At 53.4% G+C, this 144,179-nt stretch overlaps 4 protein-coding genes across 16 annotated transcripts in view; 2 read left to right on the top strand and 2 right to left on the bottom strand.

Annotated features, from left to right (window-relative positions):
- Positions 1–5,335: 5,335 nt before the first annotated feature.
- Positions 5,336–7,171, top strand: LOC149441060 (uncharacterized). The gene has a single exon (XM_089657804.1). It carries the CDS (start codon positions 5,685–5,687, stop codon positions 7,053–7,055), a length of 1,371 nt encoding a protein of 456 aa, XP_089513930.1. The 5' UTR covers positions 5,336–5,684; the 3' UTR covers positions 7,056–7,171.
- A 5,988-nt stretch (positions 7,172–13,159) lies between these two features.
- Positions 13,160–55,817, top strand: LOC149441061 (arf-GAP with GTPase, ANK repeat and PH domain-containing protein 3-like). Of its 2 annotated transcripts, none has more exons than XM_089657803.1 (10): positions 13,160–13,577; positions 16,752–16,856; positions 23,904–24,021; positions 34,714–34,863; positions 34,981–35,142; positions 39,703–39,857; positions 39,973–40,063; positions 40,332–40,554; positions 48,647–48,902; positions 48,987–55,817. In XM_089657803.1, the coding sequence occupies exons 1-10, from the start codon at positions 13,500–13,502 to the stop codon at positions 49,122–49,124; spliced, it is 1,476 nt and encodes a 491-aa protein (XP_089513929.1). In that variant the 5' UTR covers positions 13,160–13,499; the 3' UTR covers positions 49,125–55,817. The 2 variants fall into 2 exon arrangements, 1 of the variants encoding a protein (XP_089513929.1); XR_016307437.1 differs by lacking the exon at positions 13,160–13,577 and having other exon boundaries at positions 15,923–16,856; positions 48,987–55,460; positions 55,550–55,817.
- A 40,052-nt stretch (positions 55,818–95,869) lies between these two features.
- On the bottom strand, positions 95,870–114,249 carry LOC149441062 (homeobox protein GBX-1-like). The gene is made up of 2 exons (XM_089657820.1): positions 113,452–114,249; positions 95,870–96,874 (listed from the first exon to the last, which is right to left on the bottom strand). Exons 1-2 carry the CDS (start codon positions 113,837–113,839, stop codon positions 96,360–96,362), a joined length of 903 nt encoding a protein of 300 aa, XP_089513946.1. The 5' UTR covers positions 113,840–114,249; the 3' UTR covers positions 95,870–96,359.
- An 8,678-nt stretch (positions 114,250–122,927) lies between these two features.
- Positions 122,928–144,179, bottom strand: part of LOC149441063 (ankyrin repeat and SOCS box protein 10-like) — a 54,605-nt gene continuing 33,353 nt past the window's right edge. For 7 of the 12 annotated variants that reach the window (XM_089657812.1, XM_089657807.1, XM_089657811.1 and 4 more), the window contains 4 exons: positions 135,302–135,569; positions 131,466–131,970; positions 128,959–129,072; positions 122,928–124,803 (listed from right to left, as the gene is read on the bottom strand). In XM_089657812.1, the coding sequence (XP_089513938.1) occupies positions 124,618–124,803; positions 128,959–129,072; positions 131,466–131,970; positions 135,302–135,569 (1,073 nt within the window). In that variant the 3' untranslated portion in view covers positions 122,928–124,617. The other 5 variants (XM_089657813.1, XM_089657815.1, XM_089657817.1 and 2 more) reach the window with 3 other exon arrangements.

The raw sequence follows: 144,179 nt of genomic DNA on the forward strand, positions 1-144,179 counted from the left end.
ATTTGCTGCCTTGGTGACACGCTATGAGAGTCTGGGTGTGACCGTGGCCCTCAGGACAGGAAATGACATCAGACTCCACCCTCATATTTCCTGCCATGGTGACACGCTATGAGAGTCTGGGCGTGAACATGGTCCTCAGGACAGGAAGTGACACCAGGCTCCACCCTCATATTTCCTGCCATGGTGACACGCTATGAGAGTCTGGGTGTGACCGTGGTCCTCCGGACAGGAAGTGACACCAGACTCCACCCTCATATTTCCTGCCATGGTGACACGCTATGAGAGTCTGGGTGTGACCGTGGTCCTCAGGACAGGAAATGACATCAGACTCCACCCTCATATTTCCTGCCTTTGTGACACGCTATGAGAGTCTGGGTGTGAACATGGTTCTCAGGACAGGAAGTGACACCAGACTCCACCCTCATATTTGCTGCCTTGGTGACACGCTATGAGAGTCTGGGTGTGAACATGGTTCTCAGGACAGGAAGTGACACCAGACTCCACCCTCATATTTGCTGCCTTGGTGACACGCTATGAGAGTCTGGGTGTGACCGTGGTCCTCCGGACAGGAAGTGACACCAGACTCCACCCTCATATTTCCTGCCTTGGTGACACACTGTGAGAGTCTGGGTGTGAACGTGGTCCTCAGGACAGGAAATGACATCAGACTCCACCCTCATATTTCCTGCCTTTGTGACACGCTATGAGAGTCTGGGTGTGAACATGGTCCTCAGGACAGGAAGTGACACCAGACTCCACCCTCATATTTCCTGCCTTTGTGACACGCTATGAGAGTCTGGGTGTGAACATGGTTCTCAGGACAGGAAGTGACACCAGACTCCACCCTCATATTTGCTGCCTTGGTGACACGCTATGAGTCTGGGCGTGACCGTGGTCCTCAGGACAGGAAGTGACACCAGACTCCACCCTCATATTTGCTGCCTTGGTGACACGCTATGAGAGTCTGGGTGTGACCGTGGTCCTTGGGAGAGGAAGTGACACCAGACTCCACCCTCATATTTGCTGCCTTGGTGACACGCTATGAGAGTCTGGGTGTGACCGTGGTCCTCGGGACAGGAAGTGACACCAGACTCCACCCTCATATTTGCTGCCTTGGTGACACGCTATGAGAGTCTGGGTGTGACCGTGGTCCTCGGGACAGGAAGTGACACCAGACTCCACCCTCATATTTCCTGCCTTGGTGACACGCTATGAGAGTCTGGGTGTGACCGTGGTCCTCGGGACAGGAAGTGACACCAGACTCCACCCTCATATTTCCTGCCTTGGTGACACGCTATGAGAGTCTGGGTGTGACCGTGGTCCTCGGGACAGGAAGTGAGGAGCACTGTTGGGGCATTCCTACAGGTGCCCGGACAGTGCTTCTAGACCTTCCCCGCAGCGGCCCGTGTGTGGAGTCCCCGCAGCGGCCCGTGTGATGTCACCATCATGTATGGACCCCACTAGCAGCGTTCCCCGTCAAGTCACATGACTAAGACCTCGGAGAGGCGGCCATGTTGTTTGTGCTGAGAATGAGCCGCACCATCCGCAGTCAGAGGACCACAAGTAGAAGGTAAGGTGGGGGAGGAGTTCCCAGCCAGGCGGCCAATCCCAGCTTCAGACCCGCAGTGTACCTTATTGATGGACAGGTCTGTGCTACCCAGCATTAGCCAATCAGATTCTTCTGGTCCTTCTCCCAAGCTGAGAATCAATTGGTTGTTCTGGAACACGTTTCCCGCTCTCCCATTGGGCCAATGTTTCTGGAAGGTTCCGTAGTTGGGAATTCTTGGGAGCCGGTTTCTGGCACAGCCGCCATCCAAACACAACCACAGGAGTCTGACCTGCCCCCTGCCACCCTCTGAGCCTCCCCATTGGTCCATGAGGCCATCCATCACATGAAGGGACCAATAGGAAGAATCAAAGGCTGGACAGAGCCAAGCTCCACCCTTCCAATGACAGTCGGTGTTCATGGAGGAGGTCCGCCCTGCGAGTGGTTGTATCTCACCGAGCATTGAGCTCCCCAGACTGCCGCCCACTGAATGGCTGAGGGTCCTACCAGTCCAGAGAGACCACATGACTGCCACGTGACACCAATGACATCACTGCCTATCAGATGACATCACTGCCTATCAGATAAGGGGTGTGGCTAGATTTTCTATGTATGAGTGAGAAAATAGTTCAGATATCCAGCATCTCCCCTCCCCCGACTGTATACAATGTACACACAGTGCAGGAAATGCGTATTTGCCCCCCTGATGGTGAATGTTCGCCCCTCACACAGAAACGATCGGTCTAACAATGGAATGTTCGCCCCTCACACAGAAACGATCGGTCTAACAATGGAATGTTCTCCCCTCACACAGAAACGATCGGTCTAACAATGGAATGTTCTCCCCTCACACAGAAACGATCGGTCTAACAATGGAATGTTCTCCCCTCACACAGAAACGATCGGTCTAACAATGGAATGTTCGCCCCTCACACAGAAACGATCGGTCTAACAATGGAATGTTCGCCCCTCACACAGAAACGATCGGTCTAACAATGGAATGTTGGCCCCTCACACAAATGATCGGTCTAACAATGGAATGTTCGCCCCTCACACAGAAACGATCGGTCTAACAATGGAATGTTCTCCCCTCACACAAAAACGATCGGTCTAACAATGGAATGTTCGCCCCTCACACAGAAACGATCGGTCTAACAATGGAATGTTCTCCCCTCACACAGAAATGATCGGTCTAACAATGGAATGGTCGCCCCTCACACAGAAATGATCGGTCTAACAATGGAATGTTCGCCCCTCACACAGAAACGATCGGTCTAACAATGGAATGTTCGCCCCTCACACAGAAACGATCGGTCTAACAATGGAATGTTCGACCCTCACACAGAAACGATCGGTCTAACAATGGAATGTTCGCCCCTCACACAGAAACGATCGGTCTAACAATGGAATGTTCGCCCCTCACACAGAAACGATCGGTCTAACAATGGAATGTTCGCCCCTCACACAGAAATGATCGGTCTAACAATGGAATGTTCGGTGTAACACTGAGAGACAGAATACAACAACAAATTCAGCAGAAATGCGTCTAACAAATGATGACGGATCTGCATGTTCATGAGGGAAAGAAGGATTTGATCCCCTTCACAAAACATGACTTAGTACTTGGTGGCCAATCCCTTGTTGGCAATCACAGAGGTCAGACGTTTCCTGGAGTTGGCCCCCAGGTTCTGCTTTGGGGGGGTTTTTCTGCTAAGGGGACAGGACAACTGCACCGCATCAAAGGGACGATGGACGGGGCAATGTACCCTCAAATCTTGGGTGAGAACCTTCTTCCCTCAGCCAGGGCATTGAAAATGGGTGGTGGATGGGTGTTCCAGCATGACAATGACCCAAAACACACGGCCAAGGCAACAAAGGAGCGGCTCAAGAAGAAGCACATTAGGGTCCTGGAGTGGCCTAGCCAGTCTCCACACCTTCATCCGATGGAAAATTTGTGGCGGGGCTGAAAGTTCGAGTTGTCAAACGTCAGCCACCAAACCTTAATGACTTGGAGAGGATCTGCCAAGAGGAGTGGGCCAAAATCCCTCCTGAGATGTGTGCGAACCTGGGGGCCAACTCCAGGAAACGTCTGACCTCTGTGATTGCCAACAAGGGATTGGCCACCAAGTACTAAGTCATGTTTTGTGAAGGGGATCAAATCCTTCTTTCCCTCATGAACATGCAGATCCGTCATCATTTGTTAGATGCATTTCTGCTGAATTTGTTGTTGTATTCTGTCTCTCAGTGTTACACCGAACATTCCATTGTTAGACCGATCATTTCTGTGTGAGGGGCGAACATTCCATTGTTAGACCGATCATTTCTGTGTGAGGGGCGAACATTCCATTGTTAGACCGATCATTTCTGTGTGAGGGGCGAACATTCCATTGTTAGACCGATCATTTCTGTGTGAGGGGGAACATTCCATTGTTAGACCGATCATTTCTGTGTGAGGGGCCAACATTCCATTGTTAGACCGATCGTTTCTGTGTGAGGGGCGAACATTCCATTGTTAGACCGATCGTTTCTGTGTGAGGGGCGAACATTCCATTGTTAGACCGATCATTTCTGTGTGAGGGGCGAACATTCCATTGTTAGACCGATCATTTCTGTGTGAGGGGCGAACATTCCATTGTTAGACCGATCATTTCTGTGTGAGGGGCGAACATTCCATTGTTAGACCGATCGTTTCTGTGTGAGGGGCGAACATTCCATTGTTAGACCGATCGTTTCTGTGTGAGGGGCGAACATTCCATTGTTAGACCGATCGTTTCTGTGTGAGGGGCGAACATTCAACATCAGCCGGGGAGCAAATACGCATTTCCTGCACTGTGTGTACAACCCCCACCCCCAACAACACACCTCCTATATACCCCTCATACCACTACCAGCCCATCCCATCAGCCCTATAAATCCCTCATACATTCAGCAGCCTCCCCCATCATCCCTGTGTGCCCATCGTACCCCCCCGGCCTCCCCCATCAACCCTGTGTGCCCATCGTACCCCCCCGGCCTCCCCCATCAACCCTGTGTGCCCATCGTACCCCCCGGCCTCCCCCATCAACCCTGTGTGCCCATCGTACCCCCCGGCCTCCCCCATCATCCCTGTGTGCCCATCGTACCCCCCGGCCTCCCCCATCATCCCTGTGTGCCCATCGTACCCCCCGGCCTCCCCCATCATCCCTGTGTGCCCATCGTACCCCCCCGGCCTCCCCCATCATCCCTGTGTGCCCATCGTACCCCCCGGCCTCCCCCATCAACCCTGTGTGCCCATCGTACCCCCCCGGCCTCCCCCATCAACCCTGTGTGCCCATCGTACCCCCCGGCCTCCCCCATCATCCCTGTGTGCCCATCGTACTCCCCGGCCTCCCCCATCAACCCTGTGTGCCCATCGTACCCCCCGGCCTCCCCCATCATCCCTGTGTGCCCATCGTACTCCCCAGCCTCCCCCATCAACCCTGTGTGCCCATCGTACCCCCCGGCCTCCCCCATCATCCCTGTGTGCCCATCGTACCCCCCGGCCTCCCCCATCAACCCTGTGTGCCCATCGTACCCCCCCGGCCTCCCCCATCATCTCTGTGTGCCCATCGTACCCCCCGGCCTCCCCCATCATCTCTGTGTGCCCATCGTACCCCCCGGCCTCCCCCATCATCCCTGTGTGCCCATCGTACCCCCCGGCCTCCCCCATCATCCCTGTGTGCCCATCGTACCCCCCGGCCTCCCCCATCAATCATATGTACCCACCATACCCCCCAGCCTCACCCATCAACCTTGTGTGCCCACCATACCCCCCCCTCCCCCCCAAGCCTGGGTTTTCAACTTTGTATGTACCCTCATTCCTCCACAAGCCTGGCCCATCATCCCTGTACACCCTCTACTCTCACCAACCTGGCCCATCAACCCTATACACCCTCTACCCTCACCGACCCAACCCTATACACCCTCACCAACCTGGCCCATCAACCCAATACACCCTCTACCCTCACCAACCTGGCCCCTCTACCCTGTACGCCCTCTACCCTCACCAACCCAACCCTATACACCCTCTACTCTCACCAACCTGGCCCATCAACCCTATACGCCCTCTACCCTCACCAACCTGGCCCATCATCCCTGTACGCCCTCTACCCTCACCAACATGACCCATCAACCCTATACACCCTCTACCCTCACCAACCCAACCCTATACACCCTTACCAACCTGGCCCATCAACCCAATACACCCTCTACCCTCACCAACCTGGCCCCTCTACCCTGTACGCCCTCTACCCTCACCAACCCAACCCTATACACCCTCTACTCTCACCAACCTGGCCCATCAACCCTATACGCCCTCTACCCTCACCAACCTGGCCCATCATCCCTGTACGCCCTCTACCCTCACCAACCTGGCCCATCATCCCTATATGCCCTCTACCCTCACCAACCTGGCCCATCAACCCTATACACCCTCTACCCTCACCAACCTGGCCCATCAACCCTATACACCCTCTACTCTCACCAACCTGGCCCATCAACCCTATACACCCTCTACCCTCACCAACCTGGCCCATCAACCCTATACACCCTCTACCCTCACCAACCTGGCCCTTCAACCCTGTACACCCTCTACCCTCACCGACCTGGCCCATCAACTCTTTACACCCTTACCAACCTGGCCCATCAACCCTATACACCCTCTACTCTCACCAACCTGGCCCATCAACCCTATACACCCTCTACCCTCACCAACCTGGCCCATCAACCCTATACACCCTCTACCCTCACCAACCTGGCCCTTCAACCCTGTACACCCTCTACCCTCACCAACCTGGCCCATAATCCCTGTACACCCTCTACCCTCTCCAACCTTGCCCATCAACCCTATACGCCCTCTACTCTCACCAACCTGGCCCATCAACCCTATACGCCCTCTACTCTCACCAACCTGGCCCATCAACCCTATACGCCCTCTACTCTCACCAACCTGGCCCATCAACCCTATACGCCCTCTACTCTCACCAACCTGGCCCTTCAACCCTATACACCCTCTACCCTCACCAACCCAACCCTATACACCCTCACCAACATGACCCATCAACCCTATACACCCTCTACCCTCACCAACCCAACCCTATACACCCTCACCAACCTGGCCCATCAACCCAATACACCCTCTACCCTCACCAACCTGGCCCCTCTACCCTGTACGCCCTCTACCCTCACCAACCCAACCCTATACACCCTCTACTCTCACCAACCTGGCCCTTCAACCCTATACACCCTCTACCCTCACCAACCTGGCCCATCATCCCTGTACGCCCTCTACCCTCACCAACCTGGCCCATCATCCCTGTACGCCCTCTACTCTCACCAACCTGGCCCTTCAACCCTATACGCCCTCTACCCTCACCAACCTGGCCTATCATTCCTTTACACCCTCTACCCTCACCAACATGACCCATCAACCCTATACACCCTCTACCCTCACCAACCCAACCCTATACACCCTCTACCCTCACCAACATGACCCATCAACCCAATACACCCTCTACCCTCACCAACCTGGCCCCTCTACCCTGTACGCCCTCTACCCTCACCAACCCAACCCTATACACCCTCTACCCTCATCAACCTGGCCCATCATCCCTGTACGCCCTCACCAACCTGACCCTTCAACCCTATACACCCTCTACCCTCACCAACCTGGCCCCTCTACCCTCATCAACCTGGGCCATCATCCCTGTACGCCCTCTACCCTCACCAACCTGGCCCATCATCCCTGTACGCCCTCACCAACCTGGCCCATCAACCCAATACACCCTCTACCCTCACCAACCTGGCCCCTCTACCCTGTACGCCCTCTACCCTCACCAACCCAACCCTATACACCCTCTACCCTCATCAACCTGGCCCATCATCCCTGTACGCCCTCACCAACCTGACCCTTCAACCCTATACACCCTCTACCCTCACCAACCTGGCCCCTCTACCCTCATCAACCTGGGCCATCATCCCTGTACGCCCTCTACCCTCACCAACCTGGCCCATCATCCCTGTACGCCCTCTACCCTCACCAACCTGGCCCATCATCCCTGTACGCCCTCTACCCTCACCAACCTGGCCCATCATTCCTTTACGCCCTCTACCCTCACCAACATGACCCATCAACCCTATACACCCTCACCAACCCAACCCTATACACCCTCACCAACCTGGCCCATCAACCCAATACACCCTCTACCCTCACCGACCTGGCCCATCAACTCTTTACACCCTCTACCCTTACCAACCTGGCCCATCAACTCTTTACACCCTTACCAACCTGGCCCATCAACTCTTTACACCCTTACCAACCTGGCCCATGAGTCAGAGGTGTGAGGGAGGCATATAGGAATGATGGTTTGTTAGCATGGACTATGTGTATAAAGCAGATCGCTCATCTAAGACCACCCCCACCCAGCCTATAAAGCAAAAATAAAATGATAGAAAACAAGAAAATTCCACTGCTTCGTGGGGGTGCTGATGATGTTACTGTGCCTGACTTCTGGGAAAGCCAAGTACCCCAAACCCTGTGAGAACGTCCCGCCCTCTGCTGGGCTCCCAGACCAGAGATGTCATACAAAGTCCACTTTATCTGCTGAGGGACTGGCTTTGCCTCAGAATGTATTGTCAGAACACGTAGGATGATCTCGGAGAGTCGAGGATGTCCTTCTGGAACTGGACCTAGGTAGGAGCTGATTATCTGACCACATTGAATCATATGTGCACTTGGCTGAAGAGCTTACGTTTTTGTAGGGGTGATGGTGTTCATCCAGTAACTATGGACCAGCGAGAACGTACCTCCAGTGTGAAGAAGTGAGGACATGCAGAAACAAGTCATGGACAGTAAGAGAACGGAAGTATTTACCTAATCTTCTACTTGTGGTCTGTCCTCCTCATCCCTGCCTCACTACGGGGTGAGCCTCGGACCTGAACCAAGCATGCGGCCAGTGACACCAGAGATGGTCCTCTGCACACGTGTCCCTGGATAGGAAGCCTTGAGATAAGAGGCAGTATTCTTGGCCTAGAAAATCTGAATAGAAAGATCACCTGGAGGGTTGTGATGGACGGCTGGTCCTCGGAGTGGGTGAAGGGGGCAGGGGACAAGGTCCGTGTCTTATTTCTGTGTAAATTGTACTAGGAGCGGATAAAGCAGTGACTCCACCACAATGGATTCCTCAGGTTCAGTAGAACATATCGGATTGGATCCTCAGTGCCCCCTGAATCCTCAACAGATCTCTCCCTTTCCCAGACTCTCCCCACTCTCCATCCAAGCTGCCCACATCTGCAGCCATCGTATCCCACTGAGATCCCTCAGTCATTATGTGGGGTCCTTCAGAGGGAGTGTGTGCAATGGTCGGGTCTTTCAGAGGGAGTGTGTGTACAATGGTCGGGTCTTTCAGAGGGAGTGTGTGTACAATGGTCGGGTCTTTCAGAGGGAGTGTGTGTGCAATGGTCGGGTCTTTCAGAGGGAGTGTGTGTACAATGGTCGGGTCCTTCAGAGGGAGTGTGTGTACAATGGTCGGGTCCCTCAGAGGGAGTGTGTGTACAATGGTCGGGTCTTTCAGAGGGAGTGTGTGTGCAATGGTCGGGTCTTTCAGAGGGAGTGTGTGTGCAATGGTCGGGTCTTTCAGAGGGAGTGTGTGTGCAATGGTCGGGTCCCTCAGAGGGAGTGTGTGTGCAATGGTCGGGTCCCTCAGAGGGAGTGTGTGTACAATGGTCGGGTCCCTCAGAGGGAGTGTGTGTACAATGGTCGGGTCCCTCAGAGGGAGTGTGTGTACAATGGTCGGGTCCCTCAGAGGGAGTGTGTACAATGGTCGGGTCCCTCAGAGGGAGTGTGTGTGCAATGGTCGGGTCCCTCAGAGGGAGTGTGTGTGCAATGGTCGGGTCCCTCAGAGGGAGTGTGTGTGCAATGGTCGGGTCCCTCAGAGGGAGTGTGTGTGCAATGGTCGGGTCCCTCAGAGGGAGTGTGTGTGCAATGGTCGGGTCTTTCAGAGGGAGTGTGTGTGCAATGGTCGGGTCCTTCAGAGGGAGTGTGTGTGCAATGGTCGGGTCCTTCAGAGGGAGTGTGTGTGCAATGGTCGGGTCCTTCAGAGGGAGTGTGTGTGCAATGGTCGGGTCCTTCAGAGGGAGTGTGTGTGCAATGGTCGGGTCCCTCAGAGGGAGTGTGTGTGCAATGGTCGGGTCCCTCAGAGGGAGTGTGTGTGCAATGGTCGGGTCCCTCAGAGGGAGTGTGTGTGCAATGGTCGGGTCCTTCAGAGGGAGTGTGTACACTATATTGCCCAAAGTATTGGCCCCGCCCTCCAAATCCTTGGATTCAGGGGTTCCAATCCCCTCCATATCATGTGATTCAGGTGTTCCAATCATGTGATTCAGATGTTCTGATCCAATCTCCTCCATATCATGTGATTCAGGTGTTCCGATCCCCTCCCAGTCATGTGATTCAGGTGTTCCAATCCCCTCCATGTCATGTGATCCAGGTGCTCCGATCCCCTCCCAGTCATGTGATTCAGGTGTTCCAATCCCCTTCATATCATGTGATTCAGGCGTTCCAATCCCCTCCATATCATGTGATTCAGGTGTTCCAATCCCCTCCATATCATGTGATCCTGGTGTTCCAATGCCCTCCATATCATGTGATTCAGGTGTCCCAATCCCCTCCATATCATGTGATTCAGGTGTTCCAATCCCCTCCATATCATGGGATTCAGGTGCTCCAATCCCCTCCATATCATGTGATTCAGGTGTTCCAATCCCCTCCATGGACACAGGTGTATACAATCAAGCCCCTAGGCATGCAGGCGGCTTCTACAAACATTGGTGAAAGAATGGGTCGCTCTCAGGAGCTCAGTGACTCCAAGCGTGGTCCCGTCATAGGTGGCCACCTGGGCAATAAGTCCATCCGTGACATTTCCTGGCTTCTAAATATTCCACGCTCAACTGTTAGTGGGATTATAACAAAGTGGAAGCCACTGGGAACAACAGCCACTCAGCCACCAAGTGGTAGGCCACGTCACATGACAGGGCGGGGTCAGCGCATGCTGAAGCGCACAGTGCGCAGAAGTCGCCAACTGTCTGCAGAGTCAATAGCTAAAGACCTCCAAACTTGGTGTGGCCTTCAGATGAGCCCAACAACAGTGCGTAGAGAGCTTCATGGAATGGGTTTCCATGGCCGAGCAGCTGCATCCAAGCCTTCCATCACCAAGTGCAATGCAAAGCGTCGGATGCCGTGGTGTAAAGCACGCCGCCACTGGACTCTAGAGCAGAGGAGACGTGTTCTCTGGAGGGACCAATCATGCTTCTCTGTCTGGCAATCCGATGGACGTGTCTGGGTTTGGTGGTGGCCAGGAGAACGGTACTTACCTGACTGCATTGTGCCAAGTGTAAAGTGTGGTGGAGGGGGGATTATGGTGTGGGGGTGTTCCTCAGGGGGTGGGCTTGGCCCCCTAGTTCCAGTGAAAGGAACTCTTAAGGCGACACTTTGGATAATTTCATGCTCCCAACTTTGTGGGAGGAGTTTGGGGATGGCCCCTTCCTGTTCCATCATGACTGCCCCCCAGTGCACAAAGCAAGGTCCATAAAGACATGGAGGAGCCAGTTTGGGGTGGAGGAACTTGACTCAATATTGAACCCTACGCACTACGACTGGGACCCATTAAAGGTCATGTGCGTGGAAAGGGCGGGGCCAACTCAATATTGAACCCTACGGAGTAAGACGGGGGGGGCATTAAAGGTCATGTGTGGAAAGGGCGGCCGAACAATACTGCGGGCAATATAGTGTACAATGGCAAGGTCTCTCTGAAGGAGTGTGTACGATGGTGGGGTCCCTCAGAGGGAGTATGTACGATGGTGGGGTCCCTCAGAGGGAGTGTGTGCGATGGCGGGGTCCCTCAGAGGGAGTATGTACGATGGTGGGGTCCCTCAGAGGGAGTGTGTGCGATGGTGGGGTCCCTCAGAGGGAGTATGTACGATGGTGGGGTCCCTCAGAGGGAGTGTGTGCGATGGCGGGGTCCCTCAGAGGGAGTATGTACGATGGCGGGGTCCCTCATAGGGAGTATGTACGATGGCGGGGTCCCTCATAGGGAGTATGTACGATGGCGGGGTCCCTCAGAGGGAGTGTGTGCGATGGCGGGGTCCCTCATAGGGAGTATGTACGATGGTTGGGACCCTCAGAGGGAGTATGTACGATGGTGGGGTCCCTCAGAGGGAGTGTGTGCGATGTCGGGGTCTCTCTGAAGGAGTATGTACGATGGCGGGGTCCCTCAGAGGGAGTGTGTGCGATGGCGGGGTCCCTCAGAGGGAGTGTGTGCGATGTCGGGGTCTCTCTGAAGGAGTATGTACGATGGCGGGGTCCCTCAGAGGGAGTGTGTGCGATGGCGGGGTCCCTCAGAGGGAGTGTGTGCGATGGCGGGGTCCCTCAGAGGGAGTATGTACGATGGCGGGGTCCCTCAGAGGGAGTATGTACGATGGCGGGGTCCCTCAGAGGGAGTATGTACGATGGTGGGGTCTCTCTGAAGGAGTATGTACGATGGCGGGGTCCCTCAGAGGGAGTGTGTGCGATGGCGGGGTCCCTCAGAGGGAGTGTGTGCGATGGCGGGGTCCCTCAGAGGGAGTGTGTGCGATGGCGGGGTCCCTCAGAGGGAGTGTGTGCGATGGCGGGGTCCCTCAGAGGGAGTGTGTGCGATGGCGGGGACCCTCAGAGGGAGTGTGTACGATGGCGGGGTCCCTCATAGGGAGTGTGTACGATGGCGGGGTCCCTCAGAGGGAGTGTGTGCGATGGCGGGGTCCCTCAGAGGGAGTGTGTGCGATGGGGTCCCTCAGAGGGAGTGTGTACGATGGCGGGGTCCCTCAGAGGGAGTGTGTGCGATGGCGGGGTCCCTCAGAGGGAGTGTGTGCGATGGCGGGGTCCCTCAGAGGGAGTGTGTGCGATGGCGGGGTCCCTCAGAGGGAGTGTGTGCGATGGGGTCCCTCAGAGGGAGTGTGTGCGATGGCGGGGTCCCTCAGAGGGAGTGTGTACGATGGCGGGGTCCCTCATAGGGAGTGTGTACGATGGCGGGGTCCCTCAGAGGGAGTGTGTGCGATGGCGGGGTCCCTCAGAGGGAGTGTGTGCGATGGCGGGGACCCTCAGAGGGAGTGTGTGCGATGGCGGGGTCCCTCAGAGGGAGTGTGTGCGATGGCGGGGTCCCTCAGAGGGAGTGTGTACGATGGCGGGGTCCCTCAGAGGGAGTGTGTGCGATGGCGGGGTCCCTCAGAGGGAGTGTGTACGATGGCGGGGACCCTCAGAGGGAGTGTGTACGATGGCGGGGACCCTCAGAGGGAGTGTGTGCGATGGCGGGGTCCCTCAGAGGGAGTGTGTACGATGGCGGGGTCCCTCATAGGGAGTGTGTACGATGGCGGGGTCCCTCAGAGGGAGTGTGTGCGATGGCGGGGTCCCTCAGAGGGAGTGTGTGCGATGGCGGGGACCCTCAGAGGGAGTGTGTGCGATGGCGGGGTCCCTCAGAGGGAGTGTGTGCGATGGCGGGGTCCCTCAGAGGGAGTGTGTGCGATGGCGGGGTCCCTCAGACGGAGTGTGTACGATGGCGGGGTCCCTCAGAGGGAGTGTGTGCGATGGCGGGGTCCCTCAGAGGGAGTGTGTACGATGGCGGGGTCCCTCAGAGGGAGTGTGTGCGATGGTGGGGTCCCTCAGGGACCATGTGTAGAGATAATACATGGACCCCAGAACGTAGACGTGTGCTCACGGTGGACGTGGAATGGCTGATGACGTTTCCATTGATGGCGGGAGGAGGGGAGGTGTATTGGTGGTCGGTATACAGAGGCCATGCCGGTCCTGGTAGAAGCCGTGTAGAGGGCAGTAGGATGAGGGCAGCGACAGTCCCTGAATACAGTCCCATCCAGTCTCCTGCTGCAGGAGTGACCACACAGCCGACCTGAGATGATTGGAGGAGAAAGCACCAGAAGACGGCCAATCAGAGGAACTGGAAGGAGACCGAAACTGGACCTACCGATGATGGTTCTGTCCTCTCGTATCCTTGCAGCCGGTGCTCCCCTCCGTATGCTCCTCTCCCCTCCGTATGCTCCTCTGTCTCTGCGCTCCTCTCCCCTCTGTTTGTGCCCCTCAGTCTGCGCGCTCCTCTTCCTTCCGTATGCTCCTCTCCCCTCTATCTCTGCGCTCCTCTCCCCTCTGCGCTCCTCTCCCCTCTGTATGCTCCTCTGTCTCTGCGCTCCTCTCCCCTCTGTATGCTCCTCTGTCTCTGCGCTCCTCCCCCCTCTGCCTGTGCGCTCCTCCCCCCTCTGCCTGTGCGCTCCTCCTCCCTCTGTCTGTGTGCTCCTCTCCCCTCTGTCTCTGCGCTCCTTTCCCCTCTCTTTTTAGAACTAAAGCACTCTGCACAATGGCCACTAGATGGCGGCAAAGCATTATGAAAGTGCTGCAGATCTATACAGAGCCTCTTCATACTCCTCTCCATCACCCCCGAACTCCTCTCCCCGTCTCTGCACCCCTGTAGACTGTTCATCCCTCTGTGTCTGAGCTCCTCTCCCCCATCTCTGCACTCCTCTCCCCTATGTCTCTGCCCCCCTATAGGCTCTTAATCCCCTCTGTCTGCACGCTTCTCTCCCCTCTGTGTCTGCGTTCCCCCCCCCGTCTCTGCGCTCCTCTCCCCTCTGTCTCTGCGCTCCTCCCCCCTATCTCTGCTCTCCTCTCCCCTCTGTCTCTGCGCTCCTCTCCCCTCTGTCTCTGCGCTCCTCCCCCCTATCTCTGCTCTCCTCTCCCCTCTGTCTCTGCGCTCCTTTCCCCTCTCTTTTTAGAACTAAAGCACTCTGCACGATGGCCACTAGATGGCGGCAGAGCATTATGACAGTGCTGCAGACCTATACAGAGCCTCTCCTCTCCTCTGTCCCCGAACTCCTCTCCTATCCATCCCTGAACTCCTCCATCCCCGAGCTCCCAGGTCTCTGCCCCCCCTTGTAGTTTCTTCATCCCTCTGTGTTTGAGCTCCTCTCCCCCGTCTCTGCCCCCCTGTAGGCTCTCCATTCCTCTGTCTGAGCTCCTCTCCCCTTTCTCTGCCCCATCTGTAGGCTCTTCATCCCTCTGTCTGAGCTCCTCTCCCCCATCTCTGCCCCCCCTGTAGGCTCTTCATCCGTCTGTGTCTGAGCTCCTCTCCCCCGTCTCTGCACCCCTGTAGGCATTTCATCCCTCTGTGTCTGAGCTCCTCTCCCCCGTCTCTGCCCCCCTGTAGGCATTTCATCCCTCTGTGTCTGAGCTCCTCTCCCCCGTCTCTGCACCCCTTTGGGCTCCTTATCCCTCTGTGTCTGAGCTCCTCTCCCCCGTCTCTGCACCCCTTTGGGCTCCTTATCTCTCTGTGTCTGAGCTCCTTTCCCCCCCTGTAGGCTCTTCATCCCTCTGTGTCTGAGCTCCTCTCCCCCGTCTCTGCACCCCTTTAGGCTCTTCATCTCTCTGTGTCTGAGCTCCTTTCCTCCCCTGTAGGCTCTTCATCCCTCTGTCTGAGCTCCTCTCCCCCATCTCTGCCCCCCTGTAGGCTCTTCATCCCTCTGCATCTGAGCTCCTCTCCCCCGTCTCTGCCCCCCTGTAGGCTCTTCATCCTTCTGTCTGAGCTCCTCTCCCCCGTCTCTGCTCCCCTGTAGGCTCTTCATCCCTCTGTGTCTGAGCTCCTCTCCCCCGTCTCTGCTCCCCTGTAGGCTCTTCATCCCTCCTTGTCTGAGCTCCTCTCCCCCGTCTCTGCCCCCCTGTAGGCATTTCATCCTTCTGTGTCTGAGCTCCTCTCCCCCGTCTCTGCCCCCCTGTAGGCTCTTCATCCCTCTGTGTCTGAGCTCCTCTCCCCCATCTCTGCCCCCCTGTAGGCTCTTCATCCCTCCTTGTCTGAGCTCCTCTCCCCCGTCTCTGCCTCCCTGTAGGCTCTTCATCCCTCTGTGTCTGAGCTCCTCTCCCCCGTCTCTGCCCCCCTGTAGGCTCTTCATCCCTCTGTGTCTGAGCTCCTCTCCCCCGTCTCTGCCCCCCTGTAGGCTCTTCATCCCTCCTTGTCTGAGCTCCTCTCCCCCGTCTCTGCCCCACTGTAGGCATTTCATCCTTCTGTGTCTGAGCTCCTCTCCCCCGTCTCTGCCCCCCTGTAGGCTCTTCATCCCTCTGTGTCTGAGCTCCTCTCCCCCGTCTCTGCCCCCCTGTAGGCTCTTCATCCCTCCTTGTCTGAGCTCCTCTCCCCCGTCTCTGCCTCCCTGTAGGCTCTTCATCCCTCTGTGTCTGAGCTCCTCTCCCCCGTCTCTGCCCCCCTGTAGGCTCTTCATCCCTCCTTGTCTGAGCTCCTCTCCCCCGTCTCTGCCCCCCTGTAGGCTCTTCATCCCTCTGTGTCTGAACTCCTCTCCCCCGTCTCTGCCCCCCTGTAGGCTCTTCATCCCTCCGTGTCTGAGCTCCTCTCCCCCGTCTCTGCCCCCCTGTAGGCTCTTCATCCCTCTGTGTCTGAGCTCCTCTCCCCCGTCTCTGCCCCCCTGTAGGCTCTTCATCCCTCTGTGTCTGAGCTCCTCTCCCCCGTCTCTGCCCCCCTGTAGGCTCTTCATCCCTCTGTGTCTGAGCTCCTCTCCCCCGTCTCTGCCCCCCTGTAGGCTCTTCATCCCTCCTTGTCTGAGCTCCTCTCCCCCGTCTCTGCCCCCCTGTAGGCTCTTCATCCCTCTGTGTCTGAGCTCCTCTCCCCCGTCTCTGCCCCCCTGTAGGCTCTTCATCCCTCCTTGTCTGAGCTCCTCTCCCCCGTCTCTGCCCCCCTGTAGGCTCTTCATCCCTCCTTGTCTGAGCTCCTCTCCCCCGTCTCTGCCCCCCTGTAGGCTCTTCATCCCTCTGTGTCTGAGCTCCTCTCCCCCATCTCTGCCCCCCTGTAGGCTCTTCATCCCTCTGTGTCTGAGCTCCTCTCCCCCATCTCTGCCCCCCTGTAGGCTCTTCATCCCTCTGTGTCTGAGCTCCTCTCCCCCATCTCTGCCCCCCTGTAGGCTCTTCATCCCTCTGTGTCTGAGCTCCTCTCCCCCGTCTCTGCTCCCCTGTAGGCTTTTCATCCCTCTGTGTCTGAGCTCCTCTCCCCCGTCTCTGCCCCCCTGTAGGCTCTTCTGCCGTAAAGTGAGATGGGGGAGGCGTCTCCTCTGCCGTAAAGTGAGATGCTGTGAATCTCTTTCTCTGCTCTTTCAGGGGGTCCTTCTGAAGAGAAGTGGGAAATCTCTGAACAAGGAATGGAAGAAGAAGTACGTGACGCTGTGTGACAACGGGGTCCTGACCTATCACCCGAGCCTCCACGTGAGTCCTGACTCCGCCCTCCTCCGCCCACTTACCGCCTCATGCGGTGAAGGGTTCATAATGGAAGTATATGAAATCAAAATCCCCCCTCCCCCCATATCTTGTCATCAGTATTGGGGTATCCCCTCCACCCCCCATATCCTATGATCAGTTTTGGGGTGACCCCCTCCTCCCCCCATATCCTGTGATCAGTATTGGGGTATCCCCTCCACCCCCCATATCCTATGATCAGTATTAGGGTGACCCCCCCATATCGTGTCATCAATATTGGGGCAACCCCCCCCCTCTCCTTCCATATCCTATGATCAGTATTGGGGTAACTCCTCCTCCCCCCATATCCTATGATCAGTATTGGGGTGACCCCTCCTCCCCCCATATCCTATGATCAGTATTAGGATGACCCCCCCATATCATGTCATCAGTATTGGGGCGACCCCCCATATCGTGGTCATCAGTATTGGGGTAACCCCTCCTCCCCCCATATCCTATGATCAGTATTAGGATGACCCCCCCATATCGTGGTCATCAGTATTGGGGTAACCCCTCCTCCCCCCATATCCTGTGATCAGTATTGAGGTGACCCCCCTCTCCCCCATATCCTATGGTCAGTATTGGGGTAACCCCTCGTCCTCCCATATCCTGTGATCAGTATTGGGGTGACCCCCCTCTCCCCCATATCCTGTGATCAGTATTGAGGGATCAGTATTGAGGTGACCTCCCTCTCCCCCATATCCTGTGATCAGTATTGAGGTGACCCCCCTCTCCCCCATATCCTATGATCAGTATTGGGGTGACCCCCCTCTCCCCCATATCCTGTGATCAGTATTGGGGTGACCCCCTCCCTCCATATCCTGTGATCAGTATTGGGGTATCCCCTCCACCCCCCATATCCTGTGATCAGTATTGGGGTAACCCCTCCTCCCCCCATATCCTATGATCAGTATTAGGGTGACCCCCCCATATCGTGTCATCAATATTGGGGCAACCCCCCCTCCCCTCTCCTTCCATATCCTATGATCAGTATTGGGGTAACTCCTCCCCCCATATCCTATGATCAGTATTGGGGTGACCCCTCCTCCTCCCATATCCTATGATCAGTATTAGGATGACCCCCCCATATCATGTCATCAGTATTGGGGCGACCCCCCATATCGTGGTCATCAGTATTGGGGTAACCCCTCCTCCCCCCATATCCTGTGATCAGTATTGAGGGATCAGTATTGAGGTGACCCCCCTCTCCCCCATATCCTATGGTCAGTATTGGGGTAACCCCTCCTCCTCCCATATCCTGTGATCAGTATTGGGGTAACCCCTCCACCCCCCATATCCTATGATCAGTTTTGGGGTGACCCACTTCTCCCCCCATATCCTATGATCAGTATTAGGGTGACCCCCCCATATCGTGTCATCAGTATTGGGGCAACATCCCCCCCCTCTCCCCCCATATCCTGTGATCCCTGACATCCAGCCAATGTCATTAGGAACAAGTATTGTCCCCGCCCCTCCCAATCATGTGATTCAGGTGTTCCAATCCCCTCCATATCATGTGATGCAGGTGCTCCAATCCCCTCCATATCATGTGATTCAGGTGCTCCAATCCCCTCCATATCATGTGATTCAGGTGCTCCAATCCCCTCCCAATCATGTGATTCAGTTCCAATTCCCTCCATATCATGCGATTCAGGTGTTCCAATCCCCTCCAATCATGCGATTCAGGTGTTCCAATCCCCTCCATATCATGTGATTCAGGTGCTCCAATCCCCTCCCAATCATGTGATTCAGTTCCAATTCCCTCCATATCATGTGATTCAGGTGTTCCAATCCCCTCCGTATCATGTGATTCAGGTGCTCCAATCCCCTCCGTATCATGTGATTCAGGTGCTCCATCCCCTCCATTTCATGTGATTCAGGTGTCCCAATCCCCTCCATATCATGTGATTCAGGTGTTCCAATCCCCTCCCAATCATGTGATTCAAGTGTTCCAATCCCCTCCATATCATGTGATTCAGGTGTTCCAATCCCCTCCCCAGTCATGTGATTCAGCTGTTCCAATCCCCTCCATATCATGTGATTCAGGTTTTCCGATTTCCCAATCATGTGATTCAGCTGTTCCAATCCCCTCCATATCATGTGATTCAGGTGTTCCAATCTCCTCCCAATCGTGTGATTCAGGTGTTCCAATCCCCTCCCAATCATGTGATTCAGGTGTTCCAATCCCCTCCCAATTGTGATTCAGGTGTTCCAATCCCCTCCCAATTGTGATTCAGGTGTTCCAATCCCCTCCCAATCGTGTGATTCGGGTGTTCCAATCCCCTCCCAATCGTGTGATTCGGGTGTTCCAATCCCCTCCCAATCGTGTGATTCGGGTGTTCCAATCACCTCCCAATCGTGTGATTCGGGTGTTCCAATCACCTCCCAATCGTGTGATTCGGGTGTTCCAATCCCCTCCATATCATGTGATTCGGGTGTTCCAATCCCCTCCATATCGTGATTCGGGTGTTCCAATCCCCTCCATATCATGTAATTCGGGTGTTCCAATCCCCTCCATATCATGTGATTCGGGTGTTCCAATCCCCTCCATATCATGTGATTCGGGTGTTCCAATCCCCTCCATATCATGTGATTCGGGTGTTCCAATCCCCTCCATATCATGTGATTCGGGTGTTCCAATCCCCTCCATATCATGTGATTCAGGTGCTCCAATCCCCCCCGTATCATGTGATTCAGGTGCTACAATCCCCTCCGTATCATGTGATTCAGGTGTTCCAATCCCTTCCATATCATGTGATTCAGGTGTTCCAATCCCCTCCCCATCATGTGATTCAGGTGTTCCAATCCCCTCCATATCATGTGATTCAGGTGCTCCAATCCCTCCATATCATGTGATTCAGGTGTTCCAATCCCCCCCATATCATGTGATTCAGGTGTCCCAATCCCCTCCATATCATGTAATTCAGGTGCTCCAATCCCCTCCATATCATGTGATTCAGGTGTCCCAATCCCCTCCATATCATGTAATTCAGGTGCTCCAATCCCCTCTTATATCATGTGATTCAGGTGTTCCAATCCCCTCCATATCATGTGATTCAGGTGTTCCAATCCCCTCCATATCATGTGATTCAGGTGTTCCAATCCCCTCCATATCATGTGATTCAGGTGTTCCAATCCCCTCCATATCATGTGATTCAGGTGTTCCAATCCCCTCCATATCATGTGATTCAGGTGTCCCAATCCCCTCCATATCATGTGATTCAGGTGTTCCAATCCCCTCCATATCATGTGATTCAGGTGTTCCAATCCCCTCCATGGACACAGGTGTATACAATCACGCCCCTAGGCATGCAGACGGCTTCTACAAACATTGGTGAAAGAATGGGTCGCTCTCAGGAGCTCAGTGACTCCAAGCGTGGTCCCGTGATAGGTGGCCACCTGGGCAATAAGTCCATCCGTGACATTTCCTGGCTACTAAATATTCCTCAACTGTTAGTGGGATTATAACAAAGTGGAAGCCACTGGGAACAACAGCCACTCAGCCACCAAGTGGAGGCGTGTTCTCTGGAGGGACCAATCACGCTTCTCTGTCTGGCAATCCAATGGACGTGTCTGGGTTTGGCGGTGGCCAGGAGAACGGTACTTGCCTGACTGCATTGTGCCAAGTGTAAAGTTTGGTGGAGGGGGGATTATGGTGGGGGGTTGTTTTTCAGGGTTTGGGTTGGCCCCCTAGTTCCAGTGAAGGGAACTCTTAAGGTGACATTTTGGACAATTTCATGCTCCCAACTTTGTGGGAGGAGTTTGGGGATGGCCCCTTCCTGTCCCAACATGACTGCCCACCAGTGCACAAAGCAAGGTCCATAAAGACATGGAGGAGCCAGTTTGGGGTGGAGGAACTTGACTGTCCTGCACAGAGTCCTGACCTCAACCCCATAGAACACCTTTGGGATGAATTAGGGCGGAGACTGCGAGCCAGGCCTCCTCCCCCGACATCAGTGCCCCTCCCCCGACATCAGTGCCCCTCCCCCGACATCAGTGCCTGACCTGACAAATGTGCTTCTGGAAGAATGGTCCAACCTTCCCATAGACACCCTCCTAAACCTTGTGGACGGCCTTCCCAGAAGAGTTGAAGCGGTTATAGGTGCAAAGGGCGGGGCCAACTCAATATTGAACCCTACGGACTAAGACTGGGGGGCCATTACAGGTCATGTGCGTGGGAAGGGCGGGGCCAACTCAATATTGAACCCTACGGACTAAGACTGGGGGGCCATTAAAGGTCATGTGTGTGGAAAGGGTGGGGCCAACTCAATATTGAACCCTACGGACTAAGACTGGGGGGCCATTAAAGGTCATGTGTGTGGAAAGGGCGGGGCCAACTCAATATTGAACCCTACGGACTAAGACTGGGGGGCCATTAAAGGTCGTGTGTGGAAAGGGCGGGGCCAACTCAATATTGAACCCTACGGACTAAGACTGGGGGGCCATTAAAGGTCGTGTGTGGAAAGGGCGGGGCCAACTCAATATTGAACCCTACGGACTAAGACTGGGGGGCCATTAAAGGTCATGTGTGTGGAAAGGGCGGGGCCAACTCAATATTGGACCCTACGGACTAAGACTGGGGGGCCATTAAAGGTCATGTGTGTGGAAAGGGCGGGGCCAACTCAGTATTGAACCCTACGGACTGAGACTGGGGGGCCATTAAAGGTCACGTGTGTGGAAAGGGCGGGGCCAACTCAATATTGAACCCTACGGTCTAAGACTGGGGGGCCATTAAAGGTCATGTGTGTGGAAAGGGCGGGGCCAACTCAATATTGAACCCTACGAACAAAGACTGGGAGGCCATTAAAGGTCATGTGTGTGGAAAGGGCGGGGCCAACTCAATATTGGACCCTACAGACTAAGACTGGGGGGCCATTAAAGGTCATGTGTGTGGGAAAGCCGGGGGCCCAATACTGCGGGCAGTATAGTGTGTATCATGCTCTGTATATAGCGGGTGCAGTATATACAGTGCACAGTACAGCTCGCAGTTCTCCGGCGCTCTCCTCTCTGTCATTCGCAGTAATTGTCGTCTTCACATCAATTAGATTGTTTGGAGAAGTTAATTGATCGTCTGCTAATGATGTGATAATGACTCCTCCACCCCGTCCTCTCCGTACTCCTCCACCCCTTCCTCTCTGTACTCCTCCACCCCCTCCTCTCCGTACTCCTCCACCCCCTCCTCTCCGTACTCCTCCACCCCCTCCTCTCTGTACTCCTCCACCCCCTCCTCTCCGTACTCCTCCACCCCCTCCTCTCCGTACTCCTCCACCCCCTCCTCTCCGTACTCCTCCACCCCCTCCTCTCTGTACTCCTCCACCCCCTCCTCTCCGTACTCCTCCACCCCCTCCTCTCCGTACTCCTCCACCCCGTCCTCTCCGTACTCCTCCAAACTTCTTCACAGTGTACCACCTTCACCCATCTACACCTCCCCTACCTGTACTCTTCTCACTCACCCTCTTCCACCCCGTACTCTTCCCACTCGTCCTCGTCTACCCCGTACTCTTCCCACTCGTCCTCTTCCACCCCGTACTCTTCCCACTCGTCCTCGTCCACCCCGTACTCTTCCCACTCGTCCTCGTCTACCCCGTACTCTTCCCACTCGTCCTCGTCCACCCCGTACTCTTCCCACTCGTCCTCGTCTACCCCGTACTCTTCCCACTCGTCCTCGTCCACCCCGTACTCTTCCCACTCGTCCTCGTCTACCCCGTACTCTTCCCACTCGTCCTCTTCCACCCAGTACTCTTCCCACTCGTCCTCGTCCACCCCGTACTCTTCCCACTCGTCCTCTTCCAGCTCGTCCTCGTCTACCCCGTACTCTTCCCACTCGTCCTCGTCTACCCCGTACTCTTCCCACTCGTCCTCGTCCACCCCGTACTCTTCCCACTCGTCCTCGTCCACCCCGTACTCTTCCCACTCGTCCTCGTCTACCCCGTACTCTTCCCACTCGTCCTCGTCTACCCCGTACTCTTCCCACTCGTCCTCGTCCACCCCGTACTCTTCCCACTCGTCCTCTTCCACCCCGTACTCTTCCCACTCGTCCTCGTCCACCCCGTACTCTTCCCACTCGTCCTCTTCCAGCTCGTCCTCGTCTACCCCGTACTCTTCCCACTCGTCCTCGTCTACCCCGTACTCTTCCCACTCGTCCTCGTCCACCCCGTACTCTTCCCACTCGTCCTCGTCCACCCCGTACTCTTCCCACTCGTCCTCTTCCACCTCGTCCTCTTCCACCCAGTACTCTTCCCACTCGTCCTCCCCGTACTCTTCCCACTCGTCCTCCCCGTACTCTTCCCACTCGTCCTCTTCCTCCCCGTACTCTTCCCACTCGTCCTCCCCGTACTCTTCCCACTCGTCCTCCCCGTACTCTTCCCACTCGTCCTCTTCCTCCCCGTACTCTTCCCACTCGTCCTCCCCGTACTCTTCCCACTCGTCCTCCCCGTACTCTTCCCACTCGTCCTCTTCCTCCCCGTACTCTTCCCACTCGTCCTCCCCGTACTCTTCCCACTCGTCCTCTTCCTCCCCGTACTCTTCCCACTCGTCCTCCCCGTACTCTTCCCACTCGTCCTCCCCGTACTCTTCCCATTCGTCCTCGTCCACCCCGTACTCTTCCCACTCGTCCTCTTCCACCCAGTACTCTTCCCACTCGTCCTCCCCGTACTCTTCCCACTCGTCCTCTTCCACCCAGTACTCTTCCCACTCGTCCTCCCCGTACTCTTCCCACTCGTCCTCTTCCACCCAGTACTCTTCCCACTCGTCCTCCCCGTACTCTTCCCACTCGTCCTCTTCCTCCCCGTACTCTTCCCACTCGTCCTCCCCGTACTCTTCTCACTCGTCCTCTTCCACCCCGTACTCTTCCCATTCGTCCTCTTCCACCCCGTACTCTTCCCACTCGTCCTCCCCGTACTCTTCCCATTCGTCCTCTTCCACCCAGTACTCTTCTTTGATGGGGTGAGGTGGGGGGGAGGACAATATATCTGTACTCCTCTGACACCATGACAACCCCGACTCTTCCTCTTCCAGGACTACATGCAGAACATTCATGGGAAGCAGATCGATTTACTGCGAACTACGGTGAAGGTTCCGGGGAAGAGACCGCCGAGAGCCGGAGGACCCAACAGCCAAATTCAGGGACAGACAGGTGAGACCGCCGACCGACACGTGTGTCCTTATATACAGGACACGCCCCCCGACTACTTCTTATATACAGGACACGCCCCCCGACTACTCCTTATATACAGGACACGCCCCCCGACTACTCCTTATATACAGGACACGCCCCCCGACTACTTCTTATATACAGGACACGCCCCCGACTACTCCTTATATACAGGACACGCCCCCCGACTACTCCTTATATGCAGAACACGCCCCCAGACTACTCCTTATATACAGGACACGCCCCCGACTACTCCTTATATGCAGGACACGCCCCCCGACTACTTCTTATATACAGGACACGCCCCCGACTACTCCTTATATACAGGACACGCCCCCCGACTACTCCTTATATGCAGAACACGCCCCCAGACTACTCCTTATATACAGGACACGCCCCCCGACTACTCCTTATATGCAGGACACGCCCCCCGACTACTTCTTATATACAGGACACGCCCCCCGACTACTTCTTATATACAGGACACGCCCCCCGACTACTCCTTATATACAGGACACGCCCCCCGACTACTCCTTATATGCAGAACACGCCCCCAGACTACTCCTTATATACAGGACACGCCCCCCGACTACTCCTTATATGCAGGACACGCCCCCGACTACTTCTTATATACAGGACACGCCCCCCGACTACTTATATACAGGACACGCCCCCCGACTACTCCTTATATACAGGACACGCCCCCGACTACTCCTTATATACAGGACACGCCCCCGACTACTCCTTATATGCAGGACACGCCCCCGACTACTCATATACAGGACACGCCCCCCGACTACTCCTTATATACAGGACACGCCCCCCGACTACTCCTTATATACAGGACACGCCCCCCGACTACTCCTTATATACAGGACACGCCCCCCGACTACTCCTTATATACAGGACACGCCCCCGGACTACTCCTTATATACAGGACACGCCCCCCGACTACTCCTTATATACAGGACACGCCCCCCGACTACTCCTTATATACAGGACACGCCCCCGACTACTCCTTATATACAGGACACGCCCCCCCGGTCTACTCCTTATATACAGGACACGCCTCCCGATCTCCTTATATACAGGACACGCCCCCCGACTACTCCTTATATACAGGACACGCCCCCCGACTACTCATATACAGGACACGCCCCCCGACTACTCCTTATATACAGGGGACACACACACCCCCCTCCCGACTACTCCTTATATACAGGACACGCCTCCCGGTCTCCTTATATACAGGACACACACACCCCCCCCTCCCGACTACTCCTTATATACAGGACACGCCTCCCGGTCTCCTTATATACAGGGGGGACACACCCCCCCCCTCCCGACTACTCCTTATATACAGGACACGCCCCCCGGTCTACTCCTTATATACAGGACACGCCCCCCGGTCTACTCCTTATATACAGGACACACACACACACCCCCCTCCCGACTACTCCTTATATACAGGGGACACACACCCCCCCCTCCCGACTACTCCTTATATACAGGACGCCCCCCGATCTACTCCTTATATACAGGACACGCCCCCCGGTCTACTCCTTATATACAGGACACGCCCCCCGGTCTACTCCTTATATACAGGACACGCCCCCCGGTCTACTCCTTATATACAGGGGACACACACCCCCCCTCCCGACTACTCCTTATATACAGGACACGCCCCCCGGTCTACTCCTTATATACAGGACACGCCCCCCGGTCTACTCCTTATATACAGGGGACACACACCCCCCCTCCCGACTACTCCTTATATACAGGACACGCCTCCCGGTCTCCTTATATACAGGACACGCCCCCGGTCTACTCCTTATATACCAGACACGCCCCCGACTACTCATATACAGGACACCCCCCTCCAGTCTACTCCTTATATACAGGACACGGACCACAACCCCCCCTGTCTACTCCTATATACATGACCCCCCCTCCCCCCCGTCTCCTCATATACAGGACACAGGTCATAACACCCCCCCCCATCTACTCCTATATAAAGGACACAGGCCATACAACCCCCCCTGTCTACAGCTATATACATGACCCCCCCCGTCTCCTCTTATATACAGGACACGGGTCATACAACAACCCCCCCCGGCCTCATAGATGCATGGAGTGTGCTCGGCCTCGTGCGTCTCCTGGTCCGGACCCCCCCCCCCCCCCCCCCCGGGATGTGAGTGCTGACACTGGTGGGATGCATGGAGTGTGTGGTGTCTCTTGCGTCCCCTGGTCCGGATTCCCCCCCCCCCCCCCCCGGGATGTGAGTGCTGACACTGGTGGGATGCATGGAGTGTGTGGTGTCTCTTGCGTCTCCTGGTCCGGATCCCCCCTCCCCCCCGGGATGTGAGTGCTGACACTGGTGGGATGCATGGAGTGTGTGGTGTCTCTTGCGTCTCCTGGTCCGGATCCCCCCTCCCCCCCGGGATGTGAGTGCTGACACTGGTGGGATGCATGGAGTGTGTGGTGTCTCTTGCGTCTCCTGGTCCGGATCCCCCCTCCCCCCCGGGATGTGAGTGCTGACACTGGCGGGATGCATGGAGTGTGTGGTGTCTCTTGCGTCTCCTGGTCCGGATCCCCTCCCCCCCGGGATGTGAGTGCTGACACTGGCGGGATGCATGGAGTGTGCGCGGTCCCCCCCCATGCAGGATGTTCTCAGCTCGTTATGTGTCTGTTCGGTAATTACATTACCCCGAGGTTTATGCAGAATTATTCTCGGCGGACTAATTGGCGGCACATGTATAATTCATTAATCATTAGCATCAAATTCGACAATTACACCTCGCTGATTGTACAATCTGTGGTATAATGAGGTCCCATTACCTCCCCACCCCTCCCCCTCCCATCACCTCCTTAACCCTCTCCTCCCCCCAGGGTGAGAACTCACATACACAGCCTGGATCTGTGACCGGGTCCTTCTACAGTCCCACCTTCTCCTAGTCCACATCATAGGGCCATGGCTGTCCATCCCTGAGGGTCCTACACTCTGATATCTCTGTCCTAGGACCATTCCTGACCATCCTGAGGGTCCTACACTCTGATATCCCTGTCCTAGGATCATGCCTGACAATCCTGAGGGTCCTACACTCTGATATCCCTGTCCTAGGATCATGCCTGACCATCCTGAGGGTCCTACATGCTGATATCCCTGTCCTAGGATCATGGCTGTCCATCCCTGAGGGTCCTACACTCTGATATCCCTGTCCTAGGACCATCCCTGACCATCCTGAAGGTCCTACACTCTGATATCCCTGTCCTAGGACCATTCCTGACCATCCTGAGGGTCCTACACGCTGATATCCCTGTCCTAGGATCATGGCTGACCATCCCTCAGGGTCCTACACTCTGATATCCCTGTCCTAGGACCATGGCTGTCCATCCCTGAGGACCCTACACTCTGATATCCCTGTGCTAGTCCTAGGACTATGGCTGTCCATCCCTGAGGACCCTACACTCTGATATCCCTGTCCTAGGACCATTCCTGACCATCCTGAGGGTCCTACACTCTGATATCCCTGTCCTAGGACCATTCCTGACCATCCTGAGGGTCCTACACTCTGATATCCCTGTCCTAGGATCATGGCTGACCATCCCTCAGGGTCCTACACTCTGATATCCCTGTCCTAGGACCATGGCTGTCCATCCCTGAGGACCCTACACTCTGATATCCCTGTGCTAGTCCTAGGACTATGGCTGTCCATCCCTGAGGACCCTACACTCTGATATCCCTGTCCTAGGACCATGCCTGACCATCCTGAGGGTCCTACATGCTGATATCCCTGTCCTAGGACCATGCCTGACCATCCTAAGGGTCCTACACGCTGATATCCCTGTCCTAGGACCATGGCTGTCCATCCCTGAGGGTCCTACACTCTGATATCCCTGTCCTAGGACCATTCCTGACCATCCTGAGGGTCCTACACTCTGATATCCCTGTCCTAGGACCATTCCTGACCATCCTGAGGGTCCTACACTCTGATATCCCTGTCCTAGGATCATGGCTGACCATCCCTCAGGGTCCTACACTCTGATATCCCTGTCCTAGGACCATGGCTGTCCATCCCTGAGGACCCTACACTCTGATATCCCTGTGCTAGTCCTAGGACTATGGCTGTCCATCCCTGAGGACCCTACACTCTGATATCCCTGTGCTAGTCCTAGGACTATGGCTGTCCATCCCTGAGGACCCTACACTCTGATATCCCTGTGCTAGTCCTAGGACTATGGCTGTCCATCCCTGGGGACCCTACACTCTGACATCCCTGTCCTAGTCCTAGGACTGCACTGGTGGAAGCCAACCACCATCATTGTAGAGGAAGCCCACACTGGAACTCCATACATATAGTGTCCCTGGTAGGAAATAAACATGGGACTCCAGTGTGACAAAGACCGACAGGGACTGCCAGATCGCTGCTCCATGGAAGCCTGATCTACCCATTGTATGTGCTCTGTCAGGTGTCCTGAGCACAGTGTTTACGTAGGAATACATCATTTCCAAGGTCATCGGGGGGAGGGGTGGAGCTAACACGTGGGAGGATCAGGAGGAGGGGTGGAGCTAACACATGTGGGAGGATCTATGTAAGGTCATCAGGAGGAGGGGTGGAGTTAACAAATGGGAATCTCTATAAGATCATCTGGAGGAGGGGTGGAGCTAACACATGTGGGAGGATCTATAGAAGGTCATCAGGAGGAGGGGTGGAGTTAACACATGTGGGAGGATCTATAGAAGGTCATCAGGAGGAGGGGTGGAGTTAACAAGTTGGAGTCTCTAAGGTCATCAGGAGGGGTGGAGTTAGCACATGTGGGAGGATCTATCTAAGGTCATCAGGAGAAGGGGTGGAGGTAACAGGTGGGAGGATCTATAGAAGGTCATCAGAAGGGGTGGCGTTAACAAATGTGGGAGGATCTATAGAAGGTCATCAGGAGGGGTGGAGATAACATGTGGGAGGATCTATATAAGGTCATCAGGAGGAAGGGTAGAGGTAACACATGTGGGAGGATCTATCTAAGGTCATCAGGAGAAGGGGTGGAGGTAACAGGTGGGAGGATCTATAGAAGGTCATCAGAAGGGGTAGAGGTAACACATGTGGGAGGATCTATATAAGGTCATCAGGAGAAGGGGTGGAGATAACACATGGGAGGATCTATATAAGCTCATCAGGAGGAGGGGTGCAGGTAACACATGTGGGAGGATCTATCGAGGGTAATCAGGAGAAGGGGTGGAGTTGACAAGTGGGAGTCTCTAAGGTCATCAGGAGGGGTGGAGTTAGCACATGTGAGAGGATATATCTAGGGTTATCAGGAGAAGGGGTGGAGGTAACACATGGGAGGATCTATATAAGCTCATCAGGAGGAGGGGTGCAGGTAACACATGTGGGAGGATCTATCTTGGGTCATCAAGAGAAGAAAGGAGTGGAGAGAACACGTGGGAGGATCTATATAAGGTCATCAGGAGGAGGGGTGAAGTTAGCACATGTGGGAGGATCTATCTAAGGTCATCAGGAGAAGGGGTGGAGGTAACAGGTGGGAGGATCTATCTAAGGTCATCAGGAGAAGGGGTGGAGGTAACACGTGGGAGGATCTATATAAGGTCATCAGGAGGAGGGGTGAAGTTAACAAGTGTGAGTCTCTATATAAAGTCATAAGGAGGGGTGGAGTTAACACATGTGGGAAGATCTATATAAGGTCATCAGGAGGAGGGGTAGAGGTAACACGTGGGAGGATCTATCTAGGATCATCAGAAGGGGTGGAGTTAACAAGTGGGAGTCTCTATATAAGGTCATCAGGAGGGGTGGAGTTAACACATGTGGGAGGCTCTTTCTAAGGTCTCTAGAAGGAAGGTGGAGTTAACTAGTCATGAAGTGAAGGGTGAGGTTGGCACTGCATGTGAAGCGAAGCTCTGTATTAAGTTGTAAGGAGTAGGGGTGTGGTCAGCACATCATGTGATAAGCTCATTATGAAATCATCGGGTGGGGGTGGAGTTAAAAACATCATGTGTCATCAGGTGGAGGGATGGTGTTGGCACTTCATGTGAGAGTGGGCTCTGTATGTGGTCATCAAGGACGGCATGCTGGAGGCTCAGTATATGAAATCGGGTTGAAGCGGTTGTCACAGCAGATTGGAGGCTCCTTTTGAGCTCCTCAGAGGAATATGGGCAACTCCATGGGCTCCATATGTGATCATCTGGAATGATGTGGGCTAGCACATCACGTAGAAGGCTCCGTATGAGGTCATCGTTGGAGAATGGGTTTGGCACATCACGTAGGAGGCTCCGTATGAGGTCATCGTTGGAGAATGGGTTTGGCACATCTCGTAGGAGGCTCCGTATGAGGTCATCATTGGAGAATGGGTTTGGCACATCTCGTAGGAGGCTCTGTATGAGGTCATCATTGGAGAATGGGTTTGGCACATCACGTAGGAGGCTCCGTATGAGGTCATCGTTGGAGAATGGGTTTGGCACATCTCGTAGGAGGCTCCGTATGAGGTCATCATTGGAGAATGGGTTTGGCACATCTCGTAGGAGGCTCTGTATGAGGTCATCATTGGAGAATGGGTTTGGCAAATCACGTAGGAGGCTCTGTATGAGGTCATCGTTGGAGAATGGGTTTGGCACATCACGTAGGAGGCTCTGTATGAGGTCATCGTTGAAGAATGGGTTTGGCACATCGTATGGAAGGCTCCGTGTGAGGTCATCGTTGGAGAATGGGTTTGGCACATCGTATGGAAGGCTCCGTGTGAGGTCATCGTTGGAGAATGGGTTTGGCACATCACGTAGGAGGCTCCATATGAGGTCATCATTGGAGAATGGGTTTGGCACATCACGTAGGAGGCTCTGTATGAGGTCATCATTGGAGAATGGGTTTGGCACATCATGTGTAAAGCTCTGTATGAGGTCATCATTGGAGAATGGGTTTGGCACATCACGTAGGAGGCTCTGTATGAGGTCATCATTGTAGAATGGGTTTGGCACATCATGTGTAAAGCTCTGTATAAGGTCATCATTGGAGAATGGGTTTGGCACATCACGTAGGAGGCTCTGTATGAGGTCATCATTGGAGAATGGGATTGGCACATCACGTAGGAGGCTCCATATGAGGTCATCATTGGAGAATGGGTTTGGCACATCATGTGGAAGGCTCTATATGAGGTCATCATTGGAGAATGAGTTTGGAACATCACGTAGGAGGCTCCATATGAGGTCATCATTGGAGAATGGGTTTGGCACATCGTATGGAAGGCTCTGTATGAGGTCATCATTGGAGAATGGGTTTGGCACATCACGTAGAAGGCTCCGTATGAGGTCATCATTGGAGAATGGGTTTGGCACATCACGTAGAAGGCGCTATATGAGGTCATCATTGGAGAATGGGTTTGGCACAACATGTGTAAAGCTCTGTATGTAGTCATCATTGGAGAATGAGTTTGGCACATCACATAGAAGGCTCTGTATGAGGTCATCAGTGGAGAATGGGTTTGGCACATCGTATAGAAGGCTCCCTATGAGGTCATCATTGGAGAATAGGTTTGGCACTTCATGTAGAAGGCTTTGTATGAGGTCATCATTGGAGAATGGGTTTGGCACATCACGTAGAAGGCTCCGTATGAGGTCATCATTGGAGAATGGGTTTGGCACATCACGTAGAAGGCTCCGTATGAGGTCATCATTGGAGAATGGGTTTGGCACATCGTATGGAGGGCTCCGTATGAGGTCATCATTGGAGAATGGGTTTGGCACATCACGTAGGAGGCTCCGTATGAGGTCATCATTGGAGAATGGGTTTGGCACATCGTATGGAAAGCCGCGTATGAGGTCATTATTGGAGAATGGATTTGGCAAATCGTGTGGAAGGCTCCGTATGAGGTCATTATTGGAGAATGGGTTTGGCATATTTTGTGGAAGGCTCTATATTAGGTCTTCATTGGAGAATGGGTCTGGCAAATCACGTAGGAGGCTCCGTATGAGGTCATCATTGGAGAATGGGTTTGGCACATAGTATGGAAGGCTCCGTATAAGGTCATCATTGGAGAATGGGTTTGGCACATCGTATGGAAGGCTCTGTATGAGGTCATCATTGGAGAATGGGTTTGCACAACTTGTTGGAGGCTCTCTATGAGGTCATCATTAGAGAATGGGTTTGACACATCTCATAGAAGGCTCCGTATGAGGTCATCATTGGAGAATGGGTTTGGCACATCACGTAGGAGGCTCTGTATGAGGTCCTCATTGGAGAATGGGTTTGGCACATCACGTAGAAGGTTCTGTATGAGGTCATCATTGGAGAATGGGTTTGGCACATCGTGTGGAAGGCTCTGTATGAGGTCATCATTGGAGAATGGGTTTGGCACATCACGTAGAAGGTTCCGTATGAGGTCATCATTGGAGAATGGGTTCGGCACATTGTGTGGAAGGCTCTGATTGAGGTCATCATTGGAGAATGGGTTTGGCACATCACGTAGAAGGTTCCGTATGAGGTCATCATTGGAGAATGGGTTTGGCACATCGTGTGGAAGGCTCTGTATGAGGTCATCATTGGAGAATGGGTTTGGCACATCACGTAGAAGGCTCTGTATGAGGTCATCATTGGAGAATGGGTTTGGCCTATTTTGTGGAAGGCTCTATATTAGGTCTTCATTGGAGAATGGGTTTGGCACATCACGTAGGAGGCTCTATATGAGGTCATTATTGGAGAAGGGGTTTGGCACATCATGTGGAATGCTCTATAAGAGGTCATAATCGGAGAATTGGTTTGGCACATCGTATGGAAGGCTCTGTATGAGATCATCATTGGAGAATGGGTTTGGCACATCACGTAGAAGGTTCTGTATGAGGTCATCATTGGAGAATGGGTTTGGCACATCACGTAGAAGGCTCCGTATGAGGTCATAATTGGAGAATGGATTTGGCACATCACGTAGGAGGCTCCATATTAGGTAATAATTAGAGAGTAGGTTTGGCACATCATGTGGAAGGCTCCGTATGAGGTCATCATTGAAGAATGGGTTTGGCACATCATGTGGAAGGCTCCGTATGAGGTCATCATTGGAGAATGGGTTTGGCACATCATGTGGAAGGCTCCGTATGAGGTCATCATTGGAGAATGGGTTTGGCACATCGTGGAAGGCTCTGTATGAGGTCATCATTGGAGAATGGGTTTGGCACATCACGTAGAAGGCTCCGTATGAGGTCATAATTGGAGAATGATTTTGGCACATCATGTGGAAGGCTCCGTATGAGGTCATCATTGGAGAATGGGTTCGGCACATCGTGTTGAAGGCTCTGTATGAGGTCATCATTGGAAAATGGGTTTGGCACATCATGTGGAAGTCTCCGTTTGAGGTCATCATTGGAGAATGGGTTTGGCACATCAAGTAGGAGGCTCTATATGAGGTCATCATTGGAGAATGGGTTTGGCACATCATGTGGAAGGCTCTATATTAGGTCTTCATTGGAGAATGGGTTCGGCACATCACCAAGAAGGCTCCGTATGAGATCATCATTGGAGAATGGGTTTGGCACATCATGTGGAAGGCTCTGTATGAGGTCATCATTGGAGAATGGGTTTGGCACATCATGTGAAAGGCTCTGTATGAGGTCATCATTGGAGAATGGGTTTGGCACATCATGTGGAAGGCTTTGTATGAGGTCATCATTGGAGAATGGGTTTGGCACATCATGTGGAAGGCTTTGTATGAGGTCATCATTGGAGAATGGGTTTGGCGCATCACTTAGAAGGCTCCGTATGAGGTCATCATTGGAGAAGGGGTTTGGCGCTTCATGTGGAAGGCTCCATATTAGGTAATCATTGGAGAATAGGTTTGGCACATCGTGTGGAAGGCTCCATATGAGGTCATCATTGGAGAATGGGTTTGGCACATCATGTGGAAGGCTCTGTATGAGGTCATCATTGGAGAATGGGTTTGGCACATCAAGTAGGAGGCTCTATATGAGGTCATCATTGGAGAATGGGTTTGGCACATCATGTGGAAGGCTCTATATTAGGTCTTCATTGGAGAATGGGTTCGGCACATCACCAAGAAGGCTCCGTATGAGATCATCATTGGAGAATGGGTTTGGCGCTTCATGTGGAAGGCTCCGTATGAGGTCATCATTGGAGAATGGGTTTGGCACAACATGTGGGAGGCTCTGTATGGGGTCATCACTCATGCATAATGAAATCTGGGAGGCTCCGTCATCATTTTGAGGTATTCGAACATCATGTGAGAGGATTCAGTTTTCATATAAAGTCGTCATGCTGGGGGGAGTGATTCAGTTGTGGTTCTTAAAGAGCATCTTGGGAGGCTCCATTTGAGGTCATCAATGGTTGGAGTGTGGAACCAGAAGATGAACGCAGTGTTGTGGAGTGTTTGTCTCTCATTGGTAGAGTGGGATTGGAGATGTGTTCCAGGATCGGCACATTTTTAGCCCTTCAGCGTGTTTTTCAGTTTTATACTTCAGCAATGGTTTCATCGGAATGGGTCTTCCGCTCCATTTTTCATCGATTGTGTGATTATGAAGGAGGTATCTTTGTATTTCTACATGTTGTGCACTCTGAGAATGCTTCTGGCCTCATTTTACAAGTTCCTGCACATTCATTTTGGGGCGGATGAGACACTGGTCCGCTGCTCAGCCTGAATACATTGTCTGATATTGTCCTGTAGGGGGCACACACTCCAGCAACTCTTTGTCTTCGGAGCGCTCAGTCAGTGGTCTCAGTCTGTCGACGTTCAGTGGGAAGAGTGATGGGGTCAGTCTGACCCAGAGGTCATATTCCGTCTGTAGCGGGGAGCAGTGGGGTGACACAGTAACAGGTGAGATGATGGCGGTAAAGTTGGGATTTGGAGAATGGAGCTCTGCCCTCCTCGCTGATACCTGTACCTTTTACTTGTGAATTGATTGTCTGTTCTCACTGGGTCGTGGATTTGTAGGTGTCTCTCCAAGTGATTCTCTCAGTCCAGCTCCAAATTTGGGGGGCACAGCAAGTCCCAAACTAGATCCTCCACCTTCTCCTCATGCCAACCGCAAGAAGCACCGCAGGAAAAAAAGCAGTGGCCCACAACGTCCTGAGGGGGCCCCCACTACGGGAGAGGGTAATATACTGAATGCTGAGGATGGGGTCTCTGGGGAGAGGGTTCTGTATAATTGGAGCATAGTTGGTGTTGATAAAGTAGGATGAAAGATTACACAGGCATGAAGAACCATGAGGTATGACTGCTGGGACGGAGGTAGAACAGCATTACCATGGGGGTATGACTGATGGGACGGAGGTAGAAGGACATTACCATGGGGGTATGACTGCTGGGACGGAGGTAGAAGGACATTGCCATGGGGGTGACTGCTGGGATGGAGGTAGAACAGCATTACCATGGGGGTATGACTGCTGGGATGGAGGTAGAAGGACATTAGTATGGGGGTATGACTGCTGGAACGGAGGTAGAAGGACATTACCATGAGGGTATGACTGCTGGGACGGAGGTAGAAGGACATTACCATGGGGGTATGACTGCTGGGACGGAGGTAGAAGGACATTACCATGGGGGTATGACTGATGGGACGGAGGTAGAACAGCATTACCATGGGGGTATGACTGCTGGGACGGAGGTAGAAGGACATTGCCATGGGGGTATGACTGCTGGGATGGAGGTAGAACAGCATTACCATGGGGGTATGACTGCTGGGACAGAGGTAGAAGGGCATTACCATGGGGGTGTGACTGCTGGGACGGAGGTAGAACAGCATTACCATGGGGGTATGACTGCTGGGACGGATTTAGAAGGACATTGCCATGGGGGTATGACTGCTGGGATGGAGGTAGAAGGACATTACCATGGGGGTATGACTGCTGGGATGGAGGTAGAAGGACATTACCATGGGGGTATGACTGCTGGGATGGAGGTAGAAGGACATTAGTATGGGGGTATGACTGCTGGGACGGAGGTAGAAGGACATTACCATGGGGGTATGACTGCTGGGATGGAGGTAGAAGGACATTAGTATGGGGGTATGACTGCTGGGACGGAGGTAGAAGGACATTACCATGGGGGTATGACTGCTGGGATGGAGGTAGAAGGACATTGCCATGGGGGTATGACTGCTGGAAAGGAGGTAGAAGGACATTACCATGGGGGTATGACTGCTGGGATGGAGATAGAAGGACATTGCCATGGGGGTATGACTGCTGGGACGGAGGTAGAAGGACATTACCATGGGGGTATGACTGCTGGGACAGAGGTAGAAGGATATTACCATGGGGATATGACTGCTGGGACGGAGGTAGGACATTGCCATGGGGGTATGACTGCTGGGACGGAGGTAGAAGGACATTACCATGGGGGTATGACTGCTGGGACGAAGGTAGAAGGACATTGCCATGGGGGTATGACTGCTGGGACGAAGGTAGAAGGACATTGCCATGGGGGTATGACTGCTGGGACAGAGGTAGAAGGACATTGCCATGGGGGTATGACTGCTGGGATGGAGGTAGAAGGACATTACCATGGGGGTATGACTGCTGTGACGGAGGTAGGACATTACCATGGGGGTATGACTGCTGGGACGGAGGTAGAAGGACATTACCATGGGGGTATGACTGCTGGGACGGAGGTAGAAGGACATTACCATGGGGGTATGACTGCTGGGACGGAGGTAGAAGGACATTACCATGGGGGTATGACTGCTGGGACAGAGGTAGAAGGATATTACCATGGGGATATGACTGCTGGGACGGAGGTAGGACATTGCCATGGGGGTATGACTGCTGGGACGGAGACAGAAGGACATTGCCATTTGGGTATGACTTCTGGGACGGAGGTAGAAGGACATTACCATGGGGGTATGACTGCTGGGATGGAGGTAGAAGGACATTACCATGGGGGTATGACTGCTGGGACAGAGGTAGAAGGACATTACCATGGGGGTATGACTGCTGGGATGGAGGTAGAAGGACATTACCATGGGGGTATGACTGCTGGGACGAAGGTAGAAGGACATTGCCATGGGGGTATGACTGCTGGGACGAAGGTAGAAGGACATTGCCATGGGGGTATGACTGCTGGGACAGAGGTAGAAGGACATTTCCATGGGGGTATGACTGCTGGGATGGAGGTAGAAGGACATTACCATGGGGGTATGACTGCTGTGACGGAGGTAGGACATTACCATGGGGGTATGACTGCTGGGACGGAGGTAGAAGGACATTACCATGGGGGTATGACTGCTGGGACGGAGGTAGAAGGACATTACCATGGGGGTATGACTGCTGGGACAGAGGTAGAAGGACATTGCCATTTGGGTATGACTTCTGGGACGGAGGTAGAAGGACATTACCATGGGAGGTATGACTGCTGGGACACAGGTAGAAGGACATTACCATGGGGGTATGACTGCTGGGACAGAGGTAGAAGGATATTACCATGGGGGTATGACTGCTGGGACGGAGGTAGGACATTGCCATGGGGGTATGACTGCTGGGACGGAGACAGAAGGACATTGCCATTTGGGTATGACTTCTGGGACGGAGGTAGAAGGACATTACCATGGGGGTATGACTGCTGGGATGGAGGTAGAAGGACATTACCATGGGGGTATGACTGCTGGGACGAAGGTAGAAGGACATTGCCATGGGGGTATGACTGCTGGGACGAAGGTAGAAGGACATTGCCATGGGGGTATGACTGCTGGGATGGAGGTAGAAGGACATTACCATGGGGGTATGACTGCTGGGACGGAGGTAGAAGGACATTACCATGGGGGTATGACTGCTGGGACGGAGGTAGAAGGACATTGCCATGGGAGTATGACTGCTGTGACGGAGGTAGGACATTACCATGGGGGTATGACTGCTGGGACGGAGGTAGAAGGACATTACCATGGGGGTATGACTGCTGGGACGGAGGTAGAAGGACATTACCATGGGGGTATGACTGCTGGGACAGAGGTAGAAGGATATTACCATGGGGGTATGACTGCTGGGACGGAGGTAGGGCATTGCCATGGGGGTATGACTGCTGGGACGGAGACAGAAGGACATTACCATGGGGGTATGACTGCTGGGACAGAGGTAGAAGGATATTACCATGGGGGTATGACTGCTGGGACGGAGGTAGGACATTGCCATGGGGGTATGACTGCTGGGACGGAGACAGAAGGACATTGCCATTTGGGTATGACTTCTGGGACGGAGGTAGAAGGACATTACCATGGGGGTATGACTGCTGGGATGGAGGTAGAAGGACATTACCATGGGGGTATGACTGCTGGGACGGAGGTAGAAGGACATTACCATGGGGGTATGACTGCTGGGACAGAGGTAGAAGGACATTGCCATTTGGATGTGACTTCTGGGACGGAGGTAGAAGGACATTTCCATGGGGGTATGACTACTGGGATGGAGACAGAAGGACATTAACATGGGGGTATGACTGCTGGGACGGAGGTAGAAGGACATTACCATGGGGGTATGACTGCTGGGACGGAGGTAGGACATTACCATGGGGGTATGACTGCTGGGACGGAGGTAGGACATTACCATGGGGGTATGACTGCTGGGACGGAGGTAGAAGGACATTACCATGGGGGTATGACTGCTGGGACGGAGGTAGGACATTACCATGGGGGTATGACTGCTGGGACAGAGGTAGAAGGACATTGCCATTTGGATGTGACTTCTGGGACGGAGGTAGAAGGACATTACCATGGGGGTATGACTACTGGGATGGAGACAGAAGGACATTAACATGGGGGTATGACTGCTGGGACGGAGGTAGAAGGACATTACCATGGGGGTATGACTGCTGGGACGGAGGTAGAAGGACATTGCCATGGGGGTATGACTGCTGGGACGGAGGTAGAAGGACATTACCATGGGGGTATGACTGCTGGGACGGAGGTACAAGGACATTACCATGGGGGTATGACTGCTGGGACGGAGGTAGAAGGACATTGCCATGGGGGTATGACTGCTGGGACAGAGGTAGAAGGACATTACCATGGGGGTATGACTGCTGGGACGGAGGTAGAAGGACATTGCCATGGGGGTATGACTGCTGGGACGGAGGTAGAAGGACATTACCATGGGGGTATGACTGCTGGGACAGAGGTAGAAGGACATTGCCATTTGGATGTGACTTCTGGGACGGAGGTAGAAGGACATTACCATGGGGGTATGACTACTGGGATGGAGACAGAAGGACATTAACATGGGGGTATGACTGCTGGGACGGAGGTAGAAGGACATTGCCATGGGGGTATGACTGCTGGGACGGAGGTAGGACATTACCATGGGGGTATGACTGCTGGGACGGAGGTAGAAGGACATTGCCATGGGGGTATGACTGCTGGGACGGAGGTAGAAGGACATTGCCATTTGGGTACCAGGCTTGGCTGTGGGTCTGTATGGAGTAATTTGGAGTCTTGTGATGAGATGTCCACACTGAAGATCATCCTTCTGAACATCTTTTAATTGCTGATGGGGTCATGGCTCAGTTCCATCTTTGAAAATGGAGTTAGAGGTTGTGAGAGTTCCGGATCCATCTTCCTTGAGGGTGGGGGAGGGGGATATCACCTCAAGAGACAGGTATGCACAGGGTGGAGGATGGGATAGCCTTGTTCCCTCGATGTTCTGAGCTGTAATCTGTCTCTTTCTGCTTCAGAACCAGAAGAATCGTATGGCTTTGTGATCGTGTCACTGACCAGTCAGAGTTGGCACTTCGAAGCTTCGGTGTATGAAGACCGGGAACTTTGGGTCCAGGCCATCGAAAGCCAAATCCTGGCCAGCCTGCAGAGCTGTGAGAGTACCAAAAATAAGGTGTGGTAACCGTGTTCCCTGCCCGGTGATGTCCCGTCCATGTGGAATGCTCACTGACCTTCACTTCTCCTGGCCCTCACCCCACCCACCATCAATCCCTCTGCTCTCATTACAGACACGGCTCGGCAGTCAGAGCGACGCTCTCGCCATTCAGTCAATCCGGAGTGTGAGGGGGAACAGCTTGTGTGTAGATTGTGACACTCCCAGTGAGTACCCGCCTGTCCACTCCGTCCATCACGTCTTCTCCCCTCCATTGCCTTCTCCAATGTATGTCCCTGGTGTGATGTCTATCCTCACTCCTCCCTGAGTATGCTATGTAGACACCAGAGACTTGCCCACCGGCCTTCACTCTCCGTCCCCATAGGGGAAACGTCTGTGTTCTAGGTCCCGAGAGGACACCAGTGACCAGTCATTGGACCAGAGTTTGCCCAATGGCTGAGGTGTTGATCTTCTTTCTTGTTTTTCCTTTTTCAGACCCGGACTGGGCCAGTCTAAACCTTGGATCTTTGATGTGTATAGAGTGCTCGGGAATTCACCGCAATCTCGGGACGCATCTCTCCCGCGTGCGCTCTCTCGATTTGGATGACTGGCCGGTTGAGCTTACTATGGTGATGATGGCCATTGGGAATAGTCTGGCCAATGCTGTGTGGGAGCACTGTACGGAGGGGTACAGCAAGCCAACCTCGGAGAGCTCCAGGTGAGTCCCGAAAGATGGAATGATGTGACAACTGTCTTGGAAATTCGCTTTGAACGAATTTTTCCTTACCGTGAGTACTCGCAGTTGGATGCGCAGCAATCCCCCATAAAGCTGTGCGAATCTCGCTTACCACGACTGCAGCTTAGCCCCAAGATTCCTGCACCTCCAACTGGTTTAGCTATCTCGAGATGTGGGGAAATGGAGCTCCCGTTACCTAGGAATGATCGGACGATACTCTCTGGTTGCTGTTGGAATTCACATAGAGACTGCCTCCAATCCCAGCCTCCGGTTTATTACAAGCACCTACACGCCCACACACACGCCCACACACGAGGGTCAGGTCAATCCCCTCCCACAGAACAATGCATAGGGATGTCCATACATGAGAATCCTGTTTGGAGTGTAGCATTTCCTCTTATCTATACTGGAAGCCAGTTGAACCAGTCCTCCCCTCCCCCATGAGCTCTCGGTGGAGAGCAAACTTCCCATCCTATCAGCTCCTAGTAGTATGTCCATTCCCTGTACAAGCATCCCTTAGATCAGTGATGGCGAACCTTTGTGAGCCCCGAGTGCCCAAACTGCAACCCAAAACCAACTTATTTCTTTCAAAGTGCCAACACTGCAATGAAACCTGAATATCGAGCTTTTGGTTTAGAAAAAACAACTCGTACAGAAGTGCAAACGAATTAACAGTACAGGGATGACCAGAGACTGCGGACACAGTACAGGGATGATCAGAGACTGCGGACACAGTACAGGAGATGACCAGAGACTGCGGACACAGTACAGGAGATGACCAGAGACTGCGGACATAGTACAGGAGAGGACCAGAGACTGCGGACACAGTACAGGAGATGACCAGAGACTGCGGACATAGTACAGGAGATGACCAGAGACTGCGGACACAGTACAGGAGATGACCAGAGACTGCGGACATAGTACAGGAGATGACCAGAGACTGCGGACATAGTACAGGAGATGACCAGAGACTGCGGACATAGTACAGGAGATGACCAGAGACTGCGGACATAGTACAGGAGAGGACCAGAGACTGCGGACAGTACAGGAGATGACCAGAGACTGCAGACACAGTACAGGGGATGACCAGAGACTGCGGACACAGTACAGGGATGATCAGAGACTGCGGACACAGTACAGGAGATGACCAGAGACTGCGGACACAGTACAGGAGATGACCAGAGACTGCGGACACAGTACAGGAGATGACCAGAGACTGCGGACACAGTACAGGGATGACCAGAGACTGCGGACACAGTACAGGAGATGATCAGAGACTGCGGACACAGTACAGGAGATGACCAGAGACTGCGGACACAGTACAGGAGATGACCAGAGACTGCGGACACGGTACAGGGATGACCAGAGACTGCGGACACAGTACAGGGATGACCAGAGACTGCGGACACAGTACAAGAGATGACCAGAGACTGCGGACACAGTACAGGAGATGACCAGAGACTGCAGACACAGTACAGGAGATGACCAGAGACTGCGGACACAGTACAGGAGATGACCAGAGACTGCGGACACAGTACAGGAGATGACCAGAGACTGCAGACACAGTACAGGAGATGACCAGAGACTGCGGACACAGTACAGGAGATGACCAGAGACTGCGGACACAGTACAGGAGATGACCAGAGACTGCGGACAGCACAGGGATGACCAGAGACTGCGGACACAGTACAGGAGATGACCAGAGACTGCGGACAGTACAGGAGATGACCAGAGACTGCGGACAGTACAGGAGATGACCAGAGACTGCAGACACAGTACAGGAGATGACCAGAGACTGCGGACATAGTACAGGAGATGATCAGAGACTGCAGACACAGTACAGGGATGACCAGAGACTGCGGACACAGTACAGGAGATGATCAGAGACTGCGGACACAGTACAGGAGATGATCAGAGACTGCAGACACAGTACAGGGATGACCAGAGACTGCGGACACGGTACAGGAGATGACCAGAGACTGCGGACACGGTACAGGGATGACCAGAGACTGCGGACACAGTACAAGAGATGACCAGAGACTGCGGACACAGTACAGGAGATGACCAGAGACTGCGGACATAGTACAGGAGATGACCAGAGACTGCGGACACAGTACAGGAGATGACCAGAGACTGCGGACACAGTACAGGAGATGACCAGAGACTGCGGACAGCACAGGGATGACCAGAGACTGCGGACATAGTACAGGAGATGACCAGAGACTGCGGACACAGTACAGGAGATGACCAGAGACTGCGGACACAATACAGGAGATGACCAGAGACTGCGGACACAGTACAGGAGATGACCAGAGACTGCGGACAGTACAGGAGATGACCAGAGACTGCAGACACAGTACAGGGGATGACCAGAGACTGCAGACACAGTACAGGGATGACCAGAGACTGCAGACACAGTACAGGGGATGACCAGAGACTGCGGACACAGTACAGGAGATGACCAGAGACTGCGGACACAGTACAGGAGATGATCAGAGACTGCGGACACAGTACAGGAGATGACCAGAGACGGCGGACAGCACAGGGATGACCAGAGACTGTGGACAGTACAGGAGATGACCAGAGACTGCGGACAGTACAGGAGATGACCAGAGACTGCGGACAGTACAGGAGATGACCAGAGACTGTGGACAGCACAGGGATGACCAGAGACTGTGGACAGTACAGGAGATGACCAGAGACTGCGGACAGCACAGGGATGACCAGAGACTGCGGACACAGTACAGGAGATGACCAGAGACTGCGGACAGCACAGGGATGACCAGAGACTGCAGACACAGTACAGGGATGACCAGAGACTGCAGACACAGTACAGGGATGACCAGAGACTGCGGACACAGTACAGGGGATGACCAGAGACTGCGGACATAGTACAGGAGATGACCAGAGACTGCGGACACAGTACAGGAGATGACCAGAGACTGCGGACACAGTACAGGAGATGACCAGAGACTGCGGACACAGTACAGGAGATGACCAGAGACTGCGGACAGCACAGGGATGACCAGAGACTGTGGACAGTACAGGAGATGACCAGAGACTGCGGACAGTACAGGAGATGACCAGAGACTGCGGACACAGTACAGGAGATGACCAGAGACTGCGGACAGTACAGGAGATGACCAGAGACTGCGGACAGTACAGGAGATGACCAGAGACTGCGGACAGTACAGGAGATGACCAGAGACTGTGGACAGCACAGGGATGACCAGAGACTGTGGACAGTACAGGAGATGACCAGAGACTGCGGACAGCACAGGGATGACCAGAGACTGTGGACAGTACAGGAGATGACCAGAGACTGCAGACACAGTACAGGAGATGACCAGAGACTGCGGACATAGTACAGGAGATGATCAGAGACTGCAGACACAGTACAGGGGATGACCAGAGACTGCAGACATAGTACAGGGGATGACCAGAGACTGCGGACAGTACAGGGATGACCAGAGACTGCGGACACAGTACAGGAGATGACCAGAGACTGCGGACACAGTACAGGAGATGACCAGAGACTGCGGACAGCACAGGGATGACCAGAGACTGCGGACAGTACAGAGATGACTGCTGACCTTTGGGGAGGGGGGGGGGGGGTACCCGCTCTTACTTCCGCAGAGTTTTTTTTTTATCTTACCTGTTCCTTTATCCAGCCGCGCGCTGTCTTCCCGGCTTCTGTAGTGTGGGCGCTCGTCGGACAGCCGGATGCCCAGTGCGCATGCGCAAGAAGCGCTGCGCTTTGTGATTGGTCCGGCGGCTTCTGGGATCTGTCATGTGTCCCAGGTACCGCCTTACCATTCACAAAGAGCACTGCTTCTTGTGCATGCGCACTTGGGACCCGGCTATCACGCACACTACAGCCGGGAAGACAGCGCGCCGCTGGATTCTCCTGGCGTGCCCACAGATAAGGCTCGGCGTGCCGGCTGTGGCACGCGTGCCACGGTTTCGCCATCACTGCCCTAGATTAAACATCAGTCTTTACCTGGATGGGCCGATACCATCTTTATTAAAACACATCCATCCAGATACAGTTCAGGTCGGTAATGGGTTGTAAGATATACATGAGCCTACACGCGGAGTTCGCACTGCTTGGCGCCTTGCGGCACGGAGTCCATGTGGTACTATGCTGCTGATATGTGCATACAGGCCCGCGGCCTACCGCCGGCGGCATTCGCATCGAATGGTGGTATACACGCCGGTCTATACGTGCAGATCTGCCATCTCATCCATTACCGAGCTGAGTATTCTCATTATTATTATTATACAGTATTTATAGTTCGCTCAGCGCTGTACATTACAGAGGGGGACAGAACATGTGACAGAACAATACCAATACAATGTGATACATGAGGGGATCGAGGGCCCTGCTCTTTCGAGCTTACAATCTAGGAGGGAGGGGATGGTGGCACAGGAGGAGATAGCTGTGGGGGATGGAGTGGTAGGAAGAGTGGAGGAGGTCGGCAAGTTAGCAGGGGGTGGGGTAGGCTTCCCTGAAGAGGTGGGTTTTCAGGGTGCGCCTAAAGGAGAGGAGAGTAGGTGATAATCTGAAGGGTTGGGGCAGGGAGTTCCAGAGGACGGGTGACATCCTGGAGAAGTCCTGGAGGCGGGCATGGGAGGAGGAGACCAGGGAACTAGAGAGAAGGAGGTCTTGTGAGGAGCGGAGTGTGCGTGTTGGGTGGTACTTGGATATTAGGTCAGTGATGTAGTTCGGGGCAGTATGGTGGACGGCTTTGTACGTCAGTGTTAGGATTTTGAATTTGATCCGTTGTGCAATCGGAAGCCAGTGGAGGGATTGGCAGAGGGGGGTGGAGGACACTGAGTGGAGGCCAATGGAGGGGTTGGCAGAGGGGGGTGGCGGACACTGAGTGGAGGCCAGTGGAGGGATTGGCAGAGGGGGGTGGCGGAGATGGAGCGGTTGGAAAGGTGAATGAGTCTGGCAGCCGTATTCAGGATGGACTGAAGCGGGGATAACCTGTGGTGTGGCAGGCCAGTGAGGAGGGAGTTGCAGTAGTCGAGTCGTGATATGATGAGGGAGTGGATGAGCTGTTTAGTGATTTCTGGGGTTAGGAACGTGCGGATTTTGGCGATGTTGCGGAGGCGGAGTCTGCATGTTGCGGAGGCGGGGTCTGCATGTTGCGGAGGCGGAGTCTGCATGTTGCGGAGGCGAAGTCTGCATGTTGCGGAGGCGGAGTCTGCATGTTGCGGAGGCGAAGTCTGCATGTTGCGGAGGAGGAGTCTGCACGAGTTTGTTAGTGATTGGACTTGGGGCTGGAAGGATAGGTTGGAGTCCAGAATGACACCAAGTACTCTGGCCTGCGGGGCGGGTTTGATGGTGGCGTTGTTGGATGTGATGGAGAAGTCAATGGGGGGGGTGTCCGGGCTGGGGGGGGGAAGACAAGAAACTCGGTTTTGGAGAGGTTCAATTTAAGAAAGTGGAGCGACATCCAGTCTGATATGTCGCTCAGTAGGTGTGTGATTCGGGCGGAGACCGAGGGGGTGAGGTGGGGGGCGGAGACCGAGGGGGTGAGGTGGGGGGCGGAGACCGAGGGGGTGAGGTGGGGGGCGGAGAGATAGATTTGTGTGTCGTCGGCATAGAGGTGGTAGTTGAAGCCGTGAGAGTGTATGAGTTGGCCAAGGGAGGAGGTATAGATGGAGAAGAGAAGGGGCCCGAGGACAGAGCCTTGAGGGACCCCAACAGAGAGGGGGAGGTGGTAGCATTATAGGTAACGCTGAAGGAGCGCTGTGACAGGTAGGATGAGAGCCAGGAGAGAGCAGAATCTCTGAGGCCGAGGGAGTGTAGTTTTTTGAGGAGGAGGGGGTGGTGGACTGTGTCAAAGGCCGCAGAGAGGTCAAGGAGTAGGAGCACTGAATAGTGTCCATTAGCTTTGGCGGTTAGCAGGTCGTTGGAGAGTTTGAGTAAGGTGGTTTCGGTGGAGTGTAGGGGGGTTTCGGTGGAGTGTAGGGCGGTTTCGGTGGAGTGTAGGGCGGTTTCGGTGGAGTGTAGGGTGGTTTCGGTGGAGTGTAGGGGGTTTCGGTGGAGTGTAGGGCGGTTTCGGTGGAGTGTAGGGCGGTTTCGGTGGAGTGTAGGGTGGTTTCGGTGGAGTGTAGGGGGGTTCGGTGGAGTGTAGGGCGGTTTCGGTGGAGTGTAGGGGGGTTCGGTGGAGTGTAGGGTGGTTTCGGTGGAGTGTAGGGCAGTTTCGGTGGAGTGTAGGGGGGTTCGGTGGAGTGTAGGGTGGTTTCGGTGGAGTGTAGGGCGGTTTCGGTGGAGTGTAGGGAGGTTTCGGTGGAGTGTAGGGCGGTTTCGGTGGAGTGTAGGGGACGGAAGCCGGACTGTAGGGGATCGAGGAGGTTGTTGTCGTTGAGGTGAGAGCATAGGCGGGTGTAGACGAGGCGCTCGAGGAGTTTAGATGTAAATGGGAGCAGGGAGATGGGTCTGAGGTTGTTCGGGTCATTAGGGTCCAGGGAGGGCTTTTTAAGTATGGGGGTGATGTGGGCGTGTTTCAGAGGGGAGGGGAAAGTGCCGGAGGAGAGGGAGAGATTGAAGATGTGGGTGAGGGAGCGTAGGATGGAGGGGGAAGGAGGTCGTAGGAGTTGAGGGGATAGGGTCGAGGGGGCAGGTGGTGAGGCGGGCATCAGAGAGGATCTTGGAGACTTCCTCGATGGTAGTAAGGTCAAAGGTGCGGAGTGTTGGGGGTACTGTAATACATACATTGTACATGGCATGGCCCAATTGCAGCCTTCAGAGCTTTAATTATACACACCAGAGACATATGAACAACACTCATATGTGACACATTTAAAGGACAACCAACAATACAAAATTTCCATGACACCCCCAACTTCCTGACCTGAAAGTCACCCCCATCCCTGCAGTCCCTCCACTCTGCCCACTCCGCCTTGCTCCCTCTGCTCTCCAGCTGGGCCTAGGCTTCCTCAGATTCCCACCACTTGGTGACAAGTCTAGTAGAAGCCACTGTCCAACCAGTGCTAGAAAGTGGCCAGAAGTCTCCACCCCCTTCATATGTCTGTCCATCCAGTGCTAGAAAGTGGTCAGAAGTTCCCGCCCCCTTCATATGTCTGTCCATCCAGTGCTAGAAAGTGGCAAGAAGTCTCCGCCCCCGTCATATGTCTGTCCATCCAGTGCTAGAAAGTGGCCAGAAGTGTCCGCCCCCTTCATATGTCTGTCCATCCAGTGCTAGAAAGTGGCCAGAAGTCTCCGCCCCCTTCATATGTCTGTCTATCCAGTGCTAGAAAGTGATTAGAAGTCTCCGCCCCTTCATATGTCTGTCCATCCAGTGCTAGAAAGTGGCCAGAAGTCTCCACCCCCTTCATATGTCTGTCCATCCAGTGCTAGAAAGTTGCCAGAAGTCTCCACCCCCTTCATATGTCTGTCCATCCAGTGCTAGAAAGTGTTCAGAAGTCCCCGCCCCCTTCATATGTCTTTCCATCCAGTGCTAGAAAGTGGTCAGAAGTCTCCACCCCCTTCATATGTCTGTCCATCCAGTGCTAGAAAGTGTTCAGAAGTCCCCGCCCCCTTCAAATGTCTGTGCATCCAGTGCTAGAAAGTGGTCAGAAGTCTCCACCCCCTTCATATGTCTGTCCATCCAGTGCTAGAAAGTGTTCAGAAGTCCCCGCCCCCTTCAAATGTCTGTGCATCCAGTGCTAGAAAGTGGTCAGAAGTCTCTGCCCCCTTCATCTGTCTGTCCATCCAGTGCTAGAAAGTGGTCAGAAGTCTCCGCCCCCTTCATCTGTCTGTCCATCCAGTGCCAGAAGTCTCCGCCTCTTTCATATGTCTGTCCATGCAGAGATAGAAAGGACGGCACATATGTTCTCTGTCCTCCCCCAGTGAGGTACCTGCCCCACCCTAGTAAGGTACCTTCCCCACCCCAGTGAGTTACATTCCCCACCCCAATGAGGTACCTGCCCCACCCTGTGATGGTTCTGCCTCACCCCCGTAATGGCTCTGCCCCTCCCTCCTGATGGCTCTGCCGCACCCCCGTTTCCCGGCTTGGTTCCATGGTCCATTCTTAGGTTCTTGTGTTGTGTTGCTCCTCAGGGAAGAGAAGGAGCGGTGGATCCGCGCCAAGTATGAGCAGAAGCTCTTCCTGTGCCCCCTGCCGGCCTCCGATGTCCCCCTGGGGCAGCAGCTCCTGCGCGCAGTAGTGGAGGACGACTTGCGGATGGTGGTGACGTTGCTCGCTCACGGTACGAAGGAGGAAGTGAACGAAACGTATGGGGATGGCGATGGTCGCTCGGCACTTCACCTCTCGGCAGCAATGTCCAACGTTGTGTGCACACAGCTCCTCATCTGGGTAAGAGGAAGGAACGATCGATGTGGGCTTGGCCTTCCTGGCCGATGATCCTTCTACTAACGCCTTTCCTTCTTGTCTCTGTAGTATGGTGTGGATGTGAAGTGCTGCGACGCTCGCAGTCTCACTTCGCTTTCATACGCCCGTCGGGCTGGCAGCACAGAGTGCGCGGATATCCTCCTCCAGTATGGCTGCCCTAGTGACAGTCCAAGCCCCGCCCTGTAACCCCGGACGACTCACGTGACACGACTCGACCTCCCGCTGGTGACCTGGCTCTGGCAGCCATTTTTTTTATTTAGTTTTATTATTGATTCTCAGGATTCTGGACTATACCTCCGTGTCCCTGTGGTGCCCCTCCATCACCCGTCCTTGCTGCTCAATGTTGTACGTGTCAGTCCTGCAGAGCAGAGTGTGCAACACAGTCCCTATCTAGAGGCATTATTCGATGTATACATGGAACTGACCGGGCACAAGAAGAAATATGGAACATCCGTCGTCAAGGTACAAGAAGGCACGTCCTGCCGACGGTGTTCCCGGAAGGCTCGTCCTGCCGATGGAGTTCCCGGAAGGCACGTCCTGCAGATGGCGTTCCCGGAAGGCACGTCCTGCCGATGGTGTTCCCGGAAGGCACGTCCTGCCGACGGTGTTCCCGGAAGGCTCGTCCTGACGATGGCGTTCCCGGAAGGCACGTCCTGCCGATGGCGTTCCCGGAAGGCACGTCCTGCTGATGGCGTTCCCGGAAGGCACAATGCTATCTCCTACTTGAACCATGTAATGTGTAGAGTGTTCGTATCTCCACCACCTTTACATTTCTGAATCCATCGGTTTTCATGGTACGGATAGTTCGATGTGTGTGCTGGGCTCCTGTATCTCTATATATATGTATATATGTATGATATGTATAAGACCGACGGCTGGAGAACACGTGGGGAGCAATGAAGCATTTTGTGTTTACATACATTATGGTATTCGCTATATTTACTTGACGCACATCTTCTCTCAGCTGGAAGAAGGTGCTGAAACCTTGACTTGACTCTCGGGTTATCGTCTACATGAAACCTGAGGACACCTATACCGTAGTAGGCCCCGATTAGCAGGTCTCCAGGACCGGGGGTTTCTTAGGTCTAACATTTAAAAGATCTGTGAGGAACTGATATTTTCCTTGAAAGTTTAATGACTTCTCTACCTCACCCATCCATGAGCTGACCTTCAGTATTAGGGAAGTGGGTCTTGGACAGCAAGGAAGTTGGAGCTTCTGGAAAGACGCTACGTTGAGTGACAGATTTATTGAATTAGAGATGGATCACGATGGATAGATTATGGTATTCCCTATATTTACTTGACGCACGTCTTCTCTTGGTTGGAAGAAGGTGCTGAAACCTTGACTTGACTCTCGGGTTATCTTCTCCGTTAAACCTGAGGACACCTATACAGTAGTAGGCCCTGATTAGCAGGTCTCCAGGGCGGGGGGTTTCTTAGGTCTAACATTTAGAAGGTCTGTTAGGAACTGATATTTTCCTTGAAATTTTAACGACTTCTCTATCTCACCCATCCATGAGCTCCAGTATTAGGGAAGTGGGTCTTGGACATCAAGGAGGTTGGAGCTTCTGGAAAGAAGCTACGCCGAGTGACAGATTTATTGAATTAGAGATGGATCACAATGGATAGATTATGGTATTCGGTATATTTACTTGACGCACATCTTCTCTTGGCTGGAAGAAGGTGCTGGAACCTTGACTTGACTCTCGGGTTGTCTTCTACATTAAACCTGAGGACACCTATACAATAGTAGGCCCTGATTAGCAGGTCTCCAGGGCCGGGGGGTTTCTTAGGTCTAACATTTAGAAGGTCTGTGAGGAACTAATATTTTGCTTGAAAGTTTGACTTCTCTAACCCATCCATGAGCTGACCTCCAGTATTTGGGAAGTGAGTCTTGGACAGCAAGGAGGTTGGAGCTTCTGGAAAGACTCTACATTGAGTGACAGATTTATTGAATTAGAGATGGATCACGATGGATAGATTCCCTGGTCTGGAGGTAGACATTGTGGGACAGACCTTCTGGGTTTGTGTTACGTTTCGAGGGACAAACAACCTGGTCTAGAGGTAGACATTTAAAGACAGGTGTCCTGGATTAGAGGCTAATCTGGTTTCTGGTCAGGGGGTAGACATTGGGGGGCAGAACTTCTTGATAATTGGTACATATCGAGGGACAAAAAACCTGGACTGGAGGTAGACTTATGTAGACAGACCTCCTGGATAAGTGGTACATGTCAAGGGACCATCAACCTAGTTTAGAGATAGACCTTGAAAGACAGGCCACCCGGATTAAAGGTTAATGTCCAAAAACAAACATCCTGGTCAGGTGGTAGACGTTGTGGGGTGCTGACCTCCTGGATTAGTGCTGCATGTTGAGAGACAGATTCATTGATCTTGAAGTATATATATGTAGACAGACCTCCTGGATTAGAAGATAATGTTGTAAGGGAAACTTTCTGGTCAAAAGGTAGACATTGGGGGGCAGACCTTCTGGATAAGTGGTACATGTCGAGGGACGGACAACCTGGACTGGAGGTAGACCTGTAAATCCAGGCCTCCTGGATTAAAGGATAATGTAGGACAAACGTCCTGGTCAGGAGGTGAACATTGTGGGGGAGACCTTCTGGATAAGTGGTACATGTTGAGAGACAGATGACCTGGTCTGGAGGTAGACACTTAAAGACAGACCTAGATTGGAGGATAATGCTGTAAGAGTAACGTCCTGGTCAGAAGGTAGACATTGGGGGCAGACCTCCTGGATTTGTGTTACATGTCAAGGGACACACAACCTAGTTTAGAGGTAGACCTTGAAAGACAGATCACCTGGATTAAAGGTTAATGTGAGGAAACAAACTTCCTGGTCATGTGATGGACATTGTGGGACAGACCTTGTGGATTAGTGATACATGTTGAGGGACAGACAACCTGATCAGCAAGTAGACATTGAGGGACAGACCTCCTGGATTAGTAGGACAAGTCAAGGGGCAAACAATGTGGTCAGGAAGTGGACATGGAAGGAAAAACCTCCTGGACTAGAGGTAGAAGTTGAGTGACAGACTGTGTGGTCTGGAGGTAGACATTAAGGGACAGACTTCCTGGATTAGATGTTGATGGACCAACCTTCTGATAAAATATGAAAACTGAAGCTCCTGAAAAGTGGACAGAAAATGAAGGGGGGGAGGGGGGGCATTAGAAATATGTGGTCTAAGTCATGGACTACAGGCAGAAAAAGTTCTGTAGAAAAGGGGTCCAAGAATGGGGGGCAGGTGAAAGATAAAGTTGAAGGTGCTCTCAGGGTACGGGAATAATGACAATGAATTGTGCCTAATACAGCATAGTAGGTAGTCACTGGAGGGTTCCGGTGAGGTGTGCAGAAGATTCATTGGTGAATGGAAATTAAATGTTCATAGAAGAATGATCCAATCTGCAGGTCAGAGAGGACAGGGTAGATTGGGGTTCTGTATATATATCTGGGGTAATGGTCAGATTAGGGTTCTGTATATCTGGGGTAATGGCCAGAGTAGGGTTCTGTATATCTGGGGTAATGGTCAGATTGGGGTTCTGTATATCTGGGGTAATGATCAGATTGGGGTTCTGTATATCTGGGGTAATGGTCAGATTGGGGTTCTGTGTATCTGGGGTAATGGTCAGATTGGGGTTCTGTATATCTGGGGTAATGGTCAGATTGGGGTTCTGTATATCTGGGGTAATGGTCAGATTGGGGTTCTGTATATCTGGGGTAATGGTCAGATTGGGGTTCTGTATATATATATATATATGGGGTAATGGTCAGATTGGGGTTCTGTATATATATATGGGGTAATGGTCAGATTGGGGTTCTGTATATATATCTGGGGTAATGGTCAGATTGGGGTTCTGTATATCTGGGGTAATGGTCAGATTGGGGTTCTGTATATCTGGGGTAATGGTCAGATTGGGGTTCTGTATATATATATGGGGTAATGGTCAGATTGGGGTTCTGTATATCTGGAGTAATGGTCAGATTGGGGTTCTGTATATATATATGGGGTAATGGTCAGATTGGGGTTCTGTATATATATCTGGGGTAATGGTCAGATTGGGGTTCTGTATATATATCTGGGGTAATGGTCAGATTGGGGTTCTGTATTTATATCTGGGGTAATGGTCAGATTGGGGTTCTGTATATCTGGGGTAATGGTCAGATTGGGGTTCTGTATATATATATGGGGTAATGGTCAGATTGGGGTTCTGTATATATATCTGGGGTAATGGTCAGATTGGGGTTCTGTATATATATCTGGGGTAATGGCCAGATTGGGGTTCTGTATATATATATCTGGGGTAATGGTCAGATTGGGGTTCTGTATATCTGGGGTAATGGTCAGATTGGGGTTCTGTATATCTGGGGTAATGGACAGATTGGGGTTCTGTATATATATCTGGGGTAATGGCCAGATTGGGGTTCTGTATATATATCTGGGGTAATGGCCAGATTGGGGTTCTGTATATATATATCTGGGGTAATGGTCAGATTGGGGTTCTGTATATCTGGGGTAATGGTCAGATTGGGGTTCTGTATATCTGGGGTAATGGCCAGATTGGGGTTCTGTATATCTGGGGTAATGGCCAGATTGGGGTTCTGTATATATGGGGTAATGGTCAGAATGGGGTTCTGTATATCTGGGGTAATGGTCAGATTGGGGTTCTGTATATCTGGGGTAATGGTCAGATTGGGGTTCTGTATATATATCTGGGGTAATGGTCAGATTGGGGTTCTGTATATCTGGGGTAATGGTCAGATTGGGGTTCTGTATATATATCTGGGGTAATGGTCAGATTGGGGTTCTGTATATATATCTGGGGTAATGATCACTTGGGGGTTCTGTATATATATCTGGGGTAATGGCCAGATTGGGGTTCTGTATATATATATGGGGTAATGGCCAGATTGGGGTTCTGTATATATATCTGGGGTAATGGTCAGATTGGGGTTCTGTATATATATCTGGGGTAATGATCACTTGGGGGTTCTGTATATATATCTGGGGTAATGGACAGATTGGGGTTCTGTATATCTGGGGTAATGGTCAGATTAGGGTTCTGTATATATATCTGGGGTAATGGCCAGATTGGGGTTCTGTATATCTGGGGTAATGGTCAGATTGGGGTTCTGTATATATATCTATGGTAATGGTCACTTGGGGGTTCTGTATATATATCTGGGGTAATGATCACTTGGGGGTTCTGTATATATATCTGGGGTAATGGTCAGATTGGGGTTCTGTATATATATCTGGGGTAATGATCACTTGGGGGTTCTGTATACCTGGGGTAATGGTCAGATTGGGGTTCTGTATATATATCTGGGGTAATGGTCAGATTGGGGTTCTGTATATATATCTGGGGTAATGGTCAGATTGGGGTTCTGTATACCTGGGGTAATGGTCAGATTGGGGTTCTGTATATATATCTGGGGTAATGGTCAGATTGGGGTTCTGTATATATATCTGGGGTAACGGTCACTTGGGGGTTCTGTATATATATCTGGGGTAATGGTCAGATTGGGGTTCTGTATATATATCTGGGGTAATGGTCAGATTGGGGTTCTGAATATCTGGGGTAATGATCACTTGGGGGTTCTGTATATATATCTGGGGTAATGGTCAGATTGGGGTTCTGTATATATATCTGGGGTAACGGTCAGATTGGGGTTCTGAATATCTGGGGTAATGGTCAGATTGGGGTTCTGTATATCTGGGGTAATGATCACTTGGGGGTTCTCTACAGCTGAGTCTTGATTGGCTATTAATGTGCCCCCCCTTCTATGAGCCTAAATGGAAAGGTCTGTAATGGCAGCTGTCATACTTTTTCCGACATCTCAACAAGCAGATTCATTGAATCTTCCCGGCAATTGTCCTGTCTGTGGCCATTGTTTGGCTTATGGTAGGACATTTGATCCTGATGATGATCTGATCTTCACAAACATCTCAAATACTTTCTTCAAAACCACTTCAGCTCCGTCCCCAGAAATTGGTGTGGGCTTCCAGGTGGTTGTGTTAAAGATCTTTCAGGGAGGGTGTGGGTGTCCAGGAGGTTGGCTTCCCAAGATCTTTCATGGATGGTGTGGGTGTCCAGGAGGTTGGCTTCCCAAGATCTTTCATGGATGGTGTGGGTGTCCAGGAGGTTGGCTTCCCAAGATCTTTCATGGATGGTGTGGGTGTCCAGGAGGTTGGCTTCCCAAGATCTTTCATGGATGGTGTGGGTGTCCAGGAGGTTGGCTTCCCAAGATCTTTCATGGATGGTGTGGGTGTCCAGGAGGTTGGCTTCCCAAGATCTTTCATGGATGGTGTGGGTGTCCAGGAGGTTGGCTTCCCAAGATCTTTCATGGAGGGTGTGGGTGTCCAGGAGGTTGGCTTCCCAAGATCTTTCATGGATGGTGTGGGTGTCCAGGAGGTTGGCTTCCCAAGATCTTTCATGGATGGTGTGGGTGTCCAGGAGGTTGGCTTCCCAAGATCTTTCATGGATGGTGTGGGTGTCCAGGAGGTTGGCTTCCCAAGATTTTTCGGGATGGTGTGGGTGTCCAAGAGGTTGGCTTTCCAAGATCTTTCACGGATGGTGTGGGTGTCCAGGAGGTTGGCTTCCCAAGATCTTTCATGGATGGTGTGGGTGTCCAGGAGGTTGGCTTCCCAAGATCTTTCACGGATGGTGTGGGTGTCCAGGAGGTTACATTCCTAAGATCTATTGTTGGGAAATGTGGACCTGAATGTGGTATCTGAAGTAGACCAATCATGATGTGGAAGAATGTCTGTTTGTATATTGTGTACAGTTTATTTATATTGCTCTGTACATACGCTGAGTTGTCTTGTGTATGTGCTGTGAAATAAAACTTGACTTCTTTAATGTCGTTGTGTCATTTGCTGCGAATATTGATCCTCACATTCGGCACCCAGGCAGAATGTGTAACCAGCTTGGTCCTGCGGACTGACTTCATCTTCATCCAGTAGTCCTTCGATGGCACAGAGGTTGACCCTTCAGGAGGAATCTATGACTATGATCAACAATAGAACACAATCTTCTCAGATCACCCACCTAATATTCAGTAGGTTCCCCTTTTGCTGCCAATCGAGGAATGGATTCCACAGACAAAGCATCACATGGCCTCCCCTGGCTTGGCTTCTTCCCATACTGTATCCAGGTGCCATCTCTTCCCAGGTAAGTGACCAGCACACACCCCGCCATCCACCTGATGGGAAAGAAAACGTCATTCATCAGACCAGGCCACCTCCTTCCATTGCTCCGTGCTCCAGTTCTGACCTCACGTTCCCACTGTGGACACGGGTCAGCATGGACACCCTGACCGGTCTGCCACTAGACAGCCCCATACACAGCAAACTGTCCCGACACCTTCCTACCAGAACCAGCATGAGCTTCTCCAGCAATTTCAGCTCCAGACGCTCTTCTATTGGATCAGACTATAGACCTCCATCAATGAGCTTTCCCTCCCCACCTCCATCAATGAGCCTCCCTCCCCCCACCTCCATCAATAAGTCTTCTCTCCCCACCTCCATCAATAAGCCTTCCCTCCCCACCTCCATCAATGAGCCTCCCTCCCCCCACCTCCATCAATGAGTCTTCTCTCCCCACCTCCATCAATAAGCCTTCCCTCCCCACCTCCATCAATGAGCCTCCCTCCCCCCACCTCCATCAATGAGTCTTCTCTCCCCACCTCCATCAATAAGCCTTCCCTCCCCACCTCCATCAATAAGCCTTCCCTCCCCACCTCCATCAATGAGTCTCCCTTCCCCACCTCCATCAAGGAGCCTTCCCTTCCCCCCACCAATGAACCTCTCCCCCCCCACCTCCATCAATGAGCCTTGCCCCCCCCCCACCTCCATCAAGGAGCCTCCACCTCCATCAAGGAGCCTTCCCTTCCCCCCACCTCCATCAATGAGCCTTCCCTCCCCACCTCCATCAATGAGTCTCCCTTCCCCACCTCCATCAGGGACTCCTCCCTCATCAGAGCAGTGACACCTCCCTCATCAGAGCAGCTATTTCTTGCCCATCAGAGCAGTGACTCCTCCCCCATCACAGCGGTGACTCCTCCTTCATCAGTGACTTGCCTCCTCTACCCCCAGGGTAGTGAACCTGCAGAACAGAGACTCCTCCTCAGCAGTACCCCCCCCCCCGAGCAATAACTTCCCTCCACAGCAGTGACTCCTCCTTCTGGGTGACGCCTCCTCTTGCCTTCCAGAACAGTGACTCCTCCTCCTGGAGGGCAGTGACTCCTCCTGGGAAGTAACACCCTCCTCTTGCTTTCCAGGACAGTGACTCCTCCTCCTGGAGGGCAGTGACTCCTCCTCCTGGGAAGTAACACCCTCCTCTTGCTTTCCAGGGCAGTGACTCCTCCTGGGGGGCAGTGACTCCTCCTCCTGGGAAGTAACACCCTCCTCTTGCTTTCCAGAACAGTGACTCCTCCTCCTGGGGGGCAGTGACTCCTCTCCTTCCAGGGCACTAAATCCTCCTCCTGAATAGTAACCCCCTTCCAGAGTAGTGACCTCCCCCTCCCCCCATGGGCCATCAGAGACGGTGTGAAGGGAAGCAGCTTTTCTGTGCTCCCCCAGTGCTCCGGGAATCCTGTGTCATGGGTAAAATAATAAAAAATCTCTACATCTGTAGGGGGTGCTGACAGCATGTTAGCCCCTCCCCCCACTTCTCTGGAGGTTGCCATGTGACTGAACAGCGAGTCCTTAGACCGGGGGATGGGAAGAAGTCCTTGCATCAGCCTGTGAAGAGCATCCAAGTGGACCTGTCGGTATTTCCAGCCGTGTGACCCCCCCGTACTGCAGGGGGCAGTGTTCAGCCATCACCAACATTCGTAATGCAGGGTGCAGCTTGGGAGGTGAATTGACCAAATCTGATATCTGAATGCCACGGAACGCTGGAACTGGTTCTTAGACCCCGGGTTATATGCCGCTACCTTCAGGTGATTGGACGGTTTGCTGGAACCTGCCCCTCAGAGTACCCATAAAACCACGCCCTCTCCATGAGGCTCCAGCTTTCTGACCGTGTCCTCAGGTGATGGACCTCAACTTCCATTTTTCAGTTTTTCTTTCTTTGGTTGACATGTCTAGATCTGCCCGATGGCTCACTAGCCGTCTCCATGAGGCTCCAGCTTTCTGACCGTGTCCTCAGGTGATGGACCTCAACTTCCATTTTTCAGTTTTTCTTTCTTTGGTTGACATGTCTAGATCTGCCCGATGGCTCACTAGCCGTCTCCATGGGGCTCCAGCTTTCTGACCGTGTCCTCAGGTGATGGACCTCAACTTCCATTTTTCAGTTTTTCTTTCTTTGGTTGACATGTCTAGATCTGCCCGATGGCTCACTAGCCGTCTCCATGGGGCTCCAGCTTTCTGATCGTGTCCTCAGGTGATGGACCCCATCCTGCATTTTTCACTGTTTTTCTTTCTTCGACTATCTCTAGATCTGGCTGTGTATTGTCCTATGGCTCACTAGCCGTCTCCAGATCTGTTCTTCTTGGGAACCGTACCCAACCCCCCCCCCCCCCCAACAGTGTGGTCGTGTGTAGTATTTCCTTCAAGCACTGGATCCTGTGTTCTAGGTATGTAGAGTGAGTTAGTCGTAGGGTGCTATACAGTCCAGGGTCATGGTCCACACCTATGGCACCCAGACCCTGAAGACCTCTATGGGGGTATGACCAGTGGGATGGGCAAAGCCTGAACCCCAGATGGGACCAATGACACATCAAGGTAGGACATGGTGTCCCCTATACCTTTCACATACCACTTCCTGGTTTATGGGTCATTACTGGGATCTGTAGTACACGCTGGGGGACATTTTATAACACCGGTGCAGCTCTGTATAGAAACCAATCAGCTTCCAGGTTTTATCGTCAAAGCTGATTGGTAGAATCTGATTGGTTATGCAAAGCTGCACCGGATTCTGAGGGCTCCAGTTGTGTTATATTGTCTCCTACAAGGCGCAGGTTATGGGGTGATCTGCATTATGGGGTGATCTGCATTATGGGGTGATCTGCATTATGGGGTGATCTGCATTATGGGTGTTTTCTGTAGTTTTTTTTGTCATGTTCGCTCCTTTTCTTCCCACTGCTGGAAGTTCCTCTCCTCTGGCTAGTGATGTAGTGCCTAGAGGTCTCTGGCTAGTAATGTAGTGCCTAGAAGCCTCCTCTGGCTAGTGGTGTAGTGCCTAGAAGTGTCCTCTGGCTAGTGATGTAGTGCCTAGAAGCCTCCTCTGGCTAGCAATGTAGTGCCTAGAAGCCTCCTCTGGCTAGCGATGTAGTGCCTAGAAGCCTCCTCTGGCTAGCGATGTAGTGCCTAGAAGCCTCCTCTGGCTAGCGATGTAGTGCCTAGAAGCCTCCTCTGGCTAGTGATGTAGTGCCTAGAAGCCTCCTCTGGCTAGTGATGTAGTGCCTAGAAGCCTCCTCTGGCTAGTGATGTAGTGCCTAGAGGTCTCCTCTGGCTAGTGATGTAGTGCCTAGAGGTCTCTGGCTAGTAATGTAGTGCCTAGAAGCCTCCTCTGGCTAGTGCTGTAGTGCCTAGAAGTCTCCTCTGGCTAGTGATGTAGTGCCTAGAAGCCTCCTCTGGCTAGTGATGTAGTGCCTAGAAGCCTCCTCTGGCTAGTGATGTAGTGCCTAGAAGCCTCCTCTGGCTAGTGATGTAGTGCCTAGAAGCCTCCTCTGGCTAGTGATGTAGTGCCTAGAAGCCTCCTCTGGCTAGTGATGTAGTGCCTAGAGGTTTCTGGCTAGTGATGTAGTGCCTAGAAGCCTCCTCTGGCTAGTGATGTAGTGCCTAGAAGCCTCCTCTGGCTAGTGATGTAGTGCCTAGAGGTCTCTGGCTAGTGATGTAGTGCCTAGAAGCCTCCTCTGGCTAGCGATGTAGTGCCTAGAAGTCTCCTCTGGCTAGTGATGTAGTGCCTAGAAGCCTCCTCTGGCTAGTGATGTAGTGCCTAGAAGCCTCCTCTGGCTAGTGATGTAGTGCCTAGAAGCCTCCTCTGGCTAGCGATGTAGTGCCTAGGAGTCTCCTCTGGCTAGCGATGTAGTGCCTAGAGGTCTCCGGCTGCCATTTTCCGTTGCCGGCACACGCTGATCATTTGCCGTCTCCATTGGCTCCATGAAGGTCATTGTGAGTCCTTCATCCTGGACACGCTGAACCTCCTCAGTCCACATCAGTTCGGGGAGTGCCCAGCAGGAAGAACCTCACCCAGCACTGGTGGCAGTAATTCCTCTGCAGGTCCTGAGGAAACTCCAAGTTCCTCTCCGGTTGGTAGCTGTTGCCACCCTTCGAGGTACATTGACACCCCTACAGCCCCGTCATTTGGGAACCTCTCAGATGCGACATGCGGCCTGACTAAAGCAGAATTCTCTGCCGCTGATCTTCTCCAAAGGTTCTCCATACTTCTGGAATCGGCGGGTGGCAGCAGCCACAACTGCCCTTCGGCCTCGCCTCCCTCTGGATATATTCCTGGATTGCAGCCTGAATTGTCCGCTAGGTTTGTAGAAGGTCGGGTGGACTTGGGTGTCTCGGCTTAGACCTCTGAAGATTTTTCTTTTTCCGCCTCCACCTCATCCTGGATACTGTGGACTCATCCACTGAGGTGGTGTGTAATGCGTCGCTCATAGAGTGCACATCCCCCGCCTATTCCAGCAGGCACAAGAAGGAAGGAAATTCCCAGAAAGCCTTTCCTAAAGATGGTTGGAATCTTGACTGGTTCATCAGGGACGGGCCAAGATTCCATCCACGTGTGGACGGGGTGGTCTTACCCAAGTGGATCCATCAATGGACTTGGGTACAACCAGCATGGCAGACTGTTCATGCGATTATTGCCATTGGCTAAAGCCGCTAACAATAGTCCGTGTTCTCCCGAACACAATGGCATCCGCGGGAGGGATTCCCCCATCAACAGCTGACATCCGCGGGAGGGATTCCCCCATCAACACCTGACATCCACGGGAGGGATTCCCCCATCAACACCTGACAACCGCGGGAGGGATTCCCCCATCAACACCTGACATCCGCGGGAGGGATTCCCCCATCAACAGCTGACATCCGCGGGAGGGATTCCCCCATCAACACCTGACATCCGCGGGAGGGATTCCCCCATCAACACCTGACAACCGCGGGAGGGATTCCCCCATCAACACCTGACATCCGCGGGAGGGATTCCCCCATCAACACCTGACATCCGCGGGAGGGATTCCCCCATCAACAGCTGACATCCGCGGGAGGGATTCCCCCATCAACAGCTGACATCCGCGGGAGGGATTCCCCCATCAACAGCTGACATCCGCGGGAGGGATTCCCCCATCAACAGCTGACATCCGCGGGAGGGATTCCCCCATCAACACCTGACATCCGCGGGAGGGATTCCCCCATCAACACCTGACATCCGCGGGAGGGATTCCCCCATCAACACCTGCTGTGGTGATGGGGGAATCGAGCGATTTCCTGACTGACCCAACTCTGAGGTCATTCACTCCTCCTGACAATCGTACCCAATGAAAGAAGAGTGTTCCCACCGAGGACCTGGCCATGCGTGCTTTAACCCCTCCCCCTCCTGAGGATTTACCCCCCTTCCTGACCACGCCTCTTTTTGCTACTTGGCTGAATTGCGCGGTCATGCAATGCTGCACCCAAATTAAATTTACATCCTTTTTTTCACACAAATAGAGCTTTCTTTCGGTGGTATTTGATCATCTGTGCGCTTTTTATTTTTCACGCTATAAACAAAAAAAGACCAAAAATTTTGAAGAAAAACAATATTTTTTACTTTCAGCTATAAAAAATATAAAGTAAACTCAAAGTTGGTTATAAATTTAGGCCAAAATGTCTCCGGCTCCGTGTTTCTGGTGAAATGTCTCCGGCTCCGTGTTTGTGGTGAAATGTCTCCGGCTCCGTGTTTGTGGTGAAATGTCTCCGGCTCCGTGTTTGTGGTGAAATGTCTCCGGCTCCGTGTTTGTGGTGAAATGTCTCCGGCTCCGTGTTTGTGGTGAAATGTCCCCCGCTCCATGTTTGTGGTGAAATGTCTCCGGCTCCGTGTTTGTGGTGAAATGTCTTCCGCTCCGTGTTTGTGGTGAAATGTCTCCGTGTTTGTGGTGAAATGTCTCCGGCTCCGTGTTTGTGGTGAAATGTCTCCAGCTCCGTGTTCGTGGTGAAATGTCTCCGGCTCCGTGTTTGTGGTGAAATGTCCCCCGCTCCGTGTTTGTGGTGAAATGTCTCCGGCTCCGTGTTTGTGGTGAAATGTCCCCCGCTCCGTGTTTGTGGTGAAATGTCTTCTGCTCCGTGTTTGTGGTGAAATGTCTCCGTGTTTGTGGTGAAATGTCTCCGGCTCCGTGTTTGTGGTGAAATGTCTCCGTGTTTGTGGTGAAATGTCTTCTGCTCCGTGTTTGTGGTGAAATGTCTCCGTGTTTGTGGTGAAATGTCTCCGGCTCCGTGTTTGTGGTGAAATGTCTCCGGCTCCGTGTTTGTGGTGAAATGTCTCCGGCTCCGTGTTTGTGGTGAAATGTCTCCGGCTCCGTGTTTGTGGTGAAATGTCTCCCGCTTCGTGTTTGTGGTGAAATGTCTCCGGCTCCGTGTTTGTGGTGAAATGTCCCCCGCTCCGTGTTTGTGGTGAAATGTCTCCCGCTCCGTGTTTGTGGTGAAATGTCTCCGGCTCCATGTTTGTGGTGAAATGTCTCCCGCTTCGTGTTTGTGGTGAAATGTCTCCCGCTCCGTGTTTGTGGTGAAATGTCTCCGGCTCCGTGTTTGTGGTGAAATGTCTCCGGCTCCGTGTTTGTGGTGAAATGTCTCCGGCTCCGTGTTTGTGGTGAAATGTCTCCGGCTCCGTGTTTGTGGTGAAATGTCCCCCGCTCCATGTTTGTGGTGAAATGTCTCCGGCTCCGTGTTTGTGGTGAAATGTCTTCCGCTCCGTGTTTGTGGTGAAATGTCTCCGTGTTTGTGGTGAAATGTCTCCGGCTCCGTGTTTGTGGTGAAATGTCTCCGGCTCCGTGTTCGTGGTGAAATGTCTCCGGCTCCGTGTTTGTGGTGAAATGTCCCCCGCTCCGTGTTTGTGGTGAAATGTCTCCGGCTCCGTGTTTGTGGTGAAATGTCCCCCGCTCCGTGTTTGTGGTGAAATGTCCCCCGCTCCGTGTTTGTGGTGAAATGTCTTCTGCTCCGTGTTTGTGGTGAAATGTCTCCGTGTTTGTGGTGAAATGTCTCCGGCTCCGTGTTTGTGGTGAAATGTCTCCGTGTTTGTGGTGAAATGTCTCCGTGTTTGTGGTGAAATGTCTCCGGCTCCGTGTTTGTGGTGAAATGTCTCCGTGTTTGTGGTGAAATGTCTTCTGCTCCGTGTTTGTGGTGAAATGTCTCCGTGTTTGTGGTGAAATGTCTCCGGCTCCGTGTTTGTGGTGAAATGTCTCCGTGTTTGTGGTGAAATGTCTTCCGCTCCGTGTTTGTGGTGAAATGTCTCCGTGTTTGTGGTGAAATGTCTCCGGCTCCGTGTTTGTGGTGAAATGTCTCCAGCTCCGTGTTCGTGGTGAAATGTCTCCGGCTCCGTGTTTGTGGTGAAATGTCCCCCGCTCCGTGTTTGTGGTGAAATGTCTCCGGCTCCGTGTTTGTGGTGAAATGTCCCCCGCTCCGTGTTTGTGGTGAAATGTCTTCTGCTCCGTGTTTGTGGTGAAATGTCTCCGTGTTTGTGGTGAAATGTCTCCGGCTCCGTGTTTGTGGTGAAATGTCTCCGTGTTTGTGGTGAAATGTCTTCTGCTCCGTGTTTGTGGTGAAATGTCTCCGTGTTTGTGGTGAAATGTCTCCGGCTCCGTGTTTGTGGTGAAATGTCTCCGGCTCCGTGTTTGTGGTGAAATGTCTCCGGCTCCGTGTTTGTGGTGAAATGTCTCCGGCTCCGTGTTTGTGGTGAAATGTCTCCCGCTTCGTGTTTGTGGTGAAATGTCTCCGGCTCCGTGTTTGTGGTGAAATGTCCCCCGCTCCGTGTTTGTGGTGAAATGTCTCCCGCTCCGTGTTTGTGGTGAAATGTCTCCGGCTCCATGTTTGTGGTGAAATGTCTCCCGCTTCGTGTTTGTGGTGAAATGTCTCCCGCTCCGTGTTTGTGGTGAAATGTCTCCGGCTCCGTGTTTGTGGTGAAATGTCTCCGGCTCCGTGTTTGTGGTGAAATGTCTCCGGCTCCGTGTTTGTGGTGAAATGTCTCCGGCTCCGTGTTTGTGGTGAAATGTCCCCCGCTCCATGTTTGTGGTGAAATGTCTCCGGCTCCGTGTTTGTGGTGAAATGTCTTCCGCTCCGTGTTTGTGGTGAAATGTCTCCGTGTTTGTGGTGAAATGTCTCCGGCTCCGTGTTTGTGGTGAAATGTCTCCGGCTCCGTGTTCGTGGTGAAATGTCTCCGGCTCCGTGTTTGTGGTGAAATGTCCCCCGCTCCGTGTTTGTGGTGAAATGTCTCCGGCTCCGTGTTTGTGGTGAAATGTCCCCCGCTCCGTGTTTGTGGTGAAATGTCCCCCGCTCCGTGTTTGTGGTGAAATGTCTTCTGCTCCGTGTTTGTGGTGAAATGTCTCCGTGTTTGTGGTGAAATGTCTCCGGCTCCGTGTTTGTGGTGAAATGTCTCCGTGTTTGTGGTGAAATGTCTTCTGCTCCGTGTTTGTGGTGAAATGTCTCCGTGTTTGTGGTGAAATGTCTCCGGCTCCGTGTTTGTGGTGAAATGTCCCCCGCTCCGTGTTTGTGGTGAAATGTCTCCGGCTCCGTGTTTGTGGTGAAATGTCTCCGGCTCCGTGTTTGTGGTGAAATGTCTCCGGCTTCGTGTTTGTGGTGAAATGTCTCCGGCTTCGTGTTTGTGGTGAAATGTCTCCGGCTCCGTGTTTGTGGTGAAATGTCTCCCGCTCCGTGTTTGTGGTGAAATGTCTCCGGCTCCGTGTTTGTGGTGAAATGTCTCCCGCTTCGTGTTTGTGGTGAAATGTCTCCGGCTCCGTGTTTGTGGTGAAATGTCCCCCGCTCCGTGTTTGTGGTGAAATGTCTCCCGCTCCGTGTTTGTGGTGAAATGTCTCCGGCTCCGTGTTTGTGGTGAAATGTCTCCCGCTTCGTGTTTGTGGTGAAATGTCTCCCGCTCCGTGTTTGTGGTGAAATGTCTCCGGCTCCGTGTTTGTGGTGAAATGTCTCCGGCTCCGTGTTTGTGGTGAAATGTCCCCCGCTCCGTGTTTGTGGTGAAATGTCTCCGGCTCCGTGTTTGTGGTGAAATGTCTCCGGCTCCGTGTTTGTGGTGGAAAAATTCCCAATGCGTGTCTATTGATTGCTTTGTGTGAAGTTATAGCGTCTACAATCTATGGGAGAGATGCTGCAATTTACGCCATTTCTCTGCTATACAGCGCTGCGCTAGTTTAACAATTGCGCGGTCATGCAACACGGTACATACATGACATTTACATCCTTTTTTTCACACAAATAGAGCTTTATTTTGGTGGTATTTGATCACCTGTGAGGTTTTTATTTTTGGCGCTATAACCAGAAAAACTTTTGAAGAGAAAAAAATTCTTTTGAAAAATACAACATTTTCTCATTTCAGTCATGAAAAATATCCAAAAAAACTAAAATTTTGTCATAAATTTAGGCCGAAATGTATTCTGCTCCATGTTTGTGGTGAAAAAATCCCAATAAGTGTCTATTGATTGCTTTGTGTGACAGTTATAGAGACTGCAGACTATGGGAGAGATCATGGGGTGTACACAGCTTGTACTTCTGACTGCCCATCACATTTCTGGGGGGCTAAGATACCAGGACAGGACACCCCCAAATACCAGGACGGTACAGACACCCCCAAATACCAGGACGGTACAGACACCCCCAAATACCAGGACGGTACAGACACCCCCAAATACCAGGACGGTACAGACACCCCCAAATACCAGGACAGGACAAACACCCCCAAATACCAGGACAGTACAACCCCCCCAAATACCAGGACAGGACAAACACCCCCAAATACCAGGACAGGACAAACACCCCCAAATACCAGGACAGGACAACCCCCCCAAATACCAGGACGGTACAACCCCCCCCAAATACCAGGACGGTACAACCCCCCCCAAATACCAGGACGGTACAACCCCCCCAAATACCAGGACGGTACAACCCCCCCAAATACCAGGACGGTACAACCCCCCCAAATACCAGGACGGTACAGACCCCCCCAAATACCAGGACGGTACAGACACCCCCAAATACCAGGACGGTACAGACACCCCCAAATACCAGGACGGTACAGACACCCCCAAATACCAGGACAGGACAAACACCCCCAAATACCAGGACAGGACAAATCCCCCCAAATACCAGGACAGTACAACCCCCCCAAATACCAGGACAGGACAAACACCCCCAAATACCAGGACAGGACAAACACCCCCAAATACCAGGACAGGACAACCCCCCCAAATACCAGGACGGTACAACCCCCCCCAAATACCAGGACGGTACAACCCCCCCCAAATACCAGGACGGTACAACCCCCCCAAATACCAGGACGGTACAACCCCCCCAAATACCAGGACGGTACAGACCCCCCCAAATACCAGGACGGTACAGACACCCCCAAATACCAGGACGGGACAGAGACACCCCCAAATACCAGGACGGTACAGACCCCCCCAAATACCAGGACGGTACAGACCCCCCCAAATACCAGGACGGTACAGACCCCCCCAAATACCAGGACAGGACAAATCCCCCCAAATACCAGGACAGTACAACCCCCCCAAATACCAGGACAATACAATCCCCCCAAATACCAGGACAGTACAACCCCCCCAAATACCAGGACAGTACAAACACCCCCAAATACCAGGACAGTACAACCCCCCCAAATACCTGGACAGTACAAACACCCCCAAATACCAGGACAGTACAAACACCCCTAAATACCAGGACAATACAACCCCCTCAAATACCAGGACAGGACAAATCCCCCCCAAATACCAGGACAAGACAAACCCCCCCAAATACCAGGACAGTACAACCCCCCCCAAATACCAGGACAGTACAAACACCCCCAAATACCAGGACAGTACAACCCCCCCAAATACCTGGACAGTACAAACACCCCCAAATACCAGGACAGTACAAACACCCCTAAATACCAGGACAATACAACCCCCTCAAATACCAGGACAGGACAAATCCCCCCCAAATACCAGGACAAGACAAACCCCCCCAAATACCAGGACAGTACAAACACCCTCAAATGACCCTTTTTCGTAAAGTGGACACCCAAAGCTATCTGCTGAGAGGCATATTGAGTCCATGGAAGATTTATTTTTTCCCCACAAGTTTCTGGAAAATGACAAAACATTTTTTTTTTTTACATGAAGTTGACATTTAAATGATTTATTTCTCGCACAAGCCATGGGTATATGTGGATTACACCCCAAAATACATTCTGCTACTTCTACCGAGTATGGGGGTACCACACGTGTGAGACTTTTTGGGAGCCTAGCCACATACAGGAGCCTGAAATCCAATGACCACTTTGAAAGCCTGAAGGTGAGCAACTTCCTCATTTCACTTCCTACCTACCTATCACAGTTTCGGAGGCCCTGCAGCTGTAGGCATCATCCTGGTATAACCATTCAAATCCAGGGATGTACCAGTACGTCGCTGGTCCTTGGGTGTATATATGATATGGTTTTTTGTTTTTTTGTATGCAGCCTGTGGACTGAATGAAAAATGAGAAGAAATCTCTGCCAGAAAAAGTGTGTGGTATGCCCACCATTGGAATATACCCCCCTGCATCCACCCACTTCTAATGGTGGGCACACATTAGGTCACACGGTGCCACATGCGCCAATTCCAAGATTGAACAAATGTCTAGATAGTGGCACGCTTGAATAAAAATTGTCCACGTATAAGTGGTACCCCATATGGAGAAATCATGACACCAAGTCCCAAACTATCTTGCCACCGCTCCCCATGTAGTCTGGGCATCCGGGGGGCTCCACGTGACTTTTCCCTCGTAAATCCGAAACTTATAGCCTGTTGTCCTCTCACAGGTCTTCTACATCTTGACCCCATATCTGGCACGCTTGCTGGGGAGAACTTGTTTGAATGCAAGGAGGCCAGAAAAGTGAATGAGGGATTCATCAACGCAGATGTTTTGCTGGGGAGTGTAGACATCTGCAAATTTTTGGTTAAGGTGATTTGCGAGGGGCTGAATTTTGTGGAGCCGGTCAAATTCAGGGTCACCCCGAGGATGACAGAGAGTATTGTCGCTGAAATTCAGGGTCCCCCCAAGGATGACAGAGTGTATTGTCGCTGAAATTCAGGGTCCCCCCGAGGATGACAGAGTGTATTGTCGCTGAAATTCAGGGTCCCCCCGAGGATGACAGAGAGTATTGTCGCTGAAATTCAGGGTCCCCCCAAGGATGACAGAGTGTATTGTCGCTGAAATTCAGGGTCCCCCCGAGGATGACAGAGTGTATTGTCGCTGAAATTCAGGGTCCCCCCGAGGATGACAGAGAGTATTGTCGCTGAAATTCAGGGTCCCCCCAAGGATGACAGAGAGTATTGTCGCTGAAATTCAGGGTCCCCCCGAGGATGACAGAGTGTATTGTCGCTGAAATTCAGGGTCCCCCCGAGGATGACAGAGAGTATTGTCGCTGAAATTCAGGGTCCCCCCGAGGACGACAGAGTGTATTGTCATTGAATAAAACACATTATACTCTCATATATATGCCTGGCCATGGCAGCAGAGAACACGGCATATGATGAATCGGGTCTGCGGACCAATACAACCGCAATTCATTTCTTTTAGTAATGCCCATGTTGAGGGTTCGGCCCCAAAAAATGTAAATTCGGAATCCGTAATGGGTTTCCATGCGACTGGTCCGGCAAGGTTTGAATTTGGGTTGGCGGCGATAAATTGTTGTGCATATAAATTGCTTTGATCCACAATCAACACATACAGATATTCCGTGAAAAACTGATCCAGAAATCAAGGAGGTTTGTGAAAGACCAGGATGTACTAGACCGCTGGTACTCGCCAGTTCACCAAAAGGTAGCGCGGCACTAGTACTGGCACTCTGCTGCATATGAGAGTCATCAAAATGTACCGGCAAGTGCTAACAGAGATCAGGCCTGATTCTGCCAACACTGCGGTTTTGTGTGCAGTGTATCAGGTGACAGTGACCTACTGACACTGCACTTGCTGGGGGAGAAGGGGGGGTAAAAATAGGGGCTAAACGCAGGTGTTGGCAGGTGCAGGGGCTGATCCAGCTAACGCTGCGTTTTTGGGGACGCTATACTAATGTGAACGCTGGTATAGTGCTGATCTCATCAAAGATATTGACCCGTTCAGACACTATACTAGCAATGGAGGATTATTGTACATGAGCGTGCTCCTGGCAATCAAGGGGTTAAATGTGATGACTGGTGTAGTGACGGGCAATCTGAGGCTATCTGGGAGGGGCATGAAAACCACAGGAGAGCGAATCACGTGTATATATATGTGATTTTGCGCACCCGTGCCGCCCTGTGGCAGTATTTCTGCTGTAGGGCGGTCAGGAAGCGGTTACAGAAGAGGTTTGCGTTACAGCGCTGCGTTACTTGAACGGACAATTGCGCGGTCATGCAACACTGCACCTAAATGAAATTTACATCCTTTTTTCCCCACAAATTGAGCTTTCTTTCGGTGGTATTTGATCGCCTGTGCGGTTTTTATTTTTTGCGCTATAAAAAAAAAAAAAGGCTGTCAATTTTGAGAAAAAAAACCCCCAATATTTTGGACTTTTTGCTATAAAACATGTCCAGTAAAAAAATTTAAAAATCAAATTTCGTCATAAATTTCGGCCAAAATGTATTCTGCGACATGTCTCTGCTAAAAAAAAATCCCAATACGTGTAAATTAATTGGTTTACATGAAAGTTATAGCGTTTACAAATGGCGGGAAAGATGCTGGGATTTTTATTTTTTTTTATACTAATAATGGCGGCGATCAGCGACTTATGGCGGCGATCAGCGACTTATGGCAGGACTGCGGCGGACATTCTGACACTGGGGGGGGAACTGACTTGGGGTCACTGACATCCCCAGTGACACAGTGATCAGTGCAAAAAAAAAAAAAAAAACACTGACACTGTACTAATGGCACTGGGGAGGAAGGGGTTAACTTTTTTTTTAATTCAATGAAAGGGTTAACTGTGTGAGGGGCGTGTTTTACTAGGGGGCGGGGCGGGGGTGTGTACTGCACGGGAACACGCTGATCGGGAGAGATGAAGTCTTCTCTCCGGATCAGCATGTCAGGAGCTGACAGGGAACTGACAGAAAGCAGAGGTGCAGTGTAAACACTGCAGCTGTGCTCTCTGTCAGTGATTGCCACTAATCGCCGGGACACGGCAAGTAATGACCGGCTGTGACCCGGTGACTGACACCCGCGGCCGCGATCGTCGGTGGAGGTAGGGTGGTGGCGCGCCCCCTACCTGTTTTGCAAAAGCAAGTTTTAAAATGTGGTTTTGCGCAGACGTGTCGCCCTGCCACCGTATTTCTACAGTGGCTGGTCGGCAAGAAGTTAAATCGACCTCCTGTCTCTAGTGAGGGAGTTCCCTTTAAGGATTCTGCCCTGAGTTTTGACATGTCCTTCCTCCCCCGTAACAACGTCAAGGATTACCCAACTGCCTGTTTTACCAGCCGAGAATTCCTTCTGTTCTCACCTCCTCATAGACCCGGCCTTGGTGGACTCCAGTCACTGGCTGAGTATTGGTTGAGGTCAGATTGGCCTTCTTCTCACATCTTCTCTTTTGGTTTCTCCACATTCAGTCTGTAGGTTCCCCCAGCACTTGCCTCTCACCAAACATCTCCATCGCTTTCCAGATCTCCCAACATCCAATTTTCTGATATTCCCCAGTCAGGGTCATTCCATCGCTCTCCCCATCTGCTACAATCTACCAGGTAAGGTAGTCCTCCCCCAGTGTGATGATCGAGACCCTCATCATAGAAAGTCCCGTTACCCTCATCATAGAAAGTCCCGTTACCCTCATCATAGAAATTCCCGTTACCCTCATCATAGAAAGTCCCGTTACCCATCCCAGCTAACACCTAGCTCTTGGACCAACCAGGATTTAGCCCGTCCTTGTATTGCCTCTACCTAACCCCTTGGATTTCGCACTCGCGTTGCACCCACTTCTACAGACTGTTGCACTTTGGGTCACTCACAAAAGTTTTCTGTATCCCTCTGAGCATTCCTCAGGTGTTCCCACAGGGAGGTCCTTCCTCCTCTTCCACCCAGCCAGGTGATCATCCTGGACTTTTCTTCTCTTAGGGCTTCTACCCTCATCCCCATCCTCGGCATCGCACAACAAGTCCCTCCATCCCCATCCTCGGCATCTCAGAACAAGTCCCTCCATCCCCATCCTCGGCATCGCAGAACAAGTCCCTCCGTCCCCATCCTCGGCATCGCAGAACAAGTCCCTCCGTCCCCATCCTCGGCATCGCACAACAAGTCCCTCCATCCCCATCCTCGGCATCTCAGAACAAGTCCCTCCATCCCCATCCTCGGCATCGCAGAACAAGTCCCTCCGTCCCCATCCTCGGCATCGCAGAACAAGTCCCTCCGTCCCCATCCTCGGCATCGCAGAACAAGTCCCTCCGTCCCCATCCCCGGCATCGCAGAACAAGTCCCTCCGTCCCCATCCTCGGCATCCCAGAACAAGTCCCTCCGTCCCCATCCTCGGCATCGCACAACAAGTCCCTCCGTCCCCATCCTCGGCATCGCAGAACAAGTCCCTCCGTCCCCATCCTCGGCATCCCAGAACAAGTCCCTCCGTCCCCATCCTCGGCATCCCAGAACAAGTCCCTCCGTCCCCATCCTCGGCATCGCACAACAAGTCCCTCCGTCCCCATCCTCGGCATCGCACAACAAGTCCCTCCGTCCCCATCCTCGGCATCGCAGAACAAGTCTCTCCGTCCCCATCTCTAGTTCTCTACTGTCTGATTGCCGTGTGTGACGGGAGTGACTTTGGGTGGGGGGCCCATGGAACACAGCTCACTTTGGGTGGGGGGCCCATGGAACACAGCTCACTTTGGGTGGGGGGCCCATGGAACACAGCTCAGTTTGGGTGGGGGGCCCATGGAACACGGCTCACTTTGGGTGGGAGGGGCCCATGGAACGCAGCTCACTTTGGGTGGGGGGCCCATGGAACACAGGTCACTTTGGGTGGGGGGCCCATGGAACACGGCTCACTTTGGGTGGGGGGCCCATGGAACACAGCTCACTTTGGGTGGGGGGCTCATGGAACACAGCTCACTTTGGGTGGGGGGCTCATGGAACACAGCTCACTTTGGGTGGGGGGCCCATGGAACACAGGTCACTTTGGGTGGGGGGCCCATGGAACACAGCTCACTTTGGGTGGGGGGCCCATGGAACACAGCTCACTTTGGGTGGGGGGCTCATGGAACACAGCTCACTTTGGGTGGGGGGCCCATTGAACACAGCTCACATTGGGTGGGGGGCCCATGGAACACAGCTCACATTGGGTGGGGGGCCCATGGAACACAGCTCACTTTGGGTGGGGGGCTCATGGAACACGGCTCACTTTGGGTGGGGGGCCCATGGAACACAGCTCACTTTGGGTGGGGGGCCCATGGAACACGGCTCACTTTGGGTGGGAGGGGCCCATGGAACGCAGCTCACTTTGGGTGGGGGGCCCATGGAACACAGCTCACTTTGGGTGGGGGGCCCATGGAACACGGCTCACTTTGGGTGGGGGGCTCATGGAACACAGCTCACTTTGGGTGGGGGGCCCATGGAACACAGCTCACTTTGGGTGGGGGGCTCATTGAACACAGCTCACTTTGGGTGGGGGGCCCATGAAACACGGATCACTTTGGGTGGGGGGCCCATGGAACACAGCTCACTTTGGGTGGGGGGCCCATGGAACACAGGTCACTTTGGGTGGGGGGCCCATGGAACACAGCTCACTTTGGGTGGGGGGCCCATGGAACACAGCTCACTTTGGGTGGGGGGCTCATGGAACACAGCTCACTTTGGGTGGGGGGCCCATTGAACACAGCTCACATTGGGTGGGGGGCCCATGGAACACAGCTCACATTGGGTGGGGGGCCCATGGAACACAGCTCACTTTGGGTGGGGGGCTCATGGAACACGGCTCACTTTGGTTGAGGGCCCATGGAACACAGCTCACTTTGGGTGGGGGGCCCATGGAACACAGCTCACTTTGGGTGGGGGGCCCATGGAACACAGCTCACTTTGGTTGAGGGCCCATGGAACACAGCTCACTTTGGGTGGGGGGCCCATGGAACACGGCTCACTTTGGGTGGGGGGCTCATGGAACACAGCTCACTTTGGGTGGGGGGCCCATTGAACACAGCTCACATTGGGTGGGGGGCCCATGGAACACAGCTCTCTTTGGGTGGGGGGCCCATGGAACACAGCTCACTTTGGGTGGGGGGCCCATGGAACACAGCTCACTTTGGGTGGGGGGCCCATGGAACACAGCTCACTTTGGGTGGGGGGCCCATGGAACACAGCTCACTTTGGGTGGGGGGCCCATGGAACACAGCTCACTTTGGAGAGGTGGGGAGACCCCTGCCTCAGCTCCCCATATCCCTATTATGTGTAAGTCCCCCTGTGCCTGTTAGGGGTACAGGGGGATCTGTCCTAATATTGGGGGGGGGGTTGTGGATTGTTTGGTGTCATGTGGTTCCATCCATTGTTCTATTGTGTGTCTGGCTTGGGAGCAAACTATTATGGGATGTTTGTGTATTGGCTTGCTGGGGGGTGTCTCCAGCAGCCCTCCCTCCTGATGGGACTGTCTGCTGATGCATCTCTTGTTAATTAATGTAGATTGCCCCGCCCTGTGTCATTATGCAGGGAGGGGGATTGCCCCGCCCTGTGTCATTATGCAGGGAGGGGGGATTGCCCCGCCCTGTGTCATTATGCAGGGAGGGGGATTGCCCCGCCCTGTGTCATTATGCAGGGAGGGGGGATTGCCCCGCCCTGTGTCATTATGCAGGGAGGGGGGATTGCCCCGCCCTGTGTCATTATGCAGGGAGGGGGGATTGCCCCGCCCTGTGTCATTATGCAGGGAGGGGGGATTGCCCCGCCCTGTGTCATTATGCAGGGAGGGGGGTTGTTCCCTTGAATGTTTATATCTTGTGTCTGTGTTAAAATAAAGCAATATATCTCCTGGAATCCTTCCATGTCTGGTGCTGTTTCGTCCTGTGTGGTCAGCGGTGGTGTCCGTGGTCTGTGTTTGGACAGGGAAGCGGGAGTCTAACGGAAGTACTCAGTGCAGTCTGGGTCCGGTTCCGTTACATTGGTGCAGTCTGGGTCCGGTTCCGTTACATTGGTGCAGTCAGGGTCGGTTCCATTACATTGGTGCAGTCTGGGTCGGTTCCGTTACATTGGTGCAGTCGGGGGTCGGTTCCGTTACATTGGTGCAGTCGGGGTCCGGTTCCGTTACATTGGTGCAGTCGGGGTCCGGTTCCGTTACATTGGTGCAGTCGGGGTCGGTTCCGTTACATTGGCTGCTGTCGGGGTCGGTTCCGTTACATTGGTGCAGTCGGGTTCCGGTTCCGTTACATTGGTGCAGTCTGGGTCGGTTCCGTTACATTGGTGCAGTCGGGGTCGGTTCTGTTACATTGGTGCAGTCGGGGTCGGTTCCGTTACATTGGTGCAGTCTGGGTCGGTTCCGTTACATTGGTGCAGTCGGGGTCGGTTCCGTTACATTGGTGCAGTCGGGGTCCGGTTCCGTTACATTGGTGCAGTCGGGTCAGTTCAGTTACATTGGTGGCAGTCTGGGTCCGGTTCCGTTACATTGGTGCAGTCGGGGTCCGGTTCCGTTACATTGGTGTAGTCTGGGGTCGGTTCCGTTACATTGGTGCAGTCGGGGTCGGTTCCGTTACATTGGTGCAGTCGGGGTCGGTTCCGTTACATTGGTGCAGTCAGGGTCGGTTCCATTACATTGGTGCAGTCGGGGGTCGGTTCCGTTACATTGGTGCAGTCGGGGTCCGGTTCCGTTACATTGGTGCAGTCGGGGTCCGGTTCCGTTACATTGGTGCAGTCGGGGTCGGTTCCGTTACATTGGTGCAGTCGGGGTCGGTTCCGTTACATTGGTGCAGTCGGGATCAGTTCCATTACATTGGTGCGGTCTGGGTCGGTTCCGTTACATTGGTGCAGTCGGGGTCAGTTCCGTTACATTGGTGCAGTCTGGGGTCGGTTCCGTTACATTGGTGCAGTCTGGGTCGGTTCCGTTACATTGGTGGCAGCGGTGGGATTGTGCTTCCAAGCTGTGAACACGTCCAAACCACCACCGGGATCCAAGATCAGGAAAGGAGACGTCGGTCACCCCAGTGGAGATATGGACCTGGCATCAGAGTTCCCAGGGCTGCTGCGGATCGTTCTTGCACCATACCCCAGGACTGTGTCTGCGGATCAGTACCTGGAGCTCAGGCAGCGGATTTGGGAGGTGCTTTGGAGAGGAGCCCTCCAGGCTGCTGGTATGGACAAGGACAAGTTCTATCCAACCCCAGGGGAACGGGCCAGGGACCATCGGAAGTTATGGATGCCATTCCTGGGAGAGCGACCCCAGGAGCAATGGGTGACTGAGTTGGACAGGCTGGTCCAGCAGGCGATAGAGCTGGATGACCGATATTGGGCTCTGCAATGGTACGGAGAGCAGGAATATTTCGGGGTGACAACAGAATGCTCTCCAGAGGGACATGACTTTGGTGGTCCTGGATTGCTGTGGGAGAGCCTTACAGATCATTTTGTGTTTGGTGATGAAGGAGAACCTACCCTGGAGGACCTGCGAGAAGACAGAGAGGCTATGTTCGGTCTCACAGGGGTCTCAGAGCTTGAACCAGATCTGGAATACCTGCCGATGAAAGAACAGGATCTGGAAAGGGCATACAGGCAACTGCTAGGACATGTTCAGCAGCATGCCCAAGAATCAGCAGTGGAAATTCCAGAGATTGCCGTCCCCAAACCTGAAGAGCTGACAAAAGGGCAGAGCTCTGCTAGCCTCCGCCCAGCACTGGTAACATCTTCTGACGGACAGGAGATGGTGAACCCCGATTTCCAGACACCAGTTCCAGAGACTGGGGATCTGATAGACATCTCTGCTGAGGAGGAACCAGCCGGCGAGCCTCCAGCAGAAGAGCTGACATCAGGTCATGGCGTGGGTGACCTCTGCCCATTGGTGCAGTCGGGGTTGGTTCCGTTACATTGGTGCAGTCTGGGTCGGTTCCGTTACATTGGTGCAGTCGGGGTCGGTTCCGTTACATTGGTGCAGTCGGGGTCGGTTCCGTTACATTGGTGCAGTCGGGGTCCGGTTCCGTTACATCGGTGCAGTCGGGGTCCGGGTCCGTTACATCGGTGCAGTCTGGGTTGGTTCCGTTACATTGGTGCAGTCTGGGTCGGTTCCGTTACATTGGTGCAGTCGGGGTCCGGTTCCGTTACATTGGTGCAGTCGGGGTCAGTTCCGTTACATTGGTTCAGTCGGGGGTTGGTTCCGTTACATTGGTGTAGTCTGGGTCGGTTCAGTTACATTGGTGTGGTCTGGGTCCGGTTCCGTTACATTGGTGCAGTCGGGGTCCGGTTCCGTTACATTGGTGCAGTCGGGGTCCGGTTCCGTTACATTGGTGGCAGCGGTGGGATTGTGCTTCCAAGCTGTGAACACGTCCAAACCACCACCGGGGTCCAAGATCAGGAAAGGAGACGTCGGTCACCCCAGTGGAGATATGGACCTGACATCAGAGTTCCCGGAGCTGCTGCGGATCATTCTTGCACCATACCCCAGGACTGTGTTTACGGATCAGTACCTGGAGCTCAGGCAGTGGATTTGGGAGATGCTTTGGAGAGGAGCCCTCCAGGTTGCTGGTATGGACAAGGACAAGTGCTATCCACCCCCAGGGGAACGGGCCAGGGACCATCGGAAGTTACGGATGCCATTCCTGGGAGAGCGACCCCAGGAGCAATGGGTGACTGAGTTGGACAGGCTGGTGCAGCAGGAGATAGAGCTGGACGACCGATATCGGGCTCTGCAATGGTATGCAGAGCAGGAATATTTCGGGGTGACAACAGAGTGCTCTCCGGAGGGACATGACTTTGGTGGTCCTGGATTGCTGTGGGAGAGCCTTACAGATCATTTTGTGTTTGGTGATGAAGGAGAACCTACCCTGGAGGACCTGTGAGAAGACAGAGAGGCTATGTTCGGTCTCACAGGGGTCTCAGAGCTTGAACCAGATCTGGAATACCTGCCGATGAAAGAACTGCATCTGGAAAGGGCATACAGGCAACTGCTAGGACATGTTCAGCAGCATGCCCAAGAATCGGCAGTGGAAATTCCAGAGATTGCCGTCCCCAAACCTGAAGAGCTGACAAAAGGGCAGAGCTCTGCTAGCCTCCGCCCAGCACTGGTAACATCTTCTGACGGACAGGAGATGGTGAACCCCCAACCCCAGACACCAGTTCCAGAGACTGGGGATCTGATAGACTTCTCTGCTGAGGAGGAACCAGCCGGCGAGCCTCCAGCAGAAGAGCTGGTGTCAGGGATCCCCGCGATCCGTCCCTCGATGGTCCCGGCGCAGGCGCACTGCTCCTCCCAGTACACGGGCACTAGGTCCGGGCCGGCCGCGGCGTTCGAGTTCGCGCATGCGCAGTAGAAGCCGCGGCCGCCCGCTGGGCACCAATGGCAGCGCAGGGCGGGATATTTAAAGGTCCCTGAGCTGTCATTTCGTTGCCTTCTGGTCTTACCTGCATTCCTGATCCTGTGAACCTGTATCCTGTAAGTTATTGACCCGGATTGCTCTTGACCTGCTGATTTCTCCTGCCCAGACCCTTGCTTGCCTGACCTCTCTCCCTGGATGCCCCTCTGTAGATCTGACCTCCTGTTGCTGACCTGGCGTGTGACCCGACGATTCTCTGCCTGCTCCCTTGTACCTTACCGTCCTCTACATTACCGACTCGGCCTGTCTGACTACGCACTTGCTCAGCCATCCATCCATCCATCCCATCAGGGTCACCCGACCTCCTCACATTTGGCTCTCCCTGGTTGGAACCCCTGGCGGACACCCCTACCACTGACAGGTGTGCTCAGTAGAGGCGACCTGGTCTCAGGGTACTACAAGTCCATCCCCACCATCAGGGGCCCTGGTGAACAAGTACCCTGGGGCTTAGATTCCGCGCTCTGGGCACGCCTGACCGGTGGAGTGCTAGTGGTGCCGCTCGGCGGTCCCTCACAGCTGGCCTCAGGGCATGGCGTGGGTGACCTCTGCCCACAACAATCAGCACCGCAGGAGCTACAGGAAGAGGATGCAATCGGCACCTCACAACGGCAGCTTGAGCTGATCCATGGATGGGACTTCGGTCTCCACTGACACAACCCCAGAAAAGGGTCCGGCATTGGGACAGGAGGAGGTCAGCTGTACTTTGCAAACACTGGGGGGTGTCCATCAAGTCAAAGTGGAGGAGACTACAGTCACCACCTGGGTACCCCAGGGATGCCGGACAGTCGGCCCAGATCCCCCACCGCATGATGGAGCCGGCCCAGATCCCCCACCGCATGATGGAGCCGGCCCAGATCCCCCACCGCATGATGGAGCCGGCCCAGATCCCCCACCGCATGATGGAGCCGGCCCAGATCCCCCACCGCATGATGGAGCCGGCCCAGCCACTCTGTCTTCTCTCCAGTGGCTGAGAGGACTTCAGGGAGAAGGACCAGTCCGTACTTCTCCCCAGCGGCGGGTATGTTCTACGGGAGAGGCAGAGGTTGGCTGGGTGAGGAATGCTTTGTGTGGGACCATTTGGGGTCCTGTGTGGGTGCCGGCATTGGGGGACTGGAAGTGCAGACTAACTTCAGAGTCCATCCATCTGGGATCTACTCCTGCGTTAGTCTCCTGCTGAAAAGGGAGATATGTGATGGGAGTGACTTTGGGTGGGGGGCCCATGGAACACAGCTCACTTTGGGTGGGGGGCCCATGGAACACGGCTCACTTTGGGTGGGGGGCCCATGGAACACGGCTCACTTTGGGTGGGGGGCCCATGGAACACGGCTCACTTTGGGTGAGGGGCTCATGGAACACGGCTCACTTTGGGTGGGGGGCCCATGGAACACGGCTCCCTTTGGGTGGGGGGCCCATGGAACACAGCCCCCTTTGGAGAGGTGGGGAGACCCCTGTCTCAGCTCCCCATATCCCTCTTATGTGTAAGTCCCCCTGTGCCTGTTAGGGGTACAGGGGGATCTGTCCTAATATTGGGGGGGGTTGTGGATTGTTTGGTGTCATGTGGTGCATCCCATTGTTCTATTGTGTGTCTTGCTTGGGAGCAAACTATTATGGGATGTATGTGTTTGTGTATTGGCTTGGTGGGGGGTGTCTCTGGTTACTAGATGTGGTTTGCCCCGCCCTGTGTCATTATGTAGGGAGGGGGGATTGCCCCGCCCTGTGTCATTATGTAGGGAGGGGGGATTGCCCCGCCCTGTGTCATTATGTAGGGAGGGGGGATTGCCCCGCCCTGTGTCATTATGCAGGGAGGGGGGATTGCCCCGCCCTGTGTCATTATGCAGAGAGGGGGGATTGCCCCGCCCTGTGTCATTATGTAGGGAGGGGGGATTGTCCCGCCCTGTGTCATTATGCGGGGAGGGGGGATTGCTCCGCCCTGTGTCATTATGCAGGGAGGGAGGATTGCCCCGCCCTGTGTCATTATGCAGGGAGGGGGGATTGTCCCGCCCTGTGTCATTATGCGGGGAGGGGGGATTGCCCCGCCCTGTGTCATTATGCGGGGAGGGGGGATTGTCCCGCCCTGTGTCATTATGCGGGGGGGATTGCCCCGCCTTGTGTCATTATGCAGGGAGGGGGGATTGCCCCGCCTTGTGTCATTATGCAGGGAGGGGGGATTGCCCCGCCCTGTGTCATTATGCAGGGAGGGGGGATTGCCCCGCCCTGTGTCATTATGCAGGGAGGGGGGATTGTCCCGCCCTGTGTCATTTTGTGGGGAGGGGGGATTGCCCCGCCCTGTGTCATTATGCAGGGAGGGGGGATTGCCCCGCCCTGTGTCATTATGCGGGGAGGGGGGATTGCCCCGCCCTGTGTCATTATGCAGGGAGGGGGGATTGTCCCGCCCTGTGTCATTTTGTAGGGAGGGGGATTGCCCCGCCCTGTGTCATTATGCAGGGAGGGGGGATTGCCCCGCCCTGTGTCATTATGCAGGGAGGGGGGATTGCCCCGCCCTGTGTCATTATGCGGGGAGGGGGGATTGCCCCGCCCTTTGTCATTATGCAGGGAGGGGGGATTGTCCCGCCCTGTGTTATTATGCGGGGAGGGGGGATTGCCCCGCCCTGTGTCATTTTGTAGGGAGGGGGGATTGCCCCGCCCTTTGTCATTATGCGGGGAGGGGGGATTGCCCCGCCCTGTGTCATTATGCGGGGAGGGGGGATTGCCCCGCCCTGTGTCATTATGCGGGGAGGGGGGATTGCCCCGCCCTGTGTCATTATGCGGGGAGGGGGGATTGCCCCGCCCTTTGTCATTATGCAGGGAGGGGGGATTGCCCCGCCCTGTGTCATTATGCGGGGAGGGGGGATTGCCCCGCCCTGTGTCATTATGCAGGGAGGGGGGATTGCCCCGCGCTGTGTCATTATGCAGGGAGGGGGGATTGCCCCGCCCTGTGTCATTATGCGGGGAGGGGGGATTGCCCCGCCCTGTGTCATTATGCAGGGAGGGGGGATTGCCCCGCCCTGTGTCATTATGCAGGGGGGGGGGGATTGTCCCCGGAGTGTATATATCTTGTATCTGTGTTACAATAAAGCCGTCTATTTCCTGGTTTCCTTCATGTCTGGTGTGTCTCGTCCTGTATGGTCAGCGGTGGGGTCCGGGGATCTGTGTTCGGATGGGGAAGCCGGAGTCTAATGGAAATACCCCAGTGCAGTCTGGGTCGGTTCTGTTACACTGTGTAGTGGTGGGCTCTCTAGTTCTAGTCCATGTGATTGCCGTGTAGTGGTGGGATCTCTTGTTGTGGACCGTGTGATTGCCGTGTAGTGGTGGGATCTCTAGTTCTAGTCCGTGTGATTGCCGTGTAGTGGTGGGATCTCTAGTTCTAGTCCGTGTGATTGCCGTGTAGTGGTGGGATCTCTAGTTCTAGTCCGTGTGATTGCCGTGTAGTGGTGGGATCTCAAGTTCTAGTCCGTGTGATTGCCGTGTAGTGGTGGGATCTCTAGTTCTAGTCCGTGTGATTGCCGTGTAGTGGTGGGATCTCTAGTTCTAGTCCATGTGATTGCCGTGTAGTGGTGGGATCTCTAGTTCTAGTCCGTGTGATTGCCGTGTAGTGGTGGGATCTCTTGTTGTGGACCGTGTGATTGCCGTGTGGTGGTGGGATCTCTAGTTCTAGTCCGTGTGATTGCCGTGTAGAGGAGGAATGCTAACTCTGACATACAAAGCCATTCATAACTCCGCCCCAAACTACCTCACCGACCTGATACCCAAATACCACCCAACCCGTAATCTTTGTTTCTCACAAGACCTCCTACTCTCCAGTTCCCTGGTCTCCTCCTCCCACGCCTGACTGCAGGACTTCTCCAGGTCCTCCCCCATCCTCTGGAACTCACTACCCCAATCCATCAGACTGTCACGTACCCTCCTCACCTTTAGGCGCACCCTTAAAACCCACCTCTTCAGGGAAGCCTACCCCACCCTCACCTAACAGCCGATCTCCTCCACTCCTCCTACCACTCCATCCCCCACAGCCACTTCCTCCTGTACCACCACCCCCTCCCTCCTAGATTGTAAGCTCCCAGGATCAGGGCCCTCCCCCCCCTCGTGTATTGTCTCATGTCCCCCCCCACTATAATGTACAGCTGAGCACACCTTCTGCCGCCATATAAATCCTCTATAATAATGATGATGATCTGCGGTGTATTTGTGGTGAAGCAGCCATTGAGGATTCCTCCCCTTTGTTGTCCCAGGACTGGTTCTCTTGCCTCCTCCTGTTGTGTCCATGTATAAGTCCCCCTTCCTGCAGGAACAATGAGCCCCTCCAGTCCCTTCTCTAGGACTCTGTTTTCTCCCCAGACTCCATAGGGTGTGTGGGGGGGACGGGGCCCCTCCAGTCCCTTCTCTAGTACTCAGTTTTCTCTCCAGACTCCATAGGGTGTGTGGTGGGGACGGGGCCCCTCCAGTCCCTTCTCTAGGACTCAGTTTTCTCTCCAGATTCCATAGGGTGTGTGGTGGGGACGGGGCCCCTCCAGTCCCTTCTCTAGGACTCAGTTTTCTCTCCAGATTCCATAGGGTGTGTGGGGGGGACGGGGCCCCTCCAGTCCCTTCTCTAGTACTCAGTTTTCTCTCCAGATTCCATAGGGTGTGTGGTGGGGACGGGGCCCCTCCAGTCCCTTCTCTAGGACTCTGTTTTCTCCCCAGACTCCATAGGGTGTGTGGGGGGGACGGGGCCCCTCCAGTCCCTTCTCTAGTACTCAGTTTTCTCTCCAGACTCCATAGGGTGTGTGGTGGGGACGGGGCCCCTCCAGTCCCTTCTCTAGGACTCAGTTTTCTCTCCAGATTCCATAGGGTGTGTGGTGGGGACGGGGCCCCTCCAGTCCCTTCTCTAGGACTCAGTTTTCTCTCCAGATTCCATAGGGTGTGTGGGGGGGACGGGGCCCCTCCAGTCCCTTCTCTAGTACTCAGTTTTCTCTCCAGACTCCATAGGGTGTGTGGTGGGGACGGGGCCCCTCCAGTCCCTTCTCTAGGACTCGGTTTTCTCTCCAGATTCCATAGGGTGTGTGGGGGGGACGGGGCCCCTCCAGTCCCTTCTCTAGGACTCTGTTTTCTCTCCAGACTCCATAGGGTGTGTGGGGGGGACGGGGCCCCTCCACTCCCTTCTCTAGGACTCGGGTTTTCTCTCCAGACTCCATAGGGTGTGTGGTGGGGACGGGGCCCCTCCACTCCCTTCTCTAGTACTCAGTTTTCTCTCCAGACTCCATAGGGTGTGTGGGGGGGACGGGGCCCCTCCGGTCCCTTCTCTAGTACTCTGTTTTCTCTCCAGACTCCATAGGGTGTGTGGTGGGGACGGGGCCCCTCCGGTCCCTTCTCTAGGACTCGGGTTTTCTCTCCAGACTCCATAGGGTGTGTGGGGGGGACGGGGCCCCTCCAGTCCCTTCTCTAGGACTTGGGTTTTCTCTCCAGACTCCATAGGGTGTGTGGTGGGGACGGGGCCCCTCCAGTCCCTTCTCTAGGACTCGGGTTTTCTCTCCAGACTCCATAGGGTGTGTGGGGGGGACGGGGCCCCTCCGGTCCCTTCTCTAGTACTCTGTTTTCTCTCCAGACTCCATAGGGTGTGTGGTGGGGACGGGGCCCCTCCAGTCCCTTCTCTAGGACTCGGGTTTTCTCTCCAGACTCCATAGGGTGTGTGGGGGGGACGGGGCCCCTCCAGTCCCTTCTCTAGGACTCGGGTTTTCTCTCCAGACTCCATAGGGTGTGTGGTGGGGACGGGGCCCCTCCAGTCACTTCTCTAGTACTCAGTTTTCTCTCCAGACTCCATAGGGTGTGTGGTGGGGACGGGGCCCCTCCAGTCCCTTCTCTAGGACTCTGTTTTCTCTCCAGACTCCATAGGGTGTGTGGTGGGGACGGGGCCCCTCCACTCCCTTCTCTAGGACTCAGTTTTCTCTCCAGACTCCATAGGGTGTGTGGTGGGGACGGGGCCCCTCCAGTCCCTTCTCTAGGACTCTGTTTTCTCTCCAGACTCCATAGGGTGTGTGGTGGGGACGGGGCCCCTCCAGTCCCTTCTCTAGGACTCTGTTTTCTCTCCAGACTCCATAGGGTGTGTGGTGGGGACGGGGCCCCTCCAGTCCCTTCTCTAGGACTCAGTTTTCTCTCCAGACTCCATACGGTGTGTGATGGGGACGGGGCCCCTCCAGTCCCTTCTCTAGTACTCAGTTTTCTCTCCAGACTCCATAGGGTGTGTGTAGGGGACGGGGCCCCTCCAGTCCCTTCTCTAGTACTCAGTTTTCTCTCCAGACTCCATAGGGTGTGTGTAGGGGACGGGGCCCCTCCACTCCCTTCTCTAGGACTCGGGTTTTCTCTCCAGACTCCATAGGGTGTGTGGTGGGGACGGGGCCCCTCCAGTCCCTTCTCTAGGATTCAGTTTTCTCTCCAGACTCCATAGTAGGGTGTGTGGAGGGGACGGGGCCCCTCCAGTCCCTTCTCTAGGACTCAGTTTTCTCTCCAGACTCCATAGGGAGTGTGGTGGGGATGGGGCCCCTCCAGTCCCTTCTCTAGGATTCAGCTTTCTCTCCAGACTCCATGTGTGGTGAGGACGGGGCCCCTCCAGTCCCTTCTCTAGGACTCTGTTTTCTCTCCAGACTCCATAGGGTGTGTGGGGGGGACGGGGCCCCTCCACTCCCTTCTCTAGGACTCGGGTTTTCTCTCCAGACTCCATAGGGTGTGTGGTGGGGACGGGGCCCCTCCACTCCCTTCTCTAGTACTCAGTTTTCTCTCCAGACTCCATAGGGTGTGTGGGGGGGACGGGGCCCCTCCGGTCCCTTCTCTAGTACTCTGTTTTCTCTCCAGACTCCATAGGGTGTGTGGTGGGGACGGGGCCCCTCCGGTCCCTTCTCTAGGACTCGGGTTTTCTCTCCAGACTCCATAGGGTGTGTGGGGGGGACGGGGCCCCTCCAGTCCCTTCTCTAGGACTTGGGTTTTCTCTCCAGACTCCATAGGGTGTGTGGTGGGGACGGGGCCCCTCCAGTCCCTTCTCTAGGACTCGGGTTTTCTCTCCAGACTCCATAGGGTGTGTGGGGGGGACGGGGCCCCTCCGGTCCCTTCTCTAGTACTCTGTTTTCTCTCCAGACTCCATAGGGTGTGTGGTGGGGACGGGGCCCCTCCAGTCCCTTCTCTAGGACTCGGGTTTTCTCTCCAGACTCCATAGGGTGTGTGGGGGGGACGGGGCCCCTCCAGTCCCTTCTCTAGGACTCGGGTTTTCTCTCCAGACTCCATAGGGTGTGTGGTGGGGACGGGGCCCCTCCAGTCACTTCTCTAGTACTCAGTTTTCTCTCCAGACTCCATAGGGTGTGTGGTGGGGACGGGGCCCCTCCAGTCCCTTCTCTAGGACTCTGTTTTCTCTCCAGACTCCATAGGGTGTGTGGTGGGGACGGGGCCCCTCCACTCCCTTCTCTAGGACTCAGTTTTCTCTCCAGACTCCATAGGGTGTGTGGTGGGGACGGGGCCCCTCCAGTCCCTTCTCTAGGACTCTGTTTTCTCTCCAGACTCCATAGGGTGTGTGGTGGGGACGGGGCCCCTCCAGTCCCTTCTCTAGGACTCTGTTTTCTCTCCAGACTCCATAGGGTGTGTGGTGGGGACGGGGCCCCTCCACTCCCTTCTCTAGGACTCGGTTTTCTCTCCAGACTCCATAGGGTGTGTGGGGGGGACGGGGCCCCTCCAGTCCCTTCTCTAGGACTCGGTTTTCTCTCCAGACTCCATAGGGTGTGTGGAGGGGACGGGGCCCCTCCAGTCCCTTCTCTAGGACTCGGTTTTCTCTCCAGACGCCATAGGGTGTGTGGGGGGGACGGGGCCCCTCCAGTCCCTTCTCTAGGACTCGGGTTTTCTCTCCAGACTCCATAGGGTGTGTGGGGGGGACGGGGCCCCTCCAGTCCCTTCTCTAGGACTCGGGTTTTCTCTCCAGACTCCATAGGGTGTGTGGTGGGGACGGGGCCCCTCCAGTCACTTCTCTAGTACTCAGTTTTCTCTCCAGACTCCATAGGGTGTGTGGTGGGGACGGGGCCCCTCCAGTCCCTTCTCTAGGACTCTGTTTTCTCTCCAGACTCCATAGGGTGTGTGGTGGGGACGGGGCCCCTCCACTCCCTTCTCTAGGACTCAGTTTTCTCTCCAGACTCCATAGGGTGTGTGGTGGGGACGGGGCCCCTCCAGTCCCTTCTCTAGGACTCTGTTTTCTCTCCAGACTCCATAGGGTGTGTGGTGGGGACGGGGCCCCTCCAGTCCCTTCTCTAGGACTCTGTTTTCTCTCCAGACTCCATAGGGTGTGTGTAGGGGACGGGGCCCCTCCACTCCCTTCTCTAGGACTCTGTTTTCTCTCCAGACTCCATAGGGTGTGTGGTGGGGACGGGGCCCCTCCAGTCCCTTCTCTAGGACTCTGTTTTCTCTCCAGACTCCATAGGGTGTGTGGTGGGGACGGGGCCCCTCCAGTCCCTTCTCTAGGATTCAGTTTTCTCTCCAGACTCCATAGTAGGGTGTGTGGAGGGGACGGGGCCCCTCCAGTCCCTTCTCTAGGATTCAGCTTTCTCTCCAGACTCCATGTGTGGTGAGGACGGGGCCCCTCCAGTCCCTTCTCTAGGATTCGGGTTTTCTCTCCAGACTCCATAGGGTGTGTGGGGGGGACGGGGCCCCTCCGGTCCCTTCTCTAGGACTCGGGTTTTCTCTCCAGACTCCATAGGGTGTGTGGGGGGGACGGGGCCCCTCCAGTCCCTTCTCTAGTACTCAGTTTTCTCTCCAGACTCCATAGGGTGTGTGGGGGGGACGGGGCCCCTCCAGTCCCTTCTCTAGTACTCAGTTTTCTCTCCAGACTCCATAGGGTGTGTGGAGGGGACGGGGCCCCTCCAGTCCCTTCTCTAGGACTCAGTTTTCTCTCCAGACTCCATAGGGTGTGTGATGGGGACGGGGCCCCTCCAGTCCCTTCTCTAGTACTCAGTTTTCTCTCCAGACTCCATAGGGTGTGTGTAGGGGACGGGGCCCCTCCAGTCCCTTCTCTAGTACTCAGTTTTCTCTCCAGACTCCATAGGGTGTGTGTAGGGGACGGGGCCCCTCCACTCCCTTCTCTAGGACTCGGGTTTTCTCTCCAGACTCCATAGGGTGTGTGGAGGGGACGGGGCCCCTCCAGTCCCTTCTCTAGTACTCAGTTTTCTCTCCAGACTCCATAGGGTGTGTGGGGGGGACGGGGCCCCTCCAGTCCCTTCTCTAGTACTCAGTTTTCTCTCCAGACTCCATAGGGTGTGTGGGGGGGACGGGGCCCCTCCAGTCCCTTCTCTAGTACTCAGTTTTCTCTCCAGACTCCATAGGGTGTGTGATGGGGACGGGGCCCCTCCAGTCCCTTCTCTAGGACTCAGTTTTCTCTCCAGACTCCATAGGGTGTGTGATGGGGACGGGGCCCCTCCAGTCCCTTCTCTAGTACTCAGTTTTCTCTCCAGACTCCATAGGGTGTGTGTAGGGGACGGGGCCCCTCCAGTCCCTTCTCTAGTACTCAGTTTTCTCTCCAGACTCCATAGGGTGTGTGTAGGGGACGGGGCCCCTCCACTCCCTTCTCTAGGACTCGGGTTTTCTCTCCAGACTCCATAGGGTGTGTGGAGGGGACGGGGCCCCTCCAGTCCCTTCTCTAGGATTCAGTTTTCTCTCCAGACTCCATAGTAGGGTGTGTGGAGGGGACGGGGCCCCTCCAGTCCCTTCTCTAGGACTCAGTTTTCTCTCCAGACTCCATAGGGAGTGTGGTGGGGATGGGGCCCCTCCAGTCCCTTCTCTAGGATTCAGCTTTCTCTCCAGACTCCATGTGTGGTGAGGACGGGGCCCCTCCAGTCCCTTCTCTAGGATTCGGGTTTTCTCTCCAGACTCCATAGGGTGTGTGGCGGGGACGGGGCCCCTCCAGTCCCTTCTCTAGGACTCGGTTTTCTCTCCAGACTCCATAGGGTGTGTGGGGGGGACGGGGCCCCTCCGGTCCCTTCTCTAGGACTCGGGTTTTCTCTCCAGACTCCATAGGGTGTGTGGTGGGGACGGGGCCCCTCCAGTCCCTTCTCTAGGACTCTGTTTTCTCTCCAGACTCCATAGGGTGTGTGGTGGGGACGGGGCCCCTCCAGTCCCTTCTCTAGTACTCAGTTTTCTCTCCAGACTCCATAGGGTGTGTGGTGGGGACGGGGCCCCTCCAGTCCCTTCTCTAGGACTCGGTTTTCTCTCCAGACTCCATAGGGTGTGTGGTGGGGACGGGGCCCCTCCAGTCCCTTCTCTAGGACTCGGTTTTCTCTCCAGACTCCATAGGGTGTGTGGGGGGGACGGGGCCCCTCCTGCTGCGTCTGTGCTGCAATGAAGGGAGGAAGCAGCCGCGGGGGAACCCCTGGGGGGTTCTTCATCTCACGGAACGCAGATTGCCTTGATTACAAGTGCCATGAAATTCATTAGCACCTTCAGCTATGACAAGAGGGTGGAGGAGCGCGGCGTACGCCTCATCTCCCTGCTAGACGAGACCCCCATAGATCTCTCCCAATGTAGACAGGTCAGTGGGGTCACCCTGCTAGATTCTGGGGGCTTCATATGTGGCCCTGGGGGCCCCTGGATTTCTGGAATTACTAGGCTGATGAACGAGTGGCAGTTGTGATGAGGAGAAGAACGGCTAATAGCTGGTTTTACGGAGGATGATGCTCTGTGGTACCTGAAGATGTCTTCTGTGGCCCTCACAGGTGACAATCTGTAAGTCAGGGACCCCCGGCCAGCATAGCCAGGAACATCTTGAAGGGTCCTAGTTGCCTGGCTGTCATGCTGATCCAAGGGCCTCAATGTGCTTTATCCCCCTGAATCCCCTTCACAGCCAGGAAATTCAATTCTGCAACTCCTTCCATCCTCCATCCAGTGGAGACCCGAGCACCGGGGGGCCACTGACCTCTGTACAGGTGAGAACCTGATGGGGTCCCGCGGTTCAGGGGGGCCACTGACCTCTGTACAGGTGAGAACCTGATGGGGTCCCATAGTTCAGGGGGGCCACTGACCTCTGTACAGGAGAGTACCGGAACTCTTCATACAGGGAACGTTCAGAACCTGATGGGGTCCCACAGTTCAGGGGGGCCACTGACCTCTGTACAGGTGAGTACCGGAACTCTTCATACAGGGAACGTTCAGAACCTGATGGGTCCCACAGTTCAGGGGGGCCACTGACCTCTGTACAGGTGAGTACCGGAACTCTTCATACAGGGAACGTTCAGAACCTGATGGGGTCCCACAGTTCAGGGGGGCCACTGACCTCTGTACAGGTGAGTACTGGAACTCTTCATACAGGGAACGTTCAGAACCTGATGGGGTCCCACAATTCAGGGAACATTCAAAACCTGATGGGGTCCCGCGGTTCAGGGAACGTTCAGAACCTGATGGGGTCCCACAGTTCAGGGGGGCCACTGACCTCTGTACAGGAGAGTACCGGAACTCTTCATACAGGGAACGTTCAGAACCTGATGGGGTCCCACAGTTTAGGGAACGTTCAGAACCAGATGGGGTCCCACAGTTCAGGGAACATTCAGAACCTGATGGGGTCCCGCGGTTCAGGGAACGTTCAGAACCTGATGGGGTCCCACAGTTCAGGGAACGTTCAGAACCAGATGGGGTCCCGCAGTTCAGGGAACATTCAGAACCTGATGGGGTCCTGCGGTTCAGGGAATGTTCAGAACCTGATGGGGTCCCACAGTTCAGGGGGGCCACTGACCTCTGTACAGGAGAGTACCGGAACTCTTCATACAGGGAACGTTCAGAACCTGATGGGGTCCCACAGTTCAGGGAACGTTCAGAACCAGATGGGGTCCCACAGTTCAGGGAACGTTCAGAACCTGATGGGGTCCCACAGTTCAGGGGGGCCACTGACCTCTGTACAGGAGAGTACCGGAACTCTTCATACAGGGAACGTTCAGAACCTGATGGGGTCCCACAGTTTAGGGAAGGTTCAGAACCAGATGGGGTCCCACAGTTCAGGGAACATTCAGAACCTGATGGGGTCCCGCGGTTCAGGGAACGTTCAGAACCTGATGGGGTCCCACAGTTCAGGGGGGCCACTGACCTCTGTACAGGAGAGTACCGGAACTCTTCATACAGGGAACGTTCAGAACCAGATGGGGTCCCACAGTTCAGGTTACATTCAGAACCTGATGGGGTCCCGCGGTTCAGGGAACGTTCAGAACCTGATGGGGTCCCACAGTTCAGGGAACATTCAGAACCTGATGGGGTCCCACAGTTCAGGGAACATTCAGAACCTGATGGGGTCCTGCGGTTCAGGGAACGTTCAGAACCAGATGGGGTCCCATAGTTCAGGGGGGCCACTGACCTCTGTACAGGAGAGTACCGGAACTCTTCATACAGGGAACGTTCAGAACCTGATGGGGTCCCACAGTTCAGGGAACGTTCAGAACCAGATGGGGTCCCACAGTTCAGGGAACGTTCAGAACCTGAAGGAGATCCCACAGTTCAGGGAGCGTTCAGAACCCGATGGGGTCCCACAGTTCAGGGAACGTTCAGAGCCAGATGGGGTCCCACAGTTCAGGGAACGTTCAGAACCCGATGGGGTCCCACAGTTCAGGGAACGTTCAGAACCCGATGGGGTCCCACAGTTCAGGGAACGTTCAGAACCCGATGGGGTCCCACAGTTCAGGGAACGTTCAGAACCCGATGGGGTCCCACAGTTCAGGGAGCGTTCAGAACCCGATGGGGGTCCCACAGTTCAGGGGATGTTTGGAACTTGAAGAGGTCCCACGGTTCAAGAAAAGTTTGGAACCTGATGGGGTCCCACAGTTCAAGAAAAGTTTGGAACCCGATGGGGTCCCACAGTTCAGGGAACGTTCGGAACCTGATGGGGTCCCACAGTTCAGGGAACGATCGGAACCTGACGGGGTCCTACAGTTCAGAAGACATTTGGAACTTGATGGGATCCCACAGTTCAGGGAACATTTGGAATCTGATGGGGTCCCACAGTTCAGGGAACGTTCGGAACCTGATGGGGTCCCACAGTTCAGGGAACGTTCGGAACCTGATGGGGTCCCACAGTTCAGGGAACGTTCGGAACCTGATGGGGTCCCACAGTTCAGGGAACGTTCGGAACCTGATGGGGTCCCACAGTTCAGGGAACGTTCGGAACCTGATGGGGTCCCACAGTTCAGGGAACGATTGGAACCTGACGGGGTCCCACAGTTCAGAGGACGTTTGGAACTTGACGGGATCCCACAGTTCAGGGAACGTTTGGAACTTGACGGGATCCCACAGTTCAGGGAACGTTCGGAACCTGATGGGGTCCCACAGTTCAGGGAACGTTCGGAACCTGATGGGGTCCCACAGTTCAGGGAACGTTCGGAACCTGATGGGGTCCCACAGTTCAGGGAACGATTGGAACCTGACGGGGTCCCACAGTTCAGAGGACGTTTGGAACTTGATGGGATCCCACAGTTCAGGGAACATTCGGAACCTGATGGGGTCGCACAGTTCAGGGAATATTTGGAATCTGATGGGGTCCCACAGTTCAGGGAATGTTTGGAACTTGATGGGGTCCTACAGTTCAGGGATTGATCGGAACCTGATGGGGTCCCACAGTTCAGAGGACGTTTGGAACTTGATGGGGTCCCACAGTTCAGGATAACGTTCGGAACCTGATGGGGTCCCACAGTTCAGAGGACAATTGGAACCTGATGGGGTCCCACACTTCAGGGAACATTCGGAACCTGATGGGGTCCCACATTTCAGGGAACATTCGGATCCTGATGGGGTCCCACAGTTCAGGGAACATTAGCAACCTGATGGGGTCCCACAGTTCAGGGAATGTTCAGAACCTGATTGGGGCCCTATGGCACTTATCACTGCTATGTAACAAACCCACTAGAAGACTTCTATGGGGCCCTCTCTTCCCCCACTCATGTCCCCAACGGCCTGGTTTGCTGTTCTGAATTACGGGTGGTGTCCTCACTCACCCTTCTGGCATGAATGTCATTCTGAAACCCATCGGCAGTTCATGACAAAGGGCAGAATCTTCAGCAGAAGGCAGAGGAGTTCCGGAATACGGTGCTTACGGTATCTACAATTACCCCTAGATGGGGACCCTACAGACCTGTTTTGGTGGCTGGAGTCCTTCCTTAGATGTCTCCATGATGGTGCCTGGTAGACCACTGATGGGGTCCCACAGTTCAGGGAACGTTTCGAATCTGATGGGGTCCCACAGTTCAGGGAACGTTTGGAACCTGATGGTGCCTGGCAGACTTTCCATTCAGAAGATGGTGGTGACCTGTCCAGGACTTTATTATTGGGGAACAAGGAAAGGATTTGTATTAGAACCTTCCATGGGAAGCCATTACCTGTCAACCATGGAGGACATCACCAGACCTCCAATATATACAATATAAAGGACAATCTGAGGTAACCCATGGCAACCGCTGAGCAGACCAAGGTAAGCAAACTCGGAATGGTTGCTATAAGTGACCAAACCGGTTCATGCCGGATAAGCTCCATAAAAGGTCATCAGAAATTGTGGCGGAAGATCTCTGGCCAAACGGCCAAATACACAACGAGAGCTAGAAACTGATTTCTGTGATTTGTCTTCGACCCGTCTGATACGACCTCGGATGGAGCAGCAGAACACTGCTGAGGTTGTCCCTCCCACCACCGACCTCCCGAGACCTGGAATCTGCTGGATTGTCAATGCCATACAACCTGATTGGTTCACAGTAATACCCCCCCCCCCAGTCCTGAGGGAAGGGGTTTCAATTCTGATAAATACAGAACTGGATTCATGGAGGCTTCCATATCTGGAGTTCACCTCGTGTCCCTTCACAGCCGGCCTGTTACCGGAGATAATCCCTACCATTCGTATTGGTCAGCCATCATTCCCCTAACAATGGCCAGAGACACAGGATCTCCTCGGGAGGTCGGCTGCCATACATGAAACAATGGATATACATGTGTGTGTGCGTGTGCATGTCAACTTCAATACACGTGTATGTGTGGGCGTGTCTACTGCAATACACGTGTATCAAACTAAGCAATGTGGGCACTATGGCTTGAATTATAAACCTCCTCCCCCACTGACCTCGCCATGTCCTTCAGTATAGGCCTACCCTCCCCCACTGACCCCACCATGACCGGCTGCCAAGACCCTCCTCCCTCTCTAACCTTGCCGTGACCTTCAGTATGGGCCTACCCTCCCCCACTGACCCCACCATGACCGGCTGCCAAGACCCTCCTCCCTCTCTAACCTTACCGTGACCTTCAGTATGGGCCTACCCTCCCCCACTGACCCCACCATGACCGGCTGCCAAGACCCTCCTCCCTCTCTAACCTTGCCGTGACCTTCAGTATGGGCCTACCCTCCCCCACTGACCCCACCATGACCGGCTGCCAAGACCCTCCTCCCTCTCTAACCTTACTGTGACCTTCAGTATGGGCTTACCATCCCCCACTGACCCCATCATGACCGGCTGCCAAGACCCTCCTCCCTCTCTAACCTTACTGTGACCTTCAGTATGGGCTTACCATCCCCCACTGACCCCATCATGACCGGCTGCCAAGACCCTCCTCCCTCTCTAACCTTACCGTGACCTTCAGTATGGGCCTACCCTCCCCCACTGACCCCATCATGACCGGCTGCCAAGACCCTCCTCCCTCTCTAACCTTACCATGACCTTCAGTATAGGCCTTCCCTCCCCCAATGACCCCACCATGACCAGCTGCCAAGACCCTCCTCCCTCCCTAACCTTACCATGACCTTCAGTATAGGCCTACCCTCCCCCACTGACCCCATCATGACCGGCTACCAAGACCCTCCTCCCTCTCTAACCTTTCCGTGACCTTTAGTAAAAAAAATCTACACTAATTCTAACCCACTGATCTCACCACGACCTCCTGCATGGATGCTCCTCCCTCTCTAACCTTACCATGATCTTCAGTATAGATCTACCCTCTCCTACTGGTCACAACATGATCTTCTCCATAGACCCTCCTCCCCCAATGAAACGTTGTGCCCCTCCTTAGAGGTTCCTCAACTGATGCTCCACCCATTGCCCCTCCTTAGAAGTTCCTCATCTGATGCTCCACCTTCTGCCTCTCCTTATAGACTTCACTACTGATGTTCCACCCTCTGACCCTCCTTAGAGGTTCCTCAACTGATGCTCCACCTTCTGCCTCTTCTTATAGACTTCACTAATGATGCTCCACCCTCTGCCCCCCCAGAGATTCCTCAACTGATGCTCCACCTTCTGCCCCTCTTTATAGGTTCCTCAACTGATGCTCCACCCTCTGTCTCTCCTTATAGACTTCACTACTGATGCTCCACCCTCTGCCCCTTCTTATAGGTTCCTCAACTGATGCTCCACCCTCTGTCTCTACTTATAGACTTCACTACTGATGCTCCACCCTCTGCCCCTTCTTATAGGTTCCTCAACTGATGCTTCACCCTCTGCCCCTCCTTAGAGCTTCCTCAACTGATGCTCCACCTTCTGCCTCTCCCTATAGATTTCTCTACTAATGCTCCTCCCTTTGCTCCTCCTTAAAGGTTCCTCAACTGATGCTCCACCCTTTGCCCCTCCTTAGAGCTTCCTCAACTGATGCTCCACCCTCTGCCCCTCCTTAGAGCTTCCTCAACTGATGCTCCACCTTCTGCCTCTCCTTATAGATTTCTCCACTGATGCTCCACCATCTGCCCCTCAGAGGTTCCTCAACTGATGCTCCACCTTCTGCCTCTTCTTATAGACTTCTCTACTGATGCTCCACCCATTGCCCCTCCTTAGAAGTTCCTCATCTGATGCTCCACCTTTTGCCTCTCCTTATAGACTTCATTACTGATGTTCCACCCTCTGACCCTCCTTAGAGGTTCCTCAACTGATGCTCCACCCTCTGCGTCTTCTTATAGACTTCACTAGTGATGCTCCACCCTCTGCCCCCCCCCAGAGATTCCTCAACTGATGTTCCACCTTCTGCCTCTCCTTATAGACTTCACTACTGATGCTCCATCCTCTGCACCTCCTTAGAAGTTCCTCAACTGATGCTTCACCCTCTGTCTCTCCTTATAGACTTCACTACTAATGCTCCTCCCTTTGACCCTTCTTAAAGGTTCCTCAACTGATGCTCCACCCTCTGCCCCTCCTTAGAGCTTCCTCAACTGATGTTCCACCTTCTGCCTCTCCTTATAGATTTCTCTACTGATGCTCCACCCATTGCCCCTCCTTAGAAGTTCCTCATCTGATGCTCCACCTTCTGCCTCTCCTTATAGACTTCACTACTGATGCTCCACCCTCTGCCCCTACTTATAGGTTCCTCAACTGATGCTCCACCCTCTGTCTCTCCTTATAGACTTCACTACTGATGATCCACCCTCTGCCCCTTCTTATAGGTTCCTCAACTGATGCTCCACCCTCTGCCCCTCCTTAGAGCTTCCTAAACTGATGCACCACCTTCTGCCTCTCCCTATAGATTTCTCTACTGATGCTTCTCCCTCTGCCCCTCCTTAGAGGTTCCTCAACTGATGCTCCACCCTCTGTCTCTCCTTATAGACTTCACTACTGATAATCCACCCTCTGCCCCTTCTTATAGGTTCCTCAACTGATGCTCTACCCTCTGCCCCTCCTTAGAGCTTCCTCAACTGATGCTCCACCCTCTGTCTCTCCTTATTGTCTTCACTACTGATGCTCCACCCTCTGTCTCTCCTTATTGTCTTCACTACTGATGCTCCACCCTCTGCCCGTCCTTAAAGGTTCCTCAACTGATGCTCCACCTTCCGCCCCTCCTTCTTCTGATGTTTCATTGTCATCTTCCATCATACTTCACTCCTCTACAGTCTCCCTTTTAACTAACAGCAAAGACTTCTCTTCAGTTGAGTTGCTCCACCCAGATTGTGAGATTTTACCTTTGTCCTCATTGTCTTCCTTCAACTGACCCTATACCTTGTGAACACCTCATGTTTCTCTTGATCTAAGTATGGCGGGTACAACATATCACTGTGGCCTTCCATATTTATATCAGGTAGGTCAATCATGAAATGCACATGTGATCTGCAGAGCTCCACTCGGGTCTCTGGATCTTCCTGGCTACAGACCTAATAACCTACAAATGTGGATGACCACCAGATATCCAAAAACTGAAAACAGCAAAGCCGCCCATTTCCTGTTCTATGTCGGATTGTATGAACTCTCTGATGGAACAGATGAGGTCCCAGACACGTCACACTCCCACTTTTTTGGTCCTTTTTATTTCGGTTGCTCGGAATTAAGTGTTCAGTATAAATGGTGACATTTTGTTGCGTGGTGTCAATAGACTTGTCATGCTTTGTACAGTTCAGATTAGTCTTTACAGTCCTTCGTATGAAAATCATTTCCTTGGACTAATAATACAGAGAATTGTGAATATCGGTGAAATAGGTTGGTTAGAACTGGTGGGAGGACCGCCCATCCTCCGGGAGAGACACACATTTTACAGATTTCTCTTCATTGAGTCGAGGATTGCATCTTCTAGCAATGGTCTAGTCAAGGTCTTGGCAGTCATCAGTCCAGATCATCTGCAGTGGTCCTTCCCATAGTCCATTCATTACTGACTTCCATATACCAAAAAGTGTCCTGGAATTGTTCTCTGTGTACCGTGAAATGGGTTTACCAAGCTCCACCCACTTTTCAGTTTTTCTGTTCATTTTGGCCTGATTTTATGATTTTAATTACCAATATTACGGTCGTGATCCCTCCATCTGTTGTGTCCTGATGGTGAAACGATTAACATGCACAGGGATGGGCACCACAATTTTAGGGTTGCGGACGGGTTCTCCTGCACGGCTGTTGACATTCCCAGCTTTGATGCGTTTCCATTTGGCTCTGCGGTTCTGAAACCAAATTTTGACTTGGACCTCGCTGAGCTTCAACGTGTGGGCAATCTGAGACCTCTCAGTCAGGGAGAGGTACTTCTTACAATGGAACTCCTTCTCCAGCTCCAGGAGCTGCTCGCTGGTGAAGGCAGTTCTGCGTCTGCGACTTTTCCCTGCGGTCCCGGCTCTGTCTTTTCCTAGGTCCTGTGCACCGTTCTTCCCTTTACCTCGGGGTCTTGTTGGGCCATTTCCATGATCCTGAAGATTCTCATCTCCACAGCTGTCTCCAGAAGTTTCGTCATCTTCATGGTCGCTACAAGCGGACTCCGACAATCGTCCTGCTGTCTTCTCCTCATCAGAGCTGCACAACTTTCCATCTCCTGGAAGGACAGAACATGGCAGCGAATTAGAAGGCTCTTTATGGTGGAGACCACCAACCGCTCAAAGTGACTCCACACCACCCACCTCATTATAAACTGTTGGAGCCCACATGGGGGGTCACCAAGTTCTCCCTACTACTCCACATATCTCAAATATATAAAATATTGAACTTTGACAATTCTTAGATGTAGTGGCTGCATTAGTTTTCTTTTTTTTCTAGGCTTCATTTATTATCAACTTCCTTCCAGTTACCCTTCCTGTCCTTTTATGTCTACACCCCTTTCCCGTTGTACCTATAGAGGAAGCCATGGTTGTCACATTGACTGGACATCAAACATGTCTGCCGTCCTTCATCTCCATTAAATGTTGGATTGATGGGAATAGTAGTTTCCACAATAAAGGGAAGAATGTTTTGTCTTTTCAGCTCACAGGAATTAACATTTCTGGCAGGATCTCCAGTAACTTTCTGTACCCCCACCTAAATTACCGGACTCTTCCTTCCATCATCCTGGGATGAGGACCAGGGATCCCCTCCTCCCCCCACCTGGATTACCGGACTCTTCCTTCCATCATCCTGGGATCAGGACCAGGGATCCCCTCCTCCCCCCACCTGGATTACCGGACTCTTCCTTCCATCATCCTGGGATCAGGACCAGGGATTCCTTCCCCCACCTGGATTACCGGACTCTTCCTTCCATCATCCTGGGATCAGGACCAGGGATCCCCTCCTCCCCCCACCTGGATTACCGGACTCTTCCTTCCATCATCCTGGGATCAGGACCAGGGATCCCCTCCTCCCCCCACCTGGATTACCGGACTCTTCCTTCCATCATCCTGGGATCAGGACCAGGGATCCCCTCCTCCCCCCACCTGGATTACCGGACTCTTCCTTCCATCATCCTGGGATCAGGACCAGGGATCCCCTCCTCCCCCCACCTGGATTACCGGACTCTTCCTTCCATCATCCTGGGATCAGGACCAGGGATCTCCTCCTCCCCCCACCTGGATTACCGGACTCTTCCTTCCATCATCCTGGGATCAGGACCAGGGATCCCCTCCTCCCCCCAACTGGATTACCAGACTCTTCCTTCCATCATCCTGGGATCAGGACCAGGGATCCCCTCCTCCCCCCACCTGGATTACCGGACTCTTCCTTCCATCATTCTGGGATCAGGACCAGGGATCCTTTCCTTCCCCCACCTGGATTACCAGACTCTTCCTTCCATCATCCTGGGATCAGGACCAGGGATCCCTTCCTCCCCCCACCTGGATTACCGGACTCTTCCTACCTTCATCCTGGGATCAGGACCAGGGATCCCTTCCTCCCCCACCAGGATTACCAGACTCTTCCTGTCATCATCCTGGGATCAGGACCAGGGATCCCTTCCTCCCCCCACCTGGATTACCGGACTCTTCCTACCTTCATCCTGGGATCAGGACCAGGGATCCCTTCCTTCCCCCACCTGGATTACCGGACTCTTCCTGCCATCATCCTGAAATAAGGACCAGGGATCCCTTCCTCCCCCCACCTGGATTACCAGACTCTTCCTTCCATCATCCTGGGATCAGGACCAGGGATCCCTTCCTCCCCCCACCTGGATTACCGGACTCTTCCTACCTTCATCCTGGGATCAGGACCAGGGATCCCTTCCTCCCCCCACCTGGATTACCGGACTCTTCCTTCCATCATCCTGGGATCAGGACCAGGGATCCCTTCCCCCCACCTGGATTACCGGACTCTTCCTTCCTTCATCCTGGGATCAGGACCAGGGATCCCTTCCTCCCCCCACATAGATTACCGGACTCTTCCTGTCATCATCCTGGGATCAGGACCAGGGATCCCTTCCCCCACCTGGATTACCGGACTCTTCCTTCCATTATCCTGGGATCAGGACCAGGGATCCCTTCCTCCCCCACCTGGATTACCGGACTCTTCCTTCCATTATCCTGGGATCAGGACCAGGGATCCCTTCCTCCCCCACCTGGATTACCGGACTCTTCCTGTCATCATCCTGGGATCAGGACCAGGGATCCCTTCTTCCCCCCACCTGGATTACCAGACTCTTCCTTCCTTCATCCTGGGATCAGGACCAGGGATCCCTTCCCCCTCCTGGGATTACCGGACTCTTCCTACCTTCATCCTGGGATCAGGACCAGGGATCCCTTCCTCCCCCCACCTGGATTACCGGACTCTTCCTACCTTCATCCTGGGATCAGGACCAGGGATCCCTTCCTCCCCCCACCTGGATTACCGGACTCTTCCTACCTTCATCCTGGGATCAGGACCAGGGATCCCTCCCCCCACCTGGATTACCGGACTCTTCCTGCCATCATCCTGGGATCAGGACCAGGGATCCCTTCCTCCCCCACCTGGATTACCGGACTCTTCCTTCCTTCATCCCGGGATCAGGACCAGGGATCCCTTCCCCCACCTGGATTACCAGACTCTTCCTTCCTTCATCCTGGGATCAGGACCAGGGATCCCTTCCCCCACCTGGATTACCAGACTCTTCCTTCCTTCATCCTGGGATCAGGACCAGGGATCCCTTCCTCCCCCCACCTGGATTACTGGACTCTTCCTTCCATCATTCTGGGATCAGGACCAGGGATCCCTTCCCCCACCTGGATTACCGGACTCTTCCTTCCTTCATCCTGGGATCAGGACCAGGGATCCCTTCCTCCCCCACCTGGATTACCAGACTCTTCCTGTCATCATCCTGGGATCAGGACCAGGGATCCCTTCCCCCACCTGGATTACCGGACTCTTCCTGTCATCATCCTGGGATCAGGACCAGGGATCCCTTCCCCCACCTGGATTACCGGACTCTTCCTGCCATCATCCTGGGATCAGGACCAGGGATCCCTTCCCCCTCCTGGGATTACCGGACTCTTCCTTCCATCATCCTGGGATCAGGACCAGGGATCCCTTCCTCCCCCCACCTGGATTACCGGACTCTTCCTTCCATCATCCTGGGATCAGGACCAGGGATCCCTTCCCCCTCCTGGGATTACTGGACTCTTCCTTCCATCATCCTGGGATCAGGACCAGGGATCCCTTCCCCCCCTCACCTGGATTACCGGACTCTTCCTGCCATCATCCTGGGATCAGGACCAGGGATCCCTTCCCCCACCTGGATTACCGGACTCTTCCTTCCTTCATCCTGGGATCAGGACCAGGGATCCCTTCCCCCCCTCACCTGGATTACCGGACTCTTCCTTCCATCATCCTGGGATCAGGACCAGGGATTCCTTCCTCCCCCCACATAGATTACCGGACTCTTCCTGTCATCATCCTGGGATCAGGACCAGGGATCCCTTCCCCCACCTGGATTACCGGACTTTTCCTACCTTCATCCTGGGATCAGGACCAGGGATCCCTTCCTCCCCCCACCTGGATTACCGGACTCTTCCTTCCATCGTCCTGGGATCAGGACCAGGGATCCCTTCCCCCTCCTGGGATTACCGGACTCTTCCTACCATCATCCTGGGATCAGGACCAGGGATCCCTTCCCCCACCTGGATTACCGGACTCTTCCTTCCATCATCCTGGGATCAGGACCAGGGATCCCTTCCTCCCCCCACCTGGATTACCGGACTCTTCCTTCCTTCATCCTGGGATCAGGACCAGGGATCCCTTCCTCCCCCCACCTGGATTACCAGACTCTTCCTTCCATCATCCTGAGATCAGGACCAGGGATCCCTTCCCCCACCTGGATTACCAGACTCTTCCTGCCATCATCCTGGGATCAGGATCAGGGATCCCTTCCCCCTCCTGGGATTACCGGACTCTTCCTACCTTCATCCTGGGATCAGGACCAGGGATCCCTTCCCCCACCTGGATTACCGGACTCTTCCTTCCATCATCCTGGGATCAGGACCAGGGATCCCTTCTCCCACCTGGGATTACCGGACTCTTCCTACCTTCATCCTGGGATCAGGACCAGGGATCCCTTCCCCCACCTGGATTACCGGACTCTTCCTTCCTTCATCCTGGGATCAGGACCAGGGATCCCTTCCTCCCCCCCCCTGGATTACCCGACTCTTCCTTCCTTCATCCTGGGATCAGGACCAGGGATCCCTTCCCCCACCTGGATTACCGGACTCTTCCTTCCTTCATCCTGGGATCAGGACCAGGGATCCCTTCCCCCCCTCACCTGGATTACCCGACTCTTCCTTCCTTCATCCTAGGATCAGGACCAGGGATCCCTTCCTCCCCCCACCTGGATTACCGGACTCTTCCTTCCATCATCCTGGGATCAGGACCAGGGATCCCTCCCCCCACCTGGATTACCGGACTCTTCCTTCCATCATCCTGGGATCAGGACCAGGGATCCCTCCCCCCACCTGGATTACCGGTCTCTTCCTTCCTTCATCCTGGGATCAGGACCAGGGATCCCTTCCTCCCCCACCTGGATTACCGGACTCTTCCTTCCTTCATCCTGGGATCAGGACCAGGGATCCCCTCCTCCCCCCACCTGGATTACCGGACTCTTCCTTCCTTCATCCTGGGATCAGGACCAGGGATCCCCTCCTCCCCCCACCTGGATTACCGGACTCTTCCTTCCATCATCCTGGGATCAGGACCAGGGATCCCTCCCCCCACCTGGATTACCGGACTCTTCCTTCCATCATCCTGGGATCAGGACCAGGGATCCCTCCCCCCACCTGGATTACCGGACTCTTCCTTCCATCATCCTGGGATCAGGACCAGGGATCCCTCCCCCCACCTGGATTACCGGACTCTTCCTTCCATCATCCTGGGATCAGGACCAGGGATCCCTCCCCCCACCTGGATTACCGGACTCTTCCTTCCATCATCCTGGGATCAGGACCAGGGATCCCCTCCTCCCCCCACCTGGATTACCGGACTCTTCCTTCCTTCATCCTGGGATCAGGACCAGGGATCCCTTCCCCCCCCACCTGGATTACCGGACTCTTCCTTCCTTCATCCTGGGATCAGGACCAGGGATCCCTTCCTCCCCCCACCTGGATTACCGGACTCTTCCTTCCTTCATCCTGGGATCAGGACCAGGGATCCCTTCCCCCCCCCCACCTGGATTACCGGACTCTTCCTTCCATCATCCTGGGATCAGGACCAGGGATCCCCTCCTCCCCCCACCTGGATTACCGGACTCTTCCTTCCATCATCCTGGGATCAGGACCAGGGATCCCCTCCTCCCCCCACCTGGATTACCGGACTCTCCCTTCCATCATCCTGGGATCAGGACCAGGGATCCCCTCCTCCCCCCAACTGGATTACCGGACTCTTCCTGCCATCATCCTGGGATCAGGACCAGGGATCCCTTCCTCCCCCACCTGGATTAACCGGACTCTTCCTGCCATCATCCTGGGATCAGGACCAGGGATCCCTCCTCCCCCCCAACTGGATTACCGACTCTTCCTGCCATCATCCTGGGATCAGGACCAGGGATCCCTTCCCCCACCTGGATTACCGGACTCTTCCTGCCATCATCCTGGGATCAGGACCAGGGATCCCTCCCCCCACCTGGATTACCGGACTCTTCCTTCCATCATCCTGGGATCAGGACCAGGGATCCCTCCCCCCACCTGGATTACCGGACTCTTCCTGCCATCATCCTGGGATCAGGACAGGGATCCCTTCCCCCACCTGGATTACCGGTCTCTTCCTTCCTTCATCCTGGGATCAGGACCAGGGATCCCTTCCTCCCCCACCTGGATTACCGGACTCTTCCTTCCATCATCCTGGGATCAGGACCAGGGATCCCTCCCCCCCACCTGGATTACCGGACTCTTCCTTCCATCATCCTGGGATCAGGACCAGGGATCCCTCCCCCCACCTGGATTACCGGACTCTTCCTTCCATCATCCTGGGATCAGGACCAGGGATCCCTCCCCCCACCTGGATTACCGGACTCTTCCTTCCATCATCCTGGGATCAGGACCAGGGATCCCTCCCCCACCTGGATTACCGGACTCTTCCTTCCATCATCCTGGGGATCAGGACCAGGGATCCCCTCCTCCCCCCACCTGGATTACCGGACTCTTCCTTCCTTCATCCTGGGATCAGGACCAGGGATCCCTTCCCCCCCCCCCACCTGGATTACCGGACTCTTCCTTCCATCATCCTGGGATCAGGACCAGGGATCCCCTCCTCCCCCCCACCTGGATTACCGGACTCTTCCTTCCATCATCCTGGGATCAGGACCAGGGATCCCCTCCTCCCCCACCTGGATTACCGGACTCTTCCTTCCATCATCCTGGGATCAGGACCAGGGATCCCCTCCTCCCCCCAACTGGATTACCGGACTCTTCCTGCCATCATCCTGGGATCAGGACCAGGGATCCCTTCCTCCCCCCACCTGGATTACCGGACTCTTCCTGCCATCATCCTGGGATCAGGACCAGGGATCCCCTCCTCCCCCCCAACTGGATTACCGGACTCTTCCTGCCATCATCCTGGGATCAGGACCAGGGATCCCTTCCCCCACCTGGATTACCGGACTCTTCCTGCCATCATCCTGGGATCAGGACCAGGGATCCCTTCCTTCCCCCACCTGGATTACCGGACTCTTCCTGTCATCATCCTGGGATCAGGACCAGGGATCCCTTCCTCCCCCCACCTGGATTACTGGACTCTTCCTGTCATCATCCTGGGATCAGGACCAGGGATCCCTCCCCCCACCTGGATTACCGGACTCTTCCTTCCATCATCCTGGGATCAGGACCAGGGATCCCTCCCCCCACCTGGATTACCGGACTCTTCCTTCCTTCATCCTGGGATCAGGACCAGGGATCCCTTCCCCCACCTGGATTACCGGACTCTTCCTTCCTTCATCCTGGGATCAGGACCAGGGATCCCTTCCTCCCCCACCTGGATTACCAGACTCTTCCTTCCTTCATCCTGGGATCAGGACCAGGGATCCCTTCCTCCCCCACCTGGATTACCGGACTCTTCCTTCCATCATCCTGGGATCAGGACCAGGGATCCCTCCCCCCACCTGGATTACCGGACTCTTCCTGCCATCATCCTGGGATCAGGACCAGGGATCCCTCCCCCCACCTGGATTACCGGACTCTTCCTTCCTTCATCCTGGGATCAGGACCAGGGATCCCTTCCTCCCCCACCAGGATTACTGGACTCTTCCTTCCATCATCCTGGGATCAAGACCAGGGATCCCTTCCCCCACCTGGATTACCGGACTCTTCCTTCCATCATCCTGGGATCAGGACCAGGGATCCCTTCCCCCTCCTGGATTACCGGACTCTTCCTTCCATCATCCTGGGATCAGGACCAGGGATCCCTTCCTCCCCCCACCTGGATTACCGGACTCTTCCTTCCATCATCCTGGGATCAGGACCAGGGATCCCTTCCCCCACCTGGATTACCGGACTCTTCCTTCCATCATCCTGGGATCAGGACCAGGGATCCCTTCCCCCACCTGGATTACCGGACTCTTCCTGTCATCATCCTGGGATCAGGACCAGGGATCCCTTCCCCCACCTGGATTACCGGACTCTTCCTGTCATCATCCTGGGATCAGGACCAGGGATCCCTTCCTCCCCCCACCTGGATTACCGGACTCTTCCTTCCTTCATCCTGGGATCAGGACCAGGGATCCCTTCCCCCACCTGGATTACCGGACTCTTCCTGTCATCATCCTGGGATCAGGACCAGGGATCCCTTCCTCCCCCCACCTGGATTACCGGACTCTTCCTTCCATCGTCCTGGGATCAGGACCAGGGATCCCTTCCCCCTCCTGGGATTACCGGACTCTTCCTACCATCATCCTGGGATCAGGACCAGGGATCCCTTCCCCCACCTGGATTACCGGACTCTTCCTTCCATCATCCTGGGATCAGGACCAGGGATCCCTTCCTCCCCCCACCTGGATTACCGGACTCTTCCTTCCTTCATCCTGGGATCAGGACCAGGGATCCCTTCCTCCCCCCACCTGGATTACCAGACTCTTCCTTCCATCATCCTGAGATCAGGACCAGGGATCCCTTCCCCCACCTGGATTACCAGACTCTTCCTGCCATCATCCTGGGATCAGGATCAGGGATCCCTTCCCCCTCCTGGGATTACCGGACTCTTCCTACCTTCATCCTGGGATCAGGACCAGGGATCCCTTCCCCCACCTGGATTACCGGACTCTTCCTTCCATCATCCTGGGATCAGGACCAGGGATCCCTTCTCCCACCTGGGATTACCGGACTCTTCCTACCTTCATCCTGGGATCAGGACCAGGGATCCCTTCCCCCACCTGGATTACCGGACTCTTCCTTCCTTCATCCTGGGATCAGGACCAGGGATCCCTTCCTCCCCCCCCCTGGATTACCCGACTCTTCCTTCCTTCATCCTGGGATCAGGACCAGGGATCCCTTCCCCCACCTGGATTACCGGACTCTTCCTTCCTTCATCCTGGGATCAGGACCAGGGATCCCTTCCCCCCCTCACCTGGATTACCCGACTCTTCCTTCCTTCATCCTAGGATCAGGACCAGGGATCCCTTCCTCCCCCCACCTGGATTACCGGACTCTTCCTTCCATCATCCTGGGATCAGGACCAGGGATCCCTCCCCCCACCTGGATTACCGGACTCTTCCTTCCATCATCCTGGGATCAGGACCAGGGATCCCTCCCCCCACCTGGATTACCGGTCTCTTCCTTCCTTCATCCTGGGATCAGGACCAGGGATCCCTTCCTCCCCCACCTGGATTACCGGACTCTTCCTTCCTTCATCCTGGGATCAGGACCAGGGATCCCCTCCTCCCCCCACCTGGATTACCGGACTCTTCCTTCCTTCATCCTGGGATCAGGACCAGGGATCCCCTCCTCCCCCCACCTGGATTACCGGACTCTTCCTTCCATCATCCTGGGATCAGGACCAGGGATCCCTCCCCCCACCTGGATTACCGGACTCTTCCTTCCATCATCCTGGGATCAGGACCAGGGATCCCTCCCCCCACCTGGATTACCGGACTCTTCCTTCCATCATCCTGGGATCAGGACCAGGGATCCCTCCCCCCACCTGGATTACCGGACTCTTCCTTCCATCATCCTGGGATCAGGACCAGGGATCCCTCCCCCCACCTGGATTACCGGACTCTTCCTTCCATCATCCTGGGATCAGGACCAGGGATCCCCTCCTCCCCCCACCTGGATTACCGGACTCTTCCTTCCTTCATCCTGGGATCAGGACCAGGGATCCCTTCCCCCCCCACCTGGATTACCGGACTCTTCCTTCCTTCATCCTGGGATCAGGACCAGGGATCCCTTCCTCCCCCCACCTGGATTACCGGACTCTTCCTTCCTTCATCCTGGGATCAGGACCAGGGATCCCTTCCCCCCCCCCACCTGGATTACCGGACTCTTCCTTCCATCATCCTGGGATCAGGACCAGGGATCCCCTCCTCCCCCCACCTGGATTACCGGACTCTTCCTTCCATCATCCTGGGATCAGGACCAGGGATCCCCTCCTCCCCCCACCTGGATTACCGGACTCTCCCTTCCATCATCCTGGGATCAGGACCAGGGATCCCCTCCTCCCCCCAACTGGATTACCGGACTCTTCCTGCCATCATCCTGGGATCAGGACCAGGGATCCCTTCCTCCCCCCACCTGGATTACCGGACTCTTCCTGCCATCATCCTGGGATCAGGACCAGGGATCCCCTCCTCCCCCCCAACTGGATTACCGGACTCTTCCTGCCATCATCCTGGGATCAGGACCAGGGATCCCTTCCCCCACCTGGATTACCGGACTCTTCCTGCCATCATCCTGGGATCAGGACCAGGGATCCCTCCCCCCACCTGGATTACCGGACTCTTCCTTCCATCATCCTGGGATCAGGACCAGGGATCCCTCCCCCCACCTGGATTACCGGACTCTTCCTGCCATCATCCTGGGATCAGGACCAGGGATCCCTTCCCCCACCTGGATTACCGGTCTCTTCCTTCCTTCATCCTGGGATCAGGACCAGGGATCCCTTCCTCCCCCACCTGGATTACCGGACTCTTCCTTCCATCATCCTGGGATCAGGACCAGGGATCCCTCCCCCCACCTGGATTACCGGACTCTTCCTTCCATCATCCTGGGATCAGGACCAGGGATCCCTCCCCCCACCTGGATTACCGGACTCTTCCTTCCATCATCCTGGGATCAGGACCAGGGATCCCTCCCCCCACCTGGATTACCGGACTCTTCCTTCCATCATCCTGGGATCAGGACCAGGGATCCCTCCCCCCACCTGGATTACCGGACTCTTCCTTCCATCATCCTGGGATCAGGACCAGGGATCCCCTCCTCCCCCCACCTGGATTACCGGACTCTTCCTTCCTTCATCCTGGGATCAGGACCAGGGATCCCTTCCCCCCCCCCACCTGGATTACCGGACTCTTCCTTCCATCATCCTGGGATCAGGACCAGGGATCCCCTCCTCCCCCCACCTGGATTACCGGACTCTTCCTTCCATCATCCTGGGATCAGGACCAGGGATCCCCTCCTCCCCCCACCTGGATTACCGGACTCTTCCTTCCATCATCCTGGGATCAGGACCAGGGATCCCCTCCTCCCCCCAACTGGATTACCGGACTCTTCCTGCCATCATCCTGGGATCAGGACCAGGGATCCCTTCCTCCCCCCACCTGGATTACCGGACTCTTCCTGCCATCATCCTGGGATCAGGACCAGGGATCCCCTCCTCCCCCCCAACTGGATTACCGGACTCTTCCTGCCATCATCCTGGGATCAGGACCAGGGATCCCTTCCCCCACCTGGATTACCGGACTCTTCCTGCCATCATCCTGGGATCAGGACCAGGGATCCCTTCCTTCCCCCACCTGGATTACCGGACTCTTCCTGTCATCATCCTGGGATCAGGACCAGGGATCCCTTCCTCCCCCCACCTGGATTACTGGACTCTTCCTGTCATCATCCTGGGATCAGGACCAGGGATCCCTCCCCCCACCTGGATTACCGGACTCTTCCTTCCATCATCCTGGGATCAGGACCAGGGATCCCTCCCCCCACCTGGATTACCGGACTCTTCCTTCCTTCATCCTGGGATCAGGACCAGGGATCCCTTCCCCCACCTGGATTACCGGACTCTTCCTTCCTTCATCCTGGGATCAGGACCAGGGATCCCTTCCTCCCCCACCTGGATTACCAGACTCTTCCTTCCTTCATCCTGGGATCAGGACCAGGGATCCCTTCCTCCCCCACCTGGATTACCGGACTCTTCCTTCCATCATCCTGGGATCAGGACCAGGGATCCCTCCCCCCACCTGGATTACCGGACTCTTCCTGCCATCATCCTGGGATCAGGACCAGGGATCCCTCCCCCCACCTGGATTACCGGACTCTTCCTTCCTTCATCCTGGGATCAGGACCAGGGATCCCTTCCTCCCCCACCAGGATTACTGGACTCTTCCTTCCATCATCCTGGGATCAAGACCAGGGATCCCTTCCCCCACCTGGATTACCGGACTCTTCCTTCCATCATCCTGGGATCAGGACCAGGGATCCCTTCCCCCTCCTGGATTACCGGACTCTTCCTTCCATCATCCTGGGATCAGGACCAGGGATCCCTTCCTCCCCCCACCTGGATTACCGGACTCTTCCTTCCATCATCCTGGGATCAGGACCAGGGATCCCTTCCCCCACCTGGATTACCGGACTCTTCCTTCCATCATCCTGGGATCAGGACCAGGGATCCCTTCCCCCACCTGGATTACCGGACTCTTCCTGTCATCATCCTGGGATCAGGACCAGGGATCCCTTCCCCCACCTGGATTACCGGACTCTTCCTGTCATCATCCTGGGATCAGGACCAGGGATCCCTTCCTCCCCCCACCTGGATTACCGGACTCTTCCTTCCTTCATCCTGGGATCAGGACCAGGGATCCCTTCCCCCACCTGGATTACCGGACTCTTCCTGTCATCATCCTGGGATCAGGACCAGGGATCCCCTGTAGTAATTCGGAAGGTGGTATTTTTTTTATTCCCTACATTAAGCAAAAAAATATCCCACTACTTTTACCGCCCCCTTGCCTCCCTTTGTACCTCCTATACCTATCCCAATCCAGCGCTTTGCTCCTCTCCACACAGGACACAGAGGCAGCAGATGGAGCCATTGGCTCCTGCTGCTGTCAATCAATTCATGTGAGGAGGGGGTGGGGCCAAATCCTGCTGTGTGTGTCTATGGATGCAGGCAGTTGTCTCTGGTGGGAACCTTCTGGGGCAGAATTCTTGGGTTGGGATGGATTTCCTTCATCCATCAGTCTGGAATCTCTGACTATAAAATGTCTGATGGCCCGAATGGTGGACACAACAGGAAGTGAGGGAATCTCCTCGGTGGAAGGCTTCCCCTTCGCTTCCTGGCCACAACCATCCCCAGGAATAACAGATTCCTCCAGCGGGGTCACCTGAGGATATATCCGACCCCCTCCACCTGAGCCTCAGTCCGCAGGTTTGTCATCATAGTGGAACCTATCACAGCTCAAGCCTGCTCCCGCCCCCATTCTGAGCCTTATACTTACCACCCTGTAGAGGAACGTGGTCTATACTCCCCTATTCACAGGGTGATCCGGTCACATGATCGGGGTGTAGAGGAGGGACAGCCGACAACGCCCCATTCTGAGTCTATGGGTGATGTCACTGCCCAGGCATTGCCGGCGATCTCTACTACAACCAGACGCTGGGAGATCATGTGACCGGCTGGAGCCCCCATCTTCCCTCTACAGGGCGGGGGCCAAACTCCCGGATCAGAAGTATGATTGCCCTCAAAGGGCAGGTTGTATCTGGGGTGCCCAATATACAGAGTGCAGGGTTCAGGGGTGCCCAATATACCTATACAGAGTGCAGGGTTCAGGGGTGCCCAATATACAGAGTGCAGGGTTCAGGGGTGCCCAATATACAGAGTGCAGGGTTCAGGGGTGCCCAATATACAGAGTGCAGGGTTCAGGGGTGCCCAATATACAGAGTGCAGGGTTCAGGGGTGCCCAATATACAGAGTGCAGGATTCAGGGGTGCGCTGTGTACAGAGTGCGGGGTTCAGGAGTGCCCTATATACAGAGTGCAGGGTTCAGGAGTGCCCTATATACAGAGTGCAGGGTTCAGGAGTGCCCTATATACAGAGTGCAGGGTTCAGGGGTGCCCTATATACAGAGTGCAGGGTTCAGGGGTGCGCTGTGTACAGAGTGCAGGGTTCAGGGGTGCCCTATATACAGAGTGCAGGGTTCAGGAGTGCCCAATATACAGAGTGCAGGGTTCAGGAGTGCCCAATATACAGAGTGCAGGGTTCAGGGGTGCCCTATATACAGAGTGCAGGGTTCAGGAGTGCCCAATATACAGAGTGCAGGGTTCAGGAGTGCCCAATATACAGAGTGCAGGGTTCAGGGGTGCCCTATATACAGAGTGCAGGGTTCAGGAGTGCCCAATATACAGAGTGCAGGGTTCAGGAGTGCCCAATATACAGAGTGCAGGGTTCAGGGGTGCCCAATATACAGAGTGCAGGGTTCAGGGGTGCCCAATATACAGAGTGCAGGGTTCAGGGGTGCCCAATATACAGAGTGCAGGGTTCAGAAGTGCCCAATATACAGAGTGCAGGGTTCAGGAGTGCCCAATATACAGAGTGCAGGGTTCAGGGGTGCCCAATATACAGAGTGCAGGGTTCAGGGGTGCCCAATAAACAGAGTGCAGGGTTCAGGGGTGCCCAATATACAGAGTGCAGGGTTCAGGGGTGCCCTATATACAGAGTGCAGGGTTCGTCCTAGAACTCTGATTCCTATCCCACACCTGTCACCTACCTGTCACCTACCTGTCCTAGAACTCTGATTCCTATCCCACACCTGTCACCTACCTGTCCTAGAACTCTGATTCCTATCCCACACCTGTCACCTACCTGTCCTAGAACTCTGATTCCTATCCCACACCTGTCACCTACCTGTCCTAGAACTCTGATTCCTATCCCACACCTGTCACCTACCTGTCACCTACCTGTCCTATAACTCTGATTCCTATCCCACACCTGTCACCTACCTGTCCTAGAACTCTGATTCCTATCCCACACCTGTCACCTACCTGTCACCTACCTGTCCTAGAACTCTGATTCCTATCCCACACCTGTCACCTACCTGTCCTAGAACTCTGATTCCTATCCCACACCTGTCACCTACCTGTCCTATAACTCTGATTCCTATCCCACACCTGTCACCTACCTGTCCTAGAACTCTGATTCCTATCCCACACCTGTCACCTACCTGTCCTAGAACTCTGATTCCTATCCCACACCTGTCACCTACCTGTCCTAGAACTCTGATTCCTATCCCACACCTGTCACCTACCTGTCCTAGAACTCTGATTCCTATCCCACACCTGTCACCTACCTGTCCTAGAACTCTGATTCCTATCCCACACCTGTCACCTACCTGTCCTAGAACTCTGATTCCTATCCCACACCTGTCACCTACCTGTCCTAGAACTCTGATTCCTATCCCACACCTGTCACCTACCTGTCCTAGAACTCTGATTCCTATCCCACACCTGTCACCTACCTGTCCTAGAACTCTGATTCCTATCCCACATCTGTCACCTACCTGTCACCTACCTGTCCTAGAACTCTGATTCCTATCCCACACCTGTCACCTACCTGTCCTAGAACTCTGATTCCTATCCCACACCTGTCACCTACCTGTCCTAGAACTCTGATTCCTATCCCACACCTGTCACCTACCTGTCCTAGAACTCTGATTCCTATCCCACACCTGTCACCTACCTGTCCTAGAACTCTGATTCCTATCCCACACCTGTCACCTACCTGTCCTAGAACTCTGATTCCTATCCCACACCTGTCACCTACCTGTCACCTACCTGTCCTATAACTCTGATTCCTATCCCACACCTGTCACCTACCTGTCACCTACCTGTCCTATAACTCTGATTCCTATCCCACACCTGTCACCTACCTGTCCTAGAACTCTGATTCCTATCCCACACCTGTCACCTACCTGTCCTAGAACTCTGATTCCTATCCCACACCTGTCACCTACCTGTCCTAGAACTCTGATTCCTATCCCACACCTGTCACCTACCTGTCCTAGAACTCTGATTCCTATCCCACACCTGTCACCTACCTGTCACCTACCTGTCCTATAACTCTGATTCCTATCCCACACCTGTCACCTACCTGTCCTAGAACTCTGATTCCTATCCCACACCTGTCACCTACCTGTCCTAGAACTCTGATTCCTATCCCACACCTGTCACCTACCTGTCCTAGAACTCTGATTCCTATCCCACACCTGTCACCTACCTGTCCTAGAACTCTGATTCCTATCCCACACCTGTCACCTACCTGTCCTAGAACTCTGATTCCTATCCCACACCTGTCACCTACCTGTCCTAGAACTCTGATTCCTATCCCACACCTGTCACCTACCTGTCCTAGAACTCTGATTCCTATCCCACACCTGTCACCTACCTGTCCTAGAACTCTGATTCCTATCCCACACCTGTCACCTACCTGTCCTAGAACTCTGATTCCTATCCCACACCTGTCACCTACCTGTCCTAGAACTCTGATTCCTATCCCACATCTGTCACCTACCTGTCACCTACCTGTCCTAGAACTCTGATTCCTATCCCACACCTGTCACCTACCTGTCCTAGAACTCTGATTCCTATCCCACACCTGTCACCTACCTGTCCTAGAACTCTGATTCCTATCCCACACCTGTCACCTACCTGTCCTAGAACTCTGATTCCTATCCCACACCTGTCACCTACCTGTCCTAGAACTCTGATTCCTATCCCACATCTGTCACCTACCTGTCACCTACCTGTCCTAGAACTCTGATTCCTATCCCACACCTGTCACCTACCTGTCCTAGAACTCTGATTCCTATCCCACACCTGTCACCTACCTGTCCTAGAACTCTGATTCCTATCCCACACCTGTCACCTACCTGTCCTATAACTCTGATTCCTATCCCACACCTGTCACCTACCTGTCACCTACCTGTCCTATAACTCTGATTCCTATCCCACACCTGTCACCTACCTGTCCTATAACTCTGATTCCTATCCCACACCTGTCACCTACCTGTCCTAGAACTCTGATTCCTATCCCACACCTGTCACCTACCTGTCCTAGAACTCTGATTCCTATCCCACACCTGTCACCTACCTGTCCTAGAACTCTGATTCCTATCCCACACCTGTCACCTACCTGTCCTAGAACTCTGATTCCTATCCCACACCTGTCACCTACCTGTCCTAGAACTCTGATTCCTATCCCACACCTGTCACCTACCTGTCCTAGAACTCTGATTCCTATCCCACACCTGTCACCTACCTGTCCTAGAACTCTGATTCCTATCCCACACCTGTCACCCGTGTGCTATGATCGGTACACTGACTGACCCACGTGGAGGTATGTGAACACAGGTAATCATGAACACGTGTCACTCACCTGGGAAGTCTTGCGCTCACCTACCACCACCTGGAATGGCTTCCTCTTCGTCTGGTGACCATTTTTGTTACCTCCTCATTCTGACTTGCAGTGACCCGTTCCCGCTGTCCTCTGCCCACTTACCTGCCAGGTTGGTGTAGGTTTCAGAAGTTTTCTCTTGGGTCCTCGGTCCTTCTTGCTGCCTGTTCCCTTCCTCTGAGTCTGGGGACCCATCAAGAGGTTCCTGAGAGTACAGAGCGTCAGCTGAGTCTCTGAAGCTGGGCAGGGTGGTGCTGATGGTCACCATGGATGGAAGACCTTGGCCCAAGCTGGCACAGAAAGTGTTATTCAAGCGTCCAGTGAAAGGGGTGACGGGTCCCAGCGGGGGGAGCGGAGATGGAGGCATCACAAGAGGTCTGTATGGCATGTACATGGGGTACCCGGTGTAAAGAACATGTCCTGGCCGAGCAGGTGGGCTTCCAATCAGAGAGTCTATGGAGAAAGTACTGGCCACCCCACTGGGTCGCTGCATCGTCCTTCTTGTACCTCCGCTGGGTGGTATTCAGGGCAAACAGGCAGGAGATGTGAGACTATGGAAGGAACTGTCAGTATGAGAAGAGCCGAGTGTCACATCAAGAGGAGGAGGAGGGGGGCAGTGGGGGAGGGGGGGCTCCCATCATCTATCTTCACTCCTTACGCATCACTTCTTCAGTCGCCCTGCGAAGATCTCTGGCTGCCCAGACACCGGGGACAATGCCAGGCTGGAAAGAGACACCCAATGCCAAGACCAAACTTCTTCTCAAAGAACTTTCCTCTATCTGGGTCCAAATCACCAGACAAGAGGGACACCAAGAAACACCTTCCGAGAGCCAGAAAAAGAGAGGGAGAGAGGTGAGGGGGCAGAATGAGAGAGAGGTGAGGGGGCAGAATGAGAGAGAGAGAGAGAGAGAGAGAGGTGAGGGGGCAGAATGAGAGAGAGAGAGAGAGAGAGAGAGGTGAGGGGGCAGAATGAGAGAGAGGTGAGGGGGCAGAATGAGAGAGAGAGAGAGAGAGAGAGAGAGAGGTGAGGGGGCAGAATGAGAGAGAGGTGAGGGGGCAGAATGAGAGAGAGAGGTGAGGGGGCAGAATGAGAGAGAGAGAGAGGTGAGGGGGCAGAATGAGAGAGAGAGAGAGAGAGAGAGAGAATAGAATGAGAGAGGAAGAAGAAAGACTTTCTGAGAGCAAGAGCCAGAACAAGAGAGGGAGTGAAAAAAGGAGAGAGAAAATAGAATGAGAGAGGAAGAAGGAGAGAGAGGCAGCAGAATGAAAGAGAGACACAAAGAAAGACTTTCCGAGAGCAAGAGCCAGAAAAAGAGAGGGAGAGAGGTGAGGGGGGCAGAATGAGAGCGAGAGAGAGAATAGAATGAGAGAGGAAGAAGGAGAGAGAGAAGAAGAAGAAGAAAGACTTTCTAAGAGCAAGAGCCAAAAAAAGAGAGGGAGAGAGGTGAGGGGGGCAGATTGAGAGAGAGAATAGAATGAGAGAGGAAGAAGAAAGACTTTCCAAGAGCCAGAAAAAGAAAGGGAGTGGAAAAAGAAGAGAGAGAGAGAGGATGAGTGAGAGAGGAAGAAGGAGAGAGACACGAAGAAAGACTTTCCGAGAACAAGAGTCAGAAAAAGAGAGGGAGAGAGGTGAGGGGGCAGAATGAGAGAGAGAGAGAGAGAGAGAGAGAGAGAGAGAGAGAGAGAGAGAGATGCAAAGAAAGACTTTCCGAGAGCAAGAGCCAGAAAAAGAGACAGAAAGGTGAAGAGGGCAGAATGAGAGAGAGAGAGAGAGAGAGAGAGAGAGGTGAAGAAAGACTTTCTGAGAGCAAGAGCCAGAGAAGAAATAGAGAGATGGAAGGAGAGAAAAAAAGAGAAATGAAGAAAGAGTTTCCGAGAACAAGAGGCAGAAAAGAGAGAGGATGAAGAATGAGGGAAAGGGGGCAGAATGAGAGAGAGACACGAAGAAAGACTTTCCGAGAATGAGAGAGAGAGAGAGAAAGAGAGGTGAGGGGGCAGAATGAGAGAGAGAGACCAGAGGAGAGGAGGGGGGCAGGAGAGACAGACACTGCAGGAAGGGGAGATGGAGAAGGAAGGATGAAATAGAAGGCAGTAGATGAGGAAAGGGAAATGGTGAGAGGAGAAGAATATACAGTTCATGGACCAGAAGCGTTTGGTGTTCTAGACCAGGAACAGTGCCGAGAACAGTGCCATAGACCAGACAGACCCATGAACAGTGCCGTAGACCAGGAACAGTGCCATAGACAGGCCAGCTCCACCAACAGTGCCGTAGACCAGGAACAGTGCCATAGGCAGGCCAGCTTCATTAACAGTGCCGTAGACTAGGAACAGTGCCTAATGCAGGCCATAGAAGGGTCTTTTATCGGCCGATATTCGCACCATTAGTGGGGTAATGCCATCGGCCGTTTTTCGCGGATCTTCTCTTTTCTTTTTATCGGTCATGCTGGAAAATCCACGAAAAACGGCCATTTTTCGTAAGCATCCGTGGCAGCAACGATCGATTTTTCATTTATCGGCTGACAATTCGGGCAATAAATGGCCCATCTATGGCCAGCCTTAGACCAGGAACAGTGCCATAGACAGGCCAGCTCCATGAGCAGTGCTATATACCAGGAACAGTGCCATAGACAGGCCATCTCCATGAACAGTGCCGTAGACTAGGAACAGTGCCATAGACCAGGAACAGTGCCATAGCCAGGCCAGCTCCATGAACAGTGCCTTAGACCAGCAACAGTGCCGTAGACAGGTTAGCTCCATGAACATTGCTATATACCAGGAACAGTGCTGTAGACAGGCCATCTGCATGAACAGTGCTATACTGACCAGGAACAGTGCCATAGCCAGGCCAGCTCCATGAACAGTGCCTTAGACCAGGAACAGTGCCTTAGACAGGCCAGCTCCATGAACAGTGCCGTAGACTAGGAACAGTGCCATAGACCAGGAACAGTGCCTTAGACAGGCCATCTCCATGAACAGTGCTATACTGACCAGGAACAGTGCCTTAGACCAGGAACAGTGCCTTAGACAGGCCAGCTCCATGAACAGTGCCGTAGAACAGTGCCATAGACAGGCCATCTCCATGAACAGTGCCTTAGACCAGGAACAGTGCCTTAGACAGGCCAGCTCCATGAACAGTGCCGTAGAACAGTGCCATAGACAGGCCATCTCCATGAACAGTGCCTTAGACCAGGAACAGTGCCTTAGACAGGCCAGCTCCATGAACAGTGCCGTAGACTAGGAACAGTGCCATAGACCAGGAACAGTGCTATAGCCAGGCAAGCTGTATGAACAGTGCCGTAGAACAGGAACAGTGCTGTAGACATGGAACAGTGCCGTAGACAGGTTAGCTCCATGAACATTGCTATATATCAGGAACAGTGCCGTAGACCAGGAACAGTGCCGTAGACCAGGAACAGTGCCATAGATCAGGAACAGTGACGTAGACAGGCCAGCTCCATGAACAGTGCCTTAGACCAGGAACAGTGTCATAGACCAGGAACAGTGCCATAGACCAGGAACAGTGCTGTAGACATGGAATAGTGCCATAGACCAGGAACAGTGCCATAGACCAGGAACAGTGCTATAGATCAGGAACAGTGACGTAGACAGGCCAGTTCCATGAACAGTGCCTTAGACCAGGAACAGTGCCGTAGACCAGGAACAGTGCCTTAGACCAGGAACAGTGCCGTAGACCAGGAACAGTGCCATAGACCAGGAACAGTGCCGTAGACCAGGAACAGTGCCTTAGACCAGGAACAGTGCCTTAGACAGGCCAGCTCCATGAACAGTGCCGTAGACCAGGAACAGTGCCTTAGACCAGGAACAGTGCTATAGACCAGGAACAGTGCCTTAGACAGGCCAGCTCCATGAACAGTGCCGTAGACCAGGAACAGTGCCGTAGACCAGGAACAGTGCCTTAGACCAGGAACAGTGCCGTAGACAGGCCATCTCCATGAAGAGTGCAGTAGACCAGGTAAGGAGCCCAGATCAGTGGCACAGACCAGGACAGCCCCAGTAACAGTGCCACAGACCAGGAACAGTGCCATATATTGAGGCAGTGCCAAGACCCCCCTATAGACAATGGAAGTGGGGGGACCAGGATGACAGAGCACAGTGGCAGGCCAGGCGGGGGACAGTATCTGGTGAATCTTTCCTCCCCATTGCGGGGTTAATGGCTGTGCCTGTGGTTGTCAGTGCCGGCAGTGCCGGGGGTTAATAATGAGCCCCCCCCCCATATGCTGATTTCCTGCCTCTGATTAGACCCATTCAGCTGCCTGATTACTGGAGAGGGGCTCGGCTGATTAGCGCTCAGGGTCAGAGATGCTAATTACTGCGGTAATTACTGACACGTCTTCCTGGCCTCGTAGGACCTGAGTAGGACCTGAGTAGGACCTGCCTTCGTCTGGCCAGGAGATGGGAGGTCAACTGTAGGAAAAGCTCTTCTACAAGGAACTGTGGGTGATTGGGGGCACAGGCCACACCGGGGGGCGGGGGCAACCAACGTTCTATGAACACTTCTGACATATTCCGTCCTCACTCCCCTCCTAATGTGAGCACAGAGACCCCCAAGTCAGTGTGATCCCCCCCCATCAGTGAGCCACATTATATACCCCAGAGGACGTTCCCAGCTGTAGTAGATCAGGTTGTCCTCTCCGAAGATTGGAATCTTCTCCAGAGGTGGAAGAAGGGGCCCTCAGCAGATTGGGGACAGTTGTGGAAATCCTCCTTTATATCCCCTCCTGTCATTGTCACCTCCGAATTCTGATCACTCGTACCATAGAAACCCCTTCCTGTACTGGAGGTAGCATCGTCTTCCCTCCATCTCTGACCGTCCTCGGGGTGAGACGTTCATCTGCCAGACATTCCTGTTGATCTCCATAATCGGGTATCTTTTCCAAACGAAACAAGACCGATATCACGAATACGTCGCCAGACTTCTCCAAAACTGCTTCTTACCGTACGGCCACCATGACTGGGGTCCTAAAAGAACCTTTTCTGGGGGCCACATACCTTTTCTGGCCTTTAGTTCATTTCAGCTTCAATCTAACTACAGTGAGGAACAGAAGTATTTGAACCCCCTGCGATTCTGCAAGTTCTCCCACTTCTTCATGTCTTCTCACAGCGATGGGATCAAAGTCTCAAAATGACCCCCCCATGTCAGCCACGACAATGGAGAACCCGGGGGAAGAGATGACCCAATGTGGAGGACATTGCAGGGGACTCTTCTCACCAGACTATGGTCCTCCATGACTGCCACCATCCCCCATTTCTCTTAATGACTCCCCACTTCTTCGTATTCCTCAGCTGGGTCCTCCCATCTCCCATTGGGCCACCATTGATCACCATTCCCGGCCCCTCTCGCACACGACTCTCATCATCCTGAGACAATCCTCATGTCCCATGGCCCGTATGTGGGGAACGTGGCCACTAATCACTCCATCCTGGGATAAGATCCCGAATCCCCCGCTGCACCGTACCGGCTCTGAGAGGGCAGGTGGGTACCCCCTCTATGCCTGAGATGACTGCATGGTCTCCTGGGACCCCGACAAATCAGCGATTTACAAGATCACATGGACTGGCTGGTCGTACTTCAGACCTTTCAGATCAAAGTTGCAGCTTGAAGCCTTTAGGCCCCGGAGCAAAGGTTGACCTGGGCCCCCCCACTACCACCGGCTGCTTCACTCTGAGCTGTCGGGTGAAAATGGTGGGCTTATATGTAAAAGATGAAGCTCAGAGTGCCCGGCCTGGGCCCCACCCGGGGTCCTCTGACTTCTAGATTTACATACAAGCCCACCCAGGGGCAGACTGACCATTCGAGCATTGCCCAAGGGCCCGGGGTCAGTAGGGTTCACCATGAGATGCCCCTGGTACCTTTCATTTTTTGGGTGTGGTTTGAGTGTGGGCGAGGACACGGGCCCCATGATCCCCTATTGCCCGTGAACCCCATGAGTTGTGAGGTCCCTCAGCCTACCACTTTCACCTGGCAGCTCAGGGTGTGGCCTGCCTGCACCGCCTTGTGTGCGTGGCTGAGAAGGGTGGGGAGGGGCTGAGTAGAGAGTGCGCCATTTTGGGAAAGGGCTTGTCCCATCACCCTGTGCAGGTTAGACCGGAAACTCCAGGGGGCCCGGGACCTACACAGGCACTTCCCCCGCTGACACAGTGTAAAACCTAAGGTGACAGGCCGCACGGACCCCCTGGAGCAGGGGCAGGGTAACCATTGTGACCCCTGCAACCCCTCAAGTGCCACCCATGGTGGACGGTGCTGGTAGTTTTTTAGAAGGGTGATGGCGGGTCGGTTGGGTAGGTGCAGCGTGGTGGCACCCGAAGGGCGATGGCGGGATGCCACAAGGGGCGGAGTCCCCGGAATGTATGTGGGCTGCCACAAGGGGCGGAGTCCCTGGAATGTGGGCTGCCACAAGGGGCGGAGTCCCCAGAATGTATGTGGGCTGCCACAAGGGGCGGAGTCCCCAGAATGTATGTGGGCTGCCACAAGGGGCGGAGTCCCCGGAATGTAGGCTGCCACAAGGGGCGGAGTCCCCAGAATGTAGGCTGCCACAAGGGGCGGAGTCCACGGAATGTATGCTGCCACAAGGGGCAGAGTCCCCGGAATGTAGGCTGCCACAAGGGGCGGAGTCCACGGAATGTATGCTGCCACAAGGGGCGGAGTCCCCGGAATTTATGTAGGATGCCACAAATATTACTGACCCTGCCCCCCAGTTTTACTGACCCAGCCCCCCCTGTATTACTGACCCTGCCCCCTGTATTACTGACCCTGTACCCCCCTGCATTACTGACCCCGCCCCCCTGTATTACTGACCCCGCCCCTGTATTACTGACCCGTCCCCCCTGTATTACTGACCCCGCCCCCCGTATTACTGACCCCGCCCCCTGTATTACTGACCCCGCCCCTGTATTACTGACCCGTCCCCCCTGTATTACTGCCCCTGCCCCCCTGTATTACTGACCCCGCCCCCCTGTATTACTGACCCGCCCCCCCTGTATTACTGACCCGTCCCCCCTGTATTACTTCCCCTGCGCCCCTGTATTACTGACCCCGCCCCCCTGTATTACTGACCCCGCCCCTGTATTACTGACCCGTCCCCCCTGTATTACTGCCCCTGCCCCCCTGTATTAATGACCCCACCCCCCATATTACTGACCTATCCCTCCTGTATTACTGACCCTGTACCCCCCCCCATATTACTGACCCTGTACCCCCCCGTATTACTGACCCTGTACCCCCCTGTATTACTGACCCGACACTCTCCCCCCCCCGTATTACTGACCCTGAACCCCCCTGTATTAATGACCCCACCCCCCCTGTATTACTGGCCCTGCTCCCCCTGTATTACTGACCCTGTCCCCTCCGTATTACTGACCCTGAACCCCCCTGTAGTAATGACCCCGCCCCCTGTATTGCTGACCCTGTCCCCACCCCCTGTATTACTGACCCTGAACCCCCCTGTATTAATGACCCCACCCCCCCGTATTACTGGCCCTGCTCCCCCTGTATTACTGACCCTGTCCCCCCCCGTATTACTGACCCCACCCCCCGTAGTAATGACCCCACCCCCTGTATTACTGACCCTGTCCCCCCCATATTACTGACCCTGAACCCCCCTGTATTACTGACCCCGCCCCCTGTATTACTGACCCTGTCCCCCCCCCCGTATTACTGACCCTGAACCCCCTGTAGTAATGACCCCCCCCGTATTACTGACCCTGTCCCCCCCCCGTATTACTGACCCTGAACCCCCCTGTAGTAATGACCCCGCCCCCTGTATTACTGACCCTGTCCTTCTGTATTACTGCCCCGCCCCCCCTTTATTACTGCCCCCCATGTCACTGATCCTACCCCACCCCCGCATTTCCCATGCAGATCTCTGTTGCAGGAGGTGTAGTAGGGAGGTCATCCCGGCCAGCACTGAAATGACTCGGTATGGCCTCTTGCACCCGGTGATGTTTCGTCTTTCTGGCGGTAATTTCCGGCGTTGGTTTTGCGCTCACAATATATTCTGCGATAATATAATAATACTGACCGGGAACGGTCCTCCTGAAGAAGGCGCAGCGCTGGGTCACCCGCCTGTGTGTACAGACACATTGGGATCAATGCGCTGCATCTCAGATCAGTGCGCTCCAAGCTGCAGGACCCCAACACTGCCTTCCTGTATACTGTGCTAACTATGATGTCATCATCTACTGTATTGTGATGTCATTCTATCTCTTTACTGACTCCTCCTCTCCTAGAAGACGGTTGCCATGGTGATGGAAGGTGATGGACGGTGGAGGAAGGGCTTTCCTGAGATCTGAGATGATGAAAATGGAGCCGTGTTCGTCCAAAACCAACATGACCTTCCATGTGCCGGAAGATGGAGTGCGGCTGCGTTGTCGGCATCCTTGGTCTGGTTCTACAAGACCCCCCAATGTAAGGCACCTACCATGGGGAAGAGGGGCCGGGGCCCAATGGTTCTACAAGACCCCCCAATGTAATGTACCTACCATGGGGAAGAGGGGCCGGGGCCCAATGGTTCTACAAGACCCCCCAATGTAAGGCACCTACCATGGGGAAGAGGGGCCGGGCCCAATGGTTCTACAAGACCCCCCAATGTAAGGCACCTACCATGGGGAAGAGGGGCCGGGGCCCAATGGTTCTACAAGACCCCCCAATGTAAGGCACCTACCATGGGGAAGAGGGGCCGGGGCCCAATGGTTCTACAAGACCCCCAATGTAATGCACCTACCATGGGGAAGAGGGGCCGGGGCCCAATGGTTCTACAAGACCCCCCAATGTAATGCACCTACCATGGGGAAGAGGAGCCGGGGCCCAATGGTTCTACAAGACCCCCCAATGTAAGGCACCTACCATGGGGAAGAGGGGCCGGGCCCAATGGTTCTACAAGACCCCCCAATGTAATGCACCTACCACGGGGAAGAGGAGCCAGGGCCCAATGGTTCTACAAGACCCCCCAATGTAATGCACCTACCATGGGGAAGAGGGGCCGGGGCCCAATGGTTCTACAAGACCCCCAATGTAATGCACCTACCATGGGGAAGAGGGACCGGGGCCCAATGGTTCTACAAGACCCCCCAATGTAATGCACCTACCATGGGAAAGAGGGGCCGGGTCCCAATGGTTCTACAAGACCCCCCAATGTAATGCACCTACCACGGGGAAGAGGAGCCAGGGCCCAATGGTTCTACAAGACCCCCCAATGTAATGCACCTACCATGGGAAAGAGGGGCCGGGTCCCAATGGTTCTACAAGACCCCCCAATGTAATGCACCTACCATGGGGAAGAGGGGCCGGGGTCCAATGGTTTTTCCAGACCTCCTAATGTATTGCACATACCACAGAGAAGGGGGGCCAGGGCCCAATGGTTCTACAAGACCCCCCAATATCCATCCATCCTTGTCTCTCAGATCCCTCTCTGTCCATCATCTTCACACTCCGTATTGCTCATCCTCAGGCTTCAGACACTACACTTGGCTTGGCTCACATGTGAGGGGCACCATAGGGGTCCCTGATGTGTAGAACCTGCGGACATTCCTTCTGACCTGCAATGATGAAGACACTCCAACCGTTTCATCCAAATCTTTGTGTGTTTATTATTTCTGCTCATACACAGCCAGGAGGATCCAACAAAGGTCCAACAAAGGTCCAAGAACCTGAAATAGTCAGGAGACCTTGTGCTGCTCATATAATATGGCTACCTGTGCCAGGTCCACTACCATCTCAAGGTGAAGAGGCCACAGTGCGCCCCCCACAGGCTGTGGACTAGCTGACAGGTTCTGCCCTTTGTACACACAAAGCAGCCAAACCCTCTGCCCACCTTTTGGCCCGGCCATGATGGCCACCCATATGTTAGTGTAAGCATAATGGCCACTCATAGGACACCATGATGGCCACCCGTATGTTAATGTAAGCATGGAGAGTTAAGTTATGATAGGACACACCCTCCATGATGGTCACCCATAGGACACACCCACCATTATGACCATCCATAAGACACACCCTCCATAATGGTTACCTATAGGACAAACCCACCATGATGGCCACCCATAGAACACACCCTCCATGATGACCACCCATGTGTTAATGTAAGCATGAAGAGTTAGGGTATGATAGGACACACCTACCATGAGGACCACCGATAGGACACACCATCCATGATGGCCACCCATAGGACGCACCCACCATGATGACCACCTATAGGACACACCATCCATGATGGTCACTCGTGTTAATGTAAGCACGGAGAGTTAGATTATCATAGGGCACACCCTCAATAATAGCAACCCATAGGACACACCCACCATGATGGCCACCCATAGGACACACCCACCATGATGGCCACCAATAGGACACACCATCCATGATGGTCACTCATGTGTTAATGTAAGCATGGAGAGTTAGATTATCATAGGGCACACCCTCAATAATAGCAACCCATAGGACACACCCACCATGATGGCCACCCATAGGACACACCCACCATGATGGCCACCCATAGGACACACCCACCATGATGACCACCCACAGGACACACCCACCATGATGACCACCCACAGGACACACCCTTGATGATGGCCACCCATGTGTTAATGTAAGCATGGAGAGTTAGGTCATGATAGGACACACCCACCATTGATGACCACCCACAGGATACACCCTCCATGATGGCCACCCATGTGTTAATGTAAGCATGGAGAGTTAGGACATGATAGGACACACCCACCATGAGGACCACCCATAGAACACACCCATCAGGATGGCCATCTATGTGTTAATGTTGGCATGGAGAGTTAGGTCATGATAGGACACACCCACCATGAGGACCACCCATAGAACACACCCATCAGGATGGCCACCTATGTGTTAATGTTGGCATGGAGAGTTAGGTCATGATAGGACACACCCTCCGTGATGGTCACCCAGACACACCCTCCGTGATGGTCACCCAGACACACCCTCCGTGATGGTCACCCAGACACACCCTCCGTGGTGGTCACCCAGACACACCCTCCGTGATGGTCACCCAGACACACCCTCCACGAAGGTTACCCATAGGACACATCCACTATGATGACCACCCATAGGAGGTTCTGAAAGGACACATAGTCTATCAGCCAAAGAAGGATCTGATGAAGGTCAGACAGGTGACCCCAGACTTCTCCATTGTGTCTAATGACCATCCAACCCAGCAGACAGCTGATGAGTCCTTTGTAGGCTCTCTGTGAGGTGACTCCAGCACAGTGAAGGTGCCGGATATCTCAGTACAGGATGTCCTCAAAGCGAAGCTGTAGGAACTGCAGGAGTGCGGGTGGTAAAGGCAGCTTGGGCAGAACCTGTGGCATCCGCCCCTCCAGGTGTGAGCGCAGAGCACAGCGGCAGAGATGCTGAAGAGAACGTGGACTGTGGGACAGCGAGAAGACCGACTGGAAGAACCGGAGATGTTTCTGGAAAGAACGAGACATGAAGTTAGAAATCAGAAAGAACCTCAGAGGCATTATATAGGAAATCAGGAATTCAGAGGTTGGAACAACCCAAATATCTATCTGCCAGAGAGAGGAGATTCCATCCAGCAGACACTGTGCTCAGTTCTACCTATCAGTGGTTTATGGGTGTTAATGGACAGAAGCCCAAAATATCAAAGAACAAAGAGAAAGCCAACATTAAATCTCCTCCACAGCTCGGTGCACACAAAGAAACATGGCGGTGCTGATGATACGAGGATGGAACCGACCCGAAGTGCACCGTCATGGCTGAACACCGATCCAGAATAAATAAATAAAAATGTGTAAATAAAGAACCTTGACCAGACAATGTACACCCATGAGCCCTCTGGGAGCTGAGTCCACTTCTAATGACTGGCTTGGTACCGATGGAAAAATGAAAAACAAATGTGGCTGTCATGGATCCCCCACACGCCACGCCCACAGCGACTCGCTAACCGAGGCACACGTGTGGCCGTGACTGGGGGTACGAGGGAATAAAGGGGACTTAACTCTGAATATATAAAACCGTATATAAGATCAGCCGTGATATCCTTCCACAGACTGCACTACCTCTGCCCACCACCGGGGGAGACTCCACTCCAATCCAGATGGCTGACCACACACTGGCAGATACAAATCTTACATACAATCTGGTGCACTGATTAGAGTTGAGGACCAGTTTAGTAATCACACCCTTCTAGATTCCCTCCAGCTATCCTACAGCCAGAACTCTGTGTTATCACCCTTCCACTGTCCACACACCCCACACCAGACACCCCCCTCCCCCCCCCCCACACCAGACACACCACAAAAGGTAGCCTGCCACCACCCAACAGTTTATCCGCAGAACGGTCTGCTGAAACACCCCACACACACAGATCTCCGTCTGGCAGATCTGTTACCTTTACAATCTGCACGCAATCTGCCCACACACAGAGCAATTGTATACAGATTGGCAATGAGCTTGACCGAGCGTTTAAAGGCACTAAAATCCAATCCAATCTAATCTCTCCAATCTAATCTCTCCAATCTGATCTCTCCAATCCGATCTCTCCAATCCCTTCTCTCAAATCCAATCTCTCCAATCCAATCTCTCCAATCCCATCTCTCCAATCTAATCTCTCCAATCCAATCTCTCCATTCTGATCTCTCCAATCTAATCTCTCCAATCTAATCTCTCCAATCCCATCTCTCCATTCTGATCTCTCCAATCCAATCTCTCCAATCCAGTCTCTCCAATCTAATCTCTCCGGAGATCTGAGCCCGAGCTTAAATACACAGAAGTCACTAATTAATTTTAAGACTTAATTTCCCGAAAGTGGGCGGAGCATAAAATATGTACAAAGTATAAAAAGTTACAGAAATACAAGAAGACACACAAATGACTTCACTATAAAATAAAAGGGAATAAAAGACAGAATAAAACGTTTACCGAGATCTATCCTGCGACTGGAGCAAGTCAGAGCGTCAGCAATCTGTTAGTCGATCAAACCGGCTCCATACGAATCATCAATGTCCCAATGTCCGGGTCCTCAATTTATGGGGATATGGATGTAGGCGGGACATTAGTCCTCGGCCAATTGACTCTGGGGGGTGTTCCTGTACCCGCCCACAGGATGTTCTGGGTGCTGACCTGCCCAAGTTTAATTGGACCAAGACCGGCTTGAATTACCAAGTCGGGGATTGGATTTCCGACACCAGCGCATCAGTCCGATCGCAACAGTACCAATCACTGTTCCACTATCACACTCCAGCACCACATAACCATTCCCTGCATTTTTCTGGCATTCTACATAGGCCATAAATATAGTTTTTATATGCCGATGTAACCCACATAGTGCCCAATCAGAAGGAAGTATTTTCATCTCTCTGCAACTAATGTTTTAGCTTTTATGAGGGATGAAACATACTCCTTTGATGTATGGAGACACTTTAGAGCTCCCCAGACAGATCGGAGCCCCCCTGGTGTCATGAAGCCGAAACATCTGCATTTCTCTTTTAAACTTCAGGAAGGTGGCCAAGTCTAATTACATAGAGGTGACAACATCTTATTGGCCCCCAGGTGTCACTTCCAGCCTGAGGAAGCTGCTCTGTCTCTTTTCAGATGCTAATGGCTGACCATCTGTCTCTGAGTACCTATGACTGAATATTTCTTTAATGATAAGGACTGAACTAATTTTACGATTACATATTGCTTCAGGTCATATCTCCGCTACTCAAATCTGTACATTTATGTCACAGTGGCACCTCCGCATAAAGAACTGTGTGGCATAGTTGTGTCTGTGAAGGTCCTCATGTATGCAGGTCGTGGCATATGTATTAGTAGTCACAACTGGACTTGTTCTCTAAGGTTTTGTATCTTCTCCAAGCCACTTCTCCAGTTTCTCAGGAAGATCCCCCAACATTTATACCCACACAGGTAGGTACCGCCAACACCTTCATCCAGTCACCATGGAACGTGTCGATGGTATTGTCTAAGGACAGGATGGGAGGTGTGAGCATTGTGGAGCCCCCCCTCCTCCCGTTCTTGTTACCATTCCTATCCTTGGTGGCAGGAGGTCTGCTTAGGTGTCAATTCCTCAAGTTACATGGCTGAAGGCATGAATTTAGGGTGTAGATATAAATGTTGGGGGATCTTTCTGACACTCATTAGAACTGAAGAAGTGGCTTGGAGAAGACACAAAACATCTTCAACATAGTTCCATAGTTAGTCTGGCTGAAAAAAGACAAACGTCCATCCAGTTCAACCATAGAATAATTCATCATTGACCAAGTCCAGCTGAATGTGACCAACTACTACTAGCTGGCATAGTTCTCCTTTAAGACACCCCCCCCCCCCCCCCCACTTGTCCCTTCTCATCACATTTTTGTATTTATCATTTATCCTAGTCAATCATAGCACCCCTCCCCCCACAGGGTCTCCGCATTGTATTTCCCTCACACGGTCTGGCTTGGCCCCAGACTGAGCTTCGCTATTGAGCAGGCAGCTTCAGCTTGTTCTCCTCTCTACTCCATGTACTCTGAAGGGCACAAAATAATGGTGCCTGTACCCCGAATTGTATGGACCCCAAATTGAGACGTCCCTATGCAAAGCTTTCTAAGGCCTCATCCAGAATATGCAGTTACATTTTGGGTCCTCGAAAAGGATATTAAAGAACTGGAAAGAGTGCAGGGGAGGGGAAATGGTCACCTTGTATGTAAATGGCACCACATGAGACACAGAAACCTCCACATTGAGAAATGGTTCTTTACAGTAAGAGCCCTGGAAATATCGAGCTGATGTCACCATGAACCGATTCTAGCTGACTCAGCAGATGATGTCAAACTCGGCTTCAAATATATAAAGCTTTTCTTATTGTGAAACAAGACTGTTGTCCTGGGAAGTCACAATTGTCCGTAAGGATCAGGAAGGAATTGCTCCCTCTTGTAGCGTACAGTACAATATAAGGGCCCTTGCCTCTGGATTGCTCTGCTTCCTGGCAGTTTGTTGGTTTATTTACAGGATGTACCTGCGACTTTCTAACCACCTTGTACTTGTAAAGTGGAAGAAGACGATCTGAGATGGTAGGAAAAGTTTAATAAGATAGTGGGGACCCCCCCCCCCCCAACAGAGTCTCTCTAGAACTTCCTCATAGGATGTTGTATTTCCATCTTTCCTCTCCTGAGTACAGAATCAACAGAGACACACCCATGTGGGAGAGTTAGGTCATGATAGGTCACACCCACCATGAGGACCACCCATAGAACACACCCATCAGGATGGCCACCTATGTGTTAATGTAGGCATGGAGAGTTAGGTCATGACAGGACACACCCTCCGTGATGGTCACCCAGACACACCCTCCGTGATGGTCACCCAGACACACCCTCCGTGATGGTCACCCAGACACACCCTCTTTGATGGTCACCCAGACACATCCTCCATGATGGTCTCCCATAGAGACACACAAGTTCTAGTAGGAAAGAGACGGGGACAGCCCTGGATTGTGGAGGACATGTGAGCGGTCATTGAGATGTCCTCTATGGAGATGAAGGGTCCCTCAAGGTGGGGGACTTGGAGAGGTTTCCTCACTATAGCTTTTATCCCGTCATGGAGGCCATGATGAATGGACAGACCTGTTGTTCTTCCTCTGGTACCACCTCAGCCCAGTCTTCTGTCCCTTGTAGTTTACTGTACGTGTTCAGCAGAACTTCGACGGTCCGTGGAGACGTGTAACAATAGCGTAGAACCTGAAATAGGACCTTTGTGTTATTCTTTCTGAAATAAAGCAGATGTCTACACATTTCCCACAGGTATCCTGAACCCAATGTATACTTTACATGAACAGAGGGATATGGGAAGACTATGGCGGGACGTATAGGTAAGCTGAAGATTTTGTCTATTCTGTTCAATGGGTGACTAGGGATGAGCTTGCGGTTCGCTCCGAACATAAATGTGGATTCAGCGGGAGCCAAACGTTACGTACAATAGAAGTATTACTATCACTATTATACATGACAGATTCCCGCTGTCAATGGTTCTCAAGGATCCCAGCGGGAGCAGTTACACCCAAGTCCTTAACAACCAGAGACATCATTGGCCCTGGAATTCCCTGCTATGTAACCAATGGAGTCTGGGATAGTTAAAAACAAAATGGAAAGGGGTCCTTCAGGTCTGGTATGAATTTTAAGAGGAACTCCATGGAACCATCAAGAAAAAAAAGCAAGCTCCCACCCAAAATACTCATACGTATGTGAGCATGCAGCCTGGCAGACCTGGAGTAATCCAATCTAGTCTCTAGGGTCTGGGGCAGTCCAGTCTAGTCTCTAGGGCAGTCCAGTCTAGTCTCTAGGGTCTAGGGCAGTCCATTGTAGTCTCTAGGGTCTGGTACAGTCCAGTCTAGTCTCTAGCATCTGGGGCAGTCCAGTCTACTCTTTAAGGTCTGGTGCAGTCCAGTCTAGAGTCTATAGTCTTGGGTAATCCAATCTAGTGTCTAGGGTCTGGGGCAGTCCAGTGTAGTCTCTAGAGTCTAGTACAATCCAATCTAGCCTCTATGGTCTGGTACAGTCCAGTCTAGTCTCTAGGGTCTAGGGTAGTCCAGTCTACTCTCTAGGATCTGGTACAGTCCAATCTATTCTCTAGGGTCTGGTACAATCCAGTCTAGTCTCCAGGGTCTGGGGCAGTCCAGTCTACTCTCTAGGGTCTGGGGTAATCCAATCTCGTCTCTAGGGTCTGGGGCAGTCCAGTCTACTCTCTATAGTCTGGTACAGTCCAGTCTAGTCTCCATGGTTTGGTACAGTCCAGTCTATTCTCTAGGGTCTGGGGCAGTCCAATCTAGTCTCTAGGGTCTGGTACAATCCAGTCTAGTCTCCAGGGTCTGGGGCAGTCCAGTCTACTGTCTAGGGTCTGGGGCAGTCCAGTCTACTCTCTATAGTCTGGTACAATCCAGTCTAGTCTCCAGGGTCTGGGGCAGTCCAGTCTACTGTCTAGGGTCTGGGGCAGTCCAGTCTACTGTCTAGGGTCTGGGGCAGTCCAGTCTACTCTCTATAGTCTGGTACAATCCAGTCTAGTCCCCAGGGTCTGGGGCAGTCCAGTCTACTGTCTAGGGTCTGGTACAGTCCAGTCTAGTCTCTAGGGTCTGGTACAGTCCAGTCTACTGTCTAGGGTCTGGTACAGTCTACAGTCTAGTCTACAGTCTAGTCTACTGTCTAGGGTCTGGTACAGTCCAGTCTAGTACCTAGGGTCTGGTACAGTCCAGTCTACTGTCTAGGGTCTGGTACAGTCTAGTCTAGTCTCTAGGGTCTGGTACAGTCCAGTCTAGTCTCTAGGGTCTGGTACAGTCCAGTCTAGTCTTTAGGGTCTGGTACAGTCCAGTCTACTGTCTAGGGTCTGGTACAGTCCAGTCTAGTCTTTAGGGTCTGGTACAGTCCAGTCTACTGTCTAGGGTTTGGGGCAGTCCAGTCTACTCTCTATAGTCTGGTACAATTCAGTCTAGTCTCCAGGGTCTGGGGCAGTCCAGTCTACTGTCTAGGGTCTGGTACAGTCCAGTCTACTGTCTAGGGTCTGGAACAGTCCAGTCTAGTCTTTAGGGTCTGGTACAGTCCAGTCTACTGTCTAGGGTCTGGGGCAGTCCAGTCTACTCTCTATAGTCTGGTACAATCCAGTCTAGTCTCCAGGGTCTGGGGCAGTCCAGTCTACTGTCTAGGGTCTGGTACAGTCCAGTCTACTGTCTAGGGTCTGGAACAGTCCAGTCTAGTCTCTAGGGTCTGGTACAGTCCAGTCTAGTCTCTAGGTTCTGGTACAGTCCAATCTAGTCTCTAGTGCCTGGATTAATTAGTGATATGTCAGAAGGCCTCAAGTGGCTCCTCACAACCACAGAGCAGTTGTTTTGGTGCAGTGTGGACTATAGGTCCTTCCTTCAGACGTCATGCCCTGCCCCAGGAACATTCAGAACTCTTCTATAGGGCTGTTTCATGTTAGGATTGGTGAAGTCGTGTCTTGGGTATCCTCTGTGTCGTGTACATCTCCAGTGTAGGCTGGCATTGAGTATTCCAATGTTTGTATCTTTGTATGTCTGTCAATGACCTTCAGAATTATGTTTGCTTTGCACCCTCCAGATACATAAGATCACATGATGACTCACCTTGATGAGGGCTCCTGGCCACACCCGGATGGCCCCATGATTCAGAAGTGCCCGCACAATGAGTTCTGGTTGGTTCTGAAGCTTATATGAGGTCACCTGGAGAATGTTCTGCATGGCGGTGTTGCCACTATAGCTCATGACGTTGACTTCTGCCCCCTTCTCCAAAAGCAGCTCCACCACCTGAGGATTAGCACTTTTACAGGCCAAGTGTAGAGGGCTCTGCTGGTCCTTGTCCCGGGTATGAATGTTGGCTCCATGCTGTATGAGATGCTGGCACACCTGATAGTACCTCTCCAAATCCTGTGGTTCCTGAGGATGACTGCACGCAACACTCAAGGGGGTCTCCCCATTTATACTTCTCTTATCAACAGCAGCCCCATAACGCAGGTAAAGATCAGCATGTTCCAGCAGTCCATGCTGAGCTGCCACATGCAGTGGGGTGAATTCTTCATCCTCCGTCTGCCGGTTCACATGGGCTCCATATTGGAGAAGAAGCTTGGCGCAGCTTGTAGAAAGAAGACAAATCAGTGAGTCCTCACATACTATGGGGCAGAACCAGAATCAATTCATCAGTATCATCAATGGGGAAATACAAAGGATCTGAACCCTCGCCCCGGTGAAGAGAAGCACTAACCCAACACACTTAGGAGGATGTGATGTGGGCCGCCTCTCCCACTTAGCCGTATTATGGAGGCTCACATTATTCTGTACATCGGTTACATGGGGGGGTCCTTTTATTATTAAATGTGGACCTCCATGTTGGATTAGTACAGATATACTCTCTGCTAAGAGAGAACTTTGTCTCTGAAGATACCAATTGCCTGGCTGTGTATGGAGACCTCAATGCCCAAGTCGCTGAGCGGGAACAAGTTCTGTTCTCGTAAGACTTCATGGTTTCCTTTATAATGCTCGTTTGTACACCAACAGAGGGGCCAGAAACTAATAGAGGGGCAGAGGGATCTATGTATATGGGGTCATTATAATAATGTGAGCTTTGCCCCTCCCACACATGATCACCATAATGTCCTCATATTCATGGCCATTGGACAGCTTTATACAGAGAAGAATGCTCGCTGTCTGGGATGGGGGCCCATTATCTGGAATGGTGGGATGTCCTCATATTAATGGTCATTGGACAGCTGTATACAGAGAGGAACGCTCACTGTCCGGGATGGGGACCCATTATCTGGAATGGTGGGATGTCCTCATATTCATGGCCATTGGACAGCTTTATACAGAGAAGAACGCTCACTGTCCGGGATGGGGGCCCATTATCTGGAATGGTGGGATGTCCTCATATTCATGGCCATTGGACAGCTTTATACAGAGAAGAATGCTCACTGTCCGGGATGGGGGAGCCAGTATCTGTAATGGTGGGATGTCCTCATATTAATGGTCAGAGAACAGTTTTACACAGAGAAGAATGCTCACTGTCCGGGATGGGGGAGCCAGTATCTGGAATGGTGGGATGTCCTCATATTAATGGTCATTGGAAAGCTGTATACAGAGAGGAACGCTCGCTGTCCGGGAGGGGGGACCCAGTATCTGGAATGGTGGGATGTCCTCATATTAATGGTCATTGGACAGCTGTATACAGAGAAGAACGCTCACTGTCCGGGATGGGGGTCCATTATCTGGAATGGTGGGATGTCCTCATATTAATGGTCAGAGGACATCTTTACACAGAGAAGAACGCTCGCTGTCCGGGATGGGGACCCATTATCTGGAATGGTGGGATGTCCTCATATTAATGGTCATTGGACAGCTGTATACAGAGAGGAACGCTCACTGTCCGGGATGGGGGCCCATTATCTGGAATGGTGGGATGTCCTCATATTAATGGTCATTGGACAGCTGTATACAGAGAAGAACGCTCACTGTCCGGGAGGGGGACCCATTGTCTGGAATGGTGGGATGTCCTCAAATTAATGGTCAGAGAACAGTTTTACACAGAGAAGAACGCTCGCTGTCCAGGATGGGGACCCATTATCTGGAATGGTGGGATGTCCTCATATTAATGGTCATTGGACAGCTGTATACAGAGAGGAACGCTCGCTGTCCGGGAGGGGGGACCCAGTATCTGGAATGGTGGGATGTCCTCATATTAATGGTCATTGGACAGCTGTATACAGAGAAGAACGCTCACTGTCCGGGATGGGGGTCCATTATCTGGAATGGTGGGATGTCCTCATATTAATGGTCGGAGGACATCTTTACACAGAGAAGAACGCTCACTGTCCGGGAGGGGGACCCATTATCTGGAATGGTGGGATGTCCTCATATTAATGGTCATTGGACAGCTGTATACAGAGAAGAACGCTCACTGTCCGGGAGGGGGACCCATTATTTGGAATGGTGGGATGTCCTCATATTAATGGTCATTGGACAGCTGTATACAGAGAGGAACGCTCGCTGTCCGGGAGGGGGCCTATTATCTGGAATGGTGGGATGTCCTCATATTAATGGTCGGAGGACATCTTTACACAGAGAAGAACGCTCACTGTCCGGGAGGGGGACCCATTATCTGGAATGGTGGGATGTCCTTATATTAATGGTCATTGGACAGCTGTATACAGAGAGGAACGCTCACTGTCTGGGAGGGGGCCAATTATCTGGAATGGTGGGATGTCCACATATTAATGGTCAGAGGACATCTTTACACAGAGAATGCTCACTGTCCGGGAGGGGGACCCAGTATCTGGAATGGTGGGATGTCCTCATATTCATGGTCATTGGACAGCTGTATACAGAGAGGAATGCTCGCTGTCCGGGAGGGGGGCCCATTGTCTGTAATGGTGGGATGTCCACATATTAATGGTCAGAGAACAGTTTTACACAGGGAAGAACGCTTGCTGTCCGGGATGGGGACCCATTGTCTGGAATGGTGGGATGTCCTCATATTAATGGTCATTGGACAGCTGTATACAGAGAAGAACGCTTGCTGTCCGGGATGGGGACCCATTATCTGGAATGGTGGGATGTCCTCATATTAATGGTCAGAGAACAGTTTTACACAGAGAAGAACGCTCACTGTCCGGGAGGGGGACCCATTATTTGGAATGGTGGGATGTCCTCATATTAATGGTCAGAAGACAGCTGTATACAGAGAGGAATGCTCACTGTCCGGGAGGGGGGACCCATTATCTAGAATGGTGGGATGTCCTCATATTAATGGTCAGAAGACAGCTGTATACAGAGAGGAATGCTCACTGTCCGGGAGGGGGACCCATTATCTGGAATGGTGGGATGTCCTCATATTAATGGTCAGAGAACAGTTTTACACAGAGAAGAACGCTCACTGTCTGGGAGGGGGACCCATTATTTGGAATGGTGGGATGTCCTCATATTAATGGTCAGAAGACAGCTGTATACAGAGAGGAACGCTCACTGTCCGGGAGGGGGCCCATTATCTGGAATGGTGGGATGTCCACATATTAATGGTCAGAGGACATCTTTATACAGAGAAGAACGCTCACTGTCCGGGAGGGGGCCCATTATCTGGAATGGTGGGATGTCCTCATATTATTGGTCAGAGGACATCTTTATACAGAGAAGAACGCTTGCTGTCTGGGAGGGGGCCCATTATCTGGAATGGTGGGATGTCCTCATATTAATGGTCAGAGGACATCTTTACACAGAGAAGAACGCTCACTGTCCGGGAGGGGGACCCATTATCTGGAATGGTGGGATGTCCTCATATTAATGGTCAGAGGACATCTTTACACAGAGAAGAACGCTCACTGTCCGGGAGGGGGCCCATTATCTGGAATGGTGGGATGTCACCACCATCTATCTATGATAAATTACACAAACTGGCACTGGCCGCCATGACTTACTGGTAGGACTCATTCTTCTGGCAGTAATGGAGAGGTAAAGTCCCATCTTGGGATTCCACATTGGGATTGGCGCCATGTCTCAGTAGCAGCCTCACACATTCACCGTGGCCATTCTGGCACGCTCCATGTAAGGCACTGTCTCCTCCGGGGGAAAAGTCAACTTCGGCTCCCTTCTTGAGGAGGAGCTGGAGGCAATCAGAGTAACCACGGCTGGCAGTCACATAGAGGGGGCAAGTATATTCCTCTTCATAAGTCAAAGACCAGATTCCTGAAAGAGAGAGAAGAGGGTTAGGACTCCAAGCTGGTCACCTCTCACCCTGCCCATACTTCCAGTCTTTATAATGTCATGTTCCCAATTTTGGGCACTCATTATTCTGGTGACGTACTCAGGGCCGTAGTGTTGTAGCGATAGTTCCTCCATTCCTCCACATCACTTGTATCAAACACAGAGTTGGGGTGAATGGAATCATCTGGGACTTCCAGCAATTGATGGATAGTGGTGGTGTCCCCTGAGAGGAGTGACAACCAGAAATCCAGGGCTGACCCCTCCGCCTTTCGAGTCACAATCACCCTGGACATTCTCTAAGTATCTACAGATAGAGCAGGAAACAGGTCAAGTCAGGCATCAGTCTGTACTGGAATGTGTGAAGACCAAGAGGAAGTGGTCCAGAATGGACGTGACATGTATGGAGTCTGGTACACATCCACTATGACGTGACATGTATGGAGTCTGGTACACATCCACTATGACGTGACATGTATGGAGTCTGATATACATCCGCCACTGACGTGACATGTATGGAGTCTGGTACACATCCACCACTGACGTGACATGTATGGAGTCTGGTACACATCCACCACTGACGTGACATGTATGGAGTCTGATATACATCCACCACTGACGTAACATGTATGGAGTCTGGTACACATCCACCACTGACGTGACATGTATGGAGTCTGGTACACATCCACTATGACGTGACATGTATGGAGTCTGGTACACATCCACCACTGACGTAACATGTATGGAGTCTGATATACATCCACCACTGACGTGACATGTATGGAGTCTGGTACACATCCACTATGACGTGACATGTATGGAGTCTGATACACATCCACCACTGACGTGACATGTATGGAGTCTGGTACACATCCACCACTGACGTGACATATATGGAGTCTGGTACACATCCACCACTGACGTAACATGTATGGAGTCTGATATACATCCACCACTGACGTGACATGTATGGAGTCTGGTACACATCCACCACTGACGTGACATGTATGGAGTCTGGTACACATCCACTATGACGTGACATGTATGGAGTCTGGTACACATCCACCACTGACGTGACATGTATGGAGTCTGGTACACATCCACCACTGACGTGACATGTACGGAGTCTGACATACATCCACCACTGACGTGACATGTATGGAGTCTGATATACATCCACCACTGACGTGACATGTATGGAGTCTGGTACACATCCACCACTGACGTGACATGTATGGAGTCTGGTACACATCCACCACTGACGTAACATGTATGGAGTCTGGTACACATCCACCACTGACGTAACATGTATGGAGTCTAATATACATCCACCACTGACGTGACATGTATGGAGTCTGGTACACATCCACCACTGACGTGACATGTATGGAGTCTGATATACATCCACCACTGACGTGACATGTATGGAGTCTGGTACACATCCACCACTGACGTGACATGTATGGAGTCTGGTACACATCCACTATGACGTGACATGTATGGAGTCTGGTACATATCCACCACTGACGTGACATGTATGGAGTCTGGTATACATCCACCACTGACGTGACATGTATGGAGTCTGACATACATCCACCACTGACGTGACATGTATGGAGTCTGACATACATCCACCACTGACGTGACATGTATGGAGTCTGACATACATCCACCACTGACGTGACATGTATGGAGTCTGATATACAACCACCACTGACGTGACATGTATGGAGTCTGACATACATCCACCACTGACGTAACATGTATGGAGTCTAATATACATCCACCACTGACGTGACATGTATGGAGTCTGGTACACATCCACCACTGACGTGACATGTATGGAGTCTGATATACATCCACCACTGACGTGACATGTATGGAGTCTGGTACACATCCACCACTGACGTGACATGTACAGAGTCTGATATACATCCACCACTGACGTGACATGTATGGAGTCTGGTATACATCCACCACTGACGTGACATGTATGGAGTCTGATATACATCCACCACTGACGTGACATGTACGGAGTCTGACATACATCCACCACTGAAGTGACATGTACGGAGTCTGATATACATCCACCACTGAAGTGACATGTATGGAGTCTGATATACATCCACCACTGAAGTGACATGTATGGAGTCTGATATACATCCACCACTGACGTGACATGTACGGAGTCTGGTATACATCCACCATGGGGTGGAATGAATGCGTTTCGGTATGGTGCAGAGTCCGGTATAGTACATGGAATGATGGCGTGGTGTCCGGGATAGTACATGGAATGATGGCGTGGTGTCTGGGATAGTACATGGAATGATGGCGTGATGTCCGGTATAGTACATGGAATGATGGCGTGGTGTCCGGGATAGTACATGGAATGATGGCGTGATGTCCGGAATAGTACATGGAATGATGGTGTGGTGTCCGGGATAGTACATGGAATGATGGCGTGGTGTCCGGGATAGTACATGGAATGATGGCGCGGTGTCCGGGATAGTACATGGAATGATGGCATGGTGTCCGGGATAGTACATGGAATGATGGCGTGATGTCCGGTATAGTACATGGAATGATGTCGCGGTGTCCGGGATAGTACATGGAATGATGGCATGGTGTCCGGGATAGTACATGGAATGATGGCGCGGTGTCCGGGATAGTACATGGAATGATGGAGCGGTGTCCGGTATAGTACATGGAATGATGGCGCGGTGTCCGGTATAGTACATGGAATGATGGCATGATGTCCGGTATAGTACATGGAATGATGGCATGATGTCCGGGATAGTACATGGAATGATGGCGTGGTGTCCGGGATAGTACATGGAATGATGGCATGATGTCCGGGATAGTACATGGAATGATGGCATGATGTCCGGTATAGTACATGGAATGATGGCATGATGTCCGGGATAGTACATGGAATGATGGCGTGGTGTCCGGCATAGTACATGGAATGATGGCGTGGTGTCCGGCATAGTACATGGAATGATGGCGTGGTGTCCGGCATAGTACATGGAATGATGGCGTGGTGTCCGGTACACGTCAATGAGCCATAACATTCTGACCACAGGCCGGTAAAGTGCAGGACATTGTTTATCTCATTACAATGTGAGAGTGGGCGGGATATATTAGGACATCTGGAAGTGGGCGGGATATATTAGGACATCTGGAAGTGGGCGGGGTATAATAGGACATGTGGAAGTGGGTGGGATATATTAGGACATCTGGAAGTGGGCGGGATATATTAGGACATCTGGAAGTGGGCGGGGTATAATAGGACATGTGGAAGTGGGTGGGATATATTAGGACATCTGGAAGTGGGCGGGATATATTAGGACATCTGGAAGTGGGCGGGATATATTAGGACATCTGGAAGTGGGCGGGGTATAATAGGACATGTGGAAGTGGGCGGGATATATTAGGACATCTGGAAGTGGGCGGGATACATTAGGACATCTGGAAGTGGGCGGGATACATTAGGACATCTGGAAGTGGGCGGGATATATTAGGACATCTGGAAGTGGGCGGGATATATTAGGACATCTGGAAGTGGGCGGGGTATAATAGGACATCTGGAAGTGGGCGGGATACATTAGGACATCTGGAAGTGGGCGGGATACATTAGGACATCTGGAAGTGGGCGGGATACATTAGGACATCTGCTAAGTGGGTGGGATATATTAGGACATCTGGAAGTGGGCGGGATACATTAGGACATCTGGAAGTGGGCGTGATATATTAGGACATCTGGAAGTGGGTGGGATATATTAGGACATCTGGAAGTGGGCGGGATATATTAGGACATCTGGAAGTGGGCGGGATATAGTAGGACATCTGGAAGTGGGAGGGATATATTAGGACATCTGGAAGTGGGCGGGATACATTAGGACATCTGGAAGTGGGCGGGATACATTAGGACATCTGGAAGTGGGCGGGATACATTAGGACATCTGGAAGTGGGCGGGATACATTAGGACATCTGGAAGTGGGCGGGGTATAATAGGACATGTGGAAGTGGGCGGGATACATTAGGACATCTGGAAGTGGGCGGGATACATTAGGACATCTGGAAGTGGGCGGGATACATTAGGACATCTGGAAGTGGGCGGGGTATAATAGGACATGTGGAAGTGGGCGGGATACATTAGGACATCTGGAAGTGGGTGGGATATATTAGGACATCTGGAAGTAGGCGGGGTATATTAGGACATCTGGAAGTGGGCGGGATATATTAGGACATCTGGAAGTGGGCGGGATATATTAGGACATCTGGAAGTGGGCGGGGAATATTAGAACATCTGGAAGTGGGCGGGATATAATAGGACATGTGGAAGTGGGCGGGATATAATAGGACATGTGGAATTGGGTGGGGTATATTAGGACATCTGGAAGTGGGAGGGACATATTAGGACATCTGGAAGTGGGAGGGACATATTAGGACATCTGGAAGTGGGAGGGACATATTAGGACATCTGGAAGTGGGAGGGACATATTAGGACATCTGGAAGTGGGCGGGACATATTAGGACATCTGGAAGTGGGTGGGGTATATTAGGACATGTGGAAGTGGGCGGGGTATATTAGGACATCTGAAAGTGGGCGGGATACATTAGGACATCTGGAAGAGGGCGGGATACATTAGGACATCTGGAAGTGGGCGGGATACATTAGGACATCTGGAAGTGGGCGGGATACATTAGGACATCTGGAAGTGGGCGGGATATATTAGGACATCTGGAAGTGGGCGGGATACATTAGGACATCTGTAAGTGGGCGGGGTACATTAGGACATCTGTAAGTGGGCGGGGTACATTAGGACATCTGGAAGTGGGCGGGGTACATTAGGACATCTGGAAGTGGGCGGGATACATTAGGACATCTGGAAGTGGGCGGGTACATTAGGACATCTGGAAGTGGGCGGGATACATTAGGACATCTGGAAGTGGGCGGGTACATTAGGACATCTGGAAGTGGGCGGGATACATTAGGACATCTGGAAGGGGGTGGGATACATTAGGACATCTGGAAGTGGGCGGGATCTATTAGGACATCTGGAAGTGGGCGGGATACATTAGGACATCTGGAAGGGGGCGGGATACTTAGGACATCTGGAAGTGGGCGGGATCTATTAGGACATCTGGAAGTGGGCGGGATCTATTAGGACATCTGGAAGTGGGCGGGATCTATTAGGCAGGAAGTGAACATGTTGTCCCTGAAGTTGATGTGTTGGAAGCAGATAACGATGTTGATGGCAGTGTGCTGTGTAGGGGGCTGTGTAGCCGCAGACCGGTCCGGGGCCCCATGCTGACCCGTGTCCACAGTCAGAGCCGCCTACAATGGGGACGTGAGCCTCAGATCTGGACCATGGAGCCATGGAAGGAGGTGGCCTGAGGATGGATGGCCGGGTGCGTGTTGGTCACTTACCTGGGGAAGAGATGGCACCAGCATGCATTATGGGAAGAAGCCAAGCCAGGGGAGGCCGTGTGATGATTTGGGCAATGTTCTGCTGGGAAAGCTTGGCTCCTCCCATTCATGTGGATGTCACTGGACAAGTCCCACCTACCTAAACATTGTCCCGCCCTCCATGGAAACGGTACTACCTGATGGCAGTGGCCTCTTTCAGCAGGATAATGCGCACGGCCACTCTGTAAAAATGGTTCAAGAATGGTTGGAGAAACACAACATAAGGTGTTGACTTGGCCTCCAGATCTCAATCTAATCAAGCATCTGTGCTGGAAGAACAAGTCCAATCCATGGAGGCCACGCCTCCCAACTTCCAGGACTTAAAGGATCTGCTACCGATGGCTTGGTGCCGATACCCCAGCGTACCTTCAGAGGTCTAGTGGCGTCCATGCCTGGGTGGGTCAGGGCTGTTTTGGGTGGTCATAATGTTATGGCTGATCGATGTATATCACGGTATTGTCATTCTTTCCATACGTGAAGTCCGGTATGTAGCGTGTGGGTACCGTGTCCCGGGAATATCAGTGATCAGTGTCTCTATCCAGCCGCTCTACTCCCTGCAGTGTCTCTGACCTCCCATATCAGTGTCTATATATAAACTCCATGTCATGGCTCCTATTTAGAGCCCGGACTCCCAGCCAGGACCAGGCTATTCCGGGTGACACAAACACACTCCATGACTCCGCCTCTGAAAGGAGTTCCCTCTAATCCACCAATCCTCACTCATCGTACACAGGAGGCTGAGGAGAGTGGAAGACCAGGGTGGAGGACCAGTGTAGAAGACCATAGAATGCATAGACCAGTGTGAAGGACCATAGTAGAGGAACAGTGTGAAGATCCAGTGTGGAGGACTAGTATGAAGGACCAGTGTAGAAGACCATAGCAGAGGACCAGTGTGAAGGACCAATGTAGAAGATCATAGTAGAGGACCAGTGTGAAGGACCATAGTAGAGGACCAGTGTGAAGATTCAGTGTGGAGGACCAGTATGTAGGACCATAGTAGAGGACCATAGTATGCATAGACCAGTGTGAAGGACCAATGTAGAGGACCAGTGTGAAGGACCAATGTAGAAGACCATAGTATGCATAGACCAGTGTGAAGGACCATTAGAGGACCAGTGTGAAGGACCATTAGAGGACCAGTGTGAAGATTCAGTGTGGAGGACCAGTATGTAGGACCAGTGTAGAAGACCATAGCAGAGGACCAGTGTGAAGGACCATAGTAGAGGAGAGGACCAGTGTGAAGGACCATAGTAGAGGACCAGTGTGAAGATTCAGTGTGGAGGACAAGTGTGGAGAACTAGCATGAAGGACCAGTGTGGGGGACCAGTGTGGAGGACCAGTGTGAAGGACCAGTGTGAAGGACTAACATGAAGGACCAGTGTGGGGGACCAGTGTGGGGGACCAGTGTGGAGGACCAGTATGAAGGACCAGTGTGAAGGACTAACATGAAGGACCAGTGTGAAGTCATTGTATTACCTCTCCCTCTCTGATTACTCATCTACCCAGGACAGGCACAGAGCCACTGACCACCAGTGATAGCATGTCCTTATATCTGCTGCTCAGGAACAAGACTTTCACCTTTAGAAGAGGTAAGTACATTTTGTCATGGATTCATCTCCAACTCTGGAGGGAATTTGTGCCCATGGAGGTCCACCCTAAGAACCACTGCTGCGAGGTTGTATCTGGAGGTTGGAGCTGGGATACAAGTAATCTGCTGATATTTTGGACTGACGGAGGAGTAGATGGAGGAAACAGGAAGGTCAGACCACACCCTTTGGTCCCACTACCAAAACCGCTCTCCTGGGAGGTCTCTACCCTAAAAAATGCACAAGGTCCAAAAAGACCCTGACCACCACCATGATCCCTCTGATTTCTCCTAAAAATGCTGCTCAGGGGAATTATCTGTGCCTCTGGACTCTATGGTTTATAAGATCTCTAGGTAGCTAACCCCACCACCAGCACCAGCACCAGCTAACCCCACCACCAGCCCCAGCACCAGCTAACCCCACCACCAGCCCCAGCACCAGCTAACCCCACCACCAGCCCCAGCACCAGTCCCACAATCAGCTAACCCCACCATAAGCTAACCCCACCACCAGCCACACCATCAGCTCCACCATCAGCTAACTTCACCACCAGCCCCACCATCAGCTAACCCCACCACCAGCCCCAGAACCAGCTAACCCCACCACCAGCCCCAGCACCAGCTAACCCCAGCACCAGTCCCACCATCAGCAAACCCCACCACCAACCCCAGCACCAGCTAACCCCAGCACCAGTCCCACAATCAGCTAACCCCACCATAAGCTAACCCCACCACCAGCCCCACCATCAGCTAACTCAACCACCAGCTCCACCATCAGCTAACCCCACCATAAGCTAACCCCACCACCAGCCCCACCATCAGCTAACTCAACCACCAGCTCCACCATCAGCTAACCCCACCACCAGCCCCACCATCAGCTAACTTCACCACCAGCCCCACCATCAGCTAACCCCACCATAAGCTAACCCCACCACCAGCCCCACCATCAGCTAACTCCACCACAAGCCCCACCATCAGCTAACCCCACCACCAGCCCCACCATCAGCTAACCCCACCACCAGCCACACCATCAGCTAACCCCACCACCAGCCCCACCATCAGCTAACTCCACCACCAGCCCCACCATCAGCTAACCTCAGCACCAGCCCCACCATCAGCTAACCCCACCACCAGCCCCACCATCAGCTAACCCCACCACCAGCCCCACCATCAGCTAACTCCACCACCAGAAACACCATAAGCTAACCCCACCACCAGCCCCACCATCAGCTAACTCCACCACCAGCCCCACCATCAGCTAACCCCACCATCAGCCCCACTATCAGCTAACCCCACCACCAGCCCCACCATCAGCCCCACCATCAGCTAACCCCACCACCAGCCCCACCATCAGCCACACCATCAGCTAACCCCACCACCAGAAACACCATCAGCTAACCCCACCACCAGCCCCACCATCAGCTAACCCCACCACCAGCCCCACCATCAACTAACCCCACCACCAGCCCCACCATCAGCTAACCCCACCACCAGCCCCACCATCAGCTAACTCCACCACCAGAAACACCATCAGCT

This window comes from Staurois parvus, unplaced genomic scaffold (genome assembly GCF_062004578.1).
Source record: "Staurois parvus isolate SC_StPar_1 unplaced genomic scaffold, SC_StPar_1.0 ptg001031l, whole genome shotgun sequence".
NCBI classification, from domain to species: domain Eukaryota; kingdom Metazoa; phylum Chordata; class Amphibia; order Anura; family Ranidae; genus Staurois; species Staurois parvus.

Coding starts and splice junctions, on each gene's coding strand:
- LOC149441060 (XM_089657804.1), top strand. CDS start 5,685: ATGACCCATCAACCCTATACACCCTCTACCCTCACCAACCCAACCCTA.
- LOC149441061 (XM_089657803.1), top strand. CDS start 13,500: ATGATTGGAGGAGAAAGCACCAGAAGACGGCCAATCAGAGGAACTGGA. Junction 34,864..34,980: donor GTGGGGTGACACAGTAACAG/GTGAGATGATGG, acceptor GTGGATTTGTAG/GTGTCTCTCCAAGTGATTCT. Junction 40,555..48,646: donor CCAACCTCGGAGAGCTCCAG/GTGAGTCCCGAA, acceptor GTTGCTCCTCAG/GGAAGAGAAGGAGCGGTGGA.
- LOC149441062 (XM_089657820.1), bottom strand. CDS start 113,839: ATGCAGCGACCCAGTGGGGTGGCCAGTACTTTCTCCATAGACTCTCTG. Junction 96,875..113,451: donor AACCTACACCAACCTGGCAG/GTAAGTGGGCAG, acceptor CTGTCCTTCCAG/GAGATGGAAAGTTGTGCAGC.